This window comes from Cydia amplana, chromosome 1 (assembly GCF_948474715.1).
Source record: "Cydia amplana chromosome 1, ilCydAmpl1.1, whole genome shotgun sequence".
NCBI lineage: Eukaryota > Metazoa > Arthropoda > Insecta > Lepidoptera > Tortricidae > Cydia > Cydia amplana.
In genome coordinates, this window is record NC_086069.1 from 4,823,790 (window position 1) to 4,947,676 (window position 123,887).

Here is a 123,887-nt window from a genome sequence, read left to right on the forward strand (position 1 = left end):
TCTCTGTACTATATACTTTTGGAAAAATATATAGTACGCTATAATACTATATTTCCGATTAAACGTATGTTACACTTATGTTTAGTATTTTATCTAAAAGTACCATATTTTTTTGAAATGTACTATATTTTTGATGCCCTATTCTGGAAAATACTATATTCTACCAAAAAATAGTTGGCAACCCTACTGCAGACCTTGCAACAAAAGGCATGCGATTTTAGATAATTGCCGGCTAAGTAGGAGCAACGAATTCAATCGATCGATCAAATGCCGCAATGTATTGCAAATCACATACAATTCTTGGCGAGGATTAGAGAGGCAAATATCTGAATCGGAAAAAAATATAATTGCTTACAGACCCACTGACCCGAAGGTGATCCCAAAGGCTCTTTGCCTTGACAGTATAACTTTAAATATATTGGCTGGTTAAAAATTTGGTGACAAAGTACCGTATAGATACTAGATACGTCATTCGCCATTTATTACCGGACTCTTAAGGTCGTCCGTTTAAAATTAATAATAAGCCTGCAAATAGGTACCTACTTACTGGCTTTGACAATAATGAACTATTTTAAGCCACGACTAATTCATATAATAATGTTTTACTTCTTCATTGATTAAATCTATTTTTAATCATATTTTTAATTCTAACAGGAATGTTAAATAATTAAAAAGATTAGTCTACCTTTTCGGTTAAAATTTAACTAATCTTTTTATAACAATGGCTTTATCAAACGTGGGAGAAGCATTTCGTCACGCTCAATATAAAAGACATAAACGTGCACGCACTTAGTGCACGCAAATTGTTAATGTAATTTAATCGTTTTGATGGCTAAATGGGAACTTTAGACATTAAACAACTTAATTTTATTTAAATAAAAATAATTATATAATTATAATGTTTATTCCAACTATTACACTGATGACCGCTCTGGAAAAGTTTATTAGTTTAGTACACGTGGTACTAAACTAAACTATTCTCAACGTAATAAAATGATTGAATTAATCTAATCCAAACATCTCAAGTAATAAACTAATAGAATATTATAGCTTTAGAAAATCCCTACTAAACAAATAAATGCAAAAGTAACTCAGTCTGTCTGTTGTAATACGTGTCTAAAAATTGCAATAAAATTTACCGCTTTACAGCTCTGAGTCTAGAAATTGCACGTATGTATATCTATTTAAATGCTATTTCGTAATAACATGTTAGTTCCTGAAATATCTTAATTGGCAAATCTTTACCTTTTGTGATAGACCTAGTCTAATTGGGTAGATAAGGGTCTACAATTAAAATGGAATTGAATGTAATAAAATAGGTTTTAAAGACATTAAATTTAATTTGAGTGTCTGCAATACAAACCTTTCTAGATGCATAGTATGCACTGCATAATTATACTAGTAGATCCGTAAGTAATTATATACATGATGTCTCTGACCATGGGGCTTTAAATCCAGGGCTTGGTTTTACTCGCTAAACTGAGCTGCTTTTACTATGGGATCAACCCTAATATCGGGGAAATTTTTTTGGCTTTTCCATAGAAAACGTCGACATCTGATCAGCAAAATGTCTGAAAAAGTAAAACATTTTTTCGGGATTTCGGGGTTGGTGCCATAATAAAAGTAGCTCAGTTTAGCGAGTAGAATCGAGCCCTGGATTTAAAGCCCCATGGTCAGAGACACCCTGTATAAGTATGGTCGAAAGTATTAATTTATGACCCATTTCGTACCTTGTCACAGTGACAATCAATATGAAAGTCGCTAGAGACCTCATACTATTGTCACTGTGACAAGGTAATACAAAATGGGTCATAAATTAATACTTTCGGTCGTATGTGTAGTATATACCTAACGGGCCACATGATGATAGTTTTTTTCACGACGTTGGCATATAAGCCTATAATCCATTTTAACAACAAAGGGCTTGTCTCTGAGAATTAAAATATGTAGCTTTATATTCGTAGGTAAAGTGTCATTCAATAGAACTTGCGAACTATGTAAACAAAAGTTACTAGTTATTTGACATTCAGTGTCAATTTTAGTATGGCGGTTTGTTTACATAGTTAGCAAGTTCTATTGAATGACACTTTATGCAAAATCAAACTTTATATAATTTATTTTAAAATCCATTTTCCATTATCCACGTAACCATCTCCGCGAATTCACCAAACCTAATTTAAATGTATACCCTATCATTAATAATCTAAAGTCCAATTTTCACTAAAGCTTAAGCTTCGGTTGCAGTTGACAAAGTCTTTCGACGCATGCGAGTTTATACTTTGTTCTAATAACTTTAGGTTCATTTTAGATTAAAGTGCAGATAATCGGTTAGAGTTAAGGGAATGTTTTAATTAGGTTAACGATGCCAATGCGCTCGCGCAGCGTGACGTCAAGTCTAGTGATGTAACCGTTTCCGAATATTTTTCCCAATAGGGGGTAGAGGTTAGACCCAAGCTAACTCTGCAGCGAATTTGATAGCACAGATTGTGCAAGTGTTTTTCAAACGTCATAACTTCATAAAAGTTTGGGGTATTTCACTATTGGAACCACTCGCTACGCTCGTGTTTTCATTTTGGGACCTTTCGCTTGCTCAGGTATCAATATTAGCACGACGGGTTCAGCAATAACTTTACCCCCTTGTAAAACAAAATAACTATTGTCAAACGATAGATAGGTACCTATAACAATCGGTTGGTTACCAATAAAACGCGACTATATTAAACTTTCAATTAAAAATCGACCTTATTGACAATGTCAGAATAACTAACCAACTAAAAGCTAAAAATAAATGTCGCTACCAACATTTACACTCGATATTAGTATCTGCTTTGCGTAAATTATTATGCTGAAAATATTATAAGCAAATCAATAAAATAAAATGGTATCTACGTATTACCACCTACATTATAAATCCTTACATAAATAAACAAATCAAACCTAACATAATTTTGCATTCCACGTGCGTCTATCTCTTTCTAATCTATGGGAAAGTTATTCCTGGAATGGACGATAAGGGACTTCCATCGGTATCTCCGTCTCGTTTTAACTCTTGCCTCGACTTGTGTCAGTGAGGGATGGAGGTATAAAAGAATGTCCCATACTACATTTATATTATTTATCGAAAGTTACCGATGAATCGCTCGATGTGGGATGACTTTTTAAAATATTGTCTGTGGTTTTGCTTGTTTAAGCGCTGGATAAAGACGCTACCCCATACAAATACAGAGTAGCCTGAAATACGTTGATATTTTTTTTACTGTGGCATATAGTGTGTCAAAGGACTGTCTCATTTCAAACATAGAAAAAATCATACTATCTTTGTATAATTAATAGAGTATAAGAATACTAGTACTATCACCCAAAAGAAAAGGATGAGTATATGTAGTTCTTTTGGATCTTATTTACTGACAAATTGGTTTGTCCAACTGTATTTTTATTTTCGATTATTTTAACACACTTGTATCAAAAATAAAGGAGAATGTTTCGAAGACGATACGTTTTTGTAGTTTTAATTTTTAATAACATTTTGTGAAAGGCGTGTAAATAAGAAAAATATTCCTAATAATATTTTGTCAACGCACTTTATTTTGGGCCATTTGGGGGGTTACAAGACCTGTAATTCAAATCGAATTACAAAAACAAGAAGAGTTTTTTGTTTACTAAACATTTTAATTATCTAGGGAAAAAGTCACCTTAGTTATGCTCCCGTAATTTCAAATTGCGTGACTGTGCATTACGATACTGTGTGAAAAGTAGGAAATTCAGATTCACATCGAGTGGCGATAAATTATAACACGACCGAAGGGTGTGTTTTCAATCGACACGAGCTGCGAATTACCTGTGCAACGTACAGTAGGTACATATACAAATGATGATTCAGTTTATAAAAATACCTAAGTTACTTTAACATAGTGTTTTTGTTGAAAATGACAAAATCTTTTCAGTTGAATAAAGGGATGTAACTGTAAAACAAGTGTATGGCTGCCGGTACCGAGTGGTCCCGACTAAGGGCCTCTGATTTAAAGCGTAGGCGGCTGAAGGCGTAATTTAATTTCTGACGTTTCTGTATAATTGTTAAGTGGCGTTGTAAAAACATTTATGTACTTTATAGCCGACGTCAATAAAATTTGGTTAAAGGAGCTCTCGCGTCTAGCGCTACTACTGAGTTGCTAAGCGAGGAAGGAAAATTAATAACAAGATTAAGATAGGTAATAATATATCGTTTGAGTAAAGTTACTGGACTTCAGTGTAGCGATGAAATTGTGTTAGGATTTTTTATAGCGCGAAGGAATCATACAGTCTGTTAGATAGTCCCTAGCGGTGGCCATAGTCACCCGTAGAATGAAATCTTCATACATACAATTTAAAGACTTTAACAAATAAGAGCCGACTTCAGCAAACAGTCTATCATGCCATCATTTTATGGTTAAAGACCAGCTGTAGAGTTCCACTTTAGAGTTAGACCAAGATAAGTCTACAACGATTTTGATCGCACACGCAGACAAGTGTTATTTATACGTCATTTTTCACAGCAGTTTGACGTTTAAAATAACACTAGTACTGCGTGTGCTATCAAAATCGTTGCAGACTTATCTTGGTCTAACTACCAAATAATGCCTTCTTGTCGAAATGGAACTTTCTTTTTAAAACAGATGTATTAGTTAGTGTCTTTATACAGATAAAGAAACTTAAAATTTACCTCTACAGGATTTTTACATAAACATTTTTTATCCGTGACAAGTGGACAAAGACTAATAATATTTTTATCACTTCAAAGTAGTCCCATTACTAAGCCTGAAGGCTAAAGGGGGTAAGAGGCTTTTTTCTTATGACACATACGTCCGTTTTGATGTGAGGCGGAAGAATAATAAAGCTGTGGTCTGAGCTGGTTCCATGCGGGTGTTATGAGTGCTTTAACATGGCTTTAACAGTCGCAAATGTACAGTTACCTGCATAACGTGGATTTGTATTATAAAAGTCACCGAATACAACGTACAGTTGCCACAAAATTGCAGTAAGTATACTGTACCTACTAAAGCGTTTTAAGGGCCACGAATAGAGATGCCACGAATCTTGGGCAACTATTTGGTATTCGGCCTATTCGGCCACTTTGCCGAATATTCGGTATTCGGCCGAATGTTACCTACTATTCGGCCGAATACCGAATATCTATTGCACCTACCTAAAAAGAAAAATTACACAAAAACTAGCTACATTTAATATTTAAAATGTATTCTTGGAAAGCGGTCGCTGAATATTCGGCGCTTTAGCTGAGATAGGGGCCGAATATTCGGTATTCGGCCAAACCCACTATTCGTGGCATTGACATCTCTAGTCACGAAGCCGCCGTTAAAAATCCGCTCCCATCTCCCATACAATAGAAGTTACACTCTTTTCAACCTTCTACAAATCACACCTTTTCACAAATAAGACTTAAGTGATTCTAGACATTCTAGCTCTTAGTGTACCTAATTACTTACACTAGGTACCTGATTAACATTGGTATTAATTTGAAATAGGTTTAGTGCATTTTCATTTTCAAAAGTAGGGGTCGTGTCGTATCAAAAAGTCAAAGAGCTGGCGCAAGATAGGGAATGCTGGAAGATACTCCACCAACAAGAGAATAACTCTTTTTAGGGTTCCGTACCCAAAGGGTAAAAACGGGACCCTATTACTAAGACTCCGCTGTCCGTCCGTCCGTCCGTCCGTCTGTCACCAGGCTGTATCTCACGAACCGTGATAGCTAGACAGTTGAAATTTTCACAGATGATCTATTTCTGTTGCCGCTATAATAACAAATACTAAAAACAGAATAAAATATAGATTTAAGTGGGGCTCCCATACAACAAACGTGATTTTTGACCGAAGTTAAGTAACGTCGGGCGGGGTCAGTACTTGGATGGGTGACCGTTTTTTTGCTAGTTTTTTTTGCTTGTTTTGCTCTATTTTTTGTTGATGGTGCGGAACCCTTCGTGCGCGAGTCCGACTCGCACTTGGCCGGTTTTTAAGTTAATGGTGATGATGACATTTTCATTGATGTATTTTGCGTTTACAATAAAATATTATTTGGGTTTAGGTACTTAAAATATTGTATATGGGTGCGTGTGTACTGTTATCGCTGGTTATCGTTCTATAAAGCCTAGTTAGTAGTATGACGTAACGTGAGTGTTTTTATTTAAATCTTCAATTAACAAATTACAGCTTTACTCTGGGAGTCTGGGACCTCATATTGGTTTGATGGTTACTATTATATAAGTTGGCTACTTTAATATTGTCACTTTGAGTGATCACTTTATTACTTATTACTAAGTACATATTTTTATTCAGGTTGTAAGAAAGTAATACTAACATGATATTAACTATGTATGTAATATATTTAATGCTACTTACATGTTATATTTATAGTGGTGCTCATTCAGATTTCAAAATGTTACCACCACTACTATATATAATAATAATATGTAAGTAGGTCAATTTAAAACAATTATTAAGATTTTATTAAAATTTCCCCATGGTCTGAAAGTCTTTGAATAATTAACACTTGCCATCATAACCAGGGATGTTGCGAATATCCGCATCCGCATCCGCAACCGCGGAACTTCCGCATGATTTTCAACATCCGCATCCGCATCCGCATCCGCATAAAATCGATGCGGATTTAATGCGGATGCGGATGTGGAACAGGTCGGTACAGGAACGTCTTAGCATTGGCGTAAGTGCTAGACTGCTAGGTAATTTAGTCATTAACCAAAAAAACCTATTAGAAATGAGCAGTCAAGCGTGAGTGGGACTTAATGTACGGAACCCTTGGAACGCGAGTACGACTCGCACTTGGCCGGTTTTTTGAAATAAAAATTACTAAAATGTAATATTTGACGTTTTTTATGGTACTATCTTGACATCCGCATCCGCGGATGTGAGCCTTTAAAAATCCGCATCCGCATCCGCATCCGCGGATGTCAAAAAATTGGCATCCGCAACATCCCTATAACAATTACTAAGGTAAACGCAGCTATCAACGACCCCTCGAAAAACTGCAGGTATTACCGATCTATTTAGGTAATTAGATGTATTTTCGTTACCAGAACCATTTCAGCGGTAGGTAGGTAGACTTCCACAAGCGTTTGTTCCTTGGGTATCGGGTAGGTTAACGTTATTTTGAGTGGTGGTTCGAAAAAAAGATAAATTACGTCAATTACGGCGCGGGTAGCGTGGACGCAGGTTCTGTAATACTGGCGCTTGTACTTTCAAGTAAGAACGTGACTTTTCTGCTTAAGACATTTATTGAAATAATTGACTACTGTACTTCACCTTTTATTACTAAATGTATCAATTCAATTATAAATTATTTTTTTAACATCACAATTTATCTAAAAAATTACATTGAAAACCATAAAACTTTAAATTAAAATAGAACGGTGATAGCGTCACCACTTTTAGTTGTAGCAGCTATCAACGATCCGTAAATCGGTAATGGCCGGCCCCAACGTAATGTTTAATTCATGCGTTATTTTATATTATTATAACATACCAACACAAGTATTTTTATGGACCCGTTTAAACTCAAACAATTAGTCTTTTTAAAAATCTATTACCGACATACACGTCATTATCTAGTTTTCTTATTATAACGCTGTAAAATTACTTATTTTATCATCGACTCAAAGGAATCGGTAATAGTAACTATATAAGAAGCTATTACCGATCGTAGATATATAATTTAATTTTATACTTACTCTTGTGACACGATAGGTACCTACCCATTATTATAAATACACACACTCAAACTGACACAGATCAATCTCCCCAAACTAAGCCACGCGTGAAAGTTCCTAGAAATTTTCGTTCATATTGGAAATATAAAATATTAATCTCCTTATAAAGTGTTAGAATTTTTCAAAAGAATCCACTATGAAAACTATGTCCCCACACCTGCCTAGGTATATATATATATATATATATATATATATAAGTTTCACTGCTGGGCACATACTTTCTCTTATCAGCTTATCACGATCGGAAATTAGCTGCTTAAAAATCGTTAATAGCTTCACAGCCATTATTATGGGTCGGCTATAGTAACAATCGACTCAGTAACTTTATAAATTAATTTTTACATAATAAACCTTTATTTAGGTACAGGTAGCTTAGTAATTACCTTTTATAAACATAATATTAGCGTATAAAAATGGAAAAGTATATTTGAGGTCAACCTGTATACTTAAAAACTATGGTCGATTCTAAAATAGCCTTAAGGGGGGCGTTAATACCTGCATTTACCTTATTTTCATCATCATCATAAGTATCATAACCTACTCTGTTGGGCACAAACCTATTTATTTCTATAGGGTTTTGAATACTTTTGAATTACTGTCTAGAATCGCGCAGGATTCACCACTATGTTTTCTTTAAGTACCGAAACTGGTCGAACATAAGTTCCGAAACACTCACGAGTACTCGATATTAAACTTTCGTGAGACATATTTTAAACTGTTTAGACGACAACGATTTCAGTCACTTGATTTTCACTCAAAGGAGTCACGGGTACTGTTTAAATCCAGAATCCATTGCTTCATCTTATCTTATTTTGCTTTAGCAAGCTATAAGCTTAACCTATTGTTTTGACATCAGCTGACAGACTTCACTGAGTCTAGTTACACGGCGACCAATCAGCCCACTATCCCCGTAACAAACGATACCCACCAGTCGCCAACCCGGCCGCGTTAAATACACATATTTTCCCACCGCACTACTCCTCCAAAACCACTCTTCAAACCTACCGGCTATTACCTAAACGACCGTATTTCTTATCGTTAATAATTCCTCAGTAAAACCACTTCGAGTTCTGCAAATATGAACTAAAGTTGAAGAAATCTGCTTGTCTCTTTCTTTTGTACGGTTAGTGGCTCGTGTGAGCGAGAGCGGAAAGCCCGAGTCTTGCTAGCGGGACATCGACCAGCAGCTTTCAGAAAAACTTGGGTGAGATGCAGTGCGTTGCAACTTGGAAATTAAGCTTAAAAGCTTTCGACGTATTTATCGTGTACCTACCTACCTATCAGAAAAGTCAAAATCAAAAAAGTGGGTTATTGTAATAAATTTAATAGAAATTGTGCTTTAGTATCTCTTTTTACTAAATAGTAAGTACATGTGTTTTTTCTTGCCAAAAGCTTTTCTTCTTAAAAGGGTTTTATTCAAATTAAGTACATATTTAAAAAAAGTTACTTAAAGTATTTCATTACATTACACACTCGAAGGTTTTTACTACTTAGCTTCAGCCCATTTATGTGCGTGTTTTATAAAATTTGTATATTTATTAAATAGGTCTTGAAAAGCAGTTGAAAGAGGTACTCGTACAGCAATAAAACTAAACTGCCTTTTTACATCAGCTTTAAAAAAACTGCATTGTATTATTACATAATTTGAGTTCAGGGAGAAGAGCGCTGTAGGTACCTACCTAGTGTATTAAGAGTAGTACAATAAGCAAATCATCGTAGGTACAACGGCAGTTAAACAAAAATAATTACTTCACTTGTTACATCCCAAATTCTTGCAACAAAAGGTCCAGCAAGTCAACCTAAAAATAAAAACCAAACCGAGTTACAACGCCACACAACTGCCGCTACTTGCCCTGTGGACATCGACAAAAACCGTGCAGCCTGCCTCCGTATGTGTGCGTGCATACCAACGCACACACACAGCCGCGCCGCATACCGAGGCGCGCGGGCGCACCGATTGCTGCGTTTTGCATCGAAGCCTCAGTTCTAAAGCTACTTTTAGGGTCATCAAACGCTTTATAGATTGAAAACACGTCAAAACTTTATAAATTAACAACCCTATTTCTACTTTTAAAAACAGAACAGTGCGTGTAAGTGACGTGAAGTGAAATGAAAGTTTTGATTGCAACAATTTCAACGTGTTAAGTTTTAATTTAAGGTTGTGTTAAGTTTGTGGTTAAGTGAAAAGTGCTGGATAACTAGGTGTGGTGACATCAGTGCTATGGCAGGGTTCGTGAGGGGTTGAAAGATGTGGAAAGACACTTTCTACGTGAAATCTGTAAGGAAAAAGGGGACCAGCATATAGGTGAGTTTACAATTGGTGAAAATATTGGAAATAATTTAGGGGTACATATTTCTAAAAACTGCTTACTGAACTAACAATTAACCCTAAGATAAGGATCCTGAGATCAAAATTTTAGTCATCTTACATTTTGTTCGAGAACGATTTTTCTGCTCTATACAGCACAACCGAGCTTTGAATTTGAACCCAAGATTTTTGATCACCACATTAATTGTGTGTATTGATATTTAAGTGTCAAAATACGGAAGAAGAATAAACTTTATTCAAAGATACAAATTATTGTAGAACCAAAAAAATTAAATTCAATACCATTTCGTACCTTGTCACGTATATGCTGAGAGACTGCAATATACGAGGGGCGTTCAAAATATTCTCGGTATTGATATCTTACGACCTCTTCTAAAATTTCTTTCGTTACTGGCCGCTAAGGTTTATTCATTGACATTAAAAAAAAGTATAATTCGAACCGAGATAGTCTTTTGTTTTTCTGCAATTGCTGAACAAACATGAACATCCTGTGCGAATTGACAATGTTAACTAAATTAGAACATCGATGCGTGATAAAATTCTTGACAAAACAGGGTAAAAATCAAAAAACCATAAAAGAGGAAATGGATTGTGTTTACCGTGAGTCTGCTCCTTCTTTATCTACCATTCAAAAGTGGTCAAGCGAGTTTAAACGCGGAAGGGAGAGTATTGAAGATGACCCTAGACCTGGCCGGCCTGTAGTAGCTACTTCACAAGAAAATATTGATAAAGTGGAAAAACTTATATTGGAAGATGGTCGAGTGAAGGTAAAATCTATAGCACAAGTAACCAATCTCTCTATTGGTACCGTACATGATATTATACATGACCATCTTAATATGTCAAAAGTAAGTGCAAGATGGGTTCCGCGAATGCTGACTCGGCTTCAAAAAGACATGCGTGTAGCTTGTTGTTCCGATTTTATTGACCTGTGCGGTGAAAATCCTGATGAGGTGCTGCAAAGAATAGTTACTGGAGATGAAACCTGGGTTCATCATTATGACCCAGAGAGTAAACAAGAGTCCATGCAGTGGCACATTAAGGGTTCAGCTCATCCCAAGAAGTTGAAGGTCATCCCTTCAGCTGGCAAGGTCATGGCCACGATATTTTGGGATTGTGAAGGAGTATTACTAATCGATTATAAAGAAAAAGGTGTAAATATCACAGGACAGTACTACGCTAACATTCTACGTCAATTAAAGGATGTAATTAAAGAAAAGAGGCGAGGAAAGTTAACCAAAGGTATTCTGCTTCTGCATGACAACGCCCCCGTCCATACTGCTCATATTGCCAAGGCAGCTATTGTTGAACGTGGGTTTAAAACTGTTACTCACCCACCGTATAGTCCGGACTTAGCCCCCAGCGACTTCTTTTTGCTCCCCAATCTTAAAAAGGATCTGCGTGGAAATAAATTTTCTGACGATGAAGCATTGAAGGCGGCAGTGGAGGAGCATTTTTACACGAAAGATAAAAAATATTTTTACGAGGGATTAAAAAAAATAATTGATCGATCTTTTAAGTGTATGAACATAGGGGGGGAGTATATTGAAAAATAAAAATATCAAACTTTTCGTACTTGTTTGTTTTCATTCTCATACCGAGAATATTTTGAATACCCCTCGTACGTGCGGTTCGGAGGTCGGTCTAATTCTAATAATTCATCATCTTCCTGTCGTTGTCCCGGCATTTTGCCACGGCTCATGGGAGCCTAGGGTCCGCTTGGCAACTAATCCCAGTAATTGGCGTGGGCACTAGTTTTTACGAAAGCGACTGCCATCTGACCTTCCAACCCAGAGGGTAAACTAGGCCCGTATTGGGATTAGTCCGGTGTCCTCACGATGTTTTCCTTCACCGAAAAGCGACTGGTAAATATCAAATGATTATTAGTTAATAAACCCAACTCAGCTGTCTGTCCTTAAATTAAATCAATGGTCATGCAGCGGATGTGGTAATTCGTTTGATGTGACCTTTGTAAAAGTTATCTTTGGAATTTTGTCGGGATTTTTGAAGATTACATGGGGATGGTGATGCAGCTTTGCTGCAGAGTTGAGATGTCACTGTCAATTGCCAATCTCCTTGATCAAATAATGATCAGATTGAATGCCTAATCGTAACGCGTGGAATTACCTGTCGCCCTCGGTATTTCTGGACCGATATTTACGACTTTCAAACCTTGAAGAAAAGAGCGTAGGTACTCTTATAATATATTAAAGGCCGGCAAATCACTTGCAATCCCTCTATTGTTGCAGGTGTCTATGGGTGACGGTAATTGCTTACCATCAGACGATTCGTCTGCTCGTTTGCCACCTACATGCCATTGGTTATACGCTGAAAGTTCAACTTTGTCTGTTTGTTCAACTTCCTTTGACCCAAAGTATAATGTATTTTTGAAGCTTATGTTATTTTTAACTTTTCGCGTTTTCAGAGTTCCCTAAATTTAATTGTATGGAAAGATTCATCGTAAAGCGCCGCGGCGCGCCGGGCTACGTTGATCAGTCTGTCACTGTCAAGTGCTGATGGTGCAACTGGCACTTAAACTTCAAATCGAATCACATTCGGGGCAAAGTCCTATAAAATCCGCAGATACTTACTGATGCTAAATAATGTTAAAAACTACAATTCCCAAATTGGTTACATACAAACTGTTCTTGGTCGGCTACATTATGAAAGGTAAAATATAATAGTGAGTAAGTTTTCCCGCTAGTTCGCATTTCGAACACAATAATGGCATGTCAAACGGTCCTGTCGCAAAACCCGTATTGAGACGTCGGAAATAAAGCTAAATTAATTATGTTGAATCGCGATAGTCGCTGTTGACATACCATTTTCGTGCTAGAGTCGAGGGCGAAGGTAATAAACACGCGATCTTAAGCTTTCTTAGTTACTGTCTGTAAGCAAAATTGTACATCTTCCCATGATCATTTTGTGCGATATTCTGCCCACGTTGCGTTTCTGTTTTCTCTACAATGTCTGCCTTTAGTAATCAGGTTCATGTCACGCATTGTATTGATCGTTTTATATTGATCATAACAATTTTCAACTGTATTTTCTCTATGTCTCAATGGATAATGGTCGGGACGGATAATGGTCAGCACGATGAACGTTCTAAGGCAACGCTTTATTGACGTATCAAAGCAAGTCCATATTTGGCTCATAACGCTAAAGAATGGGAATAATAGAGCGGACAATGGGATTGCGGATAGGCAACTCGCGGGGTAAGATGGGTAGTATCTAGCCAGCACTATAGGTGACAGTCCATTTCCAACCGCAGCTACTGTTCATTTTACTATGGAAATTGACAGTAACAGCGACGCGTTCAGTACCAGTAGTGCAGCTGCGGTCAGAAATGGAATGTTACCCTAAAACATGGCCATGTCTGGAGAATTTAACTTTGTTCTCAAGGTAATAAGAACATTGTTATCTGAAATTGTGGGACGCAAGAGTTATGGCCACCTGTAGCCTCTAAGTGATAAATATTTATCAAACTCTTTTACATATCCTCAGGGGTTTCAGGATTTTATATCCGAGAATGAATTTGAATAACAATTTTACTTAGGCCATTTTTGTTATTAACCTCTATAACCACCAAAAATCTTCATTTAGGTCTCTAAAGCAGGTGTGTAGGTACATTTTTGCTCGCACAGAATTCCGCAGACGGATTTACCTATCTGGGAACGACTACTTCAGACTAATTAATAATTGTGAGTGACGGAATTAACGTCACAATCGCGGCAACAATGAGGCGGCGAATGTCACTCATTTTATCAACCGCAACAGTAATGCAGCCGCAGTTGACAACCGAACGGCACCTTTACTTACGAAGCTAATCCCGAACGTACCCGGCGTAAATTTTAAGTAGTATATTTTTTATGTAGGTATTATGAATTATTTATATAGGTACTTAAGGTACTAGTAGTTATTTATCTTTATTCTTTAGGGGTAAGTGCATGTATGCCATTCTCCTTGTACCAATGTCGGTCTGTGTAGGAATTTGCCCCTAAATCGATTAAAACAAACTGACAAAAGATAATCGCAACGTATTGATAGACAAATATTATCCCAGTTTGTGTCCCTAAAGTAATCAGTAACTCATAACTCTCGTCTCCTCAACATGGTCATCTGAAACAGGATTAAAATTAACTCACTTTCACATCGAGGCTTTAAGGACGAGCATCCGCTAAAATGAGGTCAATGCTATTTACTGCTTTTATCCAAACCAGAATATGTACACACCGCGAGTTCCAATAACCCCACAGATGAACATTGCGGATGTACAGTCGCCATCAGATACATCGGAGCTGCCAAAGTGCTCAAAAATATCTGAACACGCACTCTAACGCCTTGGCAATAGAGACGTGTTCAGATATTTGTGAGCGCCTTGGTCGCCTCGATATAATTGATGGCGACTGTACTGGGACAAGACGCTATAGGTACTTACTTACTTCTGAGAATATTTGGGGCATTATCCATGAAAAGGGACCTTATTGTCGATGGCGCTTACGCCGCACAGCGTCGCGCGACATTGTATTTACATCGGAGCATCGTTAATAATGGCGTATAAACCGCCATCGACAATAAGGTCCCTTTTCATAGATAACGTCACATTTAAGCACTGTATCCAACAAAATACGTCGCGATAAATCCGCGTTATATCAAATTTGCTCCCAGCTTTGAGTGCATTTTTTGGTCACGCTGGCTCGTTGCTTCCTATAAAACTTTTGATGGGTAATGCGTTGCAAACAAACTTATGGTAAACATTTGTGGTAAGCGGCTCCCCCCAAGTGGTTAAAAAAGCAAATTTTGAAATAAGTAAAAAACTTGGACACTTACATTTATCGTATGTTAGCAAAAAAGTTAAAAAAATATTACCAGTGCTTTATGTTAAGATAAGTGCCCTAATGGATAAACTTATTTCGGTTGAATTAAGTTTGGCGTTATCACAGTTCGTCAGAATGTCAAGTAAAGAACTTGTTTAGGGCAGGGATCGGATACCGGTATTTTTTGTATGGGAACGGAAACGCTATTTTTTCGTTCTTTGCTAATTACTTCATTTCTAATTGGGCAATCTAATAATACGAAGTCGTAACCTAATAAAAACACAACTGGGTCCTACATTTCGAGTATAAAATAATTCGAAAAATATGGTTATTTCTAAGTTTTTGCAAAAAACCGGTTCCGATCCCTGGTTTAGGGTACAGTTTAAATATAAATGTAGGTATACCTTTTGCATTATTAAGTTTAAACTAAAATACGATCATAAAGTAAACATATTTTTGACTTACATCGCGTTTTAATAAAGGTAAAAAAAAAGTGTTTAAAAACGTAAAGAGACTTAAAAATATGTCATTCCTATATTCGCTGCAATTGGGTAAGCTACGCTAGTTCAGTTCAGTCGTCGCGACGTCAAAGATAATACGATTTTGTACCGTACGCCTTTGTAATAAGGCCAAAAATGTAAACACATATCTTTGACGTCGACTGCACAATACCTAGAAGGCCCGAGTTTGAGAATCTCGTCTGAGACGATGATTTATAACAACCGTTTTTCCTTTATTTAAATAAATCTAAACTATTTGATACTACAACTCAGTATAGGTATCTCAAACAATAAACACAGTTTAATAATCCAATTAAAATATGTTTGTAATCATTTACTAGATACTGTGCGATAGAATTAATTAAGTAGTGCCTGCAGTATAACGGCTACAGAAAACATTATTTTCTCACCGCATAACTAGTTTCGCACATTTCAGACTGTAAATAGCCTGATTAGGCTAAACACAACACAGTCTCGCCTAATAAATAAACGTCAGAATCACTTAAGACGATTGGAAGGCCCAATGCCCTTGAGCGTCAGGGCGGAGCTAAGCGCTCTGTACCCGCACCACCCGCTTACCCCGCTCGCTGCGATCGTACGTGAATTTTGTATCGCTGCACCGCCACGAGGTTCAAAGAATAAGATACAGCCCAGAGGCGTGCAGTTGGCGCTATACTCGTATACCTTTTGTTTGCAGCCGTGCGATTGCCAAGTCATTATATGTATTACAAATTAAAGATATATATTTGATACAGTTTTAACACCCCCTGGCACTGATTAAAATAACCGACATGGTTTCACATTACATCTCAAAACTTTTTTGTAGTAGAAGCGTTGCGAGACTTGCACCTTTTTACATGTAATTTTTTTGATGGGATCTCATCTCTTTTTGTAGACAGTCCTTCTTTTCGGGTACTCATACTATGTATACACATATCATAAAGAAACACATCTTCATTCATACTCACATCGTACATCGTAGTGTACCTTTACTTTACTACCTACTATTTGTAGGAACTGCAACAGTAACTTTGTAATAGCAAATATTTATATGGGATTACAAACTTACTTATGCAGTTCTTAGATCTTTAAAACGTGACTGATATTGCAATATTTTTAGGTTTTAAAATTAAATTTAAAAACTACTTATATTTAAAATTTGAAGCTTGTGGATATACTAGAAGTACCTTAGAATTATGATGATCGTAGGTGAGTGAGTGAGTGAGTGAGTGTGTCAGTGTCGAAAATAAGGAACTTTGACGTACAATAATTCTTAAACTACTAGTTCAAATTGAATGTTTTTTAAGAATATATCTTAAGCATGTTTAGCCCTATATATTACTGAAAATTCAGGGTTTTAGCTTCAGCCAGCACAAAATTACAGGACGTCGAAAATGGCCTGAATCGCTTCGAGAAAAGGATGGTACGGCCTCTTTTTTTGCTCGACTTGGCGGGGGCACTGCCGTGCCCCCAGATTTACTTAATATACTAACATCATTTTAATGGGTAACAATCCTAAAAATGTAATGGTTTCTGAATCAAACTATATAGTATATACCTACAACATAAATTGCCAATGTTGATCAATTTTTTTTAGAAATTGAACTTTATTAATAACGTTAAATTTTAATGGCAATATGTCGGCGCATGTTCGAAAACATTTTTTATATATTTCAAATGAAGCTTTCTCAAACATAAGTGGAAATATTATCATTACGTTCGTAATAATAGGCTGCGAAACACCGTGTTGCGCGCGCTAAAGCGCGTCACAACCAAATCAACATTCTGCAGTTTTTTAATCTTTGGTCACAATAACTCCAATTTTATTGCACCTCGGCTCAGAACAAGCATGCAGAATACAAGGAAGGCACGGAGCGACGAGCGACACAGCCTCCTCGTCTCAAAGCTAGCACACGACTGCCGGCCACGCCTTTTTCGAGCTACATACGCACAAAATGTTGAAAAATATTCGATTTCTTAAAAAAAAAATTATTTATTAACATTATTCTACGTTGCATTTGTAGTATCTGTTAAAACAATTATTCTAGTTTAAAAATAACTTTAATCGAATAAACCGTTTACTAGAAATAGGCAAAGTTAGTCGCAAAACGGCCTGTCGTAATGTTCCTTTTTTGGAAAAACTATAAGTCATAGGGAACAAGTCAAACGTTGGAAATGTTGTACATAAAACGTAAAATCATATATATTTTTTTCATATTTTTTTGTTGAATCGTTAAGAAGATATAGACTCTAGAATGTTAGAGTTTTCGGCCAAAAACGGCGTCTAGCGCCTTAACATAACCGGACATCTGGCTGAGCTCTCATCATTGTATTCAAAGCGATTTTTGCTTCCAATAAACATGTATTGTCTGTATTGACAGTTAAGACTAACTTTGTTGCATGTAAAAAATGCGTCGGAAAGAAACGTTGGCAAACAGCTTCCTCTTGGCTACTCTTTATTGTATTTAAATTATTGTGCCGTAATCTCCGGTGGATACTAGTAAGAAGTCAGTCCTGACACGGACACTTCATTTTAATTAAGTCTTATTGACCGAATATAACACTTGCCAAGTATGTTTTTATCCGTATCCGTAAACTATAAGTACCTACCTAAATACTTAGTCTACAGTTTGAAAAAAATACAAAGTTAGTACCTATTTATTATAACAACAAAAGTTAAAACGACACATACCGAAATCAGAACATCAGTAAGGTTCTCAAAATTTGCATAAATAGATAATAATCACTTCCGATACGAGGCAGCGTGGCTGGCAAAAGTATGTTAATGTTTAGAAACCATGCAAAAAAATATTGATGACTTCGTTTAAAGGATGATCTGATACGGTTTCAATACCAACAAGCGAATATTTGAGCGGTTCATTCATTTGAGACGAGAATATTGAGGAAGTGACACCGAGAAAGTGATAATATCGCGTTGCGTCATTGCACTTTATAAGCTTGAACTGCCGTTTGTATTTTTTAATAATTTATAGGTAGGCTTGGAAGGTTTTCGCTTGGACACTAATAGTGGCGGCAGCGCGTCAAACATATCCACAGGCAAGCCGGGGCTAATTTGGCTTACATATTTGCTTTACGAATCTGCTAAAACGTCCAAAAACAGGCAAGCCGGTGAGAATCGGCTTTTATGGACGCACCGCCGCTGTTGGACACACGATAATGTTAAGGATTGGTTTGCCTATTGCTTTAAAAATTAACTTTTTAACAGACATGCAGTTATCTTTTTCTGGTTTATCAATACCACTATTTGCATAGTACGAGTAATGGACGACTCACGCTAGACCGGGCCATGCCCGGGCCGAGGCGTCAGATATGTCATTTTCTATGACGGCTGATCGGTGATCGCGTGGTGCTTTCCATAAAAAACGAAGCGCCGGAAGCTCCATCCGGCCCCGGCCCGGTCTAGCGTGAGTCATCCTTAAGATCAAACAGGAGCTGAGATTTAAATATTTTAGGTAAATATACCCGTCTCGTTAACGGAAGCGGCTCCTAAAACTAGTGCGATAAGGACAAGGCGAAAAATCCTGCGTAAAAATCTCAAAAATCGAGGTTTCGTACTCGACTGTTTCCTCCTCCAAAACTTAACCGATCGTAACCAAATTTGGAAATCTAAATGATTATGAAATGTAACGGTATCTGTGTTGGACCGTTTTGCTTTTTTAGCTAATTGATAGGTATAAGTTGAATACCACGCTTCTCATTGCGGCATAGTCAATTAGGCCATTTTGGCCATTTTTGAAGGGCTCTAGCGCCTTAAAAAACAAAAATATTGAAAAAAAGCAAAACGGTCCGACACAGATATTGACAATATTAATCTGTGTTGAAAAAATCATTGCTCTAGCTTCAAAACCCACGGAGGAAACAGTCGAGTACGTTTGTATGGAGAAATGACCACTCCTGTTGGCTCTTAACGCTTCATTACGCCCATGTCTCCACAGGCATCTTACTAAAGGTATGTTAATCAAAGTACAGTATCCTTCAGGAAGAAATGGGCGGACGTAACTACTAGCTGTTCAAGTTATCTGACTTTATAGCTCTTAGCTGACTTAGCTCGACATTGCACAGAAGACGCGTTTAATAGCAGGAAGTAAGAGTTAAAGCCAGGCGGTCTAGAGTAGTCTAGACACCATATCTACCACATCAAAAAAGACGTAACAGCATTATCATTTCAAAAACACATCATTCCTTTCGTATTAACAGAGAAATAGCCAGTATTATAGCGACAGATTTTAAAAGGGCGCAAGGAAACTAAAAAACTAGACGCATAGGTTGTTATGGAGAGAATGTCGGTTATTATCTCCGATCAACAGATAAAGTGACATAGCGATAAAACACGTTTTGCTTCATAAATGGGGATAGAAAGATAAAATGCGCTAATAACTGAACTAACGAAGTCGTTTAATATGTATGCGTCAAAAATGAATAACGTAGTGAATGTTTTTAATAACGGTTTTCTCATATTTCTACACTTATATCTGATCTGACCCTTATGAACTAGTTGCTCGAGGTTCGTCGATGCATTGTTTGTTCCGCGGGCCAAAGTAGGTCTTGGCATGTGGTACAAGTATGTCGCTATTCGCTTTTACTATTTTATCATAGTCAAAGTGATTGATGCCTGGGAATTCCAGGTTAAACCGTTAACTTAGTGTCAAATTGTACTGGTAACCATGGTAAGGTTTATCCGGTTAACCTCGGATTAGAGGGATGGTGCAAGTGGCCCTGCATCATGCTATGCTAGAGCAAGTTCTTAGTAAGAGGCGCTTGTTTTATGCTGGAATAGCTGGACCAAATAGAATTATGCTAACCAACCAGCCTGGTGTATAAGTAGGTACCTATGCTTCAGTAATCGTACATTTAAGTAGCTATAAAATATGACTCACCAATTAAGAGTAAGATTAGGAACACGCAGATATTTTCTGCAATCGAAACCTCACCCTAAGCTTTAATTTGTCCGCAACCACTAATGAAAATGTGTATTTAAGTATTAATCTAGAAATCGACATTTCACTTCAGGTTTCTCTTCATAGAGTACGTGACGGGAATTATAGGCCAAGAGCTTACAGTAAATCAGTACTCCAATTACTTCATACACGTATAATTATGAATTTATGTTAACGAGTAGGGCTACCGTTTGTAGTATATTAGAACATCCGGTAGTCTAACGTTTTATTATAATTTAAGAGAAGTTGACGTTTATGTCGGTGACCGACCAGTGCAGTTCGTATGCTAGTACTGATGGTGATTTAACCTTCCATATTTTTTAATGAATGTTGTTATTAAAAATCGTGGGCTCCAACCTCGGTTGTGCTGTATAGAGTAGAAAAAAACCGATTTTTTTTTATATGACTATTAAAGTTTTTATCCTTAGGATCCTTATCATACATAGATAAGAGGTTTTAGTCATATCATAATTATGTCTTATATACCTATTAAATTTAAGAGCAACACTGCTACACGCACTAAACAAATTCGGGATCATGTTTATATAACTTGTCCTTAACTGTTATTATGAAAATTATACGGGAATTTATTATCATTTGTTGGATGCAAGTTATTGTCAAAGCGATTTACGAATGTGTCAACTCAATGCATTAAAATCTTTTCTATATAATTATCGGCTATGTTCTCCGCAGTAAGCTCCGATTATAGTTATTAAATATATAGTGTTCTCCTTAATACTAATATCGCATAAATCACCCTGGCAGTAGACACGCTGGCCAATTTGCCAACTGGTCGCTACCAGAGCAATCTGGAGAGAAAGTATCCACAACCTTCAATTAGTGATTAGTTATGCCAGTAAAGCGAATGAACGCTGATCCGCTTTTAATTGTAAAACACCTTCATTAAACGACCAGCCTCTTCTACTATAAAGCCGCGCTCACGGAGTTTGCATGGACTCTTGATTCTCATGACATTTGATACTACATTGTATTTATTTATACTTAGTTTTACTATATACATACCTACATATTTAAATACCTAATTGTAACCGACAGTATGCCAAATGTACATTCAGAATATGTACACACAGCTGCAAAAATGCATACCTACTTTATGAATGGAATTAATTAATAAAGTGAATAGGTATGCACTTTTGCAGCTCACAGTACATGAAGGTTTTAATTTTAAATGGTCACGTGTGGCATTTCGGTGGAATATGCGCCAGTTTTCACGATCCTCAAAAACGAGTTGCTCCTCAAAAACATCTACCTAAATCAAATTGATAAAAAATAACCTATAGATAGATTGAGCCTATTCCGTTGGTTTATTTGATTGAATAGATACGGGCATAAGACCCGCATTAGAGAAAGACGAGAAAGTAGAAAAGAAAAACTTTGTACCAGCCCTTATTTAATTCCGATTTGTTCAATGTTTGCCTGTGTAATCAAATCTTATGTCAAATGTTACCAATTCAGTTAGCCTAAAAATACTATCTGTAGGTAGGTACTGTTTTTAAGTACCTACAAACGAGTAGCAAGTTATTAAAATAGGCTGATGATGGAAAACTCGAAGTTATGAAACAACTTTATCTTAGTTATTAAGTAACCCCCGACGCAAAAAGAGGGGTATTTTAATGATTGACGCCAATGTCTGCCTGTCTGTCTGTGGTATCGTAGCTCTCTGACAGATGGACCGATTTCGATGTGGATATTTTTAACGTGAAAGCGAGTTTCCTTGTGGTGCAATAGAAGAATATCAGCTCATTTCCAAAATGATGTAAGGCATTAAATATTAGCATTAAGTAATATAGCGTAAGGCATATAGCGTACCTAGTTTTTTTTTAATAATTTAATAGTTATAGCTAGGTACCTACACAAATTGGCTATTAAGAATAGTTTAGCCCAATTAGCTTCCTAATAATAGTCCTAGTCCAAATAAATGTCAAATGCTAAAGTTGTTCTTGTCTCAACATTGGATCGATGAAGTCCGATTAGCAACATCCCACGCACTACAATTAAAAGCTTGTGAACCTTCTGTGGCCGTATTGATCGTCAGATCGTGTACACACGGCTTTAGCAGAACTGGGTGCTACAAACGCGTCAGATGTGAGATAAATGGCGGACAACTTTAGATCAATTGAAGTGGATATTCGTAGCTAGGGTTTGCACGACGGATCCGAAATCCACGACGGATCCAGATCCGGATAATTGCATACATTTCGGATCCGGATTGCAAACCCTATTCGTAGCGTAAATGTGGGGTGAAACGTGGGTGAAACGCTACTTAATATGCGGTTGCTTTCTCTGGTTAAGATAAGACGGGGTTGGAGTTGGAGGTTTAGTGGGGTTAAACTGTACAAATTTTACAGAGGTTGGTACTTCGATTTTGAGTTTCAGTTCTCGCCTGTTTTCTTCTTTTGATTTGGCTGGATATTTGTTGCCGAATAATAAATATACGGCATGCTGTTTTATAATTAAATAATTTCATTACGAATAGTACTATCACGCTCCGCGATTGTTACGCCATTTAGGGTTCTAGCTAAATTGGACATTACATAGCGTAAGTATGAAACATCCAATTTAGCTAGAACCAATGACGTAACAATCCCGTGTAGTGACTGTACTAAGTAAATGTAACATTCAACTCTGCAATTGCTACATAGATATGGTTTTCTTCAGCTGCAGAAAACCTTTGACATAAGCATTTCCGACTACGCTAGGCCGAAATCATAGATTTAGGTATGTACGATTGTATCCAATATTTACCAAATTCACTGACCCCACTTTCAAATTTTAAAAATTTTGTCTTGACGATCTCATCCGTATTGGGAACTGAGCGCAAAGCGATTCGGATATGGGACGCAAACAGCAATTCACAGACTGCTAAGTACGAACATTACCCTAAAAAAGCCTCTATAATGTACTTGTACATCACAAAGGTTCTATTAGTGTGAAACTGCCTAGATTAGACATGAGAATGCCTACAGCTGCATAAGCAATGGCCAGCGAAGGTCGTGAGTGCCGTTATATACCGTCTTTCTTTTTATATAACTGTTGGAGATCACAGGTTTAGCACCACGTGAGTAACAGCAACTCTTAACTTAACTAATCATTTGTAGACCTTGTGTCCTCGCAACAAGGTTCAAGATTAGTCAGTTAGTGGAAGATACTTGTAGGCATATGAGCAACATAAGGGCAAGTGAACCTGTTAAGTGACTTTGTTGCCTTAATGTTACTCGTATGGGATTTAATTTAAAGACCTCATAAATACGATTCCTCCTTCCTTATAAATACGTTTAAGATTTTTTTATAAACTTAATTTCCGAAAGTACAAAAAAAGGAGTAAATTATGTAAAAACTCACATCTCATAACAATTAGGTACCCACCTAAAGAGTGGATGATGGCAGACGGCTTGGCTTTAGGTACTAGGTAGTGAGAGAATGTTATGAAAAAGATAGGTTTTAAATGGTGGTCCTTACATTGAGACTAAAGTTGTTTCACACAACGAGCTGTAAAATTGCATATACGAGTACACATTATTTGAATATTGGCAGACGGTCATAAAACTTACAAAGAATAAACGACTTTCTGAATTTATAAAAAGTTCTCCGCAAAAGTACTTTGAAGGCATAAAACAATAATGTTCGCAATAACGGGGCCACTTTGGGTTTAAGTTCACACCCCATAAGGCCATAACGTATAATTGGGCAATTCCCAAACTAAAGCAGTAAACTGAATACTCGGACAATCGGGATCGCGTGTCTTCACCCATCATTTCGCAACTCACGCCATCTCGTGGGAACTTAGGAATCGATTCACACAGATCGGTTATGATCAGTATCTTGACTCAATAGACTTACCTATGATGTTATTCATAAACAACAACGTATGTCAAATCTAACAAGCTATTGATATTGTTTGTCCCTATCTATGTTTTTTGTATGATACAGCATTTTACCTAGATATGTGATTTGTATGGAAATATAAAATGAAATAAATGTGTACCTACCCTTATACACTTCTACGAACACATTTACACTTGACTGGAGATTGACACTGAACTAAAGAACTTTTCATAGTTCTTTTCTTTTTAGTGGTTTATTGGTTGGTTTACCTAGTTAATCTAACGTATAAAAATAAGTTATTGGCAAAATAGTTAGTTATTTACGATACAAGTGCGGAAAAGAGGAAATTCGAAACGAGTGGCGATAAATTAAAACACGACCGAGTATTTTAAATCGACACGAGATGCGAATTACCTATTCGCACGTGTATCGTACAACGTTTTACAGTACATGGCCCTTTAAACTTTTGACATACACACGAAAAGTGCTATTTTACGCACTAGTGCGGGAAAATAGGGCCATATGTACTGTAAAATATATTTTTGGTTCAAGCTTTTATCGCTGTTATTTTACCTATTTACTCATCAAGAAAATTCTAACAACCCAAAACACAATATGTTTGCGTTGTTTTATCACAGAGTTCCCATGCCACCCAGACCTCCTGTCGCCATTATTAGATCAGCTTCATGTCATCATATTATTCACCATATCATCATATTATTACAATCTGAAATCGAGAAGTGGGTCAAATTTATAATACTAACAGGCCAAGTTAAATAAAAACTTGTCATAGTTGTAATAATAATATTGAAGATTGGTGTTTACTAATTGCTTTCTCTCGTCTGATTTCAGTAGTTAAAACACTGTTCCTGAATCAACCGTGAGTGATATCTTAAAAGCGATTAGCTAACGTGATTTATATATTTAGCTTCAGATCTGATATGCTGATTCGGTTCAGTCACGACCAAACCCGATGGATAAACAATGGAAGAAAGCATTTTATTGTTATTGTAAAGCAGTGTTCAGCCATGGGCATAAATATGTATACACAGTTAAACTTTATCACGGCGGTATAGGATGAAAAAATTGAAAAATCAACAATTGGATGAACTGGCTGTATTTGGCTTTGCTTGATTTGATCTTTGGTATTTTTGCGTATTTATATCAGTCAATTTAATTGTTCTAAGTAGGTAATAGATAGATCAAAAATCTTTAATTTAACTTATATCCGAAACATATTTAGACATGTACAATTTAATAGAAGGAGAATGTGGAGAAAATAGAACTTCGAAAACAAAGTTTGTGTATGAATTATAACCTCACGCTTCCTCATTAGATTAATGCTGTTTTATGTCACCTTTCGTTTTATCTTGGTATGTTAGAAAGTGACGGCAAATATCTTGATGGGGCATAAACGCGTGCTTCCGTCTCATTAGTCGCTTATTTATCTTTTTCGACTTTGTCGTAAATAACGCATAAAATTACACGGAAAGTTTTAACGGTCACAACGGTGAACGATAATGTATTAGGTATTACCTACTATACTATAAGTATGTATGCCTAATTGGCGCAAATCCGGATAAAAACGTAAATCCCCGGATAGTATTAAACATTAAACACTTTCTCTTTCTGGTATAATATAAGCAATTATGTCGGCATCCACATGCAGTTACTTCTTCGAATTCAGAGCCTAGGAGGCGTATTCATATATTAATTCTTGATATGAAACGGTTATGGATATGATCTGTCAGCTGTCAACATTTCAACAGTGACGTTTCTCCAACCAAAATTATCTCTGTTGATAACTACAACATCATATCCCTAACCGTTTCATAACAAGATTATAAAGTTCGAATCGCCCTCCAGGGTCCGGTGAATATTGAATTAAATTATACTTGTTATTAGCGGAAGAATTACGTAACTTTGACTAGGACACGTATGTAGATACATTGGCCCGTTAAAGTTATCCAAGCATTCATTACCATATTTAGTGTACAATACTATGTTTACGTAGATAGGTTTCGCATCCGAACTAAAATGTGGCTTTAAATGGTAATAAACATGTCAAAGTGACAAATAAAGGCAAATGCTGTTTAAATCTGTTTTATAGCAGTATTTTGTATAGCATTTAAGTACCGTTTCAGAAACAAAAGTCGACAGATAACCATAATTTAACACTGAGAGGCCAATAAACGTACAAAATATTCCAAAACTCATCGGCTTTATCGTCTACAAGTTAAGGTTCAAAATGAAACATTTTAGTTTCTTTTCTATGATGCCGTATAATTAAACTTCACATAGACTAGCCATGTTAAAAATGTTAGCAAAAATGTCGCAAATCACTTTGACGCTAAAACTGTCCGATAAATGGAGGTAAATGTCTTGGATATCCAGTTTCGCGGTTACTCGAGCTTTTAGAGCCGCGATTACAAGCCGGCCGGGGTGATAAATATGTATGGTGCGGACACAGAGAACATAATGAAGCAGAAATTTGACTTCACGCTCGTGGTACTTTGACAGTTCTATAAAATTATACAGTGACAAGTAAAGTTGAAAAAAATATTCGACTGGAGTAAAAATATTAGTTAAATACCTAAATAAACATATTATGGGAAATTCTCACACAAATTGACTAAGCCCTGCAGTAAGCTCACTAAGGCTTGTGTTATGAGTTTCTTAGGCAACGATGTTTCCATGACCTTACAGATAAATCCAATGCGCCAAGAAACGTAAAATTACTTAATAAATAACAATATGATACATACAAATAAGGTACTTACTATTAGAACCTTTAAAAAAATAAGGTTTTTAGGGTGAGGCACACTGGTTTATAATATAGGTACATTGAGGCACACAGAAGGTACAATATGTTTATGAATATTTCGTTTAAATTCGCTGAGGTCCACCGGCCATCCTGACGAAAATCAACTGGTTTATTCATCAAGTTTCAAGTATAGTAAACCTTTTTACGACAACATGATTCCTGACGTCTTATGACTTCAGGCGACTACCATGCGCGTGCGGCTATATGGCATTCCAAGTCCACATTCTGCAATATAACGTTGTCTGTCATGCCAGAGTTTATGTCCATCGTGAACGGGATTGGACGATTAGAAGAGTAAAACGCGACTGCAAAATGATTTTACTGTTTTGTTTCCGCCATGTTGGATGCAATGTCAAAATAATACGGTTTACTACAGTAGAATTGTTGTTTTTTCTACTCCAGCACTTAAATGTGTCAATTAAATGACTGACAGTGATATCTAAAGCAATGTCATTTGAATGATTTGTCTATAGGCTCATAAGATGACTGCTAGCAGTCATCTTATGAGTATAATACAACTGCTTTATTTTTTTTAAAGATACAAGTTCCGATCATCTTGATTGAAAGAGGTATGTTTTCATTTACAATAATAACTCTTTTTTTTTAAAATAATAACTCAATTTTTTTAAAATAATCTCTTTTTTTTTAATAATAACTTTTTTTTTTTTTTTGCTGCAGCTGTCATAGAAAAAGTAATGTATGCAACAGCTCATAATTGGTTCTTAAAATTCTCGGGTCTTTTTTTACAAAACTCGACTACGTCTCGTTTTGTAACTTCGACCCTTGAATTTTAAGAACCCTTATTATATCACTGTTACATAAACTACTATTCATGTATGTAACTTCTTGTTTACCTTTGTAACATTCGCACTGTAAGGTCTAGCCATTTAAAGTCATCATTAAACAGGTTATTAAATTGTACAACGGGACTTAATAGCGTATCTAAGTTTTAAGATTTACCTCCGACGTTTCGAGGACGGCGTTGTCCCCGTGGTATCGGAGAAGACTGGCTAAAGTCACACATCAACACCTTCTAACCGCGCGAGTTTTTCGAGCTACCCGCACTTGGTCTTGTTTATCAGCTTGAACGTTTTGCACACTCCATATTACTCTGTCGACACACAACACTAACGATATTAGATTTATCGACTGTCGATATTCGTTTACGCTTACATTTACTAATGACTGGATTCCATGTGGATGAGATCTTGAAACCCTCATCATCAAATCCCCTGATCATTAAACACGGACGGACACATATTATGTGCAGGTCAAATACCTAACCCTTTTTAAGCTTAGCCGTTTTGTCTTCAAATTAGTAGATAGTATACTCTCGGCAGTCTCTTATCTAATCCGATGCAATTTGTAATAAAATGAAGGGAACGTAAAATGGCGCTTGTAATAGATTACATCCTTGTTCGTCTGTTAACAGCTAGTTGAACACTTATTTTAGACATAAAAGTTAAGCTCATTACTGTACCGCCGTCTTTTGTTGACTTCCGACTTAACGTTTAACATAATAACGGTAAAATGATGTTATAGCTGTCACTAGCATGCAAAATTGCACACGAACTACGAGGGATTCTAGGTCTAAAGTTGTTAGTATATTACGTTCCTTAAATGCTTAGTTGTTCTTTCACGAAAGATTTATTAAGTAGGTATATAAGTCTAGTGAAAGACGATATAAGTCTAGTTAGACTTAACTAACCGTGAATCATTCAAAACTGTAGTTGTTCTTTGCCATTTTTAGGGTTCCGTAGCCAAATGGCAAAAAACGGAACCCTTATAGATTCGTCATGTCTTTCTGTCTGTCCGTCTGTCCGTCTGTCCGTCCGTATGTCACAGCCACTTTTCTCCGAAACTATAAGAACTATACTGTTGAAACTTGGTAAGTAGATGTATTCTGTGAACCGCATTAAGATTTTCACACAAAAATAGAAAAAAAACAATAAATTTTTGGGGTTCCCCATACTTCGAACTGAAACTCAAAAATTTTTTTTTCATCAAACCCATACGTGTGGGGTATCTATGGATAGGTCTTCAAAAATGATATTGAGGTTTCTAATATCATTTTTTTCTAAACTGAATAGTTTGCGCGAGAGACACTTCCAAAGTGGTAAAATGTGTGTCCCCCCCCCTGTAACTTCTAAAATAAGAGAATGATAAAACTAAAAAAAATATATGATGTACATTACCATGTAAACTTCCACCGAAAATTGGTTTGAACGAGATCTAGTAAGTAGTTTTTTTTTATACGTCATAAATCGCCTAAATACGGAACCCTTCATGGGCGAGTCCGACTCGCACTTGGCCGCTTTTTTATGATATATTATAGGAGGTAAAGTAGATGACGAATCGCCCGATTGGTAAGCAATTACCTTTGCAAATGGACACCTGCAGCACCAGAGGGGTTGCAAGTGCGTTGCCGGACTTTAAGATGAGACACTACTTACAACGTGTTTTTCAAACCTTAGCTAAATTTTTGCGATGTGTGGATGTGAGCCAAATATCAATATGAAATTTCGATACTTTCTTATGTTTTTTTTTTTGTTTCTTACTTTAGTTTCTTGTGCTTTATCTTTAAATCATTTAGATTTATTTCTTTATGTCCACTTTGGTATGCTAGTTTGTTCATTTTCTATTTAACAGAACTAGGTGTGTTAAACTACACCTACTTTTAAAATCGGAAGCATTTAATTTAACATCACAACACTACATAGAGGTTAAAGTGATAAAATACACGTATACTGTCCCGAGATGTGAGAGAGAGCATTTTTTTAATTTTACGACCGCAAGGAAAACTATCGACCATATCTATAAAATGTCGTTGGCCATAAAAATTTATCTACCAGTACTTCCGTGGTGAAAATTGTATATTAACAGAATAAAGATAGGTATAAAAAGTGTCTGTATCTTGTTTTTTTTTAGGGTTCCATACCCAAAGAGTAAAACTCCACTGTCCGTCTGTCTGTCAACAGGCTATATCTCATGAACCGTGATAGCCAGACAGTTGAAATTTTCACAGATGTTGTATTACTGTTTCCGCTAAACGACAAATACTAAAAACAGAATAAAATAAATATTTAAATGGGGCTCCCATACAACAAACGTGATTTTTTTGCCGTTTTTTGCGTAATGGTACGGAACCCTTCGTGCGCGAGTCTGACTCCTACTTGGCCGGTTTTTACTAATTTATAGTGTACAGTGGTCGGTTTTCCGTTACTTTATAGACACTAAGTACCTCTTCGCCTCAGTTAAACTAAAACGTTGATGTACGTACTGAACATGAATCTAGTATTTTAACTGGATCAGGCATGAGGGGTGGGGGAAAGAGCGAACGGGATAGAGTCTTATGTATCTTTCAGTAGGAGTAGCAGAGAAAGCGCTATTATTGTTTGTCCTTGTCACAGTCTCACATTTATTTTATTCCCCACCATAAATTAGTACCTATGGATTATGGTGGGCAACAAATAAATTCGACCAATCGTGGTGTCGCATTGCCTGTGTTTTGTCCCTCACGGACGCACGCGTATACCATATCTATAGGATCCTACCATCTATGCCCCTGAATATTCAAAATGTATTGACATTTCTCGCTATGCATCTCACGCTCATTAATAGGTAACGTACTTGAGCAAGGTTCACTCAGCGTAATTTAAAATGAATCTGTACTTAATTCATTATGACTATATTCCAAGTGAGGGCTCGTTGAAAAGCCAGTTCTAGTGCTAATCCGCAATGACAGCAGTAAATTGAGGGTTTAAATGTATGAGAAAGTGGTTCAATTAAGGCCAGCTATTGCCACCGCAATCACATCATTACGCTGGACGCACGGTGTAAATATTAGGAGCAGCTAATTTAGGAGCTAATTTAGTTATGCAAAAGTTGAAAGGAGATGCATTGGGTTAACTTCGAAAGCGGGATAATTTTGAAAATCGCTAATAACTGACGCGAATGTCAAAATTGATGTAGATGTCCGGAATTTTGACATATGCGGTAGCAACAGTAATGCTGGTGCAGTCTGAATCTGAACGTCACCTGTTTTACATGGAGGTTTCTACAGAAAGTGACCACTGTCGACTGTTCCTTTGCTAGTAAAGTAACCGTTAATTGCTCAGCAGAAGTATTGTTCGGGCATTAGCCGCCGGCAATCTCGCGGGAATGTGACCTGCGGGTCACACCTTTCCGTGCTACAAAGTTATCGTAATTCCAGACAGACTAGATAACTGTACGGGTTCCTACCTTGAGATCCAAAAAACAAAGCTCTTTGTACACCTCGTTCTTCAGGGCTCATTTAGACGATGTGAGAACTCGCATGCGAGTTTCATTACATTGCAGCTTTTGATCGGTCGGTTGAATTGGACGTAACCAACAGTCCGCAATGTAACTAAAATTGAATGCTAGTTCGCGCGCCGTCTAAATCAGCCCTAAGTGTTAATTGCTTCGCAGACTTATTGCTCAGGCGTTAGCTTATTTTGTGGCGATATGACCAGCGGGGCATGGCACAAAGCTATCCCATTTAGCGCCACTTGCACCATCCCACTAATCCGGGGTTAAGCGGTTAAACCGGTAACCCAGTGTCAAATTGTACTGGAACCATGGTAAGTCCAGGTTTAACCGGTTAAACCGGGTTCGTGGGATGGTGCAAGTGGCCCTTAGACAGGCAGATAAAACTATGAGTGTATCTAGTTTAACTGCGATAACGGCTTATAGTTTGATATCTAATTCCTAATAACGGACCCGTTGATGTATTGTTGTTGAAGAATTTGTGCCGCTGGCCATTTCACGGGAATATGACCTACGGGTCACACCTTTCTATGTACTAATTGCAAAGTAACCTCTAGATTTACTTTATACATTCATGTGGAGAGACATGGCGAATTATTAGAGCTAGTTTAACTACGAAATTATGGAAATAGACAGTGAGATTTCTCGTTGCTGTAACGCAGCAACGCAGTAGCAGTAACACTGCTGCTGTCGTCATCCAAACGTCACCTTTCATTATAACCGTTAATATACCCGTTGACGTATTGTTCAAGCGTTAGTGCCGCTGGCTATTTCGCAAGAATGTGACCCTAGTCACACCTTTCCATCTACCAACTACAAAGTTACCGCCAGTTTTTCACCATCGCTATTGTTTATTTTTATTTGTGCGAATGTTACTTGGTTATTGGTTCCTATTTACCAAGTATGGTGAGGTAAGAGTTGGGTAACGTGTTTGCTCAGATCTATGATCTTACAAATATACTAGTAGTTTAGTAGTTCACATCATGTTATCCGGTTGTATTATGTGTACCGTTCAATATTTTAAGTACTTACTTTAATACGGTCAGTATAGTAAGTAAAGACGGCTCCAAGCGAGTGTCCTGACCTGCATAGAAACTTATACGATGAGAAAGTATAACACTTTTTACTATACAGTAGGTTAGGTACTTAGCACAGAGACAACACAAAGACTCTGTAAAAAGACGAACTTATCTATTAAATATTTAAGGGATATCTTTCAGCTAAGTATTAATAAAGATAATAAATAAATACGATATGCTAGAAAAAACACTAAAGGTGAGATGAGATAGCTAACAACTAACAACTGTACCTTTTTCTGCAGCTGACTAGCTGCAGAAAAAAGGTACTACCCCTGCATAGAAGTTTGTATGCAGGGGTGGTACTTTTTCTCTGCAGCTGACTGTACAAATGTAAATAGATCTGAAAATGTGAAAATGCGTCTATTTCTGGTAAACTTTCACATGTACATGTACGTACACCATTATCGTCACACATAATACAGCAAGTTAGTACACGATAATGATAATATTCGTACTAGTCATAATAAATAGCGCGGCGGTGTCCGTTGTTGCAAAAAAGGAGACTCGTGATCGCCCTTAATCGGTCCCCGGCTGTATCTACATCTCGCGGGGGCTTAAAATGCTGCAGGAACAATCGTAGAGCACAGATATATACAGTCAGCATAAAATAGAGAGTGACGACCAAAGGAACCAAATATATCGTAACACACTTTTGTTACCATAGAAATACTTAACCTGTAGGTTTTGGATACTAGATCATGCTCTTTATAAATAAATAAAAAATATGCAACAGTTTTACACAGATCGACCTAGTCCCACAGTAAGCTCAATAAGGCTTGTGTTGTGGGTACTACACGACGGTATACATAATATATATTAATATAGCTGGTACATAGAAAACATCAATAACTCAGGTACAAGTATTATTTATAAGCAAATAAATGTCCTTACCAGGATTCGAACCTGAAAATTTTAAAATTCAAAATATCATGATCTAAGAAGATCAATTATTTCCCAGTATAAATTTCTACAATATCTATCGCGGTACCTATAAAAACTTTCCTTCGTTACATAAAAATAAATAAACATAATAATGTAAAAAAGACACTTGTTTCCTAGAGTGCGGCAGCATTTTAACCGCCCGGCTCGATACCACGATTTTCCCGCGGCGAAACTGTAGCAAAACGCCAAGATATTTTTTAATCGTAATGCGTTTTATAGTTGCCAGGAGCACCGGGCATGTCCGATGGGACCAAATTAATATGCTAAGGTTGTAGGACCCGTGTGGCCTATGTTTATGGCTAAAAAAAATGTTTATGGCTACTATGTTTATGGGGAAATCTAGGTACCTAATACTTACATGGATATTTTTTCGAATGAAAATTTTAAGACAGGATATATTTTTATTGCATATTTGAAATTAATAACCATAAATAGAACACGAAAAGGTTGACCGCATCTCTTATAGTTTCAGTTTTGTCCATCCTAATTAAATCGTTTTTCAAATGTAGTGCAATAAGAAAGTAGGTATTTGTTTGAAATTAAACCCTTAAAGGGGTGAAAATTATAACATGCCTCAAATTATTTGATATTTTTAAAATTCAACATGAATATCATTTGAAAATAGGGTTAAAAGTTTTGAACGACTTTTTCGTGGTCGAAGTCGCGGGCAGAGGTTAGTTTTTATTCTGGGTGGATATTTTTAGGTGATACAAGAAATGGAAGAAGGGTGCTATTCAAGTTTTACTATAGAAGTAGGTAACTCTGAAATTACAAAAAAATCATGGGCTCCATACAATCACATAATTACTCCATACAATCATCGAAGTCTTCTTTTGCGATTTCAGGGTTGATCTCATAACAAAAGTTGCTCACAGTTGAGTAGGTACAGTCGCGTGTATATATATCTTGTATAACCTCAAAAAAATTATAGGTAGGTAGTATATTAGTCTACAACTTTAAATTCAATTACTGGTTGACAAACGAGATAGTGGTTAATCTTGTTGACAAGGCAGATGGCGTTTTACATGTGTTGCATATGCAAAAGTCTTGGAATAGCTCTAGTTTTATCTATGTCCAAGATGTCCATCTAATTGAAATCAAGACGATAGCACAACTATTTTTGTATGAAAATAGGTAAATTAAAAACACATATCGTAGTCTGATAGTAACAAAGCTGCTTACGGAGAAGTCTATAAAAATAGAAAAATACGATCTAAGCATACTTTTTTAAATAAAAAGGATACTTATATATTTTGCTTGTAGGATGTTACAGAGATATTTATTTTATATCCTGTTAAAGAGACCCTCCCTTTATCTTACTTAATCTACTAGGATTTGATATGTAAATAGGTCCCTACTCGCGCACTTATCTAGGCTTTACCTTGTCCAATATCCTAACTCCAAAGGATACCGATAACATAAATAATAACCTACCTAAGCCGATTCCAGTGAAGATTCTTAGGAATAATGTTTTACTGCTGTTTTACCTTTTTTTATTACCAAGATGGTGAGTAACAAGCGTAAGCCCAGAGCACACCGGCTTAGTGTGTGTGCACGTACGCATACGCTAAATAGCACACGTCACTGACGTCACGTAAGCGGTGGGCCGTCTTTCATAAGGATCTGTATATTACAACGCGCACCTGCAGCTGATATACGCACACGCTTCTGTCTGAACAGGCCCTAAGGCCTGACCCTGATGGTTAACAGTTACTGTAGCCTATGGAAGCTAACACAGTAACAGGGAAAGCTTTGCCCATTTTAAAAACATTTACAATACTAGTACATAACATACTTTCTATGAAATAACTCTATTGCCCTTCTAGAAAACCTCGACCTCAAACGGGACTCGACAACTCGTATTTTACGTTTGGTGATTTGTTTTCTGTGTTAACGTCGCTATAAAACTTATTTTTATAATAGTGATTGAGGTAATAAAGAGGTAGTGATCATGAATACCATAAAATGATTAACAGAACTCCGTAATAAATAAAAGACAGTATACCTATTTCTAGCAGTTTATTATTATCTAGTGCAATAAATATTTAAGTACCATAAAACGGGGTGAGTAGGTTTCGCGGGGAGAGGCGGGTTATGAATGGGGAGAGAAGGTTTGAGAGGGGGGTGAGAAGGGATTTTAAGGCTACTGCTATACAAAAATAATGTATTCCAATTTAAAATGGAGCTACGCATAATAAAAAAACGATCCAACAATCTTCCAAAATCACCTTTGTATGAAAACTCCTCTCACACCAAATACGAGGCACTACGGGGTGAGGTGGGTTTTCCTCTTTATCGTCAAAGTTATGAAATGAAACTACCCAAAATAAAATAAAAACTAAAATACAAACGTCCGGAACACTTATTATATACACCATTCAGTTTTCATAATGTAATAATAAAATGTTATCGAGGTTTGAATTTCAGTTTTGACCCTACTCACCCCATTTTACGGTAATGTAAAAGTCGTTTTCTTCTGTTTAAGATTTAGGTAGGTATACCTGCTTTCAAACGCCAAATATGTACAGGTATTTTCCACGAACAAGCTTGAAGCTTATACAATATCGCCTAGTTTAGCCCATTTAAAATCAAATCGCTTGCAACAAATGTTAACCCTTCGCCTGAGACACGTTATTTGCATAGAAATTGATTGAAACTGCGCCGATATGAATAACTGATAATCGTTGAGAATATTGGAGCGGACGTGTTATTTTATAGACATTATGACATTTACAGCTGGTATTAAGTTGGTGTCGACCTAGTTGCCTTAGTAGGTATGTACACAAGATTAATTTGATTGGATTGTATTAAATTAAATAACATTTGATTTGAAACTTAAGAGACACACACACCTAGCCGCAGCCATTACGCGCTCATCATCAATTTAATAACGACATTCTGAAACAACATGATATTTGACATAAACATTCAGACATATTATGATATCTTATCTACCTATGTGTGGTACTCATAATAGTTTTCGTTGCTAGATATATATTTAGCATGCCAAGTTTCATGTAATTTTCGTCAAATGCACGCCAAGTTTCATGTACTTTAAGCATGTCGTTTTAAAATGAGAGGGTAACTTCGATTGTACGGAAGCGGCTTTTTGGCGGCGAGTTCGTGTGACTCTTAACGAGTAAGGATTAGAACATTTTGAACACCTGGGGCCCGTTTCTCAAAAGCTTGTAACTTGTAATACAAGTGGAAGTCCCTTTCTAACAAAAGCTGTCAAAAAGTGACATCCGCTTGTATTACAAGTTACAAGCTTTTGAGAAACAGGCCGCTGCTCATTTAGCTACTTTTGCTGCTTACATGTATTCTGTATACTATCCAAAGTATTGGATTTTACTTTAATTCCGGTAGGTAATCTGTCATGTTGTTTGGTACATTATGATATTGAAAGGCACGAGATGTATTCAAGTTAACTGGCGTGGGCGGCCACTGGCGCCGTCAACAAGGTCTAGTAGTACTTCAGTATATACTGTCATAAAACTTGTATTAATTCTATAATAACCTTACTCCATGACCCTGAAATAAACTTTTCTAAACTAAATAACGCGTTCACTAATCAAATTTATATAAATGGGAACGTAGGTGGCGTTGAACTAACTTTTGATTGGGGCTCAATATTTTCGTAACTACCTATTTGTACATTTGGCTCCCCTAGGTAAGTAGTGATAATTATATTTTATCGGCGTATGTTTTGTGTCTGTGTGTTTTTTAGAAAGAGACAATTTAACAGAGGTTTGGAGTGGTTACTAATTAAGATTTATGAATGAGGGGGTAATACTCTCAGAAATAAAATAAATATAGAAGTAGGTGTCATTAAGTGGTTCACTGTGGCCATCCTTAAGCATCGGGGTAAGTAAATATGATTTAAATCAAATGTCAGTCATAATTTATATTTTAAGTGAGAGTCAGGATGGCGGGTGTATGTAAACAAAAATAAACAAAAAGCATACCATATTTTAGTACCTAATTTGTACTATTTGGTACCTCATATACAAAAATTAGTACCTCACGGTATTTAAAGTTATCAGCAAAAAACGTTACACCCGCCAACCTGACAGTCAGAATGGCGGGTGTATTTTATTACGCTATGATCCCGCGATTATTGATAAATTCTATAAAAGCCAAATTTTAGTACCTTTTTAGTACTTTCATATTCAATTATAAATTGAGCCATTTTATTTGTGGTTTCCGAGTTATACTCATTTTACATTTTGCATTGCTATTAAAAAAATTCAGGCGCTTTAATTTTTCACCGTATTGATATCGTTTTTAAGAAAAAACGCTACGCTACAACTATTTTTATTACGCCAGGATTTAGTACCTTTCATGATTAATCTGTTACCCTTTCACGGGTAATCTGTTAGGTTCAATTAACTATGAAAATTACGTCTTACAAATGGCCAGGCGCCATGTCAAAGGATTCTTCCTAAGAAGAAATTCCGCTCTTCGTTGTGCATGTAATTGTGTACATAATACCTACTCTTAAGTAGGTACATGGTGATTAATCAAATAAGAGTGGAGATCGAGGGGGGGGAGGCCTTTGCCCAGCAGTGGGACACTGTAATTGTATAGGCTTATAATAATAAAAATAATAGGCCCATCTAGTGCGCGGCAAGTCCCCACCTGCCTCGATAACTTGTGAACACATTGTTATGGCAGGTGTCCGTACGTCTTTGTAATAACCCAGTCTCATAGTCCACCCAAACTTCAATCCATAGATCGGTATACTGTTCTCTTTTTCTACAATAGTCCCAATGCCTCTGTCTATTGTTGCACCTGTGAACGGGTTCCAGCAGGCGTTCTACATGACATAAAAGCTCTCCAAGGGGCCTCTACGTGTTGGATCTGTGTCCCCACGCAAGCCTATCAAAAAACCGGGATTATAGGCCCGTGATATCCAAGGAGATACAAAAATAATAATATTTATAATAATACACTAACTATCCGTCCTGAGCAATTTCTATTTCGTTAATGTCTGCCCTATTATTGGGCACATTAATGTGCAATTGTTTTACAAGGGGCAAAGTTGTTGTTTAATATCCTCGTGCTAATATTGATACACGAGTAAGTGAAAGTTTCAAAAATAGAACCATGAGCGTAGCGCGTGGTTCTAAAGTACAGGAACTTGAAAGTAGCGAGGGTTTCAACTACAACGCATGAGGCTTAAAAAAACTTTGCTACCAAATGAAACACAATTTCTTTCCACACCAACGCGAGGAAAATACTTAAACAATTTGAAATCAAATTAAATAAACGAATGCTGTAATTATTAGTGGCTTTTGTTCACTAAGTATTATACATTAATTAAATTTACATAAATAGGCATGCACGTCATGCTCGGCGTTTTGGCACTTTTATATGCAATTATGATTATGGTAAGTCAGGATTATGATAATCATATTGATCATATGACCAGTCGATAGAGTGTGTGCAGTAGTGATGGGTAGGACATCAATTTAAAATGAGTTTGTATGAGTACCTCATTTTCTAAAATGAGGTGTTACAATGTCTTACTTCAAATGAAGTGAGGTACTAGCATATTTTCAGCGTCGACTATTTCATTCCAACGGCGACAAAAATATTTAATGTATATACATATTTATGTATTCATCACTTCCTTTATAAATAAATAAATAGTAACATTTAATTGGAGTGCAATTCTGGAGGTTAAGAATAGAACTTTTAGGATAAAGATAATTTTAGAATCAAGTAAAATGAATAGAGGAGTGAAGTAAGACATTTTTGCGGTACGAAGTACTGCGACAAATTAACAAAATGAGTGGTACAAATGAGGTGCCTCACGAGTGAGCAACTCAACACTAGTGTGCAGAAGAGTCGTGGAATGTAAGGCATATTTATACGAGTATAAATATTTTTTTCATTTTTATTTTCAAGGCAGCCCATACATTTCACGACTCTTCTCTTTCCGCACAGACTCTATTAATCTTTACAAGAAATTATAATTTTCACACTCGACTTAAAATAATAATTATTGTTGAACTTTTTTAAGGATGCACATGTTTAGCGGTATTTTTTTAACACCATTTCATGATAAAAACAAAGGTGTGTTACTAGTAGATTGTTAACCAAGGGATGAAAGGCACTCATTTCTGCCGAGGTAGTTTGGTGCTCGAACGCAGTGAGAGCGCCAATAGTCCGAGGCTGATATGATGCCTTTCACTCGAGTTAAACACTCTACTTTTCATTTCGAATACGAGGAAAGTAAAATACGTGTTTTATTAAAACATGACTAAGTATAAAATTATATATTAAATCTTGAGGGTACTTATTACAATTACCTCACAATTTAGGCAAAAGTATCGTTATTTATGGAATGGGGAGTTAAATATCAGAATGAAAATTGTATAACAAATCCATTTAAACTCAAATTTCAATTGCTTATCGTTAAAATTTTAACATAGTCTTATTTGCAACTTAACGTAACATGCTCTACGTAGTACGTAGTGCAGAAACGTATCATCAACACCTTTTAGAACAACATTCTATCAGAGCATAAGAAATATATTTCCATCCATTTTGATCCTGATTTCGGTTTTAAGTTTCGTTATTTAGATTTACTTATTTCCATCCGCTCTAAAGGAAAATTAAAGACACAAAAGGCGCTAATAGGGTTCAGTAATGAAATTTATAATGGTACATTACGAAAATCTTGCACAAACACGGCTTGCACGTTTTTATTTAGATAAAATAACGACATTTGAAAAAGTAGTCGATATAAAACAGTCAAACACCGATAGGTTATTAATCTAATATCTATACTTAATATACCTCCCTGGCAACGGAAATGCACTTATTTTTTGGCCAACCTGTATACCTAGCTAGTGTGAATCATTAAGTTGACGAAGAAGAAAGTTTGTCAAGGAAATGCTTGCGCAGCATAGGTACGCTTGAATGTGAATTTGGTCTGCGCTTACCTGATAGAGAGTGGGAGAACGTTCCAAAGTCTGATAGCCTATGCCTGTACATGTACCTACATACTATGCCTTAAACAGTTTTTTGAAAAAAAAAACACTATAGCCTAGTTCGGACTATATTAGTCGAGTGGCGAGTATTTTAGTTGACTAAAATCGGTCAGCTAAACTAAAATCGTTCGCACTACAGATGAGGCCACAATGAAGAGCGGAATTTCTTAGGAAGAATCCTTTGACATGGCGCCTGGCCATTTGTAAGACGTAATTTTCATAGTTAATTGAACCTAACAGATTAACCGTGAAAGGGTAACAGATTAATCATGAAAGGTACTAAATCCTGGCGTAATAAAAATAGTTGTAGCGTAGCGTTTTTTCTTAAAAACGATATCGATACGGTGAAAAATTAAAGCGCCTGAATTTTTTTAATAGCAATGCAAAGTGTAAAATGAGTATAACTCGGAAACCACAAATAAAATGGCTCAATTTATAATTGAATATGAAAGTACTAAAAAGGTACTAAAATTTGGCTTTTATAGAATTTATCAATAATCGCGGGATCATAGCATAATAAAATACACCCGCCATTCTGACTGTCAGGTTGGCGGGTGTAACGTTTTTTGCTGATAACTTTAAATACCGTGAGGTACTAATTTTTTTATATGAGGTACCAAATAGTACAAATTAGGTACTAAAATATGGTATGCTTTTTGTTTAATTTTATTTACATACACCCGCCATTCTGACTCTCACTATTTTAATGTATTTAAAATGTTGAAATTCAGCGTTAAACGTAGAACCCTTTCTTTTTCTTTACTCTTACTGACATAATAAGATTTGGATTTCTGTAATAATATAGGCATTGGAAAACATAGGTCTATTTAAAATTGGTAAAATAATAATATCTGTTATCGGCCCCAATACAGTTAAGCCTGCATAATTAGTATTTAAAGTGTTTTATTGAATAAGGTAGTGTTAAACTTGAATCTGCGGTGTGATCTCGACTTCAAGGCGCCGGCGCAGCCATTAGTTGGCGTAATTAAGTTCCAGGGCTATTTCCCATCGCTCAGCGACCAATAGGCTCATGTTCTCCAGCGTAAGAGTGACCTCCAGTTCCATTATAAGTACTGCGGTTATAAACCATTTGATACTTACGAGTACCTACAGTATGAGATAAATATATTAAACTTATGAAAATCGTGGAAAAACAGAGCTTAAACTTTATTCAGGTACCATTTGTTAGATAGCGAAAATTTTGTATGGAGTACTATCTAGAAATATACCTATATCCTGTGCCTATACCCCCCTATACAACATATACTGGTTTCCCTGATATTCGTAAACGCGACGTGAATAACTGCTAAATATACGTAGGCTGGTAGCAATGTGAATTGGCACGCTGTACCAATAGATTATACTTCATTCTAAACAAATTTACACGCCTACCGACTTCACTCATTAATTATACAGATATTTAAGGTTTATTTACATTGTTTATCAATCAAAGTTTGGAGAATCAATTTGTGTTTTTAATATTGAATACTAATTCAAGATTTGTTGTTTCAGGTATGGTTTATAACTATTCATGGATTATATCGATCGAGTAATAGATATGAAAACGCCAATAAAATTAAATATATACTTCACTTTAATTGTTATTGGAAACTAATTTATAAATAAACAGGTAACTATTTGGGGACAATCTTATACAGATCAACCTAGCCTCAAACTAAGCAAGGCTTTCACTTGTTTTATACGTAATTAAATCCAGTAAAGGCATTTGGGCTCAACTGACATGCCCTAACCTACCTACCTTTAGGTAATTGTTCGGCGCCTCGATATAGACACAGACACACGCTTGATACCGACACGAGAGAGACGTTGATATACATATATGCTTTTCAGCCTTTAATCGAAATACCGTAAAAGCTCATGTTCATTCCGAAAATAAACTGTAATCCAAAGTAATAAGAGCTTACTTATAAAATCTTTGTTTCACACGCACGACTTTGATTTTCAAATGCTAGTGGAGTGTGAAAGAGCAACCCAGAATTAATTTGTCACGTCGAATTTAAGCCTAAATAAGGCAGAATAGCTTGATGTAAAATCTTAATCGGATCTAGGAATTCTGTGCCAATCAAGGTTGGTACTGTGATATCGTATCGATTGAATGACTAGGCACTACTACAATGCATTGAATCTAGAACACCTATAGACTATTGTCACGATTTGGTGTTTAAATAGCTAATATTGTTTGAATGCCATTTACATAGGATTTTAAAGGTCTTGCCAATTAGCCATAAATACCTATTTTAAATTTTAGAAACCTTGAAATTGCGAAAATGATGCTGTTAGGTACATAAAACACTTCGAGGTCATGATACCCTGAAAGGTTGATAATGCTACACTAAATTTGTAATTTGTTACAAATACAAAACATAATAAAATGAGTTCTTAGCCCAAACGGGACTTGGAGCCCGAGTCTGATTTTAATATCTTGTTCTGAAATTTATCAGTCAGCTGACAGAAATGTCATTTTTTGCAGTTGACAAATCCAATCTATGACAGGTATAGAACAAAAAATTAAAATCAGAATCGGACTGTTGGAGCTTTAAAAAAATAACTTGTAATATTGGCCATAGGTACCTACCTACTAATTGTGGAAGAGTTCGACTGATACTTCGCCGAACTTCGGCGGCCGAAGTAGTATTTATTTATGTTATAATGTAAAAGGTTAAAAAGTATTAATGACATTGGACGATCAGTAGTATTAGTCACACTTTGTTAGCATTATTTTATTACATCTTTATCACTCTCCTATCTTACCCAAAACTAAAGGGCCAAAGCTTCAAACAGAGTGTTTCGCAAGCTATCCCATAAATGGAGACGTATTAAGTGTCCACGATTTATTTAAATAAATAAGCCGCCATCAGCGTATCCACTTAGAGAGCACAAGTTTATCGTGCGCCTGAGTTTGATGTATGGGACAGGTTGACTGATGCGCCGGGGCTTAGAAAATGGCGGAGGTGCCTATGTTGCTAGCTTGCTAGTTTTCTATGCATTTTTGAGAAAAAGAGAACTACTACTCAAAATTAAATACCACAAAGTGTGGCAATGTCATCACTAATGTCAAATTTGTGTGAAAATATGACGTTTTTAATGACATTAATGACTCCTTAACTTTGTTCCGTTTAAGTCAGTACAAAGTTAGCTTATTAGACGGACTCTAACAGTGATTGGGAAACTCATTCAATTATTTCAGTATTCACAGGCAATAAATTAAAAATGGATTTCCAATTCTGTTAAGGCGGTGGTGGGACAGTGTTGACCATACTTGACAGTTTGTCAAATGCTATGACAAATTGAGCACATGAAAGTTTAAATTTTTGCCATAAACGGATGCAATGTTTACTTTAATTAACCTAAATAATTTCATACATAAGATTATATTCGTCTCACATTGGAAAGTGATGTTTTCTTCGTAGTTATAAGTATTTTTGGACAATATCAAGCATTCAAATATTCTTATAAATAAATTCCAGAATTACACGCTCAAAGAGAATAATTGTATTTATTTCCAAGAGCCCAGTCTAGACGAGACAAGATCACTTTATTTCTTAGAAAGGACTCAAGCACTCCTAATAACATCAATTCAATAAGGTTTACACATTCAAAAATATACTTACTTACTTCTAAAAAAAATAACACTTAGGTACCTACCTACTTCAGTTCATATTGGTTTATTTATTTATTAGGTTCGCCAACAGGTGCAATACAAAAAATACTTATAAATAACAAGTTATAAAATAATATTGCTAGAGTATTCACCCAATTACAGGCAAACACGGCATGCTTGTAACAGATGTTGCTTACATATATGTTTTTAAACTAGTAGGTACTAAATATAAATCAAGGTTTCTGAAATTAGGTAGTAGAAACACACTGATACGTACTACTTTCCATAGTCTAAATTAATATAAGATTACAATTTTTGAGTTAGGTTCTCTAGGAAGCAAATGATGAATTATAAATAATTACATGAGAAAAGTTACACTTAATTTGGAATTTACGGTTTTGTCTTGAGTCTATATAGATATGTTTTGAACCGATTTAGTGTCATCTTTAGTATGTCAAGTCTATTCTGTTTATAAATATAATAGGTTATGCTCTCTACAATATGGTTATGGTTGGTTGGTTACGTATCTAAGTTGTGATTTTATCTATTTACTCATATTTCATCTGAATATCTTGAAATTAAACTACTAAAATCCAAGGTAGAAGTCCCTTTTTATTATCGGATTACAACCCATACCTATCCTTTCAGCTCTCAAACATTTTACGCATTTAGTATTACAAAACTTGCCTAAGGTCTTTTTTTCAATCTGTTTCGTTAAGAATATCAGGTAAATGTCCCTCGTCTATAAAGATCCTTGTCGACGTGACAGTTAGTGTATGAGCCCGGGTAGCGATAACATAAAAGCGACTAATTTAAACCACACGATACAAGCGTAGATATATCGGTCTAATTATTAAAAAGCCAGTAGCGACGGCGATTACCAGTGAACATCGATCGTTAAGGAGAGGCTTTCAACTTAAATTAATGCCCGAACTTACTCCCTTAGTATTTATAAAGTAAAAGTGACATGGATTCAAGTCTGTTTTTTTTAGTCTTTGAGTCAACATCCGTTAACTCGCTTAGTACTCGTATTTAGCTTTATTTGACGTTCAAAAGCGCATTGTAATTATGCCTACTTGAATAAACTATCTTTTATCTTTTTTATCTTATCTTTTATCTTTTATAAAGTAAAAGTGACGTGGATTCAAGTGTGGGTTTTTTTAGTCTTTGAGTGATTATAACGCCAATGTCCGTTAAAATGCATGAATTTATCTACATTTACCAACTTGTTAGCTAGTTAGTTGATTTTTTACTTACACTTAAACGTTATGGTTATCGAAGCTGTATCCCTAATCACGCTTGTACTCATACCAATATGATTTTAGTCGCTTTTTAACATAATATATCTAGACATAAATATAAAATAAAAATGATACGATATGTCATATGATAGTTAAATTTTAACTTGCTATTAGGTATCACCGCAGTATCACAAATATTTATATTTGTCTTCGTAACTGTCTTCACATAAGGCCCCGGTCCTAGTCCTTTTTTTTTTTATTGGGAGGAAAATCCGTTATGGATACCTCCGCACCGCAGGGACAGCGCGAAGGTTATGTCGGACTTTCACCGACTAAAAACCTCCCAGTTGTCCTCCTCGGCGCATTTCGGACGGCTCCGGGATCTCCAATGAACCCGCCAGTGCCGTCCTAGCGCTGTGCCCCTTTATGGGTCCCCTCTTTTTGCAGTCGCAGTCCCTAGCTGCGACCGTTTCCGACCCCAAGGACCCCTTTTACGACAGGCAGGGGATGCCGTAGCCGTATTCTTACGCCCGGGCTACAGGGCGCCCCGGTCCTAGTCCTAGGTAAAACAATCTGTTAACTATTGGAACTAGGCTGTCAAATACTAGGTTTTTGTAATTGAAAACTTGCGGGTAGAGTCGCCTTAACCCGGTGGCAGCACCTGCCGGCCGCGACATATTTCGGCGCCCGGCATCTGCCTCCGCATCCGCTGCCCTGTCATTTATCAATTAATTGATTTAACTAAAATTGTGCCGAGGAATTGCTGTTCGGCTAATAAGTTACTACATTACTAGTAAAGAGTTACAGAAAAAATATTTTGTGCCTTTGACAGCAGAAATAAAGTAGATATTGCTGTACGGCCAAACATAATGCTGTAAAAAGTTCTGGTTTTTTAAAATTGTCGTTTGAAATTCAGTTACACCTTAGTAAACTAGATTATTTTTAAGATGTAGTATTTGTCGGTCGTTAAAAAATGACATCTATTTGAATTTAATAAAGTACACATTATATTCAGTTACCACAAAATATGCGGCACCATATAGCGCCGTCTATTTCAGCTATGCAACTTGGGGAACGATTTATTCTTGATATTGATGACTATAGTTTGTTTTTTTAGCATTAGAAAAAAGGTAAACAATCTTGATGTGTCTTTAAATTGATAAACATGTTTTAAAAATAAGTTATGGCAAATATGTAACAATTATGAATCTAATACGATCATTTATATTCTTCTGCTTTCATAAGTATAAGTTACTGATTTTTAAAAAGCGTTTTTCAATTAAAAGACATGTCAAGATCGCTTACATTTTTTCTAATGCTAAAAAAACGCACTATAGTAAGAGTGAGGATGGATACCTATCCTTAATAGTAACGTATAGAATATCCATAAAGCATAAAGTATATGAAGTTGCAATAAAGGTCCTAACGTTTGTCTCTATTTGACCCGCTTTTAGGAAATACGCTTGTACATATAAGGTGTCCCTTTGAGCAGATCAAACGGATGATAGAGGATATTATTAGCTATCGGATGGACACCGCTCCCTTTATTTATGTATCACACATACTGTCATAGTTTCGGAGATTTCTTGCTCTAGTTTTGTTTCGCTGAGAAAGTTGGATATTCTGGAATAACTATAATTTTATTGGAACGTATAAAGCATTTGGGGTTGCAATAAATGTCCTAGCATTCGTCTCAATTTGACCCGCTTTTACGAAAGCCTACCATTGTGTTTGGTTGTATTATTGCGGTTTATATGGATTACTTATGGACATATATTGCCAATCAGGATTTTTACTATACATAAAATAGTTATATCAGACTATTAGAGCGTGTAACTGGTATTGGTTTGGTAGAAAGAAAATGTGTACAATTATTAACGTTTATTTACTTATAACGACCCCCGTACATTCGTTGACTTGAAAAATAAGTATCTGTGACATAAATATTTTTGTTGCTTACTAATAGGTACATTTGTAGATTATTTTTGTATATACTTAAATAAATGTCATATATTAAAGCTGGAGGGCTTCGGCACTTTTTCTTTAATATTATGACATTTATTTCAGTTCATAATTTATATATAGTAGCGTGACTACTTAAAAAACACAAATCAAAATATTTAATAAAATAATTTGATTTGTTCCCAAAGTTGTGCATTATTTTTGTATTTTGTGAAATAAAGTTTATATAAATAAATAATTAGGTATATCGTATATCGCATTAGTAACTTTATATAAAATAACTGTGATTGGGATTAGACAAGGTAAAAAACGTGTATAATTAGAAATAAGGAGATCGACGATAGCACATGCGATGGTAGATGGGCATAGACGGTACGGTAGGATAGTATCTTTATCATTTTTACTTGTATCTAATTTTAATTTTAAATGTTATATGAATCTATGTTGTCTGCCTTGAATGTTTTTCTTTAGCACTGAGTAGGTATAAAAGCGTAGCCTAATAAGATTGAAACAGAGGTTCCTACCTGACATAATACTAAGACGACTCTTTTATGTTGTCATCTCCACTATTTTCCATTACCGCTCCATGGCCCGCGTACTATTTACCTCCCACGCTGTATTTTGAAGAAATGCCGTGTCTCTATAAATATTGAAATTGACCCGATAATTACTGCTAAGCTTTAATTCAAATTAGTGTACTATTTATTTACGAGCAATGGTAATACATGTCGAACAAGAGATTGATTTAATACCTGTCAAAATTATACACTTGTTTTGAAACGGAAGTTTATGATATTACTTTGAATTATGACAGTGTTCCTCGTAATAAGCTCTTCCTCTTTTAGATTTGCATGTAATTGATATTTTATGAATTTCTTATATTTTACTTCAAATTGGATAAGGGAAGCATTTTATCCTTATTTATGTAGCGTTTTGGTAGTACCTAATATTAACAACATTATTCTCATATTGATTGTAAAAAGTATTTATAATGACGGTACAGTCAGCAGCAGAAGTTCCTAAGCGGGCAAGGTGATCAAAATGATCTTGACGCGACTTTATTGTTAAGAGAATAAGAGCGTGTCAAGATAATTTTGAACACCTTGCACGCTTAGCAATTTCTGCTGCTGACTGTAGCTTTTATACTTTTGATATCATCGTAGCCGATTAGTCAATTTTATTTATTGAACCTTAACTGACCATCTCGAGTGATGACTTTTACTGATTATTTGATCACTTCAAGAAGAAAATATTAACTACTTTGTAATTATGGAACGTGCCAATAAAACAAGATATATTTATATTTTAAGGAACTGTTAGATAAATAAAATTCACCACTTTATGTTATGATGAGGTCTCTAGCAGTAATCAAATGCAAACTAGCTCACAGCTACTGCAGATGGGCGATTTAAATTCCCAAACGACAGCCAAAATATTACCATACCTTCCCTCGTACGCTGGCAATAAAAATATTTTTAACCGTTTTACGACGCCATCTCACGGTTTTGTAATATATTATATTAAACAAACACTTGTCCGACTGTCACTTGTTAAATATAACGGCACTGCCACTAAATCTGTGGAGGCGCCGCCGTTCGGTTGGAAACAGGTTTGTATATTTTCAAATAATACTTTGGTTCCGCTTAAAGCGCTCGGGTTCGCGTCGACCAAATTGTTCAGCTGGAACGGTATGGACTTATTTAATTATGTACTTGGCAAAAAAAAAATTGTTAGATGTTATTAATAATTAGAGTGGAAATATAACCCAATTAAAGTTTAAAAGGGTCTCATCACAATATAAAACTTTCCGTCACTTGTGATTGTATGAATCAAAATGCGATTAGATTTATATAATAATCAACTTTTATTGAAAGCTAATTTTTAAAAGCTACTACATCAGTTATGGCACAGAATGAAGAGAGCGCTGACAGCGCGCCACAGACCAACTTATCCTAAAATGTTGCAAGCAACAAATATTAACACTAAGGTTAAACATACAATATTTTATAAGCTATGTTCAGACTTGTCCTGAACATAATTGGGCCGGGCGAGTTAAGTTTAATTTAGATTTACAGATCAAAAACAAGAATTTAACGAGACACAACATTTAGTCAAGAGGTAAAGGACACAGCTTCGTAATAGGTCTGACATACAATTTGTCCCCCATTTTCACCTCGGCCACTCTAACTCTACCATCCTTTCCAAGAAATATCTTAACTATGCGGCCCATTGGCCAACACAAAGGAGCAGTGTTTACATTTTTCACAAGAACTAAATCACCTATTTTTAAATTTGGTAGGTCATGCTTCCACTTGGGACGACTTTGCAACTGACAGAGGTAGTCTTTAGACCATGTTTTCCAGAAATCCTGCTTTAATCTAGTAACAATGCCCCAAAACTTTCTTAAGCGATTAACTGGGACTTCAGTTAAATCAACATCTGGGTAACTTGTTATCGCCGTACCAATAAGAAAATGACCTGGTGTCAAGTATTTGCCCTCATTAGGATCCAAGGATAGCAAGGGTCTCGAGTTCAAGACCCCTTCAAATTGAACGATCGCCGAGTAAAGTTCCTCAAACGTTAAACAATGATTTCCAACCACACGTTTTAAATGGAATTTGACACTCTTGACTCCGGCTTCCCAGAGGCCTCCAAATTGAGGCGCATAGCTTGGTATAAACTTGAATGAAATATATTTCTTATTACAATATCGATACACAGAATCTCTATGTTCATTTGAACATTGTAAATCATACAATTCTTTGAGCTGGTTTGCAGCGCCTTTAAAAGTTTTAGCATTATCACAATAAATAACAGTGGGCATGCCACGTCTAGATATGAAACGATCGAGACATGCTAGGAAGGTTTCAGTTGTAAGGTTCGACACTAACTCTACGTGTATTGCCTTTGTAGCGAAACATACAAAAAGGGCAATATAGCTTTTTGTAACAAGAGGTTTTCGTATTCTGGCAACTTTCGTGCTAAATGGACCACAAAAATCAATTCCAACATGCTGGAAAGCTCTACTAGCTGTAATCCTCTCTACAGGCAGAGAACCTATCAACTGCTTTGCAGCTTCAGCCTTCAGACGCAAGCATGTGACACACTTGTTCACTACCTTCTTTACCTCCCTAATACCATTAATTATCCAATATTTTTGAGCCAAGGAACTCAGAACGGCTCTGGCACCCACATGCAAAAGACGCAAATGCTCCGTTTTAATCAATAACGAAGTAAAAAATGACCCTTTCGGGAGAATAGGCGGATGCTTTCTAGCTTGCGAAATGTCTGCATTTTGCAGCCTGCCGCCCACGCGAAGGACACCACGCTGGTCCACGAAAGGATGTAAATCTGCTATCCCTGATTTAAGAGACCTACCCGACAGCAATGTTTCTATTTCGTTAGAAAAATGTTTCCTTTGCACATTTTTTATTATGACAAGTAACGCTTCTTGAAGCTCTTTAGGGGTTAGCAATGTAGAGTCATATCTATCACCTGACTTTGAAGTATTTTTATAAAAGCGATAAATATACGCTATAACACTTTGAAGCCTATGTAGACTAGAATATTTCTCAAAGAGGTGCGCGAATGAATCATCCCGCTGACTAACATTGCAAGATAAACCTTCGTTAATATTAACATCAAAATGTTTATCATGTAAGTCCTGACTGAGAGCCTTATTATCAAATACAGGGTGCAAATAATCCCTGTGTGACAAATATTCAGGGCCGTGCCACCACAATTGCTTTCCTTGCAAGCTTTGGGGCTCCACTCCGCGGGAAACCAAATCCGCGGGATTGTCACATGACTTTACATAGGACCACTGATCCTGGTTTGTGAGTTCTAGAATTTTCTTCACCCTATTATTAACATAAGTATTGACTTTTGTTTTTGTAGACTTGAGCCAACACAAAACTATTTGTGAGTCACTGTATAAATATGTATTATGCGCAAATCTAGCTTTTAGCTTTTCGCTGACTCTAGATGCCAGCTGTGCCAATAGTAGAGCGCTGTTAAGTTACAGTTGCGGTATAGTAAGGCTTTTAGCCAGTGGGGCCACTTTTGACTTGGCACAAAGCAAACTCGACTCTACACTTCCGTCTGATTTAAAAATTCTTACATAAATGCAGCAACCGAAAGCTTTGAAAGATGCATCTGCATAACCCACTAACTCTACCAACTCACATTCGTGACTATGCACTAACCTAGGCAAAGAGACTCTACCCATCATTTTTATATTAGCAAGAAATGTTTTCCATGCCTTAAGTTCAGCATCTGGTAAAGCTGTGTCCCAGCCCAAGGGCATAGACCACAAAACCTGCATAAATATTTTTGCTGAAACTATGATAGGAGTTATGAGACCTAAAGGATCATAACATTTTCCAATAAATGAAAGAACTGTTCTTTTAGTATGATTGCTATCCTCATCATAGGGGGGGCACTCAAATGTTAAGGTGTCTGAGGTAATATCGTACTTCAGACCTAAAGTTTTTATCACATTACTTGAATCTAGATTTATTTGCTCAAAGTACTTCAAATTCTCTGGCAAATCATTCAAAACAGCTGGGTAGCTAGAGCACCATTTATGTAATTTAAAATTACCTAATTTAAATAGCTCAATCAACTCATTTTTAAGTTGGTAAAGATCATTAATATCATCTGAACCAGCTATGACATCATCTACATATGTATTATTTAAAATGGCTTGAGACGCAAGCGGGTAATCATGTCCAAATAATTTTACAAGCTCTATCAAACACCGAGTAGCTAGAAATGTAGAGCTCTTTAGGCCATATGTAACTGTCTGAAGCTGAAGGCAGCGGATTGGCTGGCTAGGACTGTCCCGCCAGAGGATATTTTGAAGGCATCTATGTTCAGGGCTGACAAAAATGCACCTAAACATTTTTTGAACATCACATATCAAGGTGAATAAATAGGTCCGAAACAAAATTAATATGTCAAAAAGCTCACCCTGCACGACAGGTCCATTCAGCATGACATCATTGACTGACAGCTTATTTTTGGATTTCATGCTTCCGTCCATCACAACACGAAGCTTTGTGCTTTTGCTGGCCTCGTTGAAAACAGGATGATGCGCTAGAAAGCTTACTGGTCCATTCAACATGTCATAAGAGTTAATATTGACCTCCCTAGCATGTCCCATTTCAACATATTCATCAATGAATTTTTTATACTGCTCTAGCAACTCTACATTTTTCATAAATTTTCTCTCTATCGAGTAAAATCTTTGTAAGGCAGCCGAAAAGGAGTTACCCAAATTTAGCTCACCTAAGGGGTGTTTTAATGGAATGTCTACCTGAAATTTGTTATTATTCAGAGTAACAGACTCCTGAAATATTTTTTCAGCCTTTTCATATTCATCAGAAACCTTTTGTTGGGGTTCTGGCACCTTTTCGGCTAGCCAAAATTGACTCATAACATTTTCTAATTTTGTACTATCGCTAATAGCAAAATTTGTTACTAAAGCAGTGTTTGAGATATTGCCAGATTGGTTTATCTTGCCACCGACAACATAGCCAAATAAGGTGCTTTGCAAGACAAGCCCCTCAGGCAATTTGATACAATCATTTAATAATGATTCAAAATAAATATCGCTTGCTAATAGCAATGAAATTTCTGATGGCGCATTAAAGTTTTCGTCAGAAAGTTTGACATGGCTTGGAAATTTCAGATTTGAACAATCAATATATTGTGGTGGCAAATGTGCCGTTACATCATCAACAACATGACAGTCAACATTAAACTTAACATCTTCATATTGACAAGACTCCACAGGAATAATTACTGACCTATCCATAGTGGAGGTCTGTTTATTGACCCCAATTATATTTACACATTCGGCCTCAGTGGCAATACCTAGCCTTTCTAGCCTTTCTACAAGAGAAGTTGTGGCAAAAGATTCACTTGAGGCGGTGTCAAGCAATGCACGGCAATAAACATCCCGGTCAAATTTATCAACTATCTTAACCTTTACTGTAGGTAATACTTTTTTATAAGATGCTTTCTTGACACATGTCAAAACAATAGATGCTGCCACTGATTGCTTGGCATCTGACTCATCCTCAGTATGCAAAAGGGTATTATGATGACCTTTACATATTTTACATTTAAACTTGTACTTACAAGGTTTATCAGCGTGAGAGTTTATACAAACTGTACACAGCTTCTTCTCTTGCACAAAAGCCAAGCGGTCCTCGATGGAGGCTTCCTGAAATTTTACACAATTATAGATTGCATGGCCAGGTTTAGTACACAATTTACAACCAGGTAATGATGCTACAACATTAGCAACCTTGGGGTAAGATTTGAATTTAAGAGTACCTACATTCTCATTTAGGGTAATCTTTTGAGGCAAACTATCCTCTAGCGCCATAGCACGCCTTTCTAAAAATTCAATAAACTCCGACATTGTTGGAAGAACTTGTGGGTCTCTCTCTAAATGGAAAGCCCGGCTAGTATATTGATCTAGCTTTCTGGATAATATTGAAATGAGCAACATATCCCATTTATCAACAGGTTCCTTTAAGTTTTTAAGTGCATGCAGCTGCTGCTGCACTTGTGATACAAATGACCTTATAGAGGCCGCAGTTCCCTTAGCCATGCATGGGATGTCTAAGATAACATGTATATGGCTTATGATAAGCCTGGACTTATTGTCATAACGCTTTTTTAATAACTCTAATGCCTCTGGATATGAGGCATTGACTAAAGGCAAATTTACAATGACAGATAGCGCTTCATCAGACAAAAACTTTCTTAAGTAAAACAACTTCTGTACATCTGATAATGTTTTGTTCTTATCAATCACTGCTATGAACATTTCATAAAAGGGTTTGAATAGGGTAAAGTCCTTACCGTTGTACACTGGTATGTCAACATGGGGCAACTTCGAAGAAGAAACTCCAGCAGCTTGAACCGTATCTGACCCTCGTAGAGACCTGAGAGTCTCATTGATCTTAGCTATCGTGCTAAAGTAGCGGTTCTCAAAGTCACCTGCATCCTCTGTGTCCTTGTCATCAAGGTTTAATATATCAAGTTGGATTGCCTCATAATCTTTGAGGGACGAGGCTAGTTTTTCCTTACGAGCCTCCAAGGACTCCAACGAGGCGGAATTTAAACTATTGGGGTCGTTGACAAACTGCTCGATGCGAGTCATAGACGCCTTAACTTGGCCGCGCATAATTTTTAACTTCTTGAGCTCCGCCATTGCCGTATTTCATAAAACAAACGCTCAATATAACTGGAAACACTATTTAAGCACAAACCCGCACTTTGGTACAAGAAACTTGTTAAAAATTGCAGTTGAAAAGTATAATAACAGTATGTTATGCAGTTTTTTTTTTTTTTTTTTTTTTTGTTAGAATGGCTTTTGCTGCCAGGGCACTTTGCCAATGTCAAGTTTAGTTATAATATAAGGACAAACTGATAGTGATGGGTAGGACATCAATTTAAAATGAGTTTGTATGAGTACCTCATTTTCTAAAATGAGGTGTTACAATGTCTTACTTCAAATGAGGTGAGGTACTAGCATATTTTCAGCATCGACTATTCCATTAATTCCAACAGCGACAATTTTTTTATGGAAGGTTTATGTATAATTTGTTAACCCGTGCGAAGCCGGGGCGGGTCGCTAGTTATTATATAGAAGTGACTAACTTACCACCTCAGACTAATGTGATGCGCGAGAGTAAATGAGTAAAATGAATAGAGGAGTGAAGTAAGACATTTTTGCGGTACGAAGTACTGCGACAAATTAACAAAATGAGTGGTACAAATGAGGTGCCTCACGAGTGAGCGACTCAACACTACAAACTGAGGAGTGCACCTAATATGATTTAGCCCAGAATTTTGAATTTAGAGAATTATACACTTATAAAAATAGTTTTAATAATATAACATTAGCAATAAACACATATATAGCTGAACATACATAAGAAATATTTATAGACTTATATTATTTTTATCAATAAAATATGCCAACAGTTTTAATACATTGGGTTCAGAACTAGCCAGAAGAGATTTGACATTACAGGGGAGGCAGACTTTGAATTTTATCAAGAGATCGTATAAAGAAAGACGGTTCAACGGACATTCGAAAAATATATGTTCAATTGTACCTACACCATACCCACATTGGCATTCCGGGCTACCTTTTACATTAATTCTAAATAGAAACTCCGGAGAGCACACATGACCCATTCTAAGGCGAATCAGAACACTTGTTACTTTTTTTTTGAACCTATGTTTATAAAACCAAGGTTTACGATAAATATTTTTTTGAATTTGAAAGAATTGTAATTTGTTATTAGAAACCCAAAGATCCGACCAAACAGAAAGTAGCTTTGATGACGAAACTACGTCCAAGTCCTTACTGAAGCATTTAAAAAAGGACCTACTACCATTTGTAGCCGCCTCTTTGGCAGCTTCATCTGCTTTTTCGTTACCGTGGATTCCTTTGTGGCTTGGAATCCATGATAACTGTACTTCTAAATTTAACAAGTGGCAAGAAAAAAGAGCTTCTTTAATTAGGCAAATTATAGGGGCTTTTGAGCAATTTTTGATAGAATTACAGGTAATGGCCTGGATCGAGCTTAAACTATCAGAAAAGATTACCGATTTGGGCACCTTGAGTTCTATTATATATTTAACTGCTTTCAAAATGGCTACGCATTCTCCGGTGAAGATAGAGCAAACTGAGGGAAGTTGAAATTTGCGGGTTGTCATCAAATTATCATGAATGAAGGCACATCCAACTAAACTATTGTTAGATTTTGAAGCATCCGAGAAGAGTAAATCCCATTCCTGCCACTTAGTTCTTACTGAAGACAGGAATCTGTCATTGACGTCAGTCGAACTACGGTTGACGCCAATGTTCACTGATTTCTGCTGGAACGTGAGGGCCTCGAAAGGAACTGTATAAATGGGGATCTTAGAGAATTTAGTTAAGGGAACCTCAATATTATTTAATCTAACTAGACTGGTAACAAGATTTGGTTTTGGTCTTCTTAGCCATAACCGATTCACATCAACATGGGATTGTAATATTTGAAGCTTTGGGAAGATAGGGTGGTTTTCTAATTGAGCAACACGGAATAAATATCTATCAGCTAGATACTGACGACGAATCTTTAAGGGGGGATCAGCGCATTCTACTTGAAGCGCTCTAATGGGGGAAGATCTCATGGCACCGGTAACTATTCTGAGGGCTTTAGATTGGATCCTATCTAGTTTCTTAAGATCTTTTTTGCGACACGGCTCAATTATAATAGAACCGAAATCGAGAAGAGACCTGACTAAGGCGTTATATAATAATTTCTGAGAATATGGGTGGGCTCCCCACCAGGAGCCAGATAGGGCCCGGATTATATTTAAATTTTTTTCACACTTTCCAATTGAACTTTTAATATGTTCGATCCATGATAATTTGGAATCAAAGATAACACCTAGAAATTTTACATTACTATGGACCGGGATGATTTGAGAACGAAAAAACACATTAATAGGAGGGCAATTTCGGCCTCTGAAAAAGACTAGAGCTGAGCTCTTAGAAGGAGACAAGTCTAAACCATGGGCCTCTAGCCAAAGACCCAGAGAGGCGAGAGAATTGTTTATGTAATGGGTCGCATCAACGACGTTCCTATGAGCCGAATATATTGCAATGTCATCCGCATACTGGAGGATATTGCAATGCTGATTGATGGACTGATCTAAGTCAGAGGTATATATACTGTAAAGTAATGGACTTAAAACCGGGCCCTGTGGAAGACCTCTCCAAACAAGTTTTGAATTATCATGCATGTTAATTACTCTTAATGAAATTTTCCTGCCTGATAAGAGATTATTAATGAAAAGAACAACTTTCTCCGGAATTCTCATGGAACGCAGTTTCCTGCAGAGTACCGGGAGAAGAACATTGTCATAGGCAGAGGATATGTCAAGGAAAGCAGCAACAACGGCTTGCTTTTGAGAAAAAGCTATTCTGACATCTGTTGATAATAGAGCATGGCTATCAGTAACACTTCTTCCTTTTCTAAAACCAAATTGGGTCTCCGAGAGAAGCCCCGAGCTCTCAACATACCATTCCAATCTGTTTTTAAGCATATGCTCAACTATCTTGCATAGAACCGAGGAGAGAGCAATGGGACGATAAGAGCTGAAGTTCTCAGGATCTTTTCCCGGTTTCAGGATAGGGAGAATGATTTGAAGCTTCCACAATTCAGGGACATCACCTGACTCAAAAGTTTTATTAATTAAATCCAAATAGAAATTAAGGCACGCTGGGCCAGCTTTTTTCAAGAAAGAGTAAACAATACCATCAGAGCCTGGGGATGAGTCAGTTACTGCAGCAAGAGCCGTTTTGAGTTCATCTAAACTAAAATCCTTATCCAATAAATTGTCCGATTTGTTAAAAGAGTAAGTAGCTGGAATATCGAGCTCATTAGGAGCAGTGGGAGGAGCTAGTTTATTTAAAAAATCATTTGTCCAGTTGAGAGACGATCCAGAGGCTGTTACAGGAGCAATGCCTCTGCGAAATCTTCGTATATTCCTCCATACTGTCGTAGAGGGAGTGGAGGGGGAAATAGATTCGCAAAACGAGTTCCAACCATCAGATTTCTTGGTTGAGAGAATTTTACGACATTTCGCTCTAATTTTTTTGAACTTGATGTAGTTTTCAATAGTTATATTTTTAGCGTATTCTAATTCAGCCTTATTTCGTTCTTTTACCGCGGCAGAACACTCTGAGTCCCACCATGGTTGAGAAGGTTTATTATTACGACGGACAAAGGGTTTTTTGAGAGGGATAGATTCCTCTGCTGATTTGTGGATAGCAGAGACGAATGACTCGTGAGCAGAATTTAAGCTTGGGTGGGTGACAGAGAACAGGATCTGAATGTTGTCATCCAAAGTGGAAGAATATTTATCCCAGTCTGCTTTCCCTAGTCTATATTTTAGTAACGGAGGAAGAGAGGCTGAAGGATTAAGGTTTCCGGGTAAGGAAATAAATATAGGGAAATGATCACTATTGTGAGATAGTAAAGAGATATTCCATGATAATTGAGGGGCTAAATTGGAGGAACATAGAGTTAAATCCACTGCTGAGGAAAACTGATTTGGGGCCGTACGTCTAGTTGGTCTGCCATCATTCAGACAACAAAGGTTCAATTTATCCAATAAACCAAGTAAATACCTGCCATTTCTATCAGAAGTGCCTGAACCCCAACACGAATGGTGACAGTTCAGATCACCCATAATAACAATCGGATTGGGAATATTCTTTATTATAGAGTAGAATTCGTTCAGATTGGCTATAGAAGGATGTGGAATGTAAATTGAGACATAAGAAATATTATTAATGCTGGCTGCAACAATATAAATGTCGTTAGAGTGAACGGGAATTTGTATGTGGTGGAAGGGGATTTTGTTATGAATTAAAAGGGCGGAACCATCCCACCCATCTATCCTATCATCTCTTAGCGCTAAAAACCCCGGCAATTTAAAGAATTGCTGGGGTTTAAGCCAAGATTCGCTTATGGCAAAAAGCATTGGATTATATTTGTTGCAAAGGAATGATAATTCCGATTTTTTGTTTAAAATACTACGCGAATTCCATTGCACTGCCGTACACATCTTGTAGTCTTTTGTTAAGCAATACACACAGGGATTCTATTTTAGGAGCAGCGTGGTACGGTAAATTGTCTAAACTAAGGAGCATTAGCAAGGTAGTTAAAAGAGAATCTAGAATTTTGTCATCTAGTTGAGCTTTCCCGCGGAAAGCGTTTTGGGGTTGACGGATAGTCGGAGGAGAGAAAGAGTTGGCACTGTCAAAATGATTCTCTAGGTCTGCGTTCGGCTTTTCGCGGAGAGCGCAACCATTTACAGGATCAGGGATTCTGTAACTATTTATTAATGCTTGATGGGCTACCTTGTCATATCCCGGTTGAAGAGGAGCTCTGGGTTTCCTGGTGATAGTAACGGTTTTCTTGTAGGATGATGGAGTAGCAGATTCGGCAATTTCAGCGTAGGATCGTTTTGATGAGGGGAAGAGATGAGAGGCTTCACTGAATGATATGGCCTCCTCCGACATAGCAGCTTTGATTTTATGTTGACGGTTGTATTCTGGGCATTTTTTATCGTCAGCTGAATGGGCACCAGAGCAGAAAAGGCATACTACATCATTAAATGAAGTACACTGCGAACTTAAATGTGGCTGGCTGCATTTTGAGCAGCGGGGCTGAGATCTGCAGTGAGCCATAATATGACCATATCTGCAGCATTGCCGGCATTGGATTACCGGCAAATTGTATTTTTCGGTAATAAAAGAGTTGTGGAAAAGGTACACTCTCTGGGGAATTTTTTGTCCATCGATTGTTACGACTACTGTTTCCGTGGGGACCCATTCGTGGCCTTCACTTACCTTTTTTTTAGCATTGAGTCGCCTCGCCTTAATTATTTTTCCAAATCCTTCGGGCGTTATCATGCCCGCTACTAATTCTTCGATGGTCAGATCTTTGGGCACATGTCGAATGATAAACAATCTTGCCACGTTGAAAGTCGGGATAAACGCAAGGTAACGAGAGTTCTCTTTATTAACTATTTCTAGGAACCTGTTAGCAGAAACACCGTTAACAAAGTCAAGGCATAACCGATTCCTGCCCACCTTACGGATTCCCCCCTCAAGCAAACCTTTAACATTAATAGAGCACAAATATTGCCCAAATTTCACGGGGTGAAGTGAAACGTCATGTGTATTATCGGGAGATAGATCTGACTTCATTTGCACGTGAATCACATACGGACCAACGTCCGATTGGGTGTAGCACTGCCTACCAATGGGGGGTGATGCTGATGCTTGAATCTTCGAAGATTGACCTACTTTTGTTTTTTTAGGAATGTCAGACGAGATCTCTTTTAAATTAATCGCGGATCTTTTGAGGGAAGACGATTTGGCCATTACGTATTCTTCTTCCATATCAGGAGAGATTGATGCTTCACGGTCTGCCGCCGGAGGACTTTGCGGGGAGTTTGACGCAAGATTAATGGCCGCCATGGCCGGCCCGGGTGATGGGTTAGAAGAACCCATCACTCTGCCGGCCATATGAGAACAATCTGAACCCAACAAAATGCAATAAATATATAATAATTGGACAAATAAATAAATAAAATACTATTTGCATAAAATCCGCCCCTAGAATGAATAAATATAAAAATTTGGGCCGAAAATATTTTAAACGTCACTACCCTTCCCGCACTCCAAAATCGAATTCATGTTATGCAGTTGCACAAACCGTGAAGAAAATTCCGATTGACAGACGTCACTCTGACAGCCACTTGTCACTTTTACCGCCAACTCTGAAAGGCAGCCACACACGCACCGATGACGACGTTACGTACTACCAACCTTACAATCTAGTCCCACCTGAGTTGACAATCTGTCAAAATCTTCTCGATGTACCGCTCATACAAATCTGCCGGTACTTGCACAAAAATTCCTTTGTGCCGACGAACGGGAACTTTCGCAATGATCGTTGCAGCACGGAGATAAACGATTTCGGGATAATATCAACCAAAATCACAATGATAGCTTCGTCCAAGCTATAGGTTGGACGAGGTTGCGGCGGGCGGCGACAAGATATAGCAAGTCACGTTCGCCCTGCCAGCAAGCGAAGCTCGTAGTATAACCACCGAACCACTGATTCTAAACTTTTTTTAAACCGCGAAGGACCAAGATCGCATGTATGAATCAAAATGCGATTAGATTTATATAATAATCAACTTTTATTGAAAGCTAATTTTTAAAAGCTACTACATCAGTTATGGCACAGAATGAAGAGAGCGCTGACAGCGCGCCACAGACCAACTTATCCTAAAATGTTGCAAGCAACAAATATTAACACTAAGGTTAAACATACAATATTTTATAAGCTATGTTCAGACTTGTCCTGAACAGTGATATTTTAGTTCCTTTGTGATTAGAGTACTCCTAAAATTTTACTTTTAAAACGAACGCCTCTCCAATGTTTTTACTCTAACAAGTCTCACATCCGAAATGTCTTGATTAGTGGAAAGCGTTTTATTTTCGTTGTTTTTACTCTACACATTGTCAAATGACGGTAATAAATGTAATAATACATAACTATGAACATTTATCAATACACACACACACACACACACATAATTGGACGTATATTATGTTTAATAATGACGCCATAATGCCACATTTAATAAAATCTAATTCACTGTTCTCATATTTGATAAATAATTAATTGATTATTTATGAAATTGTATTAACTAGGAACTTATACAACAAGTTTGAAAATTCATTTTCATATTATTTGTGCTCATTGCCGGTAGGTGTGGACCCATTACGACTAAACCTTCCCGTTGTTAAACAAAAGATAATAAATGTTTTGTCAATAAAATGGGTGGCTGTATCTTTTGTGGTGATCGAGAAAGTGGCGCCATTGTCAGTTGCTTAATCAATCATATATCTTAGGGCCCTACGGAGCCAATTACAGTAGGTAGAGATCACCAGTTCTAGAAATTACAAAGATCCGTGTTGTTTGATCCGTGTGGTCCGTTCTTAAACAACATGTTGTCAGTGGTTTAAGAAGGACTTGGAAAAGGTGGCGCAATTATACGTCTAAAGAGCCGCATGCGCTCGCTAAACGCAGTTTGCAAACTCCTGGTCTAACTGAATAGGACAGGGGTCGGCAATCATTCAAGATACAAGATACAAGACATTTATTGATAAAAGTCAATGTTTTACAAGTCAGGTATCCGCGGGGTAAACAAAATTTGCCCCACGGATTCCTATGTCTGTTCATGACTCACGAGCTGCTTGCAGTTTTTTCGAAATATATTTGGGACTTCTTTAGTTTCCCAGAAATGTATAAAGACTAAATCAAAATTTGATAAATATACGAATAAATTAACAGCCCTTGTTGCAGTTATAACGTCCCTAACTAATTAAAAAGTTTCCAGTCAGGATTCACTAAATATTTCGCCAAGTTCTGATGCAAAGGGAAGCAACCGCTTTTACGAAATAGTTTGATTTTAGTTTCAGTGCCCTTGTAATAGGAAAGAAATTGCAATGCAATTGGTTTCTTAACTGCATACTGACTTTTTGAAGTTAGAATTTTTCAGGAAATTAATGAAGAGGAAACTTTCGATTAAGGTTGTCGACCTGGTGTTATTTTTGGACCGAATTGCTGAACTTAATCATCCTAATTATTGGGTCTTTTGACTGTTATAACAAATCCTAAACACTACTTGGATTCATAAGCGCAAACGGCATTTTATCATGGTTGTAAGTACTAATTTGTTGGTTATGCTCTCTTCTCAGCCAGCCTATTATGGATAGCTTTATCCATCTTTATCCACGTGATAAAATAACTGTCACTGTTTAACACCGTGGGAAAGAAAGTGACGGACACCGTTTTATCACGCTGTCACGTAGACAAGAACGACCATCATATCCGTACAGCCAGCCTATTATGGATAGCTTTATCCATCTTTATCCACGTGATAAAATAACTGTCACTGTTTAACACCGTGGGAAAGAAAGTGACGGACACCGTTTTATCACGCTGTCACGTAGACAAGAACGACCATCATATCCGTACAGATCTCGTAAAAGGTGGCTATAACGGAGTTTTTGTGTGGCCTTGAAAGTCGACGATACTAGCTGCCCGATACGAACTTTAAGATACGCAAATTAATAGATCTAGAAATGATATGTCAGAGTCAAATGTGACGTTTCTTCAAACAAACACGTTTCTAGATCTATTAATTGACGTATCTTAAACTTCGAATCGGGCCGTAGGACATCGGACACGTCGAATATGACCCTGTCTTTACCACTTGAAACATTTTTAGGTTTCACATATCTTCCCTAATGCTTCATATTGTTGCTGTATTCTTTTGAAATATGTAAAATAGGTAATCAAAGTTAAACTTAACTTGTTTTTTTTTTAGAATTTATTTTTTCTTATTTGTTAAATATGAAAATGGTGAACGATTTAATCTATCTATCTATCTAATACCTTTAAACGAGCAATTCTTGTTTATTTATATATATATATATATATATATATATATATATATATATATATATATATATATATATATCTCGGAAACGGCTCTAACGATTTCCATGAAATTTACTATATGGGGGTTTTTGGGGGCGAAAAATCGATCTAGCTAGGTCTTATCTCTGGGAAAACGCGCATTTTCGAGTTTTATATGTTTTCCGAGCGAAGCTCGGTCACCCAGATATTGATATTAATGGGGCCAATTATAGCATGTCATTAGCAACTGCATCTAACTAATCTAATGCACTAATTAAGTTAACTCGGTTGTCAAAATGTCCATGCTTATACAGTTTTGGCAAACGTAATTACAATATCGCTGTTTGATGCTATTTAACCTAACAACCTTTACAGTCTTTAGCCTGTCATATTTAAGTACACTAACAATTCTCCTTTGAACAGGCAATTCTTCCAATATGATTTTATGTTTATCACCAACTTGAAATAGTTCTAACTTGCAACCAATTATCCACACAGACAGCTCGTAAGCTCTAACAATTCATGCAATCAAACGGAATAATGGTTCGCAATTAACAAGCTCGCTAGAGTTTTATCTTCAGAATTTCACACGCATTTTCACATAAATTACGTCACCTTTGTCTATAAGATAGTGGAGCTAAATTGGAAATGGTTGTATCACTTCATCTCATAAAGGCAGTCAGTAGATATGTTGGAGCATTGTCGTTAAAGCCGGACGTTGATTTATAGTTTCCCTGGCGGTTGGTTTGCGCTGCGCGTGCGCTTGCTAGTTGAAATCTTGGGTTTTAACCAATTGTAGGTCCGCTCTCTACCCTCGCCTAAATAGACACCTACTTAATTAAAAAAAATCAAAATAGCATTCTGTAAGTAGGCGTCATAAAAGCTCTTTCACAAGTCAATACAACATTTACAATGACATGAAAAGTATATAGCAACATTTATAAATACAACAGTAAATACCTGGGTAAACAGTACATTATAACTATCTTAAACTACCTAAATAATTACTACAATATAGGCAGAGATTTAAACTTTCGTGAGACATATTTTAAACTGTTTAGACGACAACGGAATTTAAGTGAGTGAAACCGTTGTCGTCTAAACAGTTTAGAAATATACAGTCTCTAGAGTTAAGAGCCAACAGGAGTGGTCATTTCTCCATACAAACGTACTCGACTGTTTCCTCCGTGGGTTTTGAAGCTAGAGCAATGATTTTTTCAACACAGATTAATATTATCAATATCTGTGTCGGACCGTTTTGCTTTTTTTGATATTTTTGTTTTTTAAGGCTCTTCAAAAATAGCCAAAATGGCCTAATTGACTATGCCGCAATGAGAGGCGTGCTATTCAAAACTGATATCAATTAATCAAAAAAGCAAAACGGTCCGACACAGATAATGTCATAATCATTTAGATTTCCAAATTTGGTTACGATTGGTTAAGTTTTGGAGAAGGAAACAGTCGAGTACGAAACCTCGATTTTTGAGATTTTTACGCAGGATTTTTCGCCTTGTCCTTATCGCACTAGTTTTAGGAGCCGCTTCCGTTAGCGAGACGGGTATATTTACCTAAAATATTTAAATCTTAGCTCCTGTTGGCTCTTAAAAATTTTGGAGATGTAAATGAAATTAGAGTCAGAGAAAATATAATAAGATTGAGAGGTGAAAAGGCTCTATATTTCTCTAAGCCTCAAGATGAAAATGAAAATGATTCGCGTCAGGATTGTTAAGGTAACAGTCTTATACCACGGTTCATATATTGAAAATGTTTAACCTACTACTCGTGTGATCTTTGTAAGACAGTGGAGCGAGTACTAGCAGACCTTGAGATCTATCAAACTCTACTGAAGTCCGTGTAAGTTATCGACTCGGTAAGCTTTTTGAATGACACTGGTTTTAGTACCGTCGCTAATATGAAACGGTCGACAACTTGCCAACTATGAAATGCTGATACGTTCTGTTGCATTGCAACTATCATTCGCGAGAACGAGACAGATTGAGAAGTAAAACGCCTATTTATATGTGGTTGTAAATTAGTCACTATTATCATTATAGTCGTTGATTAAAGTGCATTCTGATGCTTTGGTTATTTATCAATATTATGCGTTTAATGTTGAAAGGAATGTTGGGTGTTTATGAGGGTCTGTCAAATGGAAGTCATTTGGCATTATTGATAGTTTACAGTGAGCTGATGATAATTTTGCAAGCTCGAAAGCGTGTCAAAAATTTAATTAAAATGTATTTATACCGAATATGAAATGTGGTGAAGTCGTTTTGAGGCGATGTATTACAAAATATGAACATTTGAGCATTTTCTTAAAGTTATATTCTATAATTTTCTCTATACAGTCGACTCTTGTTAATTCAAACCTGCGATAATTCGAACCTCTCTATAATTCGAAGTTATCACGAGTTCCCTAGAACATCTCTTTATATTTCGAAATAAATCAATACATTTTTAAGCTCTTGGTAATTCGAACAAAAATAATCAACGCTAAGTAACAAAACGACGCGTTAATTCGAACTCATAGGCGTCAAACACTCTACAATTCGAAGTTATCAGATTGCAGACCTCCAGAGGTAATAATAGACCGCACATTTTGAGACAACTTCAAGTTTGTCGTGCACTCTTTCGTTGGTTATGTGTACATATTAAAAGTTAGTACGAGTCCTAAAAAGTATAAATGCTTGACGATTGCTGAAAAGAAGGAGTTAATCGAAAAAGTGGAGGTAGGTGGGAAGACAAGTGATATTGCAAAAGAATTTTCAGATCAGTCTCAGCAATGTGCATTGAAGTAAACTCCTGTTTCAGACTTCTTCCGAAAGTAACCTTTTATATTGTAAAAAAAAATAGCAGTTAATTATTACCTACCTACTCAATAATTCGAACTTTCATATTTTTTCTCTCAAAAATTTCGCACCATTTGATATTTCAAACTCTCGATAATTCGTAATATTTTAAAAGTCCTTCGAGTTTCGAATTAACGAGAGTCGACTGCATTAAGAAAAATTTAAGAATTTAACTGTTAATCATTTCGTAAAGTAATAAATGAGTGTTCATTTCAATAATCAACGCGCTTTAACGCTACTTTGAGGCTATCTCCGTTTTCCTTCCAATACTCCACTCACATACTCGTACGGCACGGGCAAATGTATGAGATAATTCTTAGTTGTACTAGCGACGATCAGCGCTCGGTTGTTTCCAGTTAACCTGATTTGCTCTACATTGCTAAGTTTGGTTAAGCCTAGTCAAACCCTAATAACTGTATAAACAGGTATGTAAACACAATCCTGCCTACATCAAGTTCAAAAACAATAGAGATACGAAAGGAATTTAGAGCGGTGACATTGAGGTCTAGTGTTCCTGTGCCCGTCTATTGAAGCTCACGGAATCTAGCCCACTTATGTCGGCTTGCTTAGTTTAGGACCGAATTCCATGCCTTTAAATATACCTTGATCGCTGGAAACGGCGCCTAGGTGTCGCCAGTCAACAATGGTAAATGTTTAGTGTCATAAATGGTATACAAATACAGACTTTACAGAAAGAGTGATAGAGACGGGTTTGTCCTGTTTTATGTTGGATTTTGATTTATAAGCGTAATATTGATTAGTAGGATTAGTTACGAAACTGCGTCTAAGCGATGGCCTGCCAAGTGCCACTGACGTAAGGTAAATTCTTTGAAAGAAAAGTTTTCAAACATAAATATTAAAAATAAATCTTGACTATTTAATTAATGAAGAGTGTCAAAACATTGTGTGCTTAAGAATGTTTAAAAAATGATCTTAGTTACTATGAATATTATGATAAACGTTTTTACTGGTAATGTATGTACCTAATCTCCACTTAAAAGTTTCTATCTGCATAGGTAGGCTCAAAGTTTGGTTGATGACGATAAGCTGCATTTTGGCGGCCGAATTCATTGGTCAGGTCTTAACTAGAATCTTGCTATATATTTTCATGTCACTGTAAATGTTGGATTGACTGGTGAAAGAGCCGGCCGCCTTACAGAATACATTTTTGAATTTTAATACATTTTTTTAGGTTATCCGTCTCAGCTATTTCTACTTTCGAAGGTTTCGATCCTTGCTTAACATTTAGGAGCTTCTTAATATTATATAGGTATGTAGGTAAATATTTGAGTTACAGTTACGCTTTATTTTTTACCTACAAAAAGAAACGCTACTCTTATAAAATACATTATCAAACCCGAACGGCGGTAACGCTCCCCGCAGGAAGGCTCTCAAGCATATGATTGTGTACATGGTCTTCCATAAACATGTCAAAATATTTACGCTCCTTTCTAAAGCCTCGAGGAGGTCGCGCACCGCCCCGGGTGCCAGTGATTAGGCCGATATTGGCTACCAAATATGGTTACGTTGTAAACGGGGTCTTAGGTTACCTATTGTATTTTATGCTCCGTTATCAAAAAAAAAAAAAAAATACTAAAATAAAAATACTCCGTTATACCAATAAGGAAGGATTTCAGAGATTACTTTGTAAGAAGTCAAGTATTTTTTTGTCTATAAAGGTAACAGCAACATCAACATCAACATTTATTCAGCAAATAGGCCACAAGGGCACTTTTACACGTCAACATGGAATTTACATACAGCAAAAAAAACACATCAACAATTATAAAATACAACTAAGCCGCAAATATGAGATCAAACTAAAGTATTACATAGAGATGTATAAAGTTTCTAAATGTCGAATTACAAAAAAGGCTATAACAATAGTATTGAAAAAAAAAAACAAAGATACAAAACCTATAATCTAAAATTATTTAGAGATGTAAATGTCTCTAAGTGTCATCATAACTAAAAGATTACAATATATAGTAGTTAATCAAATTATCCTTAGAGATGTATAGGGTCTCCAAGAGTCAAAATCCTGTATACCTAATTAAAACATTCATTAATCTGTCAGCTCCCACGGCTCATATATGAGCCAGAACGCTTATGGTGACGTCATATCGTGGGATTTGACAGGTTAAGAAAGAAAATTATAATAAAAATAGCATACGAGAACCGAATGAGGTGTGTCCATGTAATCATCCTCAAAAATAATGTTACTAAATATAATACTCGTGTTAGCTTAAATAGACCAGTCTCCACAAACAGCGTAACGGTAAAGGTATTTATTTTTGTAATTCTGTTTAGTAAAGTAAAGTGATTACTAACTACTACTACTACTACTGCGGAGTAATAATTAGTGTTGTTGTTACTATTTTCACCTTATATTTGGACTAAAACTTATAATACTACTCGTGTACCGCTCACTTAATTAAGATGAAAACCAAGATCCGTATATACAATGGAAATTACCCCTAACGCTAATACAACTCAGGGTACCTAACATGTAAAATCAAATCTAAGTTCCGACATCAAACGGAAAGACTGAACGGAGTATACTCATAATTCGATCACGGTTTCGAACCCGGCCTACCAACGGAAGCCATTCGTAGCTTACCTACATGAAGTATTGCTCTAGAATTATTAGATGTAAAAAATACCCAATTACAATAGTTAAAAAGTTCCATTTCGAATTCTGACACTCGGCTACCTATAGGTAATATTATTTCAAAATAGAACTCATATAAAACTGTTCTTCTCATATTTTATATCTGTAACTAAGCGTTTTGCCCAATGATATTGCAGTAATTGATTAACGATAACATCTACAAAAACTGCATTTGACCATTTTCAAGGCCGAAAGCCTTATAAAGTGCTCCGTGAATAAAGTTTTGCCCAGGCACTGAAATTATAAAAAATTCTAGAACTAACGCTGCTTAGGGTCGTATAGTTTGTTGAATAAAACAAAGATTAAGTACAGTACTTCATACAATAATTATATTGAATTTCTATAGACGATTTTCTCCATAAAAATAACTTCGATCACGCCCATCCTGTATACACGTATTAATAAGGAAATGACTGCATTCACTAAATGCTTAAGCTACTCTTATAAATCGTATTGGACATCGTAGAGCCCAATAAAGAGATCGCGAAGTCTGACTGAGCCATTAGCAAACCTGTTTATTACTCGCGATTTCCCATATGGTCTAATTTATAGAATTAATTAATCTACATATCTGTTAGTACTATAAGACCGTAAATGCAGAACACGAAAGGCTCAAGCATTCGTAATTTTGTGCTAAAATGTATGTCTGGTATGTTAAACAGACATTTAAACACTATATAGTTCTTACAAGTGATAATTTCACAGTTTGTTGCAGAACGGCATTTTTCAAGTAAGTACCTAAATATGTAAAGCCTGCAAGTAGCTTAAATTATGTTCTGTAGGTAAAATACTCCCTTGTCCGATTAGTCTGTATTAGGCAGTTATTGTAAGCTCAACTATTTCTTCGTTTATTTATATATTTATGTCAGTCGGGATGAGAAAAACCTATAAAGAGCTGATGCCACTTTGGTTTAAAAACAGTTTATAAAAACCCTACCCTAAACGTAACTGTCACTTGATCTCTTATGTATCCTAATTTAGAGTGTAGGCACGATGTAGACAGCTTTTCGTAACTAGATCAAGAATGTAGCCAATCCCAGCCAGTCCGATATGACAGCAGTAGGTATGATAACGCAATTGATTTTATTGACCATGTTGAGGAGACGTGCCACGTCGAGTTTGAGTGCTTTATGGTTATGAATGTAGTGCATATGTCTTGACTTACGTGTGACGTGTGACGGCCCGACAAGTAATATCATATTTTGGATGAAGGAATTTAACCATTCTGGGACTGAAAAATATGGCGTGCGATATGTCTCCATTACGTGCCACTTACAAGTTAGTTATATCACGATATTTTTTAACATTTGACCTACATATTTTTCTGACTAGGCTTCAGCGAGACATAATTTTTTTATGAATATGGCTGTAAAAGTTGGGTATCCAAAAAAAATATGTCCGTTTTGCACTAGAGCGACTCTCTAGTCACAAGAAAACTAGATTCTTAGGTAACCTAGCAGTAAAACCTTTTTCTAGCCCTACATTTTTGTGGAATATTTGTACGATAAAGCTGGGTGCTCAAATGTGATAGAAATGGGAATTAATAAAATAGGCAACATGTTTCTTTGATGGAAACCTAGTTTATTCGTAGGAATTTTGTGAAGCTTGCTATACCAATATCTGGAATAGTGATTTCGTTTGTGACTTGATGAATAGTGGTTTATCATTAATAACATTAAAAAAGTAATCTTTACTTCAACCTAAAGTCAATACTTGTTTTATTTTGCATTCTATAGCATACCTAAACTGTAAATTCAGAATTATTTCTCGTAATTTCACATATATTTATATGTACCCCGCTGATAATGCAGACCACTTCGCTGGATAGGCCATAACGCTCTCACCTCTTTATGATAATGTACTCTTCGCCACTTTACCCGCGCCCTCGACCCCGTTTACAACCTATGTCCACAGGACTGAGGGTTTACGGCTGGGAAGGAATTTTCATACGTCGCTTCAACGATCTAAGGCTCGGCCCCAATCTCGGGTTTGATTGAAGGCCATTTAAGATTCCTTGGACGTGATAGGTATTGAGTTTCCACGGACAGAACTGAAATTGTTTCAGCCATCGAAAATATTATTTCTTTAATTATTTTATTTAACCTTTATTGCACAGAAGGATACCTTACAGGAATTCTCCACAGATATTGTCATCTTAAAACACTTAAGAGCTTTATAAAATTGCTTTAGATGTTATTCTGTGCTACTACTACATTTTATAGCAGATAGAATAGGTAATGGATAATTAAGAGCCATTTAGTGTAAAAGTAGCACTTAAATTAACGAGATAGTAAAGTGAGACAAGAGCAAAAGAAAACTAAAACTTCTACGTCAGTAGCAGAAAACTAAAGATTACCCGTTTAATCAAAAGGAATGGATGGCGAGATTTAGCAGTTATCTTCTTGGAAGTTTAATGAGATGTAAATAACTCCTCGTCGCCGTCACTAATTCTATCTTTTATCCGAAGTATCTTAAATTTAAGTCTTCCTCTACATTAATCAGAGGGAATTTTGTAAAATATCCCTAAATTATAAGCTGTTGAGAGAGAGAGAGAGAGAGAGAGAGAGAGATTCTTTATTTGTGAAAACACAGGTACAATGAATGGTCTTACATTATAGTTTGGTAGTCTCACCATGCTCTGCCAATAGTGGCGTACAAATACTATACTACTTATAAACATAAACCATGCATTATTTCAAAATTTACAATTTGTAAATTAAATATTAATCATTAGAACATGTGACAAAAATTAGGATATAATTATACTTAAGAAATAAAATTTATACATGCATTTAATTTTCATTCAAATAATCGCTTATTTTATAATAACATTTTTCGATTAATAGTGCAGTCAGTTGTTTTTTAAATTGTGATAGTGGTAATGTTTTTAAACAATCAGGAATTTTATTATATATTCTGGTTGCCATTCCAAAAATGCTTTTCCGCATCAATGTGGTGTTCTGTGGCTCATTGTGCAACTTTTGGTCATATTGTGATCGCGTTGGATATTTGCGGTACTCTGAGACTTTAGTGAACAAATTAGAGTTGCATTTAACAAATACTGCCATTTCTAAGATATAGATACACGGAAATGTTAAAATTTTCATTACTTTGAATAACGGAACACTGCTTTCTCCGGGTTTTTTCCCGCACATTGCTCTTACACACCGTTTTTGGGCTATAAGTACATTTTCCCTATCGACTGAGTTACCCCAGAATATAATCCCATATCGGAGTCTTGAGACTACAAGTCCATGATAGGCTGACAGAACTGTATCTTGATTTACTATTTTTGATAGTTTAAAAAGTGCATAAGCAGATTTGTTTAGTTGTTTACATATTTCAGCAACATGAGGTTTCCAGGTAAGTTGACTATCATCTATTAATAAGCCTAAAAATCGTGTCGTGTCTACATTTTCAATTTTGTCATGTTGACAAGACTTTGCGTTGAAAGTACCTGTAATTTATAAAAATAATGATTAAAAGATCTAGTCAAACTGGAATCTAAGATTTCAAGCTAAGATATAAAGAACCGCTAGCATGGCCTCAGGGCGAACTAGTTTTGCGTAAACAATTTCCATAGAAAAATCATAGTGATCTTTTTGTAATAGCATTTTCTCAAGGAACCTGCTCTTACGTTAACGAATTCCGTAAAAGGCGTAATTGCATCATTGTGTGGACTGATAATAGTGGGAGATTAAGTAATTTCCTATATAATTAGTTATGACACTACATTGTATTCATGTTTACATAGTAAACATGTGTTCTGTCAGTCAGTTATTACATTTCTATTTAATTTTGCTAACTACGAGTATATTATTGACGTCATATCATATATAGAACGAACACTATACGTTCGCTGTTCGGTGGGTAAGCCAGAAAAATGCACGATTCGATTTAGTCTGGTAATGAGGGAGAGGAATAGACTTACAGTAGACTTTTTTTTTTTATTAGTATGCAGTTTGGTCGACCTTGTGACCAGCGACTGCTCTTGTTGGGAGAAGATTGGTAACGTGGCCGGAAGGGCCACGTCACCACCAATACAGTAGACTTATATGCCTCAATTGCGAAGTGATAGTTATTCCAACCGCTTATAGAATAAGTAAGCGAACGGAACAATCAGGCAAACCAATATAGGTACCTACATGGCATTTTACGGGCTCAGTAGCCAAAATGGCAAAAACGGAACCCTTACAGTTTCGTCATGTCCGTCTGTCTATCCGTCCGTATGTCCGTCTGTTGGGTATTCCGTATGTTGCAGCGATTTTATTCTTAATGAAATTTGGAACGTAGGTGTATTTTGTGAGCCGCTACTTTGTTTTGATGTAATATATTGTAGGGGAAAAGGGGTGTACTGTTCATCTGGTTCTTATGATGACTTGATGAGAGACTAAAAAGAAATAATACTAGTAATATATACAAAAAGAACAAACAATTGAAAAAGAAAGTATGAAATTATTTGTAAAAAAATAATATCGTATTTATTTGGCAAAAAGTTAGAACAGCCTAAATATCGAGGTAAGCTGTTGAGAGTTTACCAAAGGCTTTTGATTACCAACTCCGGCTAGACTAAAGATCAGAAGTGGAGCTAAATCTCGTCAACAGGTAATATAGTCCTTGATGCCTGCCACGCACGGATCTGGGGACCCTATTCAAGTCGTTTAAATATCCCTTACTCCTTATATAAATTTTGTGTCATTTGCTTATTTTGTCCTGACGTGAAATCGGTGGCTGGACATATTTTAGCATATAGGTATGTTTAATGGGAAAACGTTGATATGCCTAAAACTTTTTACAAAAATTGTGGTTTTACAGAAGATAAATAGTAGCATAGTCGGAGCAGGGATATTTTTTCCAAATCCAGAATAATAAGCTCCTCAATTATCATTTTAGGCAATACATTGGGAATTCCAGTGTTTGGGCATTTGCCACTGATATATGTAGGTATACAGTGTGGAAAGTTAACTCGGGCCCTGGAGGGAAACTACCTTAAATCCTTGAGCTAGCTCATTTTACTTAAAGGAGACATTCCTTTATTTTGAAAAAGAAACAAAACTGCATTTAAAGATTTTCTAAATCTCGCTTGCCTCGCCCGGGACTCGAACCAACTAAAATTTAAAAAAACACACACTCTCTATTTTATTATACTAATCGATAGTATTAATACTTAGGATAAAATTTCTCTAACAAACATTTGGTTACTGTTCACTTTTAACAAGTAAAAGACACGTAACAATTCTGTTATCTCTCTCATAACAATCATTACTGGTGTCGTCAAAATCCATTCCGTGTCCGTGAAACGAACAATCAGGTCAGATTTTCGTTTAATGTTTGGTGTGGAATCAAAAGTAATATGGTTGTTTTGGTGCACATTTACGAAGGACATCTGAATGCAGCAAAATACATTGAAATATTGGAGCTTCTACAAAATCAATTAAACCTTCTACCAGAAGAGGTACGAAATAATATCACTTTTCAACAAGATGGTGCACCTGCCCACAACAGCAGAATTGCCAGGGCTTACCTCAATGAACATTTCAATACCTGGATAGGTACAAACGGGACGATTAGATGGCCTGCAAGAAGTCCAGACCTGACGCCCATGGACTTCTTTTTATGGGGTCATGTAAAAAATGTTATTTATGAAACTTGCTATGAAACCGTTCAAGAGCTAAGGATTGCGGTAGAAAATGTTATTAGGACCACAACACTTTGATGAAGGCTACAAGAAATGAATTTCAACGGCGACTAATTTTGTGTAGACGGAACCACGGGGCTCATTTCGAACAATTTATCAGTTAAATAATTTAAGTGTAACAAATTGATAGTAAAATAAAGTTAATGTTAGATTTAACGATTGTTTTTATTTTTAAGACCAAATGTTTGTTAGAGAAATTTTATCCTGAATATTAATACTATCGATTAGTATAATAAAATAGGGTGTGTGTGTTTTTTTTAATTTTAGTTGGTTCGAGTCCCGGGCGAGGCAAGCGAGTTTTAGAAAATCTTTGAATGCAGTTTTGTTTCTTTTTAAAAATAAAGGAATGTCTCCTTTAAGTAAAATGAGCTAGCTCAAGGATTTAAGGTAGTTTCCCTCCAGGGCCCGAGTTAACTTTCCACACTGTATAGTAACCAGAAGGATTCGACAGAATGCTTCTTCCTTCTTCTAAACCTTTTAAAGGAATATAAAGCAAACAAATAGATGCTACAACATTTGGCTTAATTAGCCGACTTCACCGCCAGTATACGGCGGCAATATCACAAGCTATAATTAAAATGTGTTGAATATAACCGTGGTTATCGGCGTGCAATATCAAGGCGCCGGCGATAGAGTGGGCGGGAGCACAATGGAATGTAGGTACCTACTCGATTTCAAGCTGCATTTTACAGGGGCTACCGCGAAAACCGAATTTCGCAAATTGCGGGCATTTTTCTCTGTCACTCTAATTACGCCTTCATTGGAGTAAAAGAGAAAGATTCCCGCAATTTGCGAAATTCGGTTTTCGCGGTAGCCCCACTGACTTAGTATGGAAAATACCTAAATTGAATCGTCTAAATAGGAAAGTTGAGTGAAAAATTAGAGTTAAATATTGATATGTATATCCATCGGCGTAATTCAGAGTTCGAACAATTTCAATCGCTTTAAAATTGAGTAGGTGTGGTAGTTGCAGGCAAATTTAGCTCGCAATTATGAACTAAACTATGCAAGTTTGAACATTCTACATAGCGATACCGTCATATAACAATTTGCAAATTTTGAGTTATTAAAAAGTTATCGAATTAAAACCTTTACACCTGTTTATTAAATGGGTTTTGGGTAAGTATATGTTTAACCTTTTATGAGGCATAAAGGCAATATTGATCACTAAATAATACTCGTAACTGTCTAAGTGCATGTATGCCTGTTGACTTATTCCGTGATTGGCGTCCTTTAGTAGCGATTATTTGCAAAAATATTATATAAAAATGCAAGTTATTATACATAAATAACTTGCTATAAGTACCAAGTTATTGAATTGACACTCTAATATCGCAGTTAAAAAAGGCTCCCATTTAAATATGTGTACAAAATAAATTAGCGGGCTATAAAAGAAATATCCTATCACATTCTTATTTTTTGATAGGTATGGTTTATTAGTAAAATGCTTATGATATACGCACGGACAGACTAATAGACAGATGTATAGGCAGAGATGACGAAAGTACATGAAATTATTTGCCATTTTACTTACAGCTCCGAAGCCCTAAAGTATCTAAGTATCTATAGACCAATTGAATTAGTAAGCACGTAATTTCGTCATTGACAGCCTTATGGCTCGTATATATACTATAAGAACCTGCAAAAACCTCAAGAATCCAGTTAGACCAGCTGCGAATCTAAATACCTATTTGTTTCAAGCTTCAAAGCCTTTTTAAACTGCAACTTTATTTCTAAAGCTTTAAACGTGATATTCGCTTATTGTAGGTTGTCCAATATTCTACGTATCATATGACAGAAGCACAGTTAAATTATAATGAGCCGTATTTCAAGCTCGTAAAACGAGCGAAGGTATCAGTTTATGCAGACATCATGTAGTTTTTACAAGTTAGTGTTCTAGTTCATTCGGTTTATTATGCGAAACGAAAATGGACATTATAAAACCTGAGGGCTTATTCAGAATCTTATAATGTTTTCCTGAGTTAAAAGTCGTTTGCAGGCATGTATTTATTTTATGAAATTACCAAGTTTTAGTATAAACTATAAATTTTCATAATTCAAAAGTTAAGAATTTACATTTTTGTGCATCTTATTGCAATGTGTGTGTGAGGGCGATGTACTGATATTGAAATAAATTGGTATCATTTTCACATTTCTGAATATACCTAAGTGTTTCTCTCTAGTAAGAACGAGTTGAGTATTGAGTAAGCGTGTCTTTAAATAGGTATAAGTAGGTACTCATTATAATGGTTGGGTCTATAAGTACAACTGCGTAAGTATCTACTTAGGCATACTATTTGTACGTATTTTATTACAAGACCTATAATCATCTGATTTAATTTACAATGTATTTGTAACGTAAAAACTCGTATTTAAACACCCTTAAAAGCGTGAATTATTAACTTACTTTATATGCATATTACATACGTTCCACCTACATAGGTATATACCACGTTAATTAAAACACTGGGTCTCGTGATTAAAACCGTTTCGAATAAACAAATAATATAATTCACTATATTGAAAAACTGTTAGGTATTATGTCAACTTTATGAAGCCTAAACTCTACAAACAAGTCTTTAAACAACTAAACCTACGCTAAAAGTTAAAATACTGTTTATTGTATGCACCGCGACAGACGCGACATGTCGAATGACAAACTAGTTTGATTTATACGTCCATTGTGAGGTTTAATGGTAGAATAAGGTCAGCGATGCTATGGGACCCGCAATTATACTCCTCTATAAACATGAGCCTGTTGAAAAACTTGCGCAATTTATATCTCATGTTTATTCCCTTTAGGAAATTCATTCGACACTCTCGATTAATAATTAATGTGGACCTAGTTATTATATGTTAATGTATTTTCTTGGTCTATAAGTTTTATTGATCAGTTATTTAAAACTTCGTCTTTACTTTTGTTAAAATATCCTCAAGAATATAGCTACCTACTAAGAAGATTAATAAAAGAAAACGGATAGTCATTGTTGTATTCTTAATAAGGCCTAGTGTGTCTGGGTTGGAAGGTCAAATGGCAGTCGATTTGGTTAGAACTAGTAGCCCACGTGATTCTTGGAATTAGTTGCCAAGCGGATCCCAGGCTCCCGCGAGCCGTAGCAATAAGCCGGGACAACGCGATGAAGATTTATTGTGTAAATTTGTTTATGTGCAATAAAGTGACATACATACATACAAGATTATGACTACCGGTTAAAAGCGTAACGTGCTCTCTAAAACAGCGTTAGCATTAAAAAAATAATTTGATTGGAACTTCGCAGTTACGAGTATTCCCTGTACGCCCGTCAGAAAAAAAATGTAAAGATAACTGCAAGCATCGAACTACAAACTGTGATGGACTAGACTAAAAAAACTAATAAAAAGACAGCCGAAACCAGAATCCTAGCGAAAATAGTCAGCATCCTGAAATAAACAAAACTCGTATGAAACTCAATATTGGATTGGATACGTGTTTTAGATGGGTTGGTTATAGCTTATTACTTTATTAGCTGCGCTGTTGATACTTTAGAAAACTCAATTAGGTACCAGTACCACCTAGGTACGCCAATACGCCTTTCTAGGTTCATTAAAGTGAATTATTCACGCATTTCAATCTATATAATCTTAGGATTGTCCGTAACTAAAGTATACTGTTAAATAGCTATGGCATGAATGTTAATAGACATGGCTGTAGGTACTTTCTAGAACTGCGCCTAAGCCAGGTTTTCACCGCTTTCCTTTGGCGCTGGCGCTAAAGGTCCGGACGTGTACAAGCTGCCCTTGCATTTCCTTCACCTCTAATGAACCAAGATATCTGTGACCTGCGATCCCGAATAGATTTAACTGATATAGGGTTGTCTTTTATACTGGTTTGTTCAACGTGAAGCGCTCGGTCAGTAATCTCATTACTTGTAGTGACTTTTCGGTCGTTAAAAAAAGCACTAACATGGTCATTACTAAGTCTAATAAAATTAACGAAGGAAACTGGTGAATGCTAATTGAAAATGTTAATGGTTAAAATGATGAAGTTAAGTTGGAGTAGTTGGACTAGCTTTAAATAACAGTAAATGGTTTAGTTGCATACCTCAAAATAATTCGCGAAACACTGATCTAAGTACCTACATTCCTACTTTATCAGCGCTCACCCATGAAATTGAAATGTAACTGTTTTTACACGTACTTCGTTATGGGCATTAATTACTCCCAGGAATTTGTCCCTTTAAAAAACTATCGTGTTTTTTTAGGATCCGTACTATTACCTAAAGCTATCTATCTAGTAGTTTGTCCTTTTAATTGTTTTTTGATTGATTACGACCACTCAGTCCACTAAGAAATAGGGTTTCTTTCTTTCCAAAGCCCACTTCACTAATAGAGAGAAGAGTGTTTTGTGTCCGAATCTCGTATTTTTATTTTAAAAACCACGGTTCTTTTTTAATAAGGTACTTTTTCGAAATGTACAAATATGTAAAAAAGCGGGCAAGTGCGAGTCGGACTCGCCCATGAAGGGTTCCGTATTTAGGGGATCTATGACGAATAAAAAAAAAACTACTTACTAGATCTCGTTCAAACCAATTTTTGGTGGAAGTTTGCATGGTAATGTACATCATATATTTTCGTTAGTTTTATCATTCTGTTATTTTAGAAGTTACAGGGGGGGGGGGACACATTTTACCACTTTGGAATTGTCTCTCGCGCAAACTATTCAGTTTAGAAAAAAATTATATTAGAAACCTCAATATCATTTTTGAAGACCTATCCATAGATACACGTATGGGATCGATGAAAAAGAAAATTGAGTTTCAGTTCTAAGTATAGGGAACCCCCAAAATTTATTGTTTTTTTTTTTTCTATTTTTGTGTGAAAATCTTAATGCAGTTCACAGAATACATCTACGTACCAAGTTTCAACAGTATAGTTCTTATAGTTTCGGAAAAAAGTGGCTGTGATATACGGACGGACAGACAGACGGACATGACGAATCCATAAGGGTTCCGTTTTTTGCCATTTGGCTACGGAACCCTAAAAAGTAGGTAAGTAGCAAAAAATAAAAGTATATTACGAGCAGAGATCATTGATATAGTATAAAGAACTGGATACCCAATCAGCCGCCAAAAATGGCCCCACAAAAGTGATGTCAAAACAGATCATGCATTACTTTTTCGTTTAGTCTTGTTTGAAACGCTCAAATGTGAAGTTGTCAACAATTACGAAATATGCCGTTAAAATATGTAAAAATAACAATGATAAAACAAGGAAAAAGGATGGAATGTATTTCTTTCGGTTAGTTCTTTGGATAGCATTACATAATTTATGTAATCTGGTGGTAATTTTATGGTTTTGAATAAATTAATTTGTTAGTACCAAAGAAGGGATGTCAAGGAACAAAATTCTATTGAGTCGATGTGAGGTAATATTTTTTTATATTTTTATATGGAATTCATAAGAAATAATATTATGTTTAAATTGAAGATTTCCAAGAAAACCTATGCGACGTGCAAAGTGGACTGCTATTTAATTATAGCAAGAGATAGGGGTGATGCAGTTTTAAACAAGGCAAAACGGCACTTGTGTGTTTGGCCCATTTCCCTGTTTCCGACATATACACCACCAATAAGGGCTTATATCGACTAACTGTAAATGCTAAACCTGTCGGAACACAGTGACAACCACAGGATTTTTTTTTATAAAGTATAGGTAGACTTTATAAAAAAAATCCAATCAGTATCTAAATGTCCCCGTGCACCCGTGCTATGAGTAAATGTAGATCTTAAATACACAGTTATTTAATAAGTAGAATTTATTTCAAGGAAATTAGTATTTTTTCTACTCCAGCACTTAAATGTGTCAATTAAATGACTGACAGTGATATCTAAAGCAATGTCATTTGAATGCTTTGTCTATAGGCTCATAAGATGACTGCTAGCAGTCATCTTATGAGTATAATACAACTGATTTATTTTTTTTAAAGATACAAGTTCCGATCATCTTGATTGAAAGAGGTATGTTTTCATTTACAATAATAACTCTTTTTTTTTTAAATAATAACTCAATTTTTTTTAAATAATAACTCTTTTTTTTTTAATAATAACTCTTTTTTTTTAATAATAACTCTTTTTTTTTTGCTGCAGCTGTCATAGTCTTTTTTTTTTTTTTTTTTTTTTTTTTTTTTTTTTTTTTTTTTTTGCTGCAGCTGTCATAGAAAAAGTTATGTATGCAACAGCTCATAATTGGTTCTTAAAATTCAAGGGTCGAAGTTACAAAACGAGACGTAGTTACGAACGAGACGTTTATATCACTGTTGCATAAACTAAACTAAAACTAAAGACGTATACTTACGAATTAAAAATTTAATTTGTTTGAATTTGAACCACGAATTAATTTTATTTGAGCTCCCGATTAAATTAAATTTGTTTTATTTATTACTTCAATTTTAATATTTTCCTGTACAGTAATACATATTAAAGTGTACCAAAGTGACTCCATTCGTTCATTATTCTCGTTTGACGTTGTTTGACGTAAATACGTTACGTTTAGTGCCATCGGACTAAATTTTTTAACAGTGTTGGTACTTATGTTTGCAAATTTGACACTTAATGCTTACGACATTAAGCTCTTTTCTGTACGAAACATTTATCTTGACTCAAAATTTACGTAAGCGTTTTTAATGTTTTTATCATCAATGCAAATGGTGCGAAACGTCATTGGGATCCACATTTCTTGACGTTTTTGTTCTGCTTTGCGTGTCTATTTCTTTTATATTAAGTCAGTGGCAGAGATGGGCATCATTCGAATAAACTTTTATCGGAATAATCATTCGAATAAACAATAATTCACATTCAATTCAATTCATTCATTTAATTTATTCGCGGATGATTTATTCGCGAATGATTTATTCGCGGATTATTTATTCGCGAATAATTTATCCGCGGATAAATCATCCGACCACTTTTCAAATGACGAATGATTTATTCGTTATTTCATTCGAATAAATCCACGAAAAATATTTAAGTTTATTAGCTTATTCCATTCAAATAAACAACACGAATAATAACACGTTTAATATGACTCGCTTTTACTGTAAATTTGGTCTAAAACCCACGGTAGACTCCTTCTGTAATATTTTGCAATATGCGGACGATATAGTCCTATACAAGAACTCCTCATCTTTTGCAGACTGCTCGTCCCGATTGGCCTCGGCCCTGTTCTACCTAAGAGATTACCTTGAAGCTCATGGACTTACCCTATCCGTCCCCAAATGTAAAGCTGTAGTATTCACTCGCAAAAAAAACATTCCACCTATAGAACTCTCCTTGGAGGGGCAAGAAATTGAAATTGTTAACTCGGTTAAATTTCTGGGAGTTCTGCTCGATTCTAAAATGACTGGTAAACCCCATCTGGACTATATTGCAAAAAAATGCGAAATAAGTATTAATGCTATGCGCTCACTGTCTGGCGTACGCTGGGGGGCTCATCCGTACACCCAGAAAATTCTATATAATGCTATAGTTCAAAGCCACTTTGACTATGCTAGTTTCATTTTGGAACCCTGTAATATGAAAGCACTGGGCAAACTGGATAGAATCCAGGCTAAGTGCCTGAGAATTGTGACTGGTGCAATTAGGTCATCTCCAACAAATGCTCTGCAAGTGGAATGTCTAGATCCCCCTCTTATATTGCGCAGACAGTATTTGGCCGACAGATTTTTCATAAATATAACACAATATGAGAATCATCCACTGTTAGCAAAATGTAAAGCCCTACTGGATATATCTCCTGTCTCTAAGTACTGGAAAAATAAAGAACTCCCCCCATTAATTAAAGCTTACAAAAAGTATTGCAATATAAATTATTACCAATTTGACAAGAATCAAATATTCTGCTTTAATTACGACACTTTAGTTTTTCAACCCACAGTCGTCCTAGACTTGGGAATTTCTAAAAAAACACCCAATGCAAACACTGTATTTAACCAAATTATGGACAGACAATTTAAGGGATGGCTACAGGTCTACACAGATGCCTCTAAAATAAACCCAAGAGAATCCGTAGGATCAGCGGTATGGATCCCAAAATATAAAATAGTACTCAATAATAAAAGCCTCCACAAGCCTCAATATTTACTGGCGAAGCAGTCGCTCTATATGAAGCTATCACCTACATTAAATCGCACAATCAAGACAAAAGTATAATCTTGACTGATTCTCTGAGCTGCCTACAGGACCTGAAGAGACTACCATTTCACTCCAAGGATAACTTCTTCCTAACCTTAAAAATAAAAGATAAACTTAGAGAATGCCATGATGCCAATTTGCAAGTAGTGTTGGCATGGATCCCTAGCCATTCAGGCATAACGGGCAACGAGGTCGTGGACCAATGTGCTAAAGCTGCCATACACCAGAGCTTCGCTTCTGACCAAAAATGCTTTACTCGCGACATAAGATCTTCGATAAGATGTCTTCTATTTGAAAAATGGAATAAATTATGGCAGCTCTCACGTAGAGCCAAGGGTCAACATTACGGTAACTTACAGCCAAATATCCCTCCTAAACCCTGGTTTTTCAAGCACAAAGGCTATTCTAATGTTGTTACCTCGAATATTATCAGATTACGACTTGGACATATTTGTTCGCCAGTGCGCCTGGCCAAGAGCCGAATAAGGGATAGCTCTATCTGTGAGTGTGGACTGGACGAAGGTACCACTAACCATATACTTCTGGAATGCCCCTTAATACGTTATCCAATATATGATTTTCTCCCACGTGAGATAAGCCGTCCTATAAATATTAACTTCCTGCTAACCCTAGTTTATACCACATTTGGTGGTATTTTAAATAAATTCCTAACTAAGAATGAGTTCAAACTGTGAATTATGAGCATTCTGACAGGTGAAGGGTCTAGTAAACGTTATAATAACCTTAATAATATATATATACAATAAACGTTGTCTGGTTTGTGACGTCTTTAACAATTGGAAGTAGTTGTGTTGTCCGTAGGTTGAATTGCTTATGTTTGTTTGTAGGGTGGATGGATACTCTACCGAACACCGTCTATACATCACCGACGATCTTTATCGTACTGGCCGTGTGTTATCCAACCTCGACACTGGCGGAATCATCAAGCCCTGATGGAGCCATAATACACAAAAATTGATTGATTGATTTGGTCCGACAAGTTAAAGATTGTTAAGGATTAAAGGATAAGCCCAGGTAGTATAATAAACAAAGGATTAGCGTGAACAATAAATTATTCACACACAAAGTTATATTAGTAACTTTCTAGCGAGACCCAGAAAGAGAGTGCTATATACTAAAAGAGTGAGAAAACCAAATTTTCTTAGCAGTTGTTTGCTTCAGAGCGAATCTCACAACGCGTAATTTATATTTACAGTAACTATTTAGGTAGTTATAGGACTTGCACGTACATAGTTGTATCGCACATCACAGTTGCCAAATCTTTCGAAACCGTGAAAAGTTTATAAGGTATTCCAATAAACAAATTATTCGTGGCAATTCATTCGACGAAAAAATTATTCGCGGATGAATTATTCGACGAATAATTTATTCAAATAAGAATAATCATCCGACATTTTTATTCGTCATTCGCGAAAAATTTTGTTATTTTCATTCGAATAAATTTTGCCCATCTCTGATTACATGTTAACAAACATAAAAAGAGGGTAAACTTGCTGAAAAAACAGAGGAAAGTCGCGAAATGGCATATCATATCATATCATACCACGCCTCGAGCATTAGTCACTGCATTGCCAGTTATTGTAGGTATAGGCCAGTTATTATGTTATGTAAAGTTCCTGATATAAGAAACGTTATAGTAAAACTAAACTAAATTTCGTCATTTGTTACCAGGGTCTCACGATGTCCAGCTGTTCTGGGCCCGGCGTGTGCGGCGGCGCGCGCCGGCGGCCCCCGCCGCCGCCCGAGCCAGCTCTGTCGCTCGCCGCCGACCTGAGCGAGCTGAGCTTGGACCAGGGCTATCACACGTTAGCTGACTGTGGACCGCCAAGAAGAAGAAGGGATAACACCCTCAGTGATGCTATTTGGTTGAAGATACTGTCGCATTTAGAGGTGGGTTTTGAACACTGCACTGTCTCTAGCTACTGGTTCTGAACGGGCCAAGGTTATACCAGGACTATCCTATCCTAGCAGCTCGTATAGATACCTGCGTACTGGATCTAGTGTAGTAAACTTTAAACTCCCTAAGAGCAGAAGGTATGACGGCGGAAGGCATTAGTAGTTCATTTGTTAGTATTACATACCTACTTAAGTATATTGTAGAGTCTATTTATATAACAACTTTTGCAAAAAATCCTTAACGTACTAAAGGCGGATTTTTTCGAAAAGGTATCCAGTAAACCTACTAAAATACAACCGTGTGACCTGAGGTCAGCAAATGGAAAAAATACATTGTAAAATCCTGCTTATTTCTGTAAAATATTAATATTGATACGCTTTTATGATGCTTTAAAGTTAAATAGAACCGGCATCTATATTTGTATCCTTTGTTTACAGCGTGATATTGCAGTTGATATAGAAACATAAAAATCTTTATTGTAAGCGCAGTTAATTATTACTTTAAAAACGTATTGTACCTACTTAATATAAGAGGTATATGAATGATCAAATGTTTGCCAAACTGCCAAGATTTACTTTTCACTCTCTTTTAATAGTCTTTTTATAGGTTTTTACACGACTGCCCAAAAAAAAGAGTGTATTGTTTTCAGCGTTCATGTTTGTATGTATATATGTATGTGAGTTTCTTTATTCCACGATAACTTCAGAATGCCTTAACCGATTTAGATGTATGATATATCATTAGAATCCTTACGTTATCCCGGGTGACATAGGCTATGTGACGTCATTACAAAATCAATATGGCGGACTTAATACGCGATATTACGCAACCTTAAGAAAAAAATATCATGCAAACCCATCGAGAAGGGCATCAAAATAAAGCGCTTTGAAAGACGATCAATAATATATATACAATATGAGGGTTCAAGTCCAATTTTAAGAAAGTAAGAATTTTCAAAATTTATTAAGAAAAGCTAATCTCATAAAACCAAATATTATCCTATTGTTGGGATATTAAAAGGAAGTGGTTTGACCGCTGATCATAAAAAAAAAAATATACATAGGTATTATATTAATCATATTTTACTTGTTTTGAAACCAAGCCAATATGTTCTAAATTGCGCTAAGGAAATAGAAAAGTATAAATAAGTTCTTTGTAGAGAGTCTGAGATTGTAGAGCCCGTCTTCAGATACAACTCTGCACCGACTTTGACGGAACAAAGTGTGAAAGTGTCATTATAACCGTATATTTTTATACGTATTTTTTATATAAAGCCCCGAGATACACTTGTAAGTTTTACTTACGTAAGTAGGGACAAAGCTAATATTTGTTAGAATGAGATAATGATATTCATCTCTCATTCTGTAGTCTGTGTCCGTACGTAGTACGTACGTAAGTAAAACTTAAGACAGGTGGGCTCTTCCTGCAACTTCCCTGAGTATTTTAATTACGAAGGCCGAAGGCCGAACTCCGCATAGGGCCGACGGTCCGAAGCGTAAGGCAGGTGCGTGCTTCCTGTAACTTCCCCAAGTATCCTAATTGCGAAGGCCGAAGGCCGAGCTTTGCGTAGGGCCGAAGGCCCGGAGCGTAAGAAAGGTGCACGCTCTCTGCAGCTTCCCCAAGTATCTTAATTGCGAAGGCCGAAGGCCGAGCTTCGCGTAGGGCCGAAGGCCTGGAGCGTAAGAAAGGTGCATGCTTTCTTTAGCTTCCCCAAGTATCTTAATTGCGAAGGCCGAAGGCCGAGCTTCGCGTAGGGCGGAAGGCCCGAAGCGTAAGAAAGCACCACGCATTCTGCAGCTTCCCCAAGTCTTTTATTTGCGAAGGTCGAAGGCCGAGCTTCGCGTAGGGCCGAAGGCTCGGAGCGTAAGAAAGGTGCACGCTCTCTGCAGCTTCCTCAAGTTTCTTAATTACGAAAGCCGAAGGCCGAGCTTTGCGTAGGGACGAAGGCCCGGAGCGTAAGAAAGGTGCACGCTTTCTGCAGCTTCCCCAAGTATCTTAATTGCGAAGGCCGAAGGCCGAGCTTCGCGTAGGGCCGAAGGCCTGGAGCGTAAGAAAGGTGCATGCTTTCTTTAGCTTCCCCAAGTATCTTAATTGCGAAGGCCGAAGGCCGAGCTTCGCGTAGGGCGGAAGGCCCGAAGCGTAAGAAAGCACCACGCATTCTGCAGCTTCCCCAAGTCTTTTATTTGCGAAGGTCGAAGGCCGAGCTTCGCGTAGGGCCGAAGGCTCGGAGCGTAAGAAAGGTGCACGCTCTCTGCAGCTTCCTCAAGTTTCTTAATTACGAAAGCCGAAGGCCGAGCTTCGCGTAGGGCCGAAGGCCCGGAGCGTAGGAAAGCTGCACGCTTTCTGCAGCTTCCCCAATGTATCTTAATTGCGAAGGTCGAAGGCCGAGCTTCGCGTAGGGCCGAAGGCCCGGAGCGTAAGAAAGGTGCACGCTTTCTGCAGCTTCCCCAAATTTCTTAATTGCGAAGGCCGAAGGCCGAGCTCGCGTAGGGCCGTAGGCCCGGGGCATAAGAAAGCTGCATGCTTTCTGCAGCTTTCCCAAGTATCTTAATTGCGAAGGCCGAAGGCCGAGCTTCGCGTAGGGCCAAAGGCCCGGAGCGTAAGAAAGCTGCACGCTTTCTGCAGCTTCCCCAAGTATCTTAATTGCGAAGGCCGAAGGCCGAGCTTCGCGTAGGGCCGAAGGCCCGGGCGGTAAGAAAGGTGCACGCTCTCTGCAACTTCCTCAAGTTTCTTAATTACGAAAGCCGAAGGCCGAGCTTCGCGTAGGGCCGAAGGCCCGGAGCGTAAGAAAGGTGCACGCTTTCTGCAGCTTCCTCAAGTATCTTAATTGCGAAGGCCTAAGGCCGAACTTCGCGTAGGGCCGAAGGCCCGGAGCGTAATAAAGGTGCACGCTTTCTGCAGCTTCCCCAAGTATCTTAATTGCGAAGGCCGAAAGCCAACTAATAGGAAATAATTATGTAGTTGCAGAGATATTAAGCCATATAGCACTTTACAATACGTCTGGTTTTTGTGTCAGACCTAGTTAGGTTTTTAAGCACGTTTTATGCTAACATATCAAAGATCAACGTGATGAAATCTCCTTGAAGAAACTAAATTGTCTTAAATCATAAAAAATTTGGCTGGTTTGTATGGTCACTAAAATGTATAAAATAAAATAAATTAATTAAAAATTAAAAAACACGACTGCAGTTTAAAAGCGAACTGAAAAGCTAGAAATAATTTTTAGTTATGTTAGGTACTCAACTTAATGAATGTAAAATAGAATATAAGTGTTCAGTCAGGGTAATAAACAGCAATCGGAAAAGTTTAGGCTCATTTAGGATCGTGACTGTACCTGCATATTTTATTTCGATTGCAGTCGGGGACCTTGATATATTGAAATTTTCTCATTCACAGGTCCCCGACTGCAATCGAAATAAAATATGCAGGTACAGTCACGATCCTAAATGAGCCTAAACTTTTCCGATTGCTGTTTATTACCCTGACTGAACACTTATATTCTATTTTACATTCATTAAGTTGAGTACCTAACATAACTAAAAATTATTTCTAGCTTTTCAGTTCGCTTTTAAACTGCAGTCGTGTTTTTTAATTTTTAATTAATTGTTATGAACTTTCGAATCTAGATTTTAACCTATTAAATATTGTTTCGCTCTTCGTACAGATACAGATACCGTTTAACTTATGACTAATTATAACCAACACCAATGACATTTCAGGTATCAGACCTCTGCCGCATGTCGCGCGTGTGTCGACGCTGGGCGCGACTGATCTCGCGCCTGACTGCCAGGCCCGAGGTTTGGAAGAAGATCAGAGCGGCCGGGCCGTTGGAGGTGGCGGCCCGATGTGCCGGGGCGAGGGCGGGGCCTTGCGTCAATGGAGTCAGGGAGTGGCGGGCGAAGAATTCTGTGGTGAGTATGCGTTGGTAATACCCGGAAAATGATATCGTTGACTGCCAGGCCTGAGGTGTGAAGAAGACCAGAGCCACCAGACCGTTAAAAGTCGCCGCTCGATTTGCAGGCGCGAGGGTTTGGCCTTGGGGAGTGTGAAGAGTTCTGTGGTAAGTATTAGGCGTTGGTAGAAGTTGAAAGCCAGTGTTTCTCACATTTAGGGTTAACATGTGAAACAGATGGTCATAACATTGACTCGAAATGCACAGCATCTAAGCGAGGCAGTTAAATAGTTGATGGAATCATACTATTTAAGCAAGACATAGCGGCTAAATAACCTCAGTAAAACTTAGCAATTCTTCTCTTTCCTTTGTTAAGTTATCTTGAAGGTTTTTTCATTTAATTATGTCCTATTACAGGTGACAGCAGCAGGCGCACAGCTCCTGGCCGCTACGTTCAGAAATCTAACGCATTTAGCGGTAACCGGCTCAAGTAGTATGGATGCGCGTGCGCTGGCGCCGCTCATCACCGACCTGGTGGACTTGAGGCATATCGACCTTACTGGTAAATCTTTATCTCTCTCTCTTTCTCTCTCTCTTACTCTTTACTCTTTGTGGCTTTTTAGTTAAGCTGTAGATCTGATGGAACTGTAGTTAGGGATCTGTACATATTTGAGAATTATTAGTGATACGTGCAAGTGGCAATGCGTTGGCAAGGTAATTGCCTACACACTAATCGTGTACTTAAGTAAAGTACTCAGTCATTACAGAACAGGACACTCAGGAGCATCCCTTTATGTTTATTTTGCTGACCATAATTGCTGTATAGACGGGTAGTATGAACCTTGGTTAGCACTTGGAGGGACGTGACATAGCGTATAATATGTATAATATGTATGTAATAGCGTCCGTCTAATTCTGCATAGTACAAATATTAGCACCAGTATGCTGAGTCGATAACGGAGAATGCAAACAAAGCAGGAAACAATGGAATAACTAAATTTTTGTTTGTTTGTTTTCTAAACGGTGAAATAAGCTGTAGAGAGACAGTAGAGCCAAATTCCTACATTATAGGTATAATGACAGACGGAAGGGACGTCACTTTTGACATGTGGAATGCTTTTAGAAGGGATAACATTTGAAGTAGTTATATGTAGAATACGGAATACGGCGATGTATTAATTATTATTATCGGCGCTATTTTATTAATACCTAATATTCTCTCAAAACTCGATATAAAAGTACAGATTTCGGTTTTACCTTTTTTACAATATAATACAACATACATACAGTTTAATCACAAATACAATAGGTAATTTAAATGGCTTGAACTTCAGCGATTCTCGTGTTAGATTTAAGACTGACAAAAAATGTTAAAATTCTGGGTCGTAATAACTCCGGAAGAACATAAGAAACTTTTCTGTTCAAACTAGCGTTATGAAAATGAACATCACTTCTTTGCGACTTGAAATTACCTACTTAGGGCCCGGCCACATGTCAGCGGTGCGGCGCCGCCGCCGCCGCGCGGCGCGGCACCGCAGAAATCTGCGGCACCGCAAACCGCTCTGCGGCGACGCCCGCCGCAACGCAAAATTTTGCGGTGCCGCGCTGCGGCGCCGCAAAGCGGTGCGCGGCGCCGCGCGCGGTGCCGCAAAGCGGTGAGTTTCGCCGCGCGCGGTGCCGCCGAGCGGCGTGCGGCGCCGCAGAAATCTGCGGCGCCGCGCCGGTATTTTCTTTTGAAATGATTTGCATCTTCATTCATTATACGAAGATATGGGTTCACCCAAAATTTTCTTTCCAATTGTTTTTTTATTTCAGCGCCTTCTTAATAGCGCTGGCAGTACACCGAGAAATTCAGTAAAATGTTGCAAATGATGTCAAAGGTATGAAAATCGGTACGATTGATATTTAGGACATTTGAAACAATTTGACCCGAGGCACCATTAAATAAAAAAAACGAGATGAGTTATCTTTTTTTTGTATGGAATTTAAAAAAAACTGTTTTGAAACCTATCGTGTGTGGTATTAAACGAAAGGGCTTTCTGAGCCGATTCCAAAATATCATATCATTACATTTCAGTCATTTTTTTTAATTATAATAAAAATAATTTTCAAAACATACCAAGTTTGGTCTTCTCCAGATACAATACCGTTCAATATTTTTTTGTAAAATATACCTCAAATTATACCTAATATCCTCATATCTAACCCTAAGAAAGCAATTTTGAAAATAATTACATGAAGTATTTTTTTTTAATTTTTCAATTTTACAAAGTGTGATCTACGAATCTCTCAATTAAATTGTAAATTTTGAAAAAAAAATTGTAAATTTAACAAATGTTTTTCATTCAACAAAAATAATACTTTAAACAAGTGGAATCATATAGGACATATATGTAGGTAAACAAACCAAAAGTATACAGCTAAGATACGCGACCCGGCCACCGCGCCCCGCGCCCCACGGCCGTATGGTCAGCGATACCTTCTAGTAACTCATGAGGCCCTGGTACTTGCTCTTAGTTAAATTACAATTTTGGATAGTTTTTTTTTCTCTATTTTGGCCACAGTAGCCTATGGAGACTAACAAGCAACGCTAAGCGGTGTTCGTAGTCTATGGATCTTGCTATATTACGGGTGTCACATGCGCGTTTCTGACTTCTGAAGGAATTTTATTGTTTCTACTATAGAACCTAATGAATATTTTGTAAATTGGCAGCAATGCACTTAGTACTCATCTGTCAGAGATGACAATTAAAATTAGGTTGGCAACAATGTATTTCATACAATATTTTTTAAGTGGTAATTACACGAAGTATCGTAAAAGTACCAAAAAGATACTGCGTGTATGCACAAATACTTTTTTGGGGAATAGACTAAAGACTTGTCTTGACAACTATAACATAGGGGTTTAAATGTGTGTGTACGACCTTTTAAATGACAAATAAAGGTACGGGAATAGAAAAAAATTAAAACAAATATACTAAATGTAAATATTTTCAAAATTGCTTTATTAGAATTAGATATTTATTTATTTATTTAATCTTTATTGCACAAATGAAAATACAAACGTACAAAAGGCGGACTTAATGCTAAAATGCATTCTCTACCAGTCAACCTTCGGGCAAATCAGATAACTTGTAGGCGGTGCAATATCATGTTATAATTACAAAACAAAGTAGGTACCTACTTTTACACAACTAAACAAATACAATGAATATAAATAATAAATAGATATAGATATGAGGATATTAGGTATAATTTGAGGTATATTTAACAAAAAAATTTCAACGGTATTGTATCTGGAGAAACCCAAACTTGGTATGTTTTGAAAAATATTTTTATTATAATTTAAAAAAAATGACTCAAATGTAATGACGTGATATATTTTTGGAATCAGCTCAGAAAGCCCTTTCGTTTAATACTACACACGATAGGTTTCTAAACAATTTTTTTTTAAATTTCATACAAAAAAAAGATGACGTCATAACTGCTCTCTTTTTTTTTATTTGTTGGTGCTTCGGGTCAAATTGTTTCAAATGTCCTAAAGATCAATCGTACCGATTTTCATACCTTTAACACCATTTGCAGCGTTTTTTGGCGAACCGCTATCGCTATAACAACAGCAAGAGTAGAACACGTGTGAAAGGATCCATGTCTGATTAAACAACTGGTAGTCGAATTTTATTCTTTACTATGCGCGTTTAGCGTGGCATCGCACGCGGCGCCGCACGCCGCTTGGCGGCACCGCAGATTTCTGCGGTGCCGCGCCGGTATTTTCTTTTGAAATGATTTGCATCTTCATTCATTATACGAAGATATGGGTTCACCCAAAATTTTCTTTTCAATTGTTTTTTTATTTCTGCGCCTTCTTAATAGCGCTGGCAGTACACCGAGAAATTCAGTAAAATGCTGCAAATGATGTTAAAGGTATGAAAATCGGTACGATTGATCTTTAGGATATTTGAAACAATTTGACCCGAAGCACCATTAAAAAAAACGAGATGAGTTAGCTTTTTTTTGTATGGAATTAAAAAAAAACTGTTTTGAAACTTATCGTGTGTGGTATTAAACGAAAGGGCTTTCTGAGCCGATTCCAAAAATATCATATCATTACATTTTAGTCATTTTTTTAGGGTTCCGTACCTCAAAAGGAAAAAACGGAACCCTTATAGGATCACTCGTGCGTCTGTCTGTCTGTCCGTCCGTCTGTCACAGCCTATTTTCTCCGAAACTACTGGACCAATAAAGTTGAAATTTGGCACACATATGTAAGTTTGTGACCTAAAGACGAACATGTAACGTAAATAAATGAATTTTAAATATGAAGGCCACTTTTGGGAGGTAAAAGAGAAATTTAAAAATAAAGTTTTTCAAACTTTATCGTGTTACATATCAAATGAACGACCTCAGTTTGAGAATCTCAAATATATATTTTTTATAATTTTAAGATAAATAGTTTAGCAGTTATTCAAGAAAATAGGCAAAAAATGACCATTCCCCCCCTTTATCTCTGAAACTACTGGACTAAAATTTTGAAAAAATTACACTAAATAGTTCTTTACCTATAGATGACAGGAAAACCTATTAGAAATGTGCAGTCAAGCGTGAGTCGGACTTAAGTACTTAGATTTTGATCCGACCCCTACGGGGTTTTTAAAGACATTTTACTCACTTTTAATGAAGTTAAAATTTGGCACACATACCTATGTAAGTTTGTGACCCAAAGACGGACATATATGTAACGTAAACAAATGAATTTTAAATATGTAGGCCACTTTTGGGGGGTAAAAGAGCAAATTAAAAAATAAAGTTTTTCAAACTAAGATATCGTGTTACATATCAAATGAAAGAGCTCATTTTGAGAAAAGTTTGCAAATTTCTGTACCTAAAAGTGTTTCAAAATAAAGTTTATTAATTTAATTATTAATTAAACTTTGGAATGATCATTTTAAGATAAATAGTTTAGCAGTTATTCAAGAAAATAGGCAAAAAATGACCCTTTCCCCCCTTTATCTCTAAAACTAGGTACTGGGTCTAAAATATTGAAAAAAAATACACTAAATAGTTCTTTACCTATAAATGACAGGAAAACCTATTAGAAATATGCAGTCAAGCGTGAGTCGGACTTAAGTACTTAGTTTTTGATCCGACCCCTACGGGTTTTTTAAAGACATTTTACTGACTTTTCATTAAAAAAAACATATTGTTAAAAATTGTGTAATGTGCGGAACCCTTGGAACGCGAGTCCGACTCGCACTTGGCCGGTTTTTTTTTAATTATGATAAGAATAATTTTCAAAACATACCAAGTTTGGGCTTCTCCAGATACAATACCGTTCAATATTTTTTTGTAAAATATACCTCAAATTATACCTAATATCCTATGAGGATATTAGGTATCTAACACTAATAAAGCAATTTTGAAAATAATTACATGAAGTACTTTTTTTTTTAATTTTTCAATTTTACAAAGTGTGATCTATGAATCTCTCAATTAAATATTTAAATAGAAAGCATAAAATTAATATAAGTATAACGGTTTTCCAGAAAGTCGCTTATATCTCGGAATCTATAAGTCGTAGTAAAAATTATTTATGTAAGAATTAACTGCAAAATCTCACCTTTAACCCCCCCCCCCCTTTCCCCGAGTTCTCCACCCCCACTCATGAGAACTTTTTCTTACTTAAAGCTTAGATATTACCAAAGGAACATGTAAACCAAGTTTCAATACTCTTATTTTACCCGAATGACATTATGAGTATAATTCGGCAGGGGTATTATTACACTTTGTAAAATTGAAATAGTATTTTATGCAACCGTTGTTTAAGAGGAGTCAAAAAAGGCGAGTGGCGTGAGTAACAATTTGAGGCGAAGCCGAAAATTGTTAATAAAGACGCCACGAGTATTTTTTGACTCGGTTAAACAACGTTGCATACAATACTTTTTCTACGACCAAGCACTTACTTACTTTGAAAAAAAAAATTGTAAATTTAACAAATATTTTTCATTCAACAAAAATAATACTTTAAACAAGTGGAATCGTATAGGACATATATGTAGGTAAACAAACCAAAAGTATACAGCTAAGATACGCGACCCGGCCACCGCGCCCCACGCCCCACGGCCGGATGGTCAGCGACACCTTCTAGTAACTCATGAGGCCCTGGTACTTGCTCTTAGTTAAATTACAATTTTGGATAGTTTTTTTTTCTCGATTTTGGCCACAGTAGCCTATCGAGACTAACAAGCAACGCTAAGCGGCGTTCGTAGTCTATGGATCTTGCTATATTACGGGTGTCACATGCGCGTTTCTGACTTCTGAAGGAATTTTATTGTTTCTACTATAGAACCTAATGAATATTTTGTACATTAGCAGCAATGCACTTAGTACTCATCAATCAATTAAAATTAGGTTGGCAACAATGTATTTAATACAATATTTTTTAAGTGGTGATTACACGAAGTATAGTAAAAGTACCAAAAAGATAGTGCGTGTATGCACAAATACTTTTTTGGGGAATAGACTTAAGACTTGTCTTGACAACTATAACATAGGGGTTTAAAGGTGTGTGTATGAACCTTTTAAATGACAAATAAATGTACGGGAGTAGAAAAAACGTTTCGGGAGTAAAACAAATATACTAAATGTAAATATTTTCAAAATTGCTTTATTAGAATTAGATATGAGGATATTAGGTATAATTTGAGGTATATTTAACAAAAAAAATTTTAACGGTATTGTATCTGGAGAAACCCAAACTTGGTATGTTTTGAAAAATATTTTTATTATAATTTAAAAAAAATGACTCAAATGTAATGATGTGATATATTTTTGGAATCGGCTCAGAAAGCCCTTTCGTTTAATCCTACACACGATAGGTTTCTAAACAATTTTTTTTTTAATTTCATACAAAAAAAGATGACGTCATAACTCCTCTAGTTTTTTTATTTGTTGGTGCTTCGGGTAAAATTGTTTCAAATGTCCTAAAGATCAATCGTACCGATTTTGATACCTTTAACACCATTTGCAGCGTTTTTTGGCGAACCGCTATCGCTATAACAACAGCAAGAGCAGAACACGTGTGAAGGGATAAGGGATCCATGTCTGATTAAACAACTGGTAGTCGAATTTTATTCTTTACTATGCAGCGTGGCATCGCACGCGGCGCCGCACGCCGCTTGGCGGCACCGCGCGCGGCGAAACTCACCGCTTTGCGGCACCGCGCGCGGCGAAACTCACCGCTTTGCGGCACCGCGCGCGGCGCCGCGCACCGCTTTGCGGCGCCGCAGCGCGGCACCGCAAAATTTTGCGTTGCGGCGGGCGTCGCCGCAGATTTCTGCGGTGCCGCGCCGCGCGGCGGCGGCGGCGCCGCACCGCTGACATGTGGCCGGGCCCTTAGGAATTTGTTCTAAGTGGAAGATAATGTCCCCGTTTCTGGCGAGAATTGGTTAATGAAAGTATTTTAGCCATTATTTAGCCAGCTCCGAGCTTTAGCCATTATTTAAATCATCGCACATCTCTGTATTTTACATTATGAAAATATCAACGGTAAAATTTTAAAACTAGACTTTTGATATGACAATAGTATACTCGTATCATCAAAGAACATAGATACTGTTAATTTAGTGGTTACGAGTTCAAGACAGGTCTGAGAGACTTGGGCGATATACGCTTTTAAATAAAAATATTAATACAAATGTATATAATTTGTAAAATAGAGATCAGATTGTATAAGTACATTAATAATCTTATTACTAGTAATCCAAACTTATATTCTGTTTTGAAACTATTTATTGTGCTGCGTTTCCACCGGAGATGTGCGAAGATGCTTAGCGAGGAATGTGTTTGTTGATTATCAATAGAAATTGTCCTTGCGTTGAGTGAGGATAGGTAAATGATTGGTTCTATTGGCTCCGCATCTGCCTATACATACGCTATACTATGGTTAGTATGCAAATATTAGTTAGGAGAATCACTTATTTACTGCCTATTTATTAAAACCCGTGCACTTGCCCCTTATTAGTGAAAATATCAAAAAGTGCAAGTGGGTCGTTTTCCCGGGAATTATCGTTTAAAGTTAAGTGCGTTTTTAAGGTTTATTTATTCAGTGAGACTAAAATCTTTTAGAGGACTACTTTCAAAGTATTCGCTGTTTTTTAAATATTAATGGTGGTACATTTCTTCGCTTGAATCCAACTTACTGGCCAGGCCTGCAAAAATATCGATGTTTCTATAGGGACTGATGATAAAGTTTTCAATACATTTCTTTCATGCGTCATATTTTTACAAGGGTAAAAATAAGGAAATGACGTCAGAAAACGAGGCAAAATGTGTACACAAAAGGAACATATAAAAACCATGAAGGTTTTGTCAGATTTATTAAAATATTAATGAGCACCCGAACACGTAGTTAACACCTTATAGAGTCTGTGCGGAAAAAGAAGAGTCGTAGAATGTATTGGACCCATACATTTTACGACTCTTCTCTTTTCGCACAGACTCTAACCGCGTAGTCTGGCCAATGTAAGTACACGTCACAAATATTTTGCAAAATGCAACATAAGTATCGAAAAAGCATTTTAACAGCGCTCCAGATTACGATAATGTCCCCTTTGTTATTGCATACGTTTATAGCGCCATGAATCGTTTTTATGACTACTGTTTCTTTACTGCTTTATTCTTAATGCCAAGTGCCAACGCTAAGTACTTCCCTCGTAAATAACTTAGCGTAAGGCCTGAGTGGACGCTCGAAGCGGAGCGTTCGGCGGGGCGTGCAGCGTGGCGTCGGGCTCATGAGTAATTTGAGCAGCGTGCACTAAGGCCGCTCATATACGTTTGCATTTGTTTAACATGCACGCCGCAGGCCCCGCCCCGCTGCACGCCCAACTCGAGCGTCCACTCAGGCCTTACACTTACGTTTTCCGAGGTGTTTTATTCCGTGGTCACAAATACAAAATAATCGTGTCTGACGTAATTTCACAGGCACTATCATAGCTGCGATGGTATCATGGTCGCTGTTTTATCACTTGTCATGTCATGCGTCACTTTCGCACTTATATATTTGTTAGACCGTGACAGGCATGATGACAGATGATAAAAAACCGACCATCTTAGTCCTACTGAATGGTATTCGGAGTGAGAATGGGATCTACGCTGTATACCGAGCGCTCGGACTGTAAAGGTGGGCGTAATATAGCGAAAAACCCTAACCCACAAAAAACTGTCAATAAATTTAGAGCTTTCTGTCAAAGAGAAAAGGCATATATTAGACAGACATATTTTTGAGGATGGATCTTTTTCACTCAATTACACCCTCTTGTCCATTAGGTACACCAGATTTTTTGCCTGTTCAGGTTGAGATATATTCAGTCATTATGATGGCTTTTCTATAATATAATTAAAGATTTGGAACGGTACCTCTTGTAAAGTTTATTTATTTTTCGGCAGGTAGATTTAGTTTCTGCCTGCCGAACGTTACACACTATTTAGTTTTCTATTTATTGTATGGTATTTAGGTAATATTTCCATTAGGATATCTTCTTGCCCTTAATAATGTTTTTACTAAACAGACTATTTAAACTCTTGCTAGGGCCTCTTTTGCTATTAAAGATAATCACTGTATGAATACCTACTCCCGTTCTATGAATCCATCATATATTTACTATTTGACGTGTGAAAGATATGAGGTATTTATATTGCCATTAATTTTGTATGGAAAGAGGTGTAACCTTATTTTAACGACTCGTGATTGTTAACAGGCTGCCCATCCGTGGACTGGCCGGAGTGGGCATGGCTGGAGGGTCGACTAGCAACGCGCCGGCCACCGGTGGAGTACATAGACCTCACGGATTGTGGAGCTGTCACCGACGCTGGCCTGTGTGCATTGTTGCACACATGTCCTTCACTCCAGTACCTGTACCTACGAAGATGTACCCTTGTCACAGGTAATTCTGACATTAACAGGAGCGGACATGGCTCGAGGGCCGGCTAGCGGCCCGTCGCACCGGTGGAGTACATAGACCTGACCGATTGCACAGATTATTCTTACGACCGTTTGTGGAGCTTTCACCGACGCTGGCTTGTGTGCGTTGTTGCACACGTGTCCATTGCTCCAGTACCTGTAATACGAAGATGTACCCTTGTCACAGGTAAGTAATTGTTAAACTAACTGGAGTGGATTGAATATGGCTGGAAGAAATTCCAGCTTTTGTACTATATATAAGGTTATCTTTTGGGAAGAAAGGTTAAAAAAATAAATCAGTAATATATCTGACCAACTGCATGGAGCTGTGACAGATGCTAGCTTGCGTGCACACATGTTCTTCGATCCTCAGTATCAGGAAAAGATACATTCGTTTCCAGGTTGTGCAATTTCGATACACAATGAAGTAAATTTTTGCGTAATTTTTTTATTCGCTTAGTCCTAATTATATTGCTATATTCCACACGTTTAATTGTAGACAGTGTTTTGGCACCTTGTATATTTATATATCATAATTAATAATATTTTTCTACTCGTCGACTGCAATGCTTGAATTAAGACTTCGTATACCAAAGTGAAATCGCATACTTTTTCCACTATGGGACCCCAACTCAACTATAATATTCATTTCGATACAGTTTAGTCAACTATAATGAAATTGACCAATCGAAAGCGCGTAGCAAGTACCAGAGCCTCATGAGTTACGAGAAGGTGTCGTTGACCAACCGGCCGGGGGCGCGGGGCGCGGGGGCCGGGTCGCGTACGAGTATGAAGGTATCGCAGCTGCTCGCGCATCTTAACTGTATACTTTGGGTTTTTTTACCTACATATATGATTCTTCTACTAGTTTTAAGTATTTTTATTGTTGATTCGTAGAAAAATTATTGTATACAATAGTGATATAATCAAGCTTTTCAATCTCCTACCTTACTTAGGCAACTCAGCAAGAAAAGCTGTCCATTATATCACGATTGTATAAAATACTATTTTGTGCATACGCGACGGTAACATAACTTTATATTTTATCTAGACCACACGAAATAAATGCAGGAAATTCTTCGCACTCTGCGGTCGCACTTTATTGCATTTCCATGTCATAGAAGACAAATAAAATGGAGCTTTAGTGATACGAGCAGTCAAGCGTATTTTGTATAGGTACGACTAGGTATTTTTGTAAAATGCTTGACAGTACTGAGGAAACAAAACTGACTTAGAGGTAAAATGAATAAATTGAAATTAAGAAATAACGTTAGGTCTAAAAACATAGGTAACTGAAGGCTACCCAATACCTACTAAACCCCTTATTAGATTTAATAAGCAAAGATTTTCCCCTTTTGATTATTGTATCTAGAGTTACCAAGCACTTTCTCATAGGCTTTATAAATATATATTTTCTAAATTGTTTATAAAACTAATGGCCACAAGGACGTGTATCAGTGGTACATTCTACTCCCTATTTCCTGAAATTTATAGTCTTTATAGTAATTCATGTTGTGTGGACTTGATTAGTTGAATTGCTACCATAATAATACATTTCCATGATGATTGTATTCGTGGGTTTGGCTACAAAATGTATATACCTATTTAATTACGAGGTAGCTAGGGCCTTAGATGAGAAGTGGCATACTTCTGAAATTAATCGCTTCGAATGAGCAAAGAAATGTGCCGCCTCTAAGGTTTGTAACGGGCGCGAAAAAAAAAACCATTAATTGTTTGTTTTCCATTAAACTTATCTTTTTATTAAAAGGACGTAAGTGCCGCGAAGGAACCTACACCCTTTTGCTCTAATGGCTTTTTCATATCGTCTTAAGGTATGGAAACCTCCATTATTCGTGGCCCGACACGCACCCTTGGCCAGTTTTTTAACAGGGTTCCTTACCATAAAGGTAAAAAGGGTCCGTTTTGGCGCGACTTTGTTTTATTTAAAGTCATTAATAGACGGGTAGAACGAAAAACTCTTTGATCTGCCTACATAGTGGAGTCAATATAAAGTTAAAGTTACATTAATTGCACAGTCAAATGTTTCTACACGGGTGAATTATATATCATATTGAATACCCGGCTGCGAATTAACAACTTGATATCTGTTCCCGTTTTTGAGAAATAACATTTTTTTTATTTTATATTTTATACTACCTAAACAGTAATTTCACACTAGAGATTTTTTGAAGAATGGGCTATGAAGCTTACACGACTACACGGTCAGAATTTCTCCCGGCAATAATATTAATTATAGATTTAATGAAAAAAACAATAACTTTGTAAGTTTTTCATGACCGAGAATATCCCACACTGAGAGAAAAGTTTACTATTGTGGTTAATAGTGTTTGTTTCGATCATGTTTAATTTATCTGCCTGAGGAACTGCTATATTCGCAGAATAGCAGCATGATATTGGAAACAAACAGCAAATAATGTTCTACACAATTAATGGACACTTCTAGTTTTCTGACAGTAAGTGTACAAGTTATTGAAGAATAACATACTTATTTTTCTCGCAATTATTAAATCAATTTCCAGCATAAAAAGTCAATGAAGTATGCTGTATTTCCAGGCTTCCACAGAGGCCAAGTCAAACTTTGTTTAAGATGTCAAAAAGATATCATTTTGTTATCATTCGCCCAACCGTCTCGCTCGCACCAATACATATTTCATCTAGTACGAGTGAAATGCACGCGCGAATGATATAAAATGACATCTTTTATAACAAAGTTCGAATTAGCATCAAGGTATATTAGGAAAATATACCTTATGACTTATGGCATTGCGTTAAGGTTTAATAATTCAATGCATAAAGTGTCTGTGTTTATGTGAAAAATGATAGGTGTCAATTTTTATATCTATTCACAAAACGTTTAGAATACAGGATGCACAGTCAGATATAAATAGACCCTTGAAGTCTTACAACTATCTATGATACTGGATCTCAAGCTTATTTGGTTAGTAAGTACCGTCCACCAAGTTATACTTCGAATAGCCACCCGGACAAATTCCAAAGCTAATTTCGAATTTTAAAATTTGACAATTCACGAGAAGAGTAACGTAACGTCAAAGGATATGTTTGTCCCTTTTCAACGATCCTGTCATCCGATGCTTGAGTAGAGTGAAACTAAAAGAAGCAAATGTCAGCAATTCGTAACGCTTAGTTTTTGTTAGCGTTAGCGCATCGCGACATGAGAACTAGTATGAGCCTGGCCCTCGATTACGTATAATTGCAAGGAAACTTGGGATCAAGTTATCTTAGTCAATTTAGAGCAGTTGGAATTCAACCCATTGTGAAATTTTTGAACGTTTTCAAATAATTTGTTGGATTAAGTAGTAAAAGTGTTACAGTGTGTTATATATTTGTGATCTACTTACAAGGCCCTTTCATTTGGTACCCCACATGGTATGTTTAAAAGAAAAATGGTAAAAACTTTGCGTCATAGCAACTACCCTCACCACTTTCGCGCTTGTCATCTCATATATTTGTGTTCAGGATATTATACTGAATGCACTGATACCAAATATACTCATATCCGAGACGACATGAGCGTAATTTTTTCTAGAAGACTTTTCGAGAAAAGGCCAGGCTACAATATCTTTACAGGTTGATTGATACTGAGTGTATTAACACCATGTTCACCCATATCCAAGACGATATGAACGAAAAGTAACCTAAAGCCACCCTACCAACATTTTCGTAACAATGAGAGATTATTTCTTGGAAATAATGTTGTAATATAAACTCCTTGTAGAGCACCTACCTGCGAAGAGATCGTGCTGTCAAAGTTGTTAATGATTTAATATAATATTGTTAATTAACTAAAGTTTTATTAATGCATCATTTCATTTTATACACCGCGGGATTTAATAACCCGTAAGATTTAAATCACGTATTTTTGACGACAGTACGAGTAAATAATGTTATATCAACATGGGTCCAATTATATATTTTAATTAAACTACTATTTCAGTACAAATTAAATCATATTAATTTACCGCTTCTTTGTGAACAAACCTTTATTCAGAGAGTGAGCGAGTTTAATTAATCTCAAGTAGAGAAACAGAGAGCGAGCATGACATTTCATGAATCACTCCGATATCATACGATGCACGGCGAATGCAGTGACATGTGTTCCATGACAAGAAGTGTCAAGTTATGTCTAGGATCATGTTTACGTTGAAATTATTTCAATTGATTGGCACCTCAAAATACCACAAATTGTATCAAAACTTTATTAATTACTACAACAGTAGGTACAGTGCAGTTATTATTGTTGAAACTTTGCGATAAAATCTTTTCCTTTGAGTGAGGTAACCAAAGCCATTAACCATGATTATATCCGAAAGAAATCATGCCTCTTATTGTTTTAACTCATACTACAGCTGGAAAGGGATGATTACTTGAATGACCTTTTGTTAAAATATCGATCATGCTTATCAGTACGTATTTTAAATTCTCGATGTGTTGATTTATACTGAGTAAAGTAAAATAAACAACTATGTTAAACAATTACGCTTTTTTATTAATTTAATGAATTAGGTTTTCGAAGTGTGTACCACCGTTTTCAGCACAAAGATTTAATTTTAAACGGATTTCATTATTTAGGTTTACAAAAGTGTTCTTTATTTCTTCGGAAGCCGTTCGAATTTTTATTAATAATTCTTCTCCAGAGTTCACTGGTGTTGAGTATTCCTTCCTTATCTTTCAGAGTTCCCCATAGAAAAAAACCAATGGCGTTAAGTCGGGTGACCGGGCGGGCCAGGTTAGGACGTTGCTTCCACGGCCAATCCACCTCTCAGGGTATTGTTCGTCTAGCCAATTTACGAACTTCTAGGCTGAAGTGGGTCCGTCGTGCCGGAAGCACATAGTTCTTCGGGTTTCCAAATCCGTACACAAAGTGAATATCCGCTAAATGAATTTTATTTATTACAGTCAATCAAATTTAAAGATGTTATCTTGCGCATATCTTGTGTGACATATGAAATATGTCATTTTATTGACATCAATTTCGTCATTTTCGTCAAACTATCAGCCAGTTATCGTAAAGGTAAATAGTTTGTACTCTCGTGATTGAGAACAGAACAAAATTTCGGTAGTGAAACCTTTTTGTAGGATATCAAACTTAATTAAAAGTGAAACTGGCTAATAACCATGTAGTTAGTGCGTCTGCGTGTAAAATTAGTTGGTGGCTACGTCACGCATAAGGGTGTGTTAGAATTGAGATTTTTTTACTTGTGATTTGTTTTAAATAATTAATATCTCTTAAATTAAGGGTTTTTGGACTATGTGTTATATAACTTTATATACTCTAATTAGGCTCTAAAATCGTTGGTTTAAATCTTTCGGGTTATTAAATCCCGCGGTGTATATAACCCTATTACCCTTTGAATGACCTTTTTCACGTTTTCTACAGCAATGCAGTCGACTGCAGCAATTTTGAAGCGCGACATTGCTACCGACTGCATTACTATGGTAAATGTCAAAATCGAAGTTCCTGTCTGGATTTTGGCGTCCATTAAAAATAAATAATCAAAGGAGGTCATCGATCAAATGGGCCGGAGGACAAGCCATCGTTAACTGGTAGAGAATGCCTTATGGCATTAAGTCCGCCTCTTGTACTATAAGGTTTTTCTTTTGTGCAATAAAGATTAACCACTTTATTCATAAACTTTACGGGCCTGATTTAGTTCAATTATGTTTATCCCTTACTTACAAATACATAAGTTAAAGTGACAGATAAGGACAAACGATTATTACTATTATTAGCTAATTGAGGTTTGTAGCGCGTTTATGAATAACGGGGGTTAAAGAAATAAAATAAATACAGATGATGACAGTAATTATATACGCATTTTATTACGGAAAAAGATTTAATATTGGGTGTAAATGAAACGGGAATTGGAAATATAAAATAAAATGATATTATATTATTCATTTCCGTAAGTCAAACCATCATCTTTATTAGCATTGACATAACGCTCAACTTCGCACAAACCGTATGGTTTTTCACTAAGGAGTGATATATTCTCTTTACGCTAAACTTTATGGTGGGTAGACAAGTCTGTATACTTGTTTGGAACTAACTGCCACAGTCTGTCATAGCCATGTCATAGCCTCATAGCTGACATATGTGACGTAGGAGATACCGCAATGCATGCATGCATTGCGCGTTTTATAGGAGCTTGGCCTGAGGTGTGTTAAGTAAGCGCGCAACGCATACCGATGAAACTGGGTAAGATAGTCATGGGAGAATTAACGGTCGACCGGATCGCGAACTCTCGGCTGTTGAAGCGGAACAATCGTCTGCCGCGAACATTGAAGTGAGACGGAGATATGGAAGTCGATAAAACGTTATCTACAGTGAATCAGTACCCGCCATTTAGGGTAATTTAAATAGCTTGGATGATTTAATAATGGTTTTATTCCATACAATATTACATATACGTGGGAGATTTTTTGTTGTTACACTAACATGAGAAAGAGATTTGAGAAAGTGAAAAACAAACCCACTGTCCATTTTCTCGAAGCAACGAAAACATTTTCAAAACAAAAATGGTTAATAGTAATTAAATGGATTAATTTACGTGAGAGATTTTTTTGTAGGATATAGTAAATATACAGAGCTTAATTAACATGTAATTGTTATGTACACATAGTTGTTATTTTTATATAAAAAAATATTTTTAATAAAGAAAATTATTGGGAGCTGGTTTTGGTGTCAAGCTGGGAGAAAATATAAATACATAATGAGTATATGTTTGAGAACTGCATATTAAAAAATCTCGAGTGTCGGATTCATGTTTTGATATATTTTTTCTATTTTAATAATAGTTTGGATTTATTAAAACCATGTGACATATTTTGTGGAGATTTTTTTTTAAATATAGTATTTGCAACATAGGTTATCACATCTCAAAAAATCTCTAGTGTGAGAATTCATGTAGAGCTCTCATACATTATGAACTGTGCTGACCCGCCTAACAGTAGGTAGCCTGTTAATATTTCACTGTATAACGAAACAATAATGAATTTCAGTTTCCGAACTCTCTCGTCCGAGGAAACCATAGACAACCTCCTACTTAGATTGCACTATATAATTCCCGGTCATCCTTCATATTTACAAAGTTCCATACCGCGATCGAGCGTTGATTGTTCTCTGTTGCATCCACTTTTATAATATCTTGTTTAAAACTCTTGTTTAATTATATACGGTAAATTGTTTTGGAATTCTGCATTTAAAAGTATAGGCGTAGAAACTGCTCAAATTTTGAATGCAATTTATTTTAAAATATCAAAGAAGGAGGCCAATTCGAACAGAAAAATTAAGTAGTTTTGCTATCATTCGTGCGTGAATTTCACTTGTACTTGTGTGGACATGTATAAACGCGAGCAAGACGCACGGGCGAATGATAATGGTAACAAATGTAAGCTCAAATTGGCCTCTAGGTGTCATGGATCCTAGGGGATTTTAGCATCGAATATTAGGCGTACACTCAACTAAAATTGTGTATATTTCAGATGGAGGTGTCCGGTGGATCCCTTCGTACTGTGCGCTCAAAGAGCTTAGCGTGTCCGACTGTACGGGCGTCACGGATTTCGGTCTTTACGAGCTGGCGAAACTCGGCCCGGCGCTGCGGTACCTTTCCGTCGCTAAGTGTACTCAGGTAAGGTACTTTGCTGTAGTTCACGCCACGTTTTACGTCTTAGGTTGTGATACGGTTAAATTAAAAAAAAATGTACATTGTCATAGACGGTGGAAAGATGTATTTTATCTAGCAAATACCTCCCAATGCTCAGGGTCGACAGTGTCAGGGATCAGAGTAATGAGATACCTAAGGCCTCCTACGTGTACACTTTGGGGCAAAAATAATCCCCACTAACTATTTAATAATCCCCACTACTCCAGTGGAGATTTCCGATTAGATAGAGATCTATGGAGGCTGTTGGGTTGAGGTTCCTGAGCTGCAGGCACCATAATTATAGACAGCCAGTCGTATCACTTCAGCTTTTTCAAGGTGAAATGAAACATTTGCGTTCTGCTGTAGTTATCTGGCTATTTAAAAAGATTTTGGATTTCAAATTATTTTCACTACTGAAATGCCCTGCAAGTATCAGTGAAATATTCCATATGCCTGATGGGCAATTATGTTGATTAATATTACCAAATGTTACTGTGCGCAGAAGCTACATATTAAATTAATGTGGGCCATTATCCAGCGAGTATCAATTGTTTCTGCCAAACCGAGAACTCTTCGGTAACGATACGTCAGGTAAATGGTATGCGGGATATATGACCGAATAAGTCGGCTGAAAATGAATGACGTCATTAATATGTAAAGTAAACGGGATTCAGGGGAAGTTGCCTTGTGCGGGCATTAGAGCAATGTGGTTCAATAAACGTGCAAGTGTGTCTGCAAAATTCCGTTTATAAGTAGATTTATATCTAGACAATAATTAATTTAGTGATAACGTATAATTTTACGATGCAATAAACAAAAATTTTACTATTATAGAAATGTGTATAATCATTATAGTAACGAGAAAAGATATTTAAAACTTAGTAAACTTTTCCTAGATTAAACTCTTTGTGGATATAAATTATTTACCTTGTTCAATGTAAATGAAAATTCTAGCGAAAACGTTTACAAACCGCTTAAAGCTTACAGTTGGCCTTTATTCAAGGACTAGAACTGAATCGTTTTGGTATGGAATTTGATTTAGCTAACTTTAATTGGATTTAGTTTAATAAGTTTCAGGTGGTTTTAGGTCAAAACGCTTTCGATAGTTTGGGTCCAGATGAAAATGAGTTTGCTTCCAAATAACGCCTAAAATAGCCAGAACCATTTTAGAATCAAAATTTATCAACCTTTTGTACCTAAGTACCATACCTTTTTAAATTTACCTGTAGACTTTCAAGGTCTAATCCAAACTTTTAATTCGCATACCACAAACTAAGATGTCTATTATGAACAAGGGCCTCGTTGTCGATAATTTCTAAATCGCGCGACATCGTAATTTATCTTAGTGCGTAAGGTATCTTTTCATAATTAACTCACAAAGTATACTCGATCCAACAAAAACTTATATCGACCGTATAAAATACCTTTTGTATTGTTTTCTACAACAATACAAAACAAAGTCAACAAACAATATAAAAGGTTATGACGGTTCATATCCCGGTCGATAAAAGTCTAGTGCAACCGTGAATCATTCAAAACGGAAATTATTCCCCAGGTGTCAGACTCCGGAGTACGTACACTAGCCCGCCGATGCTACAAGTTGCGGTATCTGAACGCGCGCGGCTGCGGCGCGCTGGGAGATGATGGGGTCGAGGCTGTGGCTAGAGGATGCTCCAGGCTACGAGCCTTGGACCTCGGGGCGACTGACGTGTCAGAGGCTGGTTTACAGGTAAACATGCTACTAGTTTTTGCTTAAATGAAAGTGGCCACGATGTAAAATCGTTGGCAGGTAGATCTACTCTACGTAAAGGACTGAGGTTGTGAAAAAAAAATAAGCAAAAAATGATTACATAACCGCATACATTAGTAATCACTAATCAGATATTAACTTGGTGATATATTCATATCTGTGTTGGTGATGCTACAAGCTGCGATATCTGAACGCGCGCAGAAGCCGTGGCTAGAGGGTGGCCCAGGATAAGTGCCTTGAGCCTTGACGACAAACAAATATTATAATTAAATCTAAGCTTATATCATCACTGATAGTAGCTGGAAATGACGTCATTAGGGAGATAGTCGCATCAATTAACTTTTATAAGCCCCGATAAATATTATAATTAAAGCTCACTTCATTAATATTCCCACTCGTGACGAGTATCAATAGTAGGTACAGGGTGCCAGAAAAATTATGAAGCATTTTTTAGGGATATTTTTCTTACTTAAAACACGTTTTTTACTAAATGTAATTAATAATTGAGTGCGGGATTTTCTGTTCGTAGTCTTTACCTCTACAAAGCTGGAAAACGCTGGGATCTGCTACGAGCGTAGCGCTACGAAAATGTTGGTAGTGAATGAGTTAAAAATTAAAACTGCAATGATTCTACTTAATGAAAACGTATTATTCTCCTTTGGGCTTTGATACACTATACACAAAATTTGATAAAATTATCAACAATATATGCACAGTAAAAAATCTTTGACTAAGTATTATTGGGCCATCCTGTATGTATAGTATATACTGTATAGGTATATAGTTTCATTATTTCTCATATATGATTGTAATAATAACGAGTACCTATAATAAAGTCAAAACAAATATAAATCAATTACTGTTCTAATCCAGAACCTTCTTTCAGTTCTTTTATTTAGAAAAAAATCTCGTAGACCAGGGGCCATTTTCTCAAAAGCTTTTGACAGCTTTTGTTAGAAAGGCTAACAAAAGCTGTCAAAAGGTGACATCTGCTTGTATTACAAGTGGAAGTCCCTTTCTAACGTAAGCTGTCAAAAGGTGACATCCGCTTGTATAACAAGCTTTTGAGAAACGGGCCCCAGGTAGACAATTAAGGCTGTTGACTTGACGCAAAAATATTGACTTTTGGCAATCAGAGGCCGCATTTTTACTTGAGGAGTATAATTTAACCTCCTATTGAGCCCCGGAAGGGCTTTAAGAAGCTATGAGGATTCTACATCGAAAATACGACGAAACGTGCCGAGAAAAGATATGCTCTGCCTTTTGCCCTTTGTCTCGTCTTGGCGCAGATGTTTTGATAGAAATAAGTTTAAGAAATTCAGCGCACATTTCGCACTGCTACTTTTGACAGTACTAATTATAAATGTTGTATTAAAATCTTGTGTAAAATAATATCTTGATAAGGGTATGAAAAGCTTTGTTGTTTACGTTCAAGCTTTTTGAAGTCCCGACGTGTTTTCCGACGTATAATGTAATAACTTTAGCCTTGATCCTTTGATTACGTCTTACTCATTAATATTAAAGCATTTTCATTACGTTGGATATGCCTTCAGTTTAACAGGTGGGATGATTAAATCCTTTATCTAACCTGTATTTTAATGGTTTTGTATACTTAATTCAAAAAGTTTTTACAAGAAAATACTATGGTATTAGTATATAAAACAAGTGCAAAAGTTTGCCCCCTTATTCATAGAAATTACAAGCATTAATTTATCTTTTAATATATACGTCAAACTTAGTTTAGTTTTAGTTTTCATTTGTATAATATTTTGTTACCTACCCTTGTACATAGTTTTTTTATTTATTAAAATGTCAAAATGACAGATTGGCACAAACAATAATGAGCTATTTGAAGCTTGTAGCTCGTTTATGAATAAAGGATGACTCAATCTAGACCGGGCCGGGCCCGGGCGACGAAGCGGCGGAAGCTCCGGCCCGGCCCCGGCTCGGTCTAGATTGAGTCATCCTGAATACCAGTCTGCGAAATTCTGCGTTGGTCATTTGTTAAATTGGGAATCATGTAGTAAAAGACACAAAACTATTAACAATGATGTCAAGCGGTAAAGTGTCATTCAATAGAACTTGCTAACTATGTAAACAAAAGTTACTAGTAATTTGACATTCAGTGTCAATTTTAGTATGGCGGTTTGTTTACATAGTTAGGAAGTTCTATTGAATGACACTTTAGTCTTACAAGAAATGCGACAATAATTGTGACATATCTAGACAGAGATCCCAACAAAGATGTCATGCACCCTCTAGCTAAGGGGTTCCCAATCTTTTACAGTCCGCGGCGCACTTGCAAGCTTACAATTTAATCTCGGCGCCCTTACCCGGCTAGACTATTTGGAATAAATAGGTAACATGGTGAGGAGTATTGCCTCTTTACTGTCTACGGTGTACCAGGGCGCCGCCGCGCACAGTTTGGGAACCCCTGCTCTAGCTCGTTATTCCCCTTTGTGTCGCATATTGAACGTATGTTTTGTGTTGGCTGCTATTGACTTGGCCTTCCATTTGTATTAGGGATACATTCCTATTTGTAAGTAGATCGAATTCAAATACGTTCGACTAGGTACAATCCCTGAGCGGGATTTCAACAATGAAACCCGGTCAATTGTCATATGCAAATAACATACGACTATCGACATCGATACAGCCAATGTAAATATAGGTAAAACTTCAAGTTATATTTGGTAGGTACTTAAGTTCACAGAACCTCATTACTGTGAGCCACGGTTTGAATCGACCTCTGATTTAGAAGCGGTACTTCTGACCACTCGACTACCGGTGATTAAAATAGTAGGTATACTTTTTGAATAATTGGTTACACCTGATATATTAATATAAAGGTCATAAAATGTATTTAGGTTGACTAAATACATTTTCCATGCAATCCGAGGAATACCTGAATGATCTAGTACTTTCGTAAAGTTGTATTGAGCTGGTAATGCCGCAGAGAGCGCCAAACGTATTACTAGTTAGTAAATTATGTACCTACATAGGTATCAGTTGTTGTATAAGCTACCTATATGTAGACACTGACACCTTAGGGATTACCTACCGACTGGCTCTGAATAGTAGCAGTCTTGATGTATTCCGCTCGTGTGCGTTGGACATATTGCTTATTTGCATCTTGTTAATATTCGGTAAATGAGAACTAGGACATCGTGGTTGCTGACGCAGACCTATCATGATTCTATAAATAGCAGCTATAAATAGCCCCCGACAAATAGGTACCTATTTAGTTAAAATGCGCTAGAGTCGGACCAAACTATCTCAGCATGCCACTTGCATCATATCATCATTAATGTCAAATTTCTATGATAATATTGATAATATGACGTTTATAATGACATTATCTCACTTTGGTCTATTTAGTCGGTTAGTTAGCTTAGACGAACCATTTTTGACTAATCAGGTACACAAAATTTTGTATCTATGGAATCTTGGAGGATACAACTAAACGGAGTAGCCATTAACGGGCTTTCCCCTCTGTCGAAAATAGGCGGCCAACGGTCATACACAATATATGGACTGACGTTTATCTGACATGGCTATTTTTACGTTACGCATACATTTGACGTTCCCCTCCCCCGCAAAAATCGGCAGACTGTTTTGTACAGAAAATTACAGACATGGCGTCTCCGTTTGATTATATCCTCCAAGTATGGAATTAAATTAATACGACAGAGTTACTTTTTTTTACATCGTTATAAATTTTGAATAGAATAAACTATAGTTAAGGGGCCCACTGATTAACAGTCCGCCGGACGGTATCGGCCTGCCAGTAAGAACAAAATTTTGACAGTTCCGAACAACTGACAGGCCGATACCGTCCGGCGGACTGTAAATCAGTGGGCCCCTTTAGTACCTACAAAATTTTGTTGCTAATGCAACAAAACTACTTACTTAAGTTTTGAGCTTATGCTCAAGCTCGGGACAGCAAGGACGCTCACGACACAATGGCTTTGAATAGTTGCAGTGATGTACATGCATTGGACGTATCTATACGGCTACATAATTGCTTGTTGCACCTCTCTTATTGGTAATTCGTACCTACAATTCGGTGATGTATAACGAGAACAAAAGGAACTCGTAGAAAGACAAATTTCCCGTAGTTTTGTGTTAAGTATATTATATTACATTGAGACTTACGTTATGTAACTGGGCTTAGGTGGATCTAATTTCCATAGTATTAAAACATTAAACCAATCAATTCTGAACCGAAATTATGTTGCTATTTGCTTTTCAGAAGCTTTTGCTTTTTTGCTTTTGAGCATCTGAAGTTCTATTCTATTTAACATACTTAAATCAATCTGAATCTTATAGTTAGCTACTCACATAATGTCTAACACTTCAATTTTATAATTCTATTCCTATAGTTCGTTTTTTTAGCATTAGAAAGAACTTGAAAGAAGGTAAGCGATTTTGACATGTCTTTTAATTGAAAAACACTTTTTAAACATCAATAACTATTACTTATGAAAGCAAAAGACTATAAAAGATCGTGTTAGATTCATAATTGTTACATATTTACCGTAACTTATTTTTAAAATGTGTTTTTCAATTAAAAGACACATCATGATTGTTTACCTCATTTCTAATGCTAAAAAAACGAAGTATAGAAGAGAAATACACGAAAGAAAAAACTACCATGTCACGTACAATTCTAAATGTTCCACATCCATCATAGAAGTACGATCAAACACACAATCTATCTAGAATTCGCCTATTTTGTCGATCACTTATGCAACCGAAAATAATACCTATCGTCTTCAACTTAAGAGTCATTATCATAGATAAAGCAAATACATTTTTAAAGTCTGGTGATTTTGCACATCATGATTCTAGTATCACCATACCTATCTAGCCCCCGAGAAGACGAGTTCGACCATTCAAAATACGAGATTTTTTGTTTTTGATTGATCCAGTGCGAATCGTTCTTAAGAAAAATAAAAAGAGTGTAAAAAATGTGCGCAACACGCACTTGGCCGTTTTTTTTATTGTGTCCAATTTAATTAAATCAACACTTAAATATTAAAAATAGTATGGGTAGCGCATCGTAACTGGTGAATTTTCAATATGACTTGGAACTCCGGTAGCCGTTCAAGAAGTGTAACGCTCTTACGGTAGATGTCGCTCGGGTCCCCTTGACCCATATGCTGGAAACATTTGCTGGCTATGGATGAGGTCTTGGTGGTTCAGATGGCAGAGCGCTGGAGTATCGATCCAGAGGCCGTGAGTTAAAGTCTCACCCAAGATAGTAATTTTCCATTTTTAAATTTATTCTAAGCTTAAAATCAACACTTTTTCGCAGATCCTCGCCCGATGCTGCCCCAACCTGAAGAAGCTGGCTCTCCGCGGCTGCGAGTTAATCGGAGACGATGGCCTAGAGGCTGTGGCGTACTACTGCCGTGGTCTGACGCAGCTCAACATCCAAGACACGCCGGTCACGCTGAGGGGGTACCGGGCAGTGAAGAAATACTGCAAGCGATGCGTCATTGAACATACTAATCCTGGATTCTGTTGATGCTAGAACCCTTTCTATCGAAAACCTGGTTTAGGGCCTGTTTCACAATGTCCAAGTAAAGTCCTGAATAAGCTACTTGCCACTTATCTGGCGAATAAAGTCATCGTTGGCGTTTCACAATCTTCAAATAAGCTTAACTGGTAAATAAAGTGCTAAGTAAATTATAGGTTAGATCACCTATCAGATAAGGAAGTTTTTTGGCGGTTTAAGTTATTTGATAGATCGATGTAAAAAGTTTTGTATGTCGTGAAATCGAAAAATACTAAAAATGAATCTATCTAATGAGTTTTCAGACGACGAATTAAATGATTTTTTTGATCGCTTAATGGAACCACCCAGAGATCCCGTGTATCGACAACGTTCTAATCACATGGAGACATTTAATGATGAAGAATTCAGGGTTCGATTTCGCTTTAATAAAGATACCGTGTACTATGTCCATTCATTAATTCAGGACAAAATCTCTTCTACTACAGAAAGGTACTGAAATGTCTATCTACTATACTACCCACAGTATTTCTAATAGGTACTTACAGTCAAGTGTAAAAATATGGTTGCACACAAGTTACACAAAAATATGTCTCATAGGTAGCTGTTAATTCGCCTATACATGACCCATAGTTTTACACTGACTGTACCTCCATCTCGTTTATTAAAAGAATCGCGGCCATATTTTATGTATGGCCGCGAGGGCTATTGTTTTGTAGTACCACCGACCAACTACTAACATTAGTTAGGTAAGTACATGAATAAATCATTGTTTCAGGAATTATGCTATATCATCTATGGATCGACTACTTTTGACATTGCGATATTATGCAACTGGAAGTTTTCTGAACGTAGTTGGCGATTTTTCTGGTGTGAGTAAGGCATCAGCTTGTCGGATTGTGAATGTCGTGTCACAAGCAATCGCACAATTACGACCACAGTTCGTCAAGTTCCCAGACGATATTGCTAAATTACAAGGAGACTTTTACGAGATCATGAACCTATAATATTACGGACAGAGTTTCGCTTACAACACAACTGTGATTCCAACATCCACCAGTTTCTAAGTATTTACGCGTAACACACACACATTGACAGCCCACATCCACCAGTTTGCCGTCAGACAAATCGAAACATCATTGAAGTAAACATGTCGAAGAAAAATATAAAATATGCGGGCATGCGTAGTTAAATCCTGCTAGAATTGTACCGATCGAAAGAAAAAAAGTCACGGAATAACTTTTCATACTTAAGTTTATCAATTAGTACGTAAAATCACGATAATTTGTTGTTTATAAATTATCAAACTTCAAAACAGGAGTGTGACCAGTAACATGAATAGGGTAATTTCCCGAAAGTAGGGTAATTGATACCCTTCTTATTAAATCATTATGTATTAAGAGATCATTTAGGTGAATGGTTAAATTATTGATTGTGCATTTCAAACTAGGTCGGTATGGTAATTTCCCGACACTAAGGAGCGATACTTTACGTTTGTTTGTTATGTATTATAATTTTTTTGTTGAAAACCAGATATGTTTCAAGTTAAATGTATAAATAAAAAAAACATGACGAACTGATTTCATTACTGACTGATTGAACTGATTTAATGTTTGCACAAAGTAATTGTGCAATATTGCGCATTTTCAAGACCTATAAAATCAGATACGTACACACCTTTTTTATTGTCTAACGTAAAACTGTCCTAATTTTTTTATTTGAAAACAAGGACGATATTAAAAATAATTGTTTCACCATTAGGGGAGAATTTGTGTTACATGGTAACACTCATCTACACGCACACATTCAAACCGTCCGCCATTGCAGTGTCACAGTTTGTCTTAGGTGACAGTCCGTCCGTAATATTCTTGGTCCATGTACGAGATTGCAAGATTTCCAAGGCTTATTGGCGCCATTGATGGCCCCAGGTTACAGCATCACTCTTCTTATTTTCAAGAATGTGTTTATTGACTTCGACCAGTTTGATTAAAATGTCAACCTCCTCTCGCGTGAAATTAATGCTCCTCTCACGTTTTTGAGACATTGTTGTCTTTGCAAAACTACGCAAAACTATGAAAAACTAGGCCAGCAAAATAATTAACACAACGACAAAACAAACCCAACCAAGCACGCGTTTTTTTTTTCTTTGACATTTGAATTACGTTTCGTTCCACATAAAAATTAGTGATTTCTAAAATAATATTTTCGGATCATTATAATTGTTACAGGATATGCATTTAAAGTATATCAATACGTAACACAAAATAATGCATAAAAGATGCACTTTTAATACTTTTCAGAGTGATGAATTTAATTTTTTTTTATATGCTCTCACATGTTCCGTAAATCGAAACGTCAAAGTGCGATGTTGCCATCTGTAACTTAAAAGTAGCAAACTGGCACATACACTTAATGGGTAGACGTTTGTGAAACAGGAACTATTTTATCAGGAAGTTTTATCTGGCAGTTAATTTATTTGTTAATTAGCTATCCAACACTTTACTCAGACTTTGTGAAACAGACCCTTAAACTAAGAAGCTAAAGTGTCAGTTTACTGTTGGCGAGTTATCACGCAGCTAAACATTCAGGACACCCGCTGAGACAAGGGAGACAAGGTTAAAAAAGCTACCTGTATCATACACACAGCTATCTGAAGGGATTCTATCGTAGAACGTTCTGACGTCATATCGTGAATATTCCTCAGTACAGTCGCGATAACAAATATTTTAGACATATCATGACAAGTTGCGGATTTGTCAGAAGTTAGAAAATGGTCCTATTCCTGGATTCATCATTAAAGTTGGATACTGTCTAGCGTCGAAGGAAAATTGTATGTGCCTTGTAACCGAAAATAGATTTCAGTGGATTCGTGGAAAACAAATTTCCTCGCCTTTTGTCAGACGTACCACAACCTACACGTTTTGATTAAAGCTTGAAAATGGTTTCATCTTTTAGCGATAGATACTGTGTTAGTAGACAACACACTATTGGAGATATAATCACAGTTCGGACATGTTAAAACAGTTTTTTATGCTGGAAAAGTTTATCCATACTTGATTTGACTTAATTTTAGAATCTCCATTCCAAATTGGAATTACCAATTCGACTTATCAAGTTTAATAAAAACACCCTCAGTGTAAGACACCAAAATTAACCCTCAGTGTAGATATAAAAATAAACTCTGCCCGAATCCTTCAATTATAGAATAAAGAGTTTAAAAGTGGGTATTTTTGATACAAAAGTTATTAATAAATTGTAAGGAAATTTGAAAAGTTTTTTGTAGACATTGTTACGCAGTCTGTAACTTTTTGTGTACCTTAATTAAAATATTTTGCTTGATTTAATTTGTTTTGAATACGTAATGAATTAACGTTCTTATGTACCTTTGGCACGTCTCTATTTTTACTCGGTTTACTTTATTTTTAAATCCATGGACGATGTAATTTGAACACAATGTTGAAATACAGTTTTTTATTTATTTCGCACTTAACGCGCATCCCGTGTTTATGTAAATACCTAAGTCAATTTTGAGACCTATAATATAAATACCTACTGTATTTTGTCGAAAAAAAAAATCTAAGCGGCTGGTAACCGTTTAATAACAAGTGTGTCTTTCTACTCTTTCTTGACGACGGCAAATATTTATGTAACTAATGTTCTTTAGGGGTTAATCATTTTATTCATGCTCTTTGTATATGCTTTGTAGCCTGTTGATAAGCTATACTAAATTATTTTTCACATTGAGATGACAGTTGTCACCATACCCAAGCTAAGTGAAAAATACTTTAGCTAAGTTGTAATATAATTAACCAGAAAGTGCCAATTTTGATCGTACATGTTTTGAACTCACGATGGTTTTATTGAAAAAATGTAGTGTCTTGCTAGGCGGTGTTACATAATGATATACATATTATCTTTAAGTCACATAACATGTAAGATATGTTGTAAAGAGCTATGGAGATGTAACCACAGCCAAATGGAAGCGACAGCTTTTACATGATCTGGACCAATATAAAATTCACTGTAAGTATAGAAACATGAAATTTGTTAAATAATGTTTTCTTAATATAGATGTCGGAGGCAGATCGTAAAATCGGCCATATCGAGATATTCCTAGGCATACCATGAAACGCCGCCATTTCATGATTTGACTAGCGACTACCAGCCATATCGTTCAAACATCAACGTTTGACGATTTGCCTAGCGACGTTTAGGCATATCAAATAAGTAGGGTGTGATATTCCTAGGCATATCATGAAACGCCGGCATTTCATGATCTGCCTAGCGCGACAACCAGCCATATCGTGCAAACCTCAATGGGTGATATTCCTAGGCAGATCATGAAACGCCGGCATTTCATGATCTGCCTAGCGACGACCAGCCATATCGTGCAAACCTCGAGGGGTGATATTCCTAGGCAGATCATGAAACGCCGGCATTTCATGATCTGCCTAGCGACGACCAGCCATATCGTGCAAACCTCAAGGGGTGATATTCCTAGGCAGATCATGAAACGCCGGCATTTCATGATCTGCCTAGCGACGACCAGCCATATCGTGCAAACCTCAAGGGGTGATATTCCTAGGCAGATCATGAAACGCCGGCATTTCATGATCTGCCTAGCGACCACCAGCAATATCGTGCAAACCTCAAGGGGCGATATTCCTAGGCGGATCATGAAATGCCGGCATTTCATGATCTGCCTAGCGCGACCATCAGCCATATCGTGCAAACCTCAATGGGTGATATTCCTAGGCAGATCATGAAACGCCGGCATTTCATGATCTGCCTAGCGACGACCAGCCATATCGTGCAAACCTCAAGGGATGATATTCCTAGGCAGATCATGAAACGCCGGCATTTCATGATCTGCCTAGCGACGACCAGCCATATCGTGCAAACCTCAAGGGGTGATATTCCTAGGCAGATCATGAAACGCCGGCATTTCATGATCTGCCTAGCGACCACCAGCCATATCGTGCAAACCTCAAGGGGTGATATTCCTAGGCGGATCATGAAACGCCGGCATTTCATGATCTGCCTAGCGCGACCATCAGTCATATCGTGCAAACCTCAATGGGTGATATTCCTAGGCAGATCATGAAACGCCGGCATTTCATGATCTGCCTAGCGACCACCAGCCATATCGAGCAAACCTCAAGGAACTTGTATTAAAAGGTACGATCTGGCAACACTGGACTCGGACGCAGTACCATATAGAATGCAGCGCCACCAGTGGCAAAAAATGCAATTATTTTACGATGCGATCGGTATGAATGAAGCTAGGAATTCGACGAATACATTGCTCCCATCGATCTGCCGAATCTTTTATAAGACAGATCGTGATATGCCTGAGTTAATTTTAGTCAGATCATGAAATGGCGGCGTTTCATGATATGCCTAGGAATATCTCATCACTTATTTTACGATGCGCCCGGTATGAAGCTAGGAATATCAACGAATACATTGGTATGACCGATCTGCCGCCTCTTTTATAAGGCAGATCGTGATACGCCTGGGTTAATATTAGTCAGATCATGAAATGGCGGCGTTTCATGATATGCCTAGGAATATCTCGATATGCCCGATTTTACGATCTGCCGCCGACATAGACAACATGTGCCATAGAGATTAAAAAATAACATCACAATTTTAATGAATTCTCCTTATATTCGTTTTACGGTCGCATGAACTTTCCTACAATAGGTATAAATGTATAGTTATTATATTATTTGTAATTATGTAGCAAAATTCTTGAAAAGATCCAATATTGTTTATTATTAATGTAAAGTGAACTTTATTAACACAATTGCCATTGTTGTTTTAGTTATTATTTTTTAATAAATTATAATTTTCAATCAAACTTGTCTATGACCTTTTTTTTCTTTAGCCTATTGGTGTGTCCCACTGCTGGGCAAAGGCCTTCCCTCTTTCCCGCCGCTTGACTCTGTCCAATGCACACTCCCGCCACTCCACACAGAATTGACAGAATGCATCAAGGTTGTCCCGCCATCTCCGTTTGGGTCTTCCTTTGCCCCGAGATCCATCCTGTGGGATCCAGTCCGTGGCTAATTTGGCCCTGCGTTCTGGGTGCATTCGGCAGATGTGCCCTGCCCAGTCCCATTTCAGCTTAGCGGCCTTCATGCCCACATCCACAATGCCAGTTTTGGAACGCAGTTCGGTATTTCTAATAAGGTCAGTTCTACGAACACCCAGTATGCTGTCTGTCTATGACTTTATGCAACCCATTTTGTGTTTAGGTAGGTCTTTTGCAAAACGAATCCTGCCGCCTACAGCATAAGTACCTAGTTTTTGTAAACCAATCATATTCAGAAAACAATTTTGGCAGCAATATCAAATTAATACTTTAATTAATGTTTGACATCAAATAAATATTTTCTGTTTCTATTTCAAAGAATGTAAACAATTCTAAATTTACATGAGGCTTACAAAGTGTTACAATAGTTATTTTCGATACAAGTGCGAAAAAGAGGAAATTCGAAACGAGTGGCGATAAATTAAAACACGACCGAAGGGAGTGTTTTAAATCGAAACGAGTTGCGAATTACCTATTCGCACGTGTATCGAACAACGTTTTACAGTACATATGGCACTTTAAAGTTTCGACATACTCACGAAAAGTGCTATTTTACGCACTAGTGCGGAAAAGTAGCCCCATATGTACTGTAAAGTTTATTACTTACTGATGAATTATAATATAGTAAAATGTAACTAATTAATGTGTCTCAGCGACCCAAACAGGGTCTTGGCTCTCAAAAAAAGATAAATAGTAGTTTGTGTTACAAGGGATCAAAATGATATATTTCCGTCAAGGGCGTACATTGAATCCTGAATGAAGCGATGGATTCAATTTGAAAAGATTTTTCACACCACCAATTCGGAAAAGAGCTTTTTCTTCCCTGCTACGAGGGATCAAAGTGGCACTTTTCCTCCCTGCTAGGAGGGATGAAAGTAACACTGTTCTAGCACACTATTTTGACATTTTTTTGCACATTATTTTTATAGCTTAAATAATCTGTTTAAAGCATCAGATTGTGGCAACACTAAGATTTTTTTATTTTCCTCACAGTTGATGTGAAAAGCAGTATCTGTCACACGGTATCAAAATTATTTCGTCTTGAGCGTTAACACTTGTATCCCTCATTACGCTCAGGATTCTACTTTATTGTAGAATCCATCGAGAATCCATCCATGTAGAAATATATCATTTTGATCCCTTGTAACACAAACTACTATTATTCGTGACGATTACGAAAGGGCACGGGCACGCCACTTTCTGATTCTGCGCCGTTTCCTGCATATTATCGGCTTTAAGCTGACGCAGATCCGCTTCTACACTGTCTCCCAAGCGGTATGTGGGCTAAAATGTATACTATATATAATTAAAATGCAGAAAATACACATCTACAATCGAACAATATTATCATACATAAGGGAGGGCTCATCTGCCCCGACGGGAAAAAAGAAAAGTAAACCGCTGGGTGAGAATACGTTTGTGCCACACGCCACTTACATTGGTTTATAGGAGAGCGAAAAGAAGCAAAAAAAAAAATTTCTCGAAAAGTTTTACATTTAGGAAATATTGAATTTATTTATCATTTAGGCACATGTTTACTATTTATAGTACTATACAAATATTGTGACTAACACTAACAGAGTGTAATTATCCTATTAGTAAAAATAGTAAAATGCGGATGTCACAACATTTTTGAAAAATATGTTTTTCCAAAAACCGATTAGTGTCAATTATAGCATAATTTTTGTTATTTTAGAAATCATTAAAAAACGATTTTGCTCAAAAATGGATATGGCACAAACGTATTCTCAGCCGGCGAAACATTAAACCAATGGAAGAGCAAATTTTATGTTATTGTTGAAAACTCGTAAATTAACATAAAATGTTGAATATTGGGGTTCGATTCAATAATTATATCAATTTTTAGGCAGACCATATTTAATATACATATTTATAATTAGTTGCCAGACTAAAAGTAGGTACTACTTCTGATAGCTTGATTAAGTCTAGATCATTATTTAAAGTCGAACCCCCGCTGAACTTGATTGCTTGCTAAACTAATACTATTAAGTCTATTACAGTAAATAAAAAATAACAGTATTCTTTAAAAAAATACTTTCTTATAAAAATTTCTAATACATAATTATCTCAAACACTATTTATTTATCGTGTCAGAGTTGAGGTGTTGAGGACAATATTGTGTAAACCGTAAACCGAAATTGTCGCGGTTTTTTCGATTTTTGACAAAATTGCGTTCGGCGCTCGGGATCACAAACTTGGATTCATTGGGCCAACATAATAAACAAGTCTGCAAAAAATCGGAACTACCGGATTTGGTGCAAATCCTAAATATATAAAGTTACTGTACTGTATTAATTAATATGCAACGTAAAATAACCAATTTCGTAAATACAACTGACTTTGCATTTTCATCAAATAATTTGGAGTTTATAGAGTGTATTTGTATGATTATGTCATGTCATATGATTAATCGCTTGATGTGTTGAAAAATAATCTGTGTGCTCCGTAGGTTGCTTAGTATGAGATTAGCGTTTCAACATCTCGTGTGTAACGCCTTAATAAGAGAGCGTGCTCTGTTTGTAAACAACACTATTATCGTTAGCATGAGATTGTGATGATTCTGTAGTGTGCGTTGGGTATGTAATCCGGGCCCTTAGAAATTATGAAAATAGTAAGCAAAGTGACATACCTAAATAGTTGCCTACCATTTGAAATATACGTACCTAACCTAATTTTATCGCGAAGACTACTTTTATTTTAATCCCCGACGCAAAAAGAGGGGTATTATATATTATGTATGTTTGATGCCAATGTCTTTCTGTGGCATCGTAGCTCTCCAACGGATGGGTCGATTCCGATGCGGTTTTTTACGTGAAAGCGAATTTTAACAGCTATAAAATATACCAAAATATAAAAGGCAACATTCAACGGTTTACATGCATGAATTAGGTATATACTTTATTATTTTGGATCTACTTTGTTCTTAAAATTACGAAGGTAGGTAAGTTGATTGATTTGTTTAGGTAGGTACGTTATTGAACACACTGATATCCCCCTCAAGTGGCCTTGATTGGGGAGCATAGGTATGGTTGATCTCCCGAACAACTTATATGTCTTTGCAAATCATATTTCGTCAAGTACATAATGTCTTTCGATGTATGTTTATATAGGTAGGTGTAATTCCTTAATAGGCACAATTTGTAGGTAAAAAACTTTATTATCGTTAGCTGAGCTTTGTGATAGGTACCTAATTTACTTGTGTGTACATGTAGTTACACTAGTTCCATAATAATGGTCACTTTGGATAAATGTTGAAATTTATTTTGTTTACACGATATTTTTATAAGCAAATTATTTTTGATTCTCCTTTACAAAACCAACTACAGTAGGAGATCGCTCAGGTTTCACAAAAATAAAACACCCTATCAAATAATATGAATTGAAATAGACTATTCCTGTACAAATTCATTACACGTAGGTAAGCGGAAGTTGGCGGAAGCTAAGTAAACCCTAATGTTAAATTTGCATTCAATCTCTTATTTAGCGAGGCCAAAGAGATTAGACCCTCGGTCATTTACTTGTGTTCGTTACTTCGGGGACTCATTATAGTCATAGAAAGGAGCTGGACCCTTTTGTCCCTTGACCCTTTATGCCCCGGGCGAACATTGGAAGGACAATTTTTGTCGTGTTAGCGACAGGGCTAGTGGCCGCGCCATCAGTTTGATTACCGACAATGTGCCCGCAAATGAGGGTTGGCGGCGTGTGCTGACATGGTAGCTAAATATGAGATTTGAAAATGATAACCGAAATTATTGTAGCACGGAAGGGAAAAAATAATAAATTCGTTCATACTTATGAAGTGAATGATGCTAACATAGGATATCAAATAAAACTATTTTAGTCCTAAATATATTCACTTTGGTTGCAGAATATTGGGGAGTTGTTACCCTATGATAGATTTTTGGGGTGTGCCTCTTTCTAGAGAGTCGCTAGAGTTAAGCCCCCTTATTCATAAACGTCTTAATCAGCTGATGATAGTCGTTTGTCCCTCTCTATGGCATGATGACAGATAGGGACAAACAACGATCATCAACTGATTATGTTGGCAGCCGTTTAATGAATAACGCCATAAATACCTACTGTCATATTATTGTCACTATGACAGGTGCAAAATGGGTCCGAAATTAAATTCATTGACTGCCTAGTGCAATAATACTATTTTTTTGTTTTTGTATGGGTTCTTTATAACATTTATGATTTTTTTTTCCTCAGAACTGCTTCTATACTTACCTATATCGAGAGATATCATATCGTCGTGAATCAATCTGGTGGTTTAACGGTACGAGCATATCATAATTATCAAATGATATTATTTACACAAGTCACAAGAAATTACCAATAATGAATGCCTAAGTAGTACGAGATGGGATTCGAACCTGCGACGTTCAGTTGAA

General features: G+C 36.6%; 2 protein-coding genes across 2 annotated transcripts; both read left to right on the top strand.

Moving 5' to 3' along the window:
* Positions 1-9,682: 9,682 nt before the first annotated feature.
* On the top strand, positions 9,683-113,527 carry LOC134662043 (F-box/LRR-repeat protein 7). Its single transcript, XM_063518312.1, has 8 exons — positions 9,683-10,080; positions 84,347-84,565; positions 88,292-88,483; positions 88,882-89,026; positions 98,220-98,405; positions 105,947-106,092; positions 107,663-107,836; positions 113,175-113,527. Exons 2-8 carry the CDS (start codon positions 84,356-84,358, stop codon positions 113,385-113,387), a joined length of 1,266 nt encoding a protein of 421 aa, XP_063374382.1. The 5' UTR covers positions 9,683-10,080; positions 84,347-84,355; the 3' UTR covers positions 113,388-113,527.
* Positions 72,139-83,633, top strand: LOC134653585 (uncharacterized). Its single transcript, XM_063509291.1, has 4 exons — positions 72,139-72,151; positions 81,657-81,826; positions 82,582-83,176; positions 83,503-83,633. The coding sequence occupies exons 1-4, from the start codon at positions 72,139-72,141 to the stop codon at positions 83,631-83,633; spliced, it is 909 nt and encodes a 302-aa protein (XP_063365361.1).
* Positions 113,528-123,887: the final 10,360 nt, after the last annotated feature.

Bases quoted from the DNA above. Each gene is read 5' to 3' on its own strand.
- LOC134653585 (XM_063509291.1), top strand. The intron at 81,827-82,581 runs GTTAAATTTCTG...CAATAATAAAAG, and splicing joins AAATTGAAATTGTTAACTCG to CCTCCACAAGCCTCAATATT. The intron at 83,177-83,502 runs GTACCACTAACC...GTTTGTTTGTAG, and splicing joins TGAGTGTGGACTGGACGAAG to GGTGGATGGATACTCTACCG.
- LOC134662043 (XM_063518312.1), top strand. From the start codon at position 84,356: ATGTCCAGCTGTTCTGGGCCCGGCGTGTGCGGCGGCGCGCGCCGGCGG. The intron at 88,484-88,881 runs GTGAGTATGCGT...GTCCTATTACAG, and splicing joins GGCGGGCGAAGAATTCTGTG to GTGACAGCAGCAGGCGCACA. The intron at 106,093-107,662 runs GTAAGGTACTTT...ATTATTCCCCAG, and splicing joins CCGTCGCTAAGTGTACTCAG to GTGTCAGACTCCGGAGTACG.